The sequence below is a fragment of the Zea mays genome, chromosome 5, assembly GCF_902167145.1.
Source record: "Zea mays cultivar B73 chromosome 5, Zm-B73-REFERENCE-NAM-5.0, whole genome shotgun sequence".
Taxonomy (NCBI): Eukaryota; Viridiplantae; Streptophyta; class Magnoliopsida; order Poales; family Poaceae; genus Zea; species Zea mays.
Window position 1 is genome coordinate 122,020,622 of NC_050100.1, and position 144,179 is coordinate 122,164,800.

General features: G+C 47.2%; 2 protein-coding genes and 1 pseudogene across 9 annotated transcripts; 1 reads left to right on the forward strand and 2 right to left on the reverse strand.

Annotated features, from left to right (window-relative positions):
• Nucleotides 1-28,892: 28,892 nt before the first annotated feature.
• LOC100383953 (uncharacterized) lies at nt 28,893-81,252 on the reverse strand. 8 transcript variants are annotated; one of them, XM_008645904.3, is made up of 14 exons: nt 80,902-81,252; nt 75,591-75,672; nt 75,372-75,475; nt 75,087-75,213; nt 74,898-74,992; nt 74,352-74,475; nt 49,145-49,225; nt 48,365-48,463; nt 30,613-30,783; nt 30,418-30,505; nt 30,253-30,323; nt 30,100-30,168; nt 29,705-29,833; nt 28,893-29,530 (listed from the first exon to the last, which is right to left on the reverse strand). In XM_008645904.3, exons 1-14 carry the CDS (start codon nt 80,940-80,942, stop codon nt 29,303-29,305), a joined length of 1,509 nt encoding a protein of 502 aa, XP_008644126.1. In that variant the 5' UTR covers nt 80,943-81,252; the 3' UTR covers nt 28,893-29,302. The 8 variants fall into 8 exon arrangements, with proteins under 8 accessions (XP_008644126.1, XP_020393052.1, XP_020393051.1 ...); XM_020537463.2 differs by having other exon boundaries at nt 30,613-30,798; XM_020537462.2 differs by having other exon boundaries at nt 30,100-30,174; nt 30,613-30,798.
• Nucleotides 76,359-79,973, forward strand: LOC109939943 (uncharacterized). The gene is made up of 3 exons (XM_020538451.2): nt 76,359-78,950; nt 79,040-79,158; nt 79,254-79,973. Exons 1-3 carry the CDS (start codon nt 77,075-77,077, stop codon nt 79,740-79,742), a joined length of 2,484 nt encoding a protein of 827 aa, XP_020394040.1. The 5' UTR covers nt 76,359-77,074; the 3' UTR covers nt 79,743-79,973.
• A 33,903-nt stretch (nt 81,253-115,155) lies between the features above and the next one.
• On the reverse strand, nt 115,156-119,204 carry LOC103628413 (autophagy-related protein 18a-like; annotated as a pseudogene).
• Nucleotides 119,205-144,179: the final 24,975 nt, after the last annotated feature.

The following is a 144,179-nucleotide window of genomic DNA, read 5'->3' on the forward strand; positions in this document are numbered from 1 at the left end:
CACCAGACCGGGACATTGAATTCGCCATCGAGTTGCAACCGGGAACGACACCTATTTCCAAGAGGCCTTACCAAATGCCACCCGCTGGGTTGGCCGAATTGAAAAAGCAATTGCATGAGTTGTTGGACAAGGGATTTATTCACCCAAGTACTTCGCCTTGGGGATGTCCAGCCTTGTTTGTGAGAAGAAGGATGAAAGCTTGAGGCTGTGTATAGACTACCGCCCTCTTAATGCGGTGACTATCAAGAACAAGTATCCTTTGCCTCGTATTGATGTTCTTTTCGATCAGTTGGTCGGAGCCGAAGTGTTTTCCAAGATAGATCTTCGCTCCGGCTATCATCAGATCAAGATACGGGCAAGTGATATTCCAAAGACGGCTTTCTCAACCAGATATGGGCTATATGAATTCTTGGTGATGTCTTTCGGGCTGACGAATGCACCAGCATATTTTATGTATTTGATGAATTCTGTTTTCATGCCTGAATTGGACAAATTTGTAGTGGTTTTCATCGATGATATCTTGGTGTACTCAAAGAACGAAGAAGAGCATGTCGGGCATTTGCATGTAGTGCTTCAACGTCTGCGAGAGCACCACCTTTATGCCAAGTTGTCAAAATGTAATTTTTTTTAAAGAAGATCAAATTCTTGGGTCACACTATTTCTCAGGCAGGCATATCTGTTGATCCTGATAAAGTGCAAGAGGTGATGAACTGGAAGCCACCCACGATTGTCCGTCAGATTCGGAGTTTTCTGGGATTAGCTGGTTATTACCGAAGATTCATTCCGGATTTCTCTCGAATTGCGAAGCCCATAACTGAGCTGTTGAAGAAAGAAGCCAAGTTTGTTTGGGGTCAGAAGCGCAAAGATGCCTTCCATGCTTTGAGGCAACATCTGACCACAGCACCAGTGTTAGCGCAACCTGACAGCAGCAAGCCATTTGATGTGTACTGTGATGCCTCTGGCACTGGACTAGGTTGTGTCTTGATGCAAGACAACCGAGTCATTGCTTATGCATCAAGAGCACTCAGGCCTCACGAGCAGAATTATCCTACTCATGACCTGGAGCTAGCAGCGGTGGTTCATGCATTAAAAATGTGGAGGCACTATTTGATGGGAACCCACTACAACATCTTCACTGATCATAAGAGCCTTAAGTATATCTTTACTCAGGCTGATCTCAACATGAGGCAGAGAAGATGGCTAGAGCTGATCAAGGATTATGACCTGGAGGTACATTATCACCCAGGAAAGGCCAATGTGGTAGCAGATGCCTTGAGTCAGAAGTTGCAGTGCAATTGTGTTCTGATGGATTCTCGTATTGACACCTTGTGTGATGAGTTGTGCAAAATGAAGATTGAAGTAATTCCTTCTGGTGCTTTGTCTCACATTTCTGTTGAGCCAGCTTTGCAAGACCAGATCATCATGGCCCAGCTTAGTGACAAGGGAGTGCAGATTATCAAGGAGAATCTCCATCAGAAGACTGAGAAGTATAAATGTTTCCGCCAAGATGGAAAGGGTGTATTATGGTTTGAAAGCAGATTGGTGGTTCCTAAAAATGAGGATCTCAAGAAGAGAATCTTGGATGAGGCCCATCTCTCCAAATTCTCCATGCATCCAGGGAGCACCAAAATGTACCACGATCTGAAGCCCTTGTATTGGTGGACCAGAATGAAGAGGGAGATAGCCCGATATATATCAGAATGTGACACCTGTCAGAGGATAAAGGCAAGCCACTTGAAATCAGCTGGAGCCTTGCAGCCCCTGTCCATACCTTCATGGAAATGGGATGATATCAGCATGGATTTCATAGTGGGTCTGCCCAACACCTCTCGTCATCATGATTCGATTTGCGTTATTGTGGACCGACTGACGAAAGTGGCACATTTTCTCCCTGTGCACACCACTGATAAGGCTCAAAAGTATGCAGAGTTGTACATTGACCGGATCGTGTGTTTGCACGGATTGCCTAGGACCATTGTTTCTGACCGAGGAGCCCCGTTTGTTGCCAGATTTTGGGAACAACTGCAAGAGTCTTTGGGAACCAAGCTAATCAGAAGTTCGGCTTACCACCCATAAACTGATGGTCAGACTGAGAGGGTAAATCAAATTCTTGAAGATATGCTGAGAGCTTGTGCAATCGATTGTGGCAAGAACTAGGATAAGAACCTCTCCTTGGCAGAGTTTGCTTATACCAACAATTATCAATCCAGCCTAAAGATGGCACCCTTCGAAGCTCTCTATGGGAGAAGATGCAGAACACCACTCAATTGGTCTCAGCCTGGAGAAAGAGAAGTTTTCGGACCTGACTTAGTGACTGAAGCCAAAAGGAAGGTCAAACTAATCAGGAAGAATCTAGAAGCTGCTCAGGCCAGGCAAAAGAGTTACCATGATAAGAGAAGGAAACCTCTCCAGTTCGAGGTGGGAGATTTCGTTTATCTCAAAGTATCACCCACCAAGGGAGTGCAGAGGTTTGGGATCAAAGGAAAGTTAGCCCCTCGCTACATTGGACCTTATGGGATCATAGAAGCATGTGGACCCATGGCATACAAGTTGAAGTTACCTCCAAAGATGCCTGCCATCCACAGTGTGTTCCATGTATCTCAACTGAAGAAGTGTGTTCGATTGCCGACTGAGATCATAGCAGAACCAGAATTGGAGATAGAACCAGATCTATCATACCAAGAGTACCCTTCCAAGGTTCTGGATTGCAAACAAAGATCAACTCAGGCAAAATTGATCAAGATGTATAAGATCCAATGGAGTAATCACTCAGAGGAAGAGGCTACCTGGGAGACTGAAGAATTTCTGCGTTCCAACTTTCCTGATTATTTGCCTAAGGAAATTGGTACGTATTCATGTCCAGCCCCTCCTCCTTCCCTTCGAATCTAAATTTCAGTAAAATAATATTGAATTGAAAAGAATAAGTTATAAAACCAAAATTCTAAAGGACTTCTTTCTAAAGTTACAAAAAGAATGACATTCGAAGAGCAGTTTGCCTTAATAAAGAAAGCATCCACTTCAAGTAAGTCTCACCCTTCGCTTCACCCAGGTAGGACTCCGACCCGAATCTCGGGACGAGATTCCTTTAAGGGGGGAAGGCTGTGACACCCCAGTGTCACCTAGGGTTTCTTCCTTAAGCTAACCCTAACCTATTATCACATGTAAACCTATTGAAGGAATGAACATCAAAAATTAAGAACAAAGAATTATAATGAGTCTCCTCAAATTCTCCTTAATTTTGTCATGAACCCTAAGAAGGAAGACTCTCAAACCCTAATAAATCCTAAGTGAACAAATTAAGCATAAAGGGTAATTGGGAGAAATCATGGGGGGAAAATACAAATTTTAGTAAAGACCGAATTACAAAGTTTTAGCTCACCAAATAACTAACAAATCAGAGTAAGAAAGTTTGGCCATTTGGTTTTTCCAAAATCCCCAAATCAGCCCTTGAACCATGGTCCCATGGGGAAATTCTGAATTCTGAATTCTGAATTTCAGACCCCTTTCCAAAGATCAATTGCGTTCTCTGTTTTTCGAAACTCAAAACTAGGAAGTCCAAATATCAAAGTTGTGCCAAATTTCCTTGAACACACTCTGGAAAATTTTGAACTCAAACCAACTTCATTTGACACGGTTTTGGCGCAGCTTGACCTCGGGACCAGGCATTCTGACACTGGCACCTTGGTGATGCTACAACTCCCTGTCCCTAGCCTAAAACCGCGCGACGTCCATACACAAAAGACAAAGCAATGTGAGGTGAACAAATCCTTCACAGCGATCTTGCCCAAATTCGCAAAGATTTGCGCCCAATCGGCGTTAGAACTTGGGAAGAGACAACGGTTCCACGTGTTCGACCGTGGCTGACACCCCTGGTTCACGCCCGTTCGCGCACCCGCGCTCCCCAGCGCACGCCCGCGTGCGCTCGCCGGTCCACGACCGCCTGTGCACCGCGTCGTGCCTATAAAGCAGCCCCGAGCCTCGGCCATCCCTCCTCGCGCGCTCACAAGTCTTGTCGAAGCCAGAGATCACCGGAATTTGCCCCGAGCACGCCGTGCCACCGTCCGCCAAGCTTTCCGAGCCTCAGCTACCGTGGCCAGCTCCCTCCAGTCGCTTCCAAGCCGCGCCAACCCCTCGGTTAGCTTCGCCATTAGCCCGTGAAGCTTTCCAAGTCCTCGGACCCAGCAGAACTTCACCGGAAGCCCGGGATCGCCCTCGCCGGACTTCGGTCGTCCGCCACCGCGCGTGGACCGAGCTCTCTGGTAAGCCATTTTCAAATTCCTTGCACCCACGTCATCCCTAGCACCCAGTGAAGCTCTCTGACCTGTTCAATTGACCTATTGCGTCATTAGTAGGCCGGATTCCTCGTCACCGACGAGCATCTCCGCTTGCGCACGTGGACTCGACTCCGACCATCCCCGACGGCGACCCGCACATCGCCGTGATCCCCAAGACCTCCCCTACGTCCTCTACCACCTCATCGGAGCAACCTCGCCGCCGGTAAGCCCCTCCGCCCTTTTCTCCGCCGCGGGTACTGTTTAATAGGGGACAGGACCGCGGGTTCGATTTCTAGAAACTCTAGGGGGTTTTCTGCAGAGCCGTAGACTCAAATGAATAGTACCCCGAGGACCTATCTGTAATTCTTTTAAGAACTTTCGCCAGGGACCCCAGCGCAAAACTTCTTTTCTTTAAATCATTTCAAATTAATCTTTATTTATTCGACATAAGACTTAGGAAATTCATAACTTGAGAAATACTTAACCAAAATTTGTTAAACCAATTTTGCTGGATCCTAAATATTATGGACTATTAATTAAAAATACTGAACTCCATGATTTGTGTTCTAATTTTTAGAGTTCGGAGTTAAATACAGAAACTGACCAAACCCTATTTAATTAAAGAAAATTGTTATACTTTTGTGTTAGGCTTAAGAAAATTTGTAGATGTTCAAACCTCAATTAAACACTGTTTAAAAATAGTGGGAACCCCAGTATTGAAAATTTAAGTAGAGATATCTATTAAAAACCATTTTTGCCCAAAACTTAGGAAAATTAGAAGGGCATTAAAAGATAATGAACAGTAAGTGTAATTATTTTTCCTAGCCTACTTAAGTAACAGAGAACCTAGGAAAAATAAAAAGACCACTAGTCCAGAACATAATTAAAGTGAAATATTTTATTTAGCATTATTCCAACTAGAAAACAATTATTGGAGTTATAAAACCAGACCCAAAATTGTTAATAAAAATCCAGTGGACTTGTAACCACTAGAACCCCACTACAAAAATGATAACCACCCCAGCCCATCATTTTAAGTAGGGTAAATAAATAGAACATGATAATGAGTCATATTTCAAATAAATCATGAGTAACCCAAAATAATGCAATTTTGGGCAAACAAAATTTTGCTAGATCAATAATGAGATAGGCCACTAGAGAAAAATGCAAATCCATTTAAAAGATGTAGAATGATAAGTATTGCCAACACTTCATGAAAAAGGCCATTTAATCCAAATAATTCCTACCACCTTTCCCTCAAGCAAAAAAGATGCCAAACTTCAGAATGATTGCTCTTGCACAAAATAGAAGCTAGGAAAAATCAGAAATTTGTTGTTTGATATTTTTCAAATATAGTGGTAGTAGAAAGCACCCCTTTGGCTAGAAACTTTGGAAGATCATAATAAAATAACTGTTAAGTATTAATGGCTAGAAATTTGTGCAAAGTCATGTTATAACATCTAGATGTCAGCAAAAATATGTCTTAAGGAATAACCTTCTGTTAAATGGTAGTTGTAGTTCAAACCACCCCTTCTGCCCTAATATTTAATAATTTTATCCAGAAAGAACTACTTACTTTTTAAACACCAAATTTTGAGACAGAGGATTATACACCAGTACAAAGCTATTGTAATGTTTCCAGAATTTTTGGAAATTTATTGATATAACTTGTAGTTCAAACCTATCTTAAAAGCATAAAGGAAATAAGAGGAGGAAAGGAAAATAATAAACCTCGCTCCAATAAGTTCAACTAGAAATCCTATTAAATTCTCACTAAGGCTTCAAAAAGGATTCAGTGGAACACCGAGATAGACTTACCACTTCATTTAACTAAGTGTGATCTAAACTACTAAATATACCACAAGAATCTTTAGTAGCAAGAGTAAACTCTATCTAGTTTAAGTGGATCGTTCACCCTCAAGTCTAATTACTAAATCACTTATCATATCATGCATATATCTTACTCGTTGCATTCATTAGACTGCAATCTAGCTGACGGAGAGTACGTGCTCATCCCCGAGCAAGGAACTATCCAAGAGGAGGAACAGGAGCCAGCTCCTGAGACTGCCACTGAGGATCTCCCCGCAGCCCCAGCTTTTGAAGTTAAGCCCCGGTTTTATGCATAACCGTATTATTATATGCTACTTTACTACACTTAATGCTTGTAGGATTGTACTGTGCACTTAAGTGTAGGAGTTGGTTGAAACTGTAGTTGCATGAACTTAGGATTCCTTTTTGAGATGGATACTAGTATGCTAGGTCGAGTAGCTGCTTTGCTAATCAGGATCTCGGTAGAAGTCGAGTGATTTTTCCAGCACTCGTGCGAGGTCAGGAATTGATTGTATTCATCTTGATAACGGGATCTATAATGTTCTATGGACTTGGATCTAGGGAGGATGCCTTGTTCATGAGACGGGAAAAAGAATTAAGGATTAATGTGTGGATACCTGAGTCAAGCGTTGGAACGTACTAAGCTAGTACCTGAGTGAAGCCGGGCGCGGACTTTATCCCTCACTCGTCCTGAGACTGGTTCTCCCATGCTAGCTATGGTGGGTACAAGTGCGGTCACTGCACGGCGGCAGCCGGGGTCAGTGGAGCATTGTATGCCAAGGCGGTGAGCCCTGGCCGCGAACGAGAAATCGATGGGGGCGGTTGACATGTGTGGGGTCGGTGTACCCTGACATGTCGTGTGTTTAGGTTTACCTTGCAAGAATAAAAACTCGATTCGAATCGTCTGCTTCTCGCAGCTTATGAGACTGCTTGACCCCTAGTACTACATTGAGTAAGAAGTGAAATGAGGTTACTTGAGACAAGTTGTTGATTGAACTAAATGCTTGTTACCATGTATGCTTAGAAAGAGCAAACTTAGCTAAGATAATGATACTAGAATTTGACAAGCTAAGAATTGAATTTAGAAACAGCTAGTGCTTTTGGCAAACCAAACCCCTCAACCAAACAGCTGCATGGTCTAGAGGTAGAGGAGTAGTTTCCTCACACCGGGTAAGTCTAGCTGAGTATTAGTATACTCAGCCTTGCTTGTGGCATAATTTTGCAGGTACGTTGCAGGATATGGTTGATGGTGTGACTTGGCCTACCACCCTGCCACCGGGTTGGACGGTCGAGTGGGATACTGCTCCAGCAAGAGAGGAGCAAGAGGAGTAGTGGGCTAGGCCTTGCCCATTTCCTTGCTATCGACGGCATCGATTATCCGCTGCATTTTAATTTGAGAACTTTATTCGCTACATGCAAAACTCTGATCTATGTAATAATTCAGTACTTAATTTGAGGTTTCCTATTTTATTGTGTTTCTATTGTGACTCACCTTCGTGTGGGTTTGTGGTATTTGATCCTGGTTAAGTGGCTTTATCAGACTAGATCTGAGGGACTGACGGATTATTCCGATTTAAGTGTGTTACGGCCCTTGAGGCGTGACTTAGGCACTTAAGCTAGAATAATTCGGGCGGTTCTTCCACAACCCTGCCCTTCATAGGACCTCCCTCGCCGCCGGTAAGCCGCGCCGCCCTGTTTACTTCCGCGGGTACTGTTTAAAAGGGGGGAGGGACCTCGGGGAGGAAGAAAAGAAGTCAGGGGGTTTTTGAATGGTCAGAGACTCAGGTGAATAGTGGCGTAGGGGCATAAGTTAAAGAACTAGTTTAGGAGAAGTCTAGGGTAATCGGTGTAAACTTGTTTTTTCATAAAACCTTTTAAACCTTATTCATTTAAATGTAAACAGAGCTTATAAAACTCATAACTTCAGTTTTGTTCAACCAAATTGAGTTAAACCAATTTTGCTAGGTTTTGAATAATGTGAACTGCTTAGGAAAAATATAAAACCCCCTAAGTATTGCAAAATATTTTAAAGTTTTGATTTAAATAGTAAACTGGCCAAAAGCTAAATAAAAGAGGGAAAAATAGCTACATTGTTAGACTAGGGTTAAGAAAAATCAGAGAGGTACTAAACCACTACCTAGCATGTTTAAAAATAATAAACCCCTCAGTACACCAAATTAAGGAAGGGTTTACCATTTAAACTCATTTTAGCCCAAGGTTAAAGAAAATAGATAAGGTAGTTTAAAATAAGAAACAGGGGGCAACCACATTTTTTCTAGCTCACTTATTTAGTATAGTTCACTGGAAAATTTTGTTAGACCCTTGGTTAGTATAAAAGAAATGAGATACCTTTTTATTCATGAAAACAATGAAAACTTAGAAAAAACTTAGAAAAATAATCCTGAGGGGAAACCACCCCAAACCTTGGGATAACTCATAATATATTATTATGAATCTAGGAAAAATGTAAGATTTGTTGTTTGACATTTTTCAAATAGCAAGTTGGTTATAAGTTCCTTTTTGGCATTAAACTTTAGAAAAATTCAACTAAATATCCAGTAGGCCTTTTTCTGTGATCTTTAACACAAAGACCTATTATTCCCTAGGAATCTTGGCAAAAATAAATGTTGACCCAGAAACCTCATAGAGATTACAGCTATAGTGTAAAGTGCCCTTTTACCCTTACTTTTATTAATTTTTCACAAGTAGTATCTGAACTAATTTCAACCTCAAATTTTTAGAATGACCCATAGAGGTAAATGTTTACCCACTGTAATTTTTATAACATTTTTGGAAAATGTTAACTGACCATGATAGTTCAAAAATGCTTAATAAGAAGCACAATAGAAAGAAAAATGGAAATTTTGGGAGAAATATATAATGTACAACCAAAACCTTCCAAGGATCTCATGAACCATAAGAATATAATTAAAGAGTGTAAGTTCTTTCAAAATCCCAAAGGTGAAGGTATAAAACCCTTAAGTATACCCAAAGGAAACCCTAGAGTCCCTAAACTTAGTACTATTTTATTGTGCATAGCCTTTACAAATTACCATGTCATTAATATGCATATATCTTATTTGTTGCATTCGATAGACTGTAATCTCGCTGATGGGGAGTACATCCTCGTTCCGGAGCAAGGAGTTGCTCAGGAGGTAGCCCAGGAGCCAGCACCAGAGCCTGTCATCGAGGATCTGCCTGCCCCAGCTTTGGAAGGTAAGCCCCGGTTTTATGCATAACCCATTCTATATGCTATTTTACTGCACTTAATGTTTGTAGGCTTGTACTGTGCACTTAAGTGTAGGAGTTGACTGAAACCTTAGTTGCATGAACTCAGGATTTTCCCTTGTGATGGATACTAGTATGCTAGGTCGAGTAGCTGCTTTGCTAATTAGGGATCTCGGTAGAAGTCGAGTGATTTTTCTAGCGCTCGCGCGAGGTCAGGAATTGGTTGTATCCATTTTTATATCAGAATGATGATGGTCTGTGGACACGGATCCATGGGGATGCGTTGTTTATGAGACAAAAATTGGAATAAGGATTAACGTGCGGATACCTGTGTCAAGCGTTTGAACGTACTAAGAACATGTTGAGAAATATGGTAAATCGGTAAGCCTAGTACCTGAGTGAACCTGCCCGCAGACTTTACCACTCACGCGACCTGAGACGTGGTCTCCCATTCCGGTTATGGTGGGTACAAGTGCGGTCACTGCACGACGGCAGTCGGGGTTAGTGAGGCATTGTACGCCACGGCGGTGAGCCCTGATCTGTTGATGGGGAATCGATGGGGACGATTGATGTGTGTGGGTACGGGGTGCCTCGCCACGTCATGTGTTTAGATTTACCTTGCAAGGTTAAAAACTCGATTCGAATCGTCTGCTTCTCGCAGCTAATGAGACTGCTTGATCCATTGTACTGCATTGAGTAAGAAGTGGAAATGAGTTGGTTGGCAAAAGATGTTGACTGCTAAATGTTTGATACCATGTATGATTAGATAGGTACACATTTAGTCTTAAGAGAGTCACACTAAAACTTGAAAAGCTAAAACTTGATTTTAGACTCAGCTAGTGCTTTTGGCAAACCAAACCCCCTCAGCCAAACAGTTACATGTCTAGAGGTAGAGGAGTAGACTCCTCACACCGTGTAAGTCTAGCTGAGTATTAGTATACTCAGCCTTGCTTGTGGCATAATTTTACAGGTTCTCTGGAGGACATGGTTGCTGTAGTGACTTGGACGTCCATCTTGCCACCGGGTTGGACAGTCGAGTGGGACCCTACCTGTGACACCCCAGGTGTCAGTTTCGTGTTATGTCGGGAGATTTATCCCAATCTCAGATGCTAAGTGAAAATTTCTATTTCTCGCTCACGTATGTCTCTAATTATCCAGATTATTCATTCAAATTTCGCCGAATTCGGAATTATTCAATCTCATAGAAGGCCAATTTTTGGAGCCTGCTAAAACTTTTATCCTCGGCACGAATGCAATCTCGATATTCAATCTCGATTTATAAATCTCGTCTAAAGCTCATATTAATCAAACGCTCGACAGTTGCTGGTCGCGCTGTGTCCGAATCCAATTTCTCGATGTTCGATCGATGTCCAACTATTTTAATCCGAGTCCATACTCACAAACGAAATAATCAATATGTCGTCCTCTGATCAAATCTTACTCGACTCAGCTTAGCATCTCTGTATCCAATCCGATTTCAAAATCAACATCGGCAACGATTTTTAAATATCACGATTCGCTTTCTTCGACTAAAAATCCAAAGTCAATCAAATCTCAGGACGATTTATTTTCCAATCACACGTAGGGAATTAATTTCCGAGCGAAATCAAATCAGACTCTCGGCCGAATTAATTGCTCAATCGTCTGTTCACCGAAATCTATTTCGCTCTGTTCTGTGTACAGATAAATTCCGCGGAAACATTTTATTCCGGAAAATGTTTAGCGCAACCCGATAACGTGTTTGGGCCATCCCAACCCAGCCCATTTGGCCCATTTGAAACCCTAACCCTAGCACATGCCTATAAATAGGAGCTCTCTCCCCTTTGCACTTGGCAATTTTTCACCTACCCCCCTAGCCGCCACTTCTTTTTGCCTCTCTTTTCTTCCTCACGGTGGCAGCTGGGAGCTCAGCTTCTCTCCCATGGCGCAGCAGCAAGACCAGCTGCCATGGCACCCTGAAAAATCTCGCAGCCGAGCTCCTCTTCCGGTCGCCGCTCCTCCCTGCGAGCTCCCTGTTCCTGTCTTCCTCACGGCTGCGCGCAGGAGTTTCCTCCCAGCCATGGCCGCCAGCCCCCGGCGAGCTCGGGTTCTTCTCCCTGGCCGCCCTGCTCCCTGTCCACGGCGCCCAGGAATTCCAGCAGCAGCAGGGAGTCGTGCTCCCCTCCATGGCGAGCAGCAAGCCGGCGCCCTCTCCATTTTTCCCCTGCTCCATGGCGCCCCCTGCTCCTCCCTCGGCGCGCTGAAGCTTCCCCCATGGCAGCGAGCTTGCAGTTGCCGATGGCCAGCGCCCTGCACAATGTCCGATCCCCTCTCCTTCCCAAACAGCGGGCGACGTTCATCTCCCTGCTCCCAGATGGGCTCGCCCCTTGTACCTTGAGCAGCAAGAAGCAGCGCCCCTATCTTCTTTTCCCCGCAGCCCCACCAAATCGACGCGCTGTAGGTGCTCGACAAAATGCGCAGCTCCATTTCTCCATGGCCGCGAGCTTTTCCTTGCTGCGACGGCCTCCCAAGGATAGCGCGTAGCAGCCTCCCCGTGGCCATGGTCTGCAACAAGAAGTCGCGCGCTACATGTTCGATGTTTTGCGCAGCAGCTCCGACGTCTCCGCGCGGCTCACTGCTTTGTGCTGCGCAGCGAACAGCACGCCGAGATGCCCGCCGGGTATTTGCTGTTTTGTGCAGCCCCATCCGCGACGTCGTAAGTCCTCGGTGAGATTCCTCGCTGCCCTTGCTGCTGTCATTTTTTTTGTGCGCGGTAAAACTGTTGAACCACTGAGTGATGTTAATCGCAGCTAGACGTTGCCGCGGAGCCGCGCGCGGTGCTTGTTTCGGTGAAGCCCCTAAACCGTGGACGCATGTGCAACCCGAATCCGAGTTTGACAGGTTGATAGATTTATGATTTACTATTGATGTGTTTCGATTGATGGCATGCATACAAATATGGTGTATATTGATGTTGAATATGTGTGGCTGCGATAGTTATTTTGTACGTCATAGGAATTGGTCGCAGATGTATTAATTGATTGTTAAAATGCTTCGTCGTAAAATATATTGTGTTCGCGCGGCAAATTTAAATAAAGCCGAAAGCATGCTCGGTGACTTCCGTAGTCGGCTAATGAGTTAGTCTGAGATAATTATATTTTATGTATTCATCGTTGGTGTAGGTTAGAGTAGATTGAAAATATAAGTTATGCGACATGTTATTGTTGAAGATGAGATGTGCAAATAATCAGTTTGGTGGTTCACTCGTCTAGTCAATAGTTGTTATAAATATTTGCGCTAAAAATTGGTCATAAGAGTGCAGTGGGCATGTGGTGTTGGATTAGATGTGGGTATAAAATGTTTGGATTATATGCCGTGGCAAGGTCGCTTTCACGTTTTGGTAAACACGTGTGTCGTGCTTGTTTTATGTGATGAGTAAGTTTGGAAATATATGTGATGTGAGGATTGAATTAGTACACGTACGTGTGTGTGTGCCGTGGTGTATTATAGTAGTGGTGGCGTGAGATATTTATTTGAGGTGCGCGGGTATATCCCGTAAGATGGTTATACTCGCGGCCAGGAAAGAGGTATGTATTGTGTAACACGACGCTTAGGTCGCCATTATATAATCGTGTGAAGGATGCTCGTGATGGTTGTGTGATTAAGGAGTGATGTAGTGGCAAGCGAGAAGTAAGTTTAATTTTTCAAACGATTAGTGGATAGTATCTATCGGTGTTGTCATGATTTTTGTTGTATGGCAATGTGATGCTTCGCTTTGTCAATCATCACATTCCATGCCCCTTTGGATAAATAAATGTCTTGTTGATCGGTTAGAGGTGTAATATGAGCGTTATCGCAGCCCAATAATTATTGGAGGTGAGTAGCGTTCATAAGTCGGTCCTTGTTAAAATTGAAGAACAACCCGCTAAGATATGCACATCAGTGCTTTAGGACCTTCATTAGCAAATGTAAGTCTTATGAAGTTTTATTCCATGTGTTAATGCCTCTATGTTAGACCCCATAAAATATGGTGTTTTAAGTGACTTGTGTGTTGTCTAGTTTAAGTTGAGAAAGGGTTAAGAAACATTAAGTAACCTGCTCCCACCCATGTTTTGAGTTGCGATGTCTAAAATGGTTCGCTAAGTCTTCTACTGTGATTATCCAGCTCATGTTAAATAGGAGTCGATTTCGTTAAGTGTTCGTTATATATGTGTTGTCTCGGATTACGATAATAATAGTCAAGCCGACGTGTATGTCGTATGGCGGGCTATGTCATTCCTTTGGTTAATCAACTTGCTAGATGACTTTAGTTAAGCTTGTAGTCACGGTAAATTGCTTGTTGTATTCTAAATGCGTATGGTTAGGGTCGCGGATGAAAAGTATTAGTGCTCATGTGATGTCTAAATTAAAACGCAAATGGTTGGGTGCTTATCGGGGAGAATGTGTCGTTGATTGGTTGTAGTAGTTTTAGTGCACTAAATGACTTGAATAAAATTTGCAAGTTGACTTGTTGGTCCTCATTTGATTGTTTTAACTCTAACAAATGGTAAAGTGTTAGAATAATTCAAATCTCTAGATCATGGCAATTCTTGAATTATATAGAAACGGAAATTCATTGATTGCTGTTTTGGACTGCACGCATTGTTTTTGTTGTACTGTTTGTTTGATAAACCAAATCATGTTTTCTGTAGAAAAGTCATATAGAAGAGTTGTAGATAACATTATTATCTTGCTTGTACTAAAATTTGATAGGCTTAAGTCTGATCGTTTAGGAGTTATGATTTTTACAAATTCAGTAACTGAATATGTCCAAATTCTGTACAGATTTCAGAAACTGCATTGTTTGCCTAATGTAATGTTAGAATCAGTCCTTGTCGATTATAAGAAAGTTGTACATGCTTTTCTTATCTTGTTTGTGTTAAAATTTCATAACTAAAGGCCTGACAGTTTAAGAGTTATGAAATTTACAAACTGATTGCTGTGTTCTGTCCTCTGTCACAACAGATTTCGAAAACTGTAATGTTTGATTTGATTAAAACTAGAATCACTTCTTGGTGATTATAAAAGTTATGTAGGGCGTTTTCTAAGCTTTCCAAAAAGTCTTGGATCACTATTTTTGGTGATCTGAAGATTAAGTTATGGATGTTTAAACTCTGAAGACTGAATCTGTCCAATTCTGGACAGCAAAGCCTTCTAGTGTATTTTATCCTTAGTTAAATATTGAATCACCTTAAGATGTTTATAAATGATATGTAGACAATGTTATTACCTTTCCAGAAAGTCTAGGATCACCTTGTTTGGATGCCTGAATCTTCAGTTGTGAATTTTTGAAGTTGCAAGTCAGAATCTGTCCAAATCTGGACAGTGCTGCTGTAATTGCACTTTTTGACCTTGCTAACAGCTGAATCCTGTGGAGGTAAAAATACCAAAGTTGTAGTTCACTTTTTAATCTTTCCAGAAAGTCTTAGTTGGCTATTTTTGGATTAATATTTGAAAAGTTATGATTAAAACTAGCCACTGCTGTATTGCTGTCCAAAAATTCTGCTAGTGCGCTTTTGATTGTTTAGTTCACCCTTCTCGCTAAAAATGTTTGGTTGCTCTTAAGTAATGTAGACTTGCCATGGTTAAGCTAGAGATAACATATGTGCCATGTTTTTATATGTTTCTTTCTCTAGTTAATTATGATGTATTATTGTGTTGCGTAAGTATCTAAAATGTCGTCGTCTTTTTAATGGTGTTAAGGATGAATGTCGATAACGTACGACTAGCTAGCGCGTACGTATAGTCGTTGCAGTGTTTTACTAATTAATGCTTAGTTCGCTATCATGTACTTGCAGTATCTTGTGATATTTTTCATTATATTCATACATATGCATCTTGCATCTCATTTAGGACCGAGAGACGATCATGCAAGTGATGTGGTGCCACCCACAAGGTGCAGTTGGTGGACGACCTGAAGAGTGATGGACTTAACCAGTGGATGCTCGCCAAGCGAGTACCTCCCCCAGCAAACACTATCTAAGTGTCAAATTAAAGGCAAGCCCGGTTTATGCATAACCTGTTATTTATGCTATTTTACTGCACTTATTGATTGTAGGATTGAATGTGCACTTAAGTGTAGGAGTTGTTTGAAACCCTAGTTGCATGATCTCAGGAATCCTGTTGAGATGAATACTAGTATGCTAGGTCGAGTAGCTGCTTTATTAAGTAGGATCTCGGTAGAAGACGAGTGATTTTTCTAGCACTCGCGCGAGGTCAGGACATTGATTGTACCCACTTTCATATCGTACTGATGTTGGGTTGTGGGCAACAATCCATGGGGATTGGTTGTTCACGGGATAAAAATTTGAATAAGGATTAAGGTGTGGTACCGTGAGTCAAGCGTTTGAACGTACTAAACATATGCCGAGAAATATGGTAAATCGGTAAGCCTAGTACCTGATTGAACCTGGCAGCAGATTGCCCTCCTCACGCGACCTGAGACGTGGTCTCCCATTCCGGTTATGGTGGGTACAAGTGCGGTCACTGCACGACGGCAGTCGGGGTCAGTGAGGCATTGTACACCAAGGCGGTGAGCCCCTCTCTGCTGACGGGGAATCGATGGGGACGGTTGATGTGTGTGGGGACGGAGTGCCCCTACATGTCGTGTGTTTAGGTTTACCTTGCAAGGTTTAAAAACTCGATTCGAATCGTCTGCTTCTCGCAGCTAATGAGACTGCTTGATCCATGCTGCTACATTGAGTAATAAGTGGAAATGAGTTGACTGGCAAAAAGGTTGATTGCTTAAAATGTTTGATATCATGTATGAGTAGCTAGGTACTCATCTAGTTTAAAAAGGATCATACTAAAACTTGAAAAGCTAAAACTTGATTGTAGACTCAGCTAGTGCTTTTGGCAAACCAAACCCCTCAGCCAAACAGCTGCATGTCTAGAGGTAGAGGAGTAGACTCCTCACACCGGGTAAGTCTAGCTGAGTATTAGTATACTCAGCCTTGCTTGTGGCACAATTTTTGCAGGTACTCCTTAGGATGATTTGTTGCTGGTGTGACTTGGCCTTCATCCCTGCCACCGGGATAGACGGTCGAGTGGGTTACTGCTTCCGCAGGAGAGGACCAGGAGGAGTAGCGTGGCCAGGCTTCGCCATGTTACTCGGTTTTCTCCGTTAGTTATTTCCGCTGCAATAAATTTATGTTTATCATTTTTGAAACTCCGATAATGTAATCACTAATGATACTTATTAAATTGTGGTATTATGTTTTATTGTATTTCTCTGTGCCTCACCTTCGAGTGAGCTAGTGGTATTCGATCCTGGATAAGTGGCTTTATCGGACTAGATCCGAGGGACTGACGGGTTATTCCTGTTTAAGTGTGTTGCTGCCCTTAAGGGTGCGACTTGGGCACTTAAGCTGGAATGATTCGGGCGGTTCCGCCACACTACCTCGGCAGAGGAGGAGCATGAGGAGTGATGGGACAAGCCTCCCCATCCCTCCATTTATATATCGTTAGTTATATTCCGCTACATCCTGAACAATGATCACTTCTTTTGACAAACTCCGATGATGTTGTAATAAATTAAGTACTCCTTAATGTATGGTTTTATGCTTTATTGTATTTGCTCTGTGCCTCACCTTCGAGTGAGTACATGGTACTTGATCCTGTTAGTGGCCTCGTCGGACTAGATCCGAGGGACTGACATTTTATTCCTATTTAAGTGTGGTCTAGCCTTTAAGGTGGGACTTAGGCACTTAAGTTGGAATAATTCGGGCGGTTCCGCCACAGCTGGTATCGGAGCTTGTACCACCACAGAGGAATCAATAAACCGTAATTACCATCCTTTCGAAAAGTAAAACTTGTTAGAAACCCATGTTGGCTAGATCGGTAAGGCGATAGGGATGGACATAGAGCCCTACAGGCTACTATAAGGGAGGGGGATTTCCCTATTCCCTATAGGTTGATGTGAGGTTGTTTAGGACGAGGATGCATGCATCATTTATTTAAACTACTTGGTAATTGGTCAAGAACTTTAAATGCTATGAGGCACGATAATGAAAGATTAAGTACACTCTGTGACCTTATCGTAACCTTCGAAAGGCCAAGCATCGATCCCCTTTTATTTTTTTATAATTCTTTTTCTTTTTCGCTTACGCTTACCCTTACACAGATGACTTCTCACGAATCCTCGGAAGGAGGGAACGCACATTCACACACGGACGGACTTGCACGAGAGGGTTTTCCCCGCATCTTGTGGGAGGTACTGCAGGGAGCCGGTTATACAACGCCTCTCCAGTACGCAGTGCAGCTGTTCGAGGAGCACCGGGTACCCCGCTGTAGGGTGAGGATGACCTTGGAGCCTCATCCCTTACAGCCAGGCTGGCATTCGTTGGACTTTGAGTCTTTCGGATAACGGACTGAGGACACTATCGAGGCCATTGCTCTCCACGGGCTGACGACCTTTTGTGGCTTTCACCCCTTGGAGCTGTCCACTCATCCCATTGGTTTGTTCCCCGCTGAAAAGGAGGACGACCCAATGTGGAAGGATCGAGTGGAGCATGCCAAGGATGTGTGGGCTCTCTACCCAGGGCAGACTGCTTACCTGATGATGTGATGCATGAATACCCTGTACCGCCTGCAAGCGGTGCGAGGAGAGGCAATGTCTTAGCTAATGGGCTTGTTGGAGGCTACCAAGATCACCCTGGATAACAAGGAGGAACTTGTGGTAGACCTATCCACTGAGATGGTGGAAAAGGACGTCCAGGTGGAGCAGATGGCCACCCAGATCCAAGAACTTGAGGAGCTAGTAGGAGATAGGGAGAACACTATTGAGGTTCTCAAGGATCAGCTCATAAACACTCAGTAGCAACTTGAGGAAGCTAACCAGCACTTGGATATGCACCATCAGGAGATTCAGGACATGGAGGCCGACGAGGATGTTGACATCGAGGGAGGAGTGGAGCTAGAGCCTGCATCCAGCCTGAACACTGCTGGCTCAGGGAGACCCCCTTCCCCCGAGTCAAGCGTTGCCTCATTTGCTCATTAGGTTATAGGGATAAGGTTAGAAGTGTGTAGCGGTAGAACTCCTCGAAGCTAGCTTAGATTTTGCACCCTTGGGGTACTAGGCTAGACAGAGTTGAGTCTTTTGGTCACTGATGTAATCGTAACAAACTCTTTTGGAGTTATGGATGGTGGATGATGTCAACTTTAACTTATGAAGAAAGTTTTATGCCATGTGGTATCTTTTATGAAATATGCAAGGAAATGTTGGCTTTTTGCAAACTTTGCCCTTTCGAATCTTTTACCACGTATGAACCCTGACATCAGAAGTATGATATTAAGAGCATCCTAAATTTTCAGATGGCAGGAAGGGCGCGCCGTGGACAGAATGAGCGCATTCCTCCACCACCGCCACCGCCTCCTACCATGCAAGAACTGATGGCTCAGCAGAATGAGATTCTACGACAGTTGGCTCAGCATCAGCTGCCACCTCAGCACTATGGTGGTGGTGATCACCATCAGCGTCCCCCAGCAGCGGCCACTTATCAAGAGATCCTCAGCACTCAGTCGCCATTGTTCACTCGGGCAGAGGATCCCCTCGATGCTGATGTTTGGCTTAGGGTAGTGGAATCCAAATTCCCACTGCTTAATGGGGTTTGTTCAGATGTGGCTAAGGTCCGGTTCGCCACCCAGCAGCTTCGCGGACCCGCGCGGACTTGGTGGGATCACTTTCTCGCTATGCGGCCAATTGATCACGTGGTGGAATGGGGGAATTTAAGGCAGCGTTCTGGGGACATCACATACCAGTAGGCATCATGGACCACAAGATAAATGAGTTTCTGGCACTCACTCAGGGGAGTCGTACAGTGTTGCAGTACGCCCAGGCCTTCAATGACCTATGTCAGTACGCAGGCTATCATGCTGACACCGATGAGAAGAAGAGGGACAGATTCAGGAGGGGTCTCAGTACTAAGCTCTGCGACCGTCTCAATGCAGTCAGGGCCAACAGTTATAATGAGTTAGTCAACCTGGCCATTTCTCAGGAAGATTGCATCACAGCTCGCCAGGCAGAGAAGAAGAGGAAGACCCCTATGGCAGGATCTTCAGCTCAGCCTCAGCACTTTAGGATTGTATCTGACACTCAGAACAGGGGACCTCAGCAGCAACCAGGACGTTGGGTGATCCGGCCACAACAACAGCAGCAGCAGGCACCCAACCGCTCTCAGTCCCCAGTTCAGAGGAACAATCAGCCACAACAGCGGTACCGTCAGGCCAATGACAACAGATGTTTCACTTGTGGTAACACTGGACACTTTGCAAAGAATTTCCCCAGGAACCAACAGAGGCAGGGACAGAATTCCAATCAGAACCAAGGCAAGAAGCAGAAGGTGCAAGTGAGACAAGGTAGGCTTCCACCATGGCTGATATTCCAGAGGGAGCACCCGTCATGACTGGTATCTTTTCCGTTTTGAATTATCCTGCAATCATTCTTTTTGATTCTGGTGCATCACACAGTTTTATCAGTGCAAAATTTAGTGCCAAATGCCAGTTACCTTTCCATCACACCAATGGGGGTATTACAATTTCAACACCCGGAGGCAGGGTTGCCACCTATCAAATCAACATGCATGTGGCTATAAAGTTTGGTAGTCTAATAATTAAAACCACCCTCCTCATCTTGGGATTGGATAGTGTGGATATCATTTTAGGAACTGACTGGTTATCAAGGCATCAGGCAGTAATTGATATCGCAGCAAGGGCCATTGAGATACATTCACCTACTTGTGGTGAAAGTACGTTGTACTTGCCTAACCAGGGTTGTACCCGTTCCTATGCCTTCGCTATGATAGAGTCACCTGTTGAGAGAATCCCAGTGGTACGTGAATACCCCGAAGTTTTCCCAGATGAATTGCCGGGGATGCCACTCGACAGAGACATAGAGTTTGTAATTGAGTTGCAACCCGGAACTGCACCTATATCCAAGAGACCCTATAGGATGCCTCTAGCAGAATTGGCAGAATTGAAAAAGCAGTTACGAGAATTGTTGGACAAGGGATTCATTCGCCCAAGTACTTCACCATGGGGATGTCCAGCCTTGTTTGTGAAGAAGAAAGATGAGAGTCTGAGGTTGTGTGTGGACTACCGCCCTCTCAATGCGGTAACAATCAAAAATAAGTATTAATATTAAGTTTTCTTAGGCTACTTTAATATCATGCAAGGACAGTGGAACACCATTTTCCATTTTTACATCCATATATTATTTATAAACCATTTAAAAATACATAAGGTGTATTAAACAAGTTAAATCACTAACTTAGTTATACATTGACCATAAATCATGAAATTTTGACCACTCCCTAAGAATCACACAGAGGCTCTACGGTAACAATTTCAATCCATTTGGGGCAATAGAGATACAGATCCAAAAATAACAACTAAAACAATCATCTTTTTCCTATTTAACATGTTTTAATTAACACACCAAGAAAACAGTGAACAACATATAAGTTTTATATTTTTCCTTGATGGAGTATGACAACATCTAACTAACAAAACAGGTTTCATCATTTTTGGATTTTTATAATTAAAACTATGGAGAGATACAAGGTCATTTATTTTCCAAACCAGTTTTAAATACGAATTTCTATAGAAAACCTTTTCCACTAAAACATGCCAATATATAGATCTAATAGGCAGAGAAGTTAATAAGGAAGACAACAAAATAGGTTTCGTGATTTTTGGAGCTCTGAAACTCAAGATATGAATTTTATAAAACATCCCACAAATCTGCATCTTGACTGTTTTACCTTGGCCCTGGGCCCACACGTCATCCAGAGAGGGGGCTTCTTCCTTACGAGAGGACAATGGAATGGACAGGCCGACTGCTTGGACTTGGGGAGAAAAAGGCTCACACCCATGGAGGGGCTGAGGTGCGCCTGCTGGAGCTAGATGGCCGGCGCAGGGGACATGGAGGAGCCGTCCATGGAGAAGAGAGCCCGGTGGCCTAGGCTAGGGGAGCTGCGGGAGGTACGCTGGCTCACAGCCATGGGAGAAGAGCTCCCTGCGCTCTGCTGCGGGGGAGCAAAGAAGGGCATTAGGGAGGCTGAAGAGGAGCTTGGTGGATTTAAAAGGGCACCATCGTGGCTGCTACTGGCTAAGAGGCGCAGCGTCGACCATTGGTGCAGTGCTGCGGCGCCTGCCGGTTGGTCACGGCCACTAGCCAAGCTCCCACGCTGTTGGTCGCTCAACATGACAGAGCTGATTTCCTGAGGGATTGGGCGGCCGTTTTTGTCTTTTCTGTTTGGATTCGGACCTTGATCGCTGTATGAAATATGTTCATTGATCTATATTCTACAAATTTGGTACAAAACTTGAGGTGATTCGGGCAATGGTTAGAGAGTTATAGACCCACGAAAATTGGTTTGTCAGTGGCTCAGAAATCAGTGGAAACTTGTGAAAACTGAGTGTCAAAGCATGTCAAACGGAATCGGATGAATGTCATCTTTTAATATGTTGTGCCTCTATTAGTTATTAACAACTTTTATATTTGGGAAAACTTGGGTTGTTCAACAAAAATTTGGGAACGCGAGTTGTCGACCCGAACGACACTGATTTCAGACTTAGAAGAATTCGAATCCTGAAATCAGATTTTTATTCTGTCTTGATGGCACTGTTTGGGATTCTTAGAGATTGAATCAAGGCTTGGTTTAAATATAAATTTTTTTTTATAACACAAGTTCTACAATTTTTATTAAACGTCAAACCTCATATCTTGAACATAAATTAAAGTTTACCTTGGTCAAGGTAGCATTATTATAAGGCTTCAAATTATATTTTAAGGCAATTGGGGTATTTTCTCGATATTTCCTTGGCATTTTCTCTACATGAAACCTTAATAACTTTTGTTGTAGAGTTCATATAGAGTGTTTTGGGAAAGTTGGCATGACTTGGTTGAATTTATAAATTTTCTTTTACTTAATCGAGCAGTCTCAGACAAGCGTAGGATTTATAACTTCACACGAATATTTGGTTCAAACTTTAAGATATCTTTAGAATACACTTGATAGATAGAGATGAATGATGACATAAAGATAACAAGCTGATTTACATAAAAATTAATTAGAGATTGACACAAGAAGATTCTGCGGGAGAATGTGGACTCGGATTAAGTATTTAGACGTAGACCGACTATCGAGAAAGCGGATTCGGACACCGATTGGATAACATAACAACTATCAAGAGTTCGAATAAATGAGCTTTAGACGAGATTTATAAATCGAGATTGATTACCGAATTTGCATTCGCTCCGAGAAATAAAAGTTTTAACAGGCTCCAAATTTGGTTGTTCTTGAGATCGAATAATTCCAAATTTGGTGAAACATTCATGAGTAACTTGATAAATGGAGATAGATGCGATCGAGAAATAGAAATCTTCACTGAGCATTCGAGATTAGGATAAATTTCCCGACATAACGCGAAATAGACACCTGGGGTGTCACAGCCACGGAGGACTGTCTGGTCTGGAGCACCGGACTGTCCGGTGGCACACCAGACTGTTTGGTGCACCTAGGAACTGTAGCCCAACGGCTAGTTCCAGGTGGCACTATGGAGAAAAGTCCACTGGACTATCCGGTGTGAAAAGCCTGCGCGCCAATGGTCACCTGCGGTGTCAGATCCAACAGCTAGGCGCACCAAACAGGGGCACCGAACAGTCTGGTGCAGTCCGGTGTGCTGCAGGGAGCAGCAGCTTTTCTCCAACGGCTAGTTTTGTGTTGGGGCTATAAACATACCCCTGACTAGCCATTTCAATGTGTGGGAGCCCAAGCAACATACCAAGGCATAGCATAGACATTTCCAAGTGCTCATACACTCAAGTGCTTAATAGAATCACTCGGTGATTAGCGTAGGTGCTTTGCGAAGTGCTTAGGTTAGTTAGACCGCATTAGCGCTTGCTCTAGGTGAATCCTAGTTAGTTGAGTGAGTTTAGAAAAACCATACAACCCCTTGGCTCTTGCGCGAACCGTTGTAATTGTACCGGGTGGGGCGAGACTCTTGCGAGACCGTGACAACAGTGTTTGTGTCACGGCCGCCACCGTGTACCGGAGGGAATGAGGCCCGCGGCGTTTTCGGCCGAAAGCTCGATAGTGGAGACGGCGGGGAGCGTGCGAGAGGAGCCGGAAGTGGAGCACCACTTGTGCGTGGAGAAGGCTCGTGGCTCTCTACGGAGTTACTCGACCGTGGTGCTTGGCCCTCTCGTGAGCTTCCCTTTCCATAGGGACACCAACGAGGATTAGTCGGGACCTTGCGTGGTTCCGAATACCTCAATAAAAATACCGACGTCATCCACGAGAGTTTGCATCTCTACCTTGCTCTTTAGATTCCGCATTTATATTAAGCATTTAAGTTTCAATGTTGTCTTTATACTTATATTGTTTAGGATTGGAACTTAGACATCATAGTAAATATAGCAACACTTAGACAAAACCTAGTTTGCACATTCTTTTACCCTTTTCGAGGGGTCCCTGTTGCAGTAGTTTTTAGCTTCGGCTACTCCTGCACACTTCTCGACACCTTCAGCTCCGTGCTAGCTAGGGGTACTTCATCCTGAATTGGAATTTCAATTACTCCCTCCTCTTCGACTTTTTCTGTTCCTATATTAAAAGTTCAAAATAAAATAAACATCTTAATAAAAACTAAGCCAGTCAGAGTAAAAATCAAGGTATGTTACCTTCAAAATAACTGAAGAGTCATCCTTCAGATACAAAGCCTTCGTCTCATCCGACACGGTGGTCGGGAGTGCAGGTATTACTGCCACCCTTTCAATATAGTATGATTTCAGTCGATTTGCCAGAATCTTCACTCTTTTCTGCTTTGGAGCACATGAAGGAGATTTTAGAGCACTTTTCCTCTTTTAACCCTTCCCTCGGACAGGGAAACAATAGTCAGGATAGATAAAACCAATAATATCAAACACCATGTTTAACCTTCTCTTTCCTCAGGCGCCAAATGTGGTATTCATTGCTTCGTCTTCAGCTTTGGTATAAGCTCCCAACATTTCATCACAAGTTGGTTGAATAGCTTCAATCCATTCGTCATCAGGTTCACCAAATTGATTTCTCTATCAATATATATATTTCAGATATACCAAACCACCTTCTCTGACAATCTAGCTTGACCTGTCCTCAATCTCCTTCGGCATTTCCCATTCATTGACAAGGGGCCAAACTTTGAAAGCTATATGATACTGGCCTAAATATTTGGTGCAAATGTAATTTCACACAGCATTAAATGTTACTAAGTATGTTGGGCCTCTTCTGTCTTCACAATAGCGAGATCGGATAGGCCACTGAATTATACTCTTAATGTCCTCCCTCTTGTCCAAGTCATCCACGAGCTAGGCCATTTCTATCGAAAAGTTGGAACAGGATACCTGGCATCTGGCCAGTATACGAAGTTGTAGCAACCGAATTTATTATGATATTGCTCTTTTCTGGTAGATTTTGTTTCATAAAACACCTCGTGGATGTTGTAGAAATAGTCAGTATTTGGCTCCAAACCCTGACTCCTTACTGCCCAGATAAAAATCCCAACCTTAATCAGAGCTTCGGGAGTAAGCTGATGAAGGTATATTTTGAACCTTTTTAGAACCTCGACCAACATTTTGTGAAGAGGAAAGCGCAGCCCAGCCTTCAAAAAGCTTCGGTGAGCAACCACTTCAGCTTTTTCAGGAAGATGAACAGTGCTCTCCCCACTAGGCCTCACTATGGAAACATCGTGAAAATATTTACCTTTCATAGCATCAATATGTCCTCTCTTCATAGCTAATTTCCCAAAGTTAACATGATTTGGTTTCTAGGGTCACTCTTCGGCATCATAAGCCTCTCTCGAAATCAAAATCCTTGTTATCCTCGGAATCGTCCCATAGTCCGACCAATATGTCGTTAGTACTCTTTGTAGTGTTACTGTTCTCCATGGCCTCGTGAAACCCGGCAAGCGCAAGCTCCTCACTCTTGCTCCCCTCGGCCATCTTAGCCAAAACTAAAAACAACTGAAGCTAAAACAAGTGTAACTCTGAGTGACAACCTTTGGCTCAAAGCAACAAAATAGCAGAATGGCACGATAAATACTTATAGTGGTCATTCTATTTATACGCAAAGTCCAGAGTCAGGGATGAGTAAAAAAGACGAGAGAGGAAAATAAAAAAAAACTACCACTGCAGAGTGGCTCGCATTTTAGAAATTTTGCTGTGTAGCGATGGGAAGGTGTTTTTTGGACCTTCAGCACAAGGCATCCGTTCATTTCCTAATCTGAGTTTGTTGCAAGAAAACGAACTAATACTGTGAGGGGCTACTGTTGAGGGCCTTTGTCCTTCGAAGGTCCTAAAAACACACAGTTAACCACTATTTCCTGATACATCTCTAAGTGTTGAAGGTGCTTCGACAATAGCCACCTTCAGAACAAATCAAGAAAAAGATGAAGGCATTAGCTTCGTCATAAAAATACGGGAAGACAAAGATAGAAGTCAAACGAGGTTGGAAGAAGGTGTTTACAAGATTCTGATGACAAGATGATAGAGATAGAAGACAATAATACATTTGTGTCATTTGTAAACCATATGTACAAGCTTTGTGGACATACTTGTAATTTCATATGAAGTTGTATCTCTCCCCTATAAATAGAGGAACAGTGTCATGCATAAATTTACATTTTTTAGAGGAGAGAATACTCCCAGTTGTTCAGCTTCCCAAGTTACCTTCGAGCTCTCATTCGTGTAAAGCCGAAGGTATGCTTGTAATTGTTTATCACATTACCATGAATGAAATTTGAGATGAATATGCAGATAAGTTAGAGGACTTGTTCCTTATTATTTGCACTTTCTATTCTTGTTAGAGATATGAGAATTCTTTATTTGTCACCTTCTTCTTTAATATGACCTTCAGAAAGAGGTTAAATGAAGGAAGAAGCGAACAACATGCTAATTTATGTTGTCTTGTTTTTGACATCCCAAAGGATTCAAAAGCAATAGCGCAACACCAGGTTAAATCGAGGTAGATGGGTTGGTAAAGACTAGGTATTGCTAAATAGGTAATCCCATCAAAATTATGCATATCACAAGAGTAAACTTTATCATGGTGTGATTGGGATCAAATAGAATATGCAGGGGGAGAACTCCACTTGCCTTCTTCACAAGAGTAAACTTAATTATCATGGTGTGATTGGGATCAAATAGAATATGCAGGGGGAGAACTCCACTTGCCTTCTTCACAAAAAGTCATGAGGTTCTCCTTCGAACTGATCCTGATTTTCTAACACAAAAGTGTCTTCTAATAGAAGGCATACAAAATAAAGAAAACATACACCATTCAAGAAAACATACACCATCAATTAAACAAAAGAAGGTATAAATAATTATCTCAAAATATCTTAAATTTTGGTTATAAAGAAACTGCTGAAAAACCCATCATAAAAGGTTTAGCATAATTTTAGGAAACTAGCAAAATAGAAACCAATTTATTTGGATCTAAAATGGTCAAGTTATGAAGAAAACATTATTGCAGGGACCTTTTGTAATAGAAAAATAAGTTACAAGGCTACTATGAAAAGTTCAGAGGCTTGTAGTCTTTAACACAAAAACTGAGGGGCTAGGGTGCTAAAATAGCAGGGTGGATAGCGGGTTCTATTCTTCAAGAGCGCAGGGGCTAAACCATAAGATTTAGGACCTAACTGAAATGATCTTTGAACTATGGAGATCGTCCAGTGAATAAACACTAACTCAGGGGGTTATTGACAAAACCGACGATGCGGCTCGGGCAAAGGGGTATCGGCCATCGATGGCTGTCCGATCAAGATCCGAGCGCTACGACTAAAACGGGCGAGCCGACTTGGCTGAACTAATATCGATCGCTCGATCTGGATCTAGTGAACCAGATCGCATGGCTCGCATGCGCGCGCAGCTCCGCAGTCAGCGTGCTGGGGCGAAGGGGTGCGGCGGAGGGAGGCATGGCGTGCGGCGGTGCACGACCGACACATCACCGAAGTTGGCCAGAATGGCGCTCTTGGGGCTAAACATGCTGGGTAAACGGTTCGAGAGGTAGCTGGGGTAATGGCGAACACAGTGGGGCCTCACCGAGGGGGTCAAGGTATTGAAGGCGACGAGAGGTGGCGGCGCAACAGACTCTGGCGAGGTCAGGGCACCATGACTGGGCTTGCCAGAGGACCGAGAGAGCTCGGGGAAACAACAGCGAGCTCCGGTGATCACGACAACGGCTTCAACGTGGACGGAGGGGCACTGAGTGTCCTTGGCCACAGGCGACGACAGTGCGACGGCGATGGTGAGCGCAGGCATTGAGATGCGAGGCACAGAAGGGGGTGCTGGTATGTGGAATCGATGGCAGGGGCTCGGATGGTACTTATACGGCTACTTTGGGAACCTCAAATCCCCTTCGTGATTGAGGTGGAAATAAACTAATTTACTCTCTAATTCCCTTCAATTTCGAAGAGGATTTGAGTTTCCAAACTAGCTCATAGAGGTGAAGTTGGGGTGAATCGGGCTCCAAATCGGCAGGAATCAGAGGGGGGATCGAGCTCCGCCGGTTTTCATAAACGACAAGCAGAAAGGAAAAGAAATGCGCGCCAACGGAAAGGTGAGATCGAACGAGATTGTGGGGAAAGGGGGTCTCAGCATGCTCCACTTCTGGCAAGGAACCAAACGAGGGTGGCTCGACGTGGGCGGCACGGCACGGACGCGAGGAAGAAGGAAAGGGGGCTGATGCGTGAACCCAACTGTCCAAGAGATAGGAAGGGGGGAAGGGGCGCGCGCGGGCCGACTATGCCGAAAGGGAGCGTGGGAAGGGGGGAGAGAAGGAAATCCTTTTTCTTTTTCTCTAAATTTTCAAATACTTTTTTTCTAAATTCCAAATACATGGAGATATGAATCCACATTTAAATCTTTTCCTTGTTCACGTGCTTGTAAGGGATTAGTTTACAGAAATGTGTCATAATTTCTCAAGCCGAACATCCAATAAACTACCCGATCAGGACGTTGTGGTTGCAGTGTTTCACCTCGTGGAATTTTGACCAATGCAAGAACGGCTGGGTTACTAGTTTGTCACTAACGGCTGGTTAGAGAGTCAATTAAAATAAAATAGTTTTATTCTAGTTTTTGAGAATAGTCATTATATTCTCCGTTTGGCAAGTCACTTTATTTTTTGTGTGGTTAAAGAGTAGAGTAGAGCCACTCCGTTCTTTGTTTGGTTGAAAATTCATGAGTGTAGAGGGGAGAAGAACGCTCGCGTGTGAAAAAGCGCTCGCATGAGATCAAAAAAGTAGAATAGAGCTGCTCCATTCTTCTCACTCCTCAACCAAACACACCCTAAGGGCTTGTTCGGTTATTTTCAATCCATATGGATTGGAGGGGATTGATACGGATTGGAGGGGATTTTGACTTATTAGGGATTGAAACTCCCTCAATCCCCCTTAATCCGTATGGATTGGGGTAGAACCGAACATGGCCTAAGCGTGTCCAACAAATCCTCTAGACAGCACGGAATAAAAGCCTTCCATATAATTGCGAACAATGGCGATTGAAGATGAAAACAACAAACCCATTGTACCATTCCATTTCATCACCATGCCGTTGTTGCGTTGCAGCGCCGCAAACTACAGGATGCAAGAGAAAGAAATTACATTCAACAACGAACCAGAGATGGCACTTACACTTGTTTCAGGCAATTACAGGAGATGATACAAGGCCCACAGGATGCAAGAGGGGAAAGGAAATTGCATGCGACAACGAGCCAGAGATGGCAATTACACTTGTTTCAGGCAATTACAAGAGATGATACAAGTGCTTTCTCAGCTTTCGAACATCCTGGCATGCTACAATGCGGTCATGTAGCATATATTCACCTAGGGTATATAGGTTACAACGTGGCAATGAGTAGGTCAGAATAAGGGAGAATCTATGGTGGACAATCAGTGGTTCAGTAGAGTTGTCAGAGCTATGAAGTTGTAATGGTTCCAGACGATCTATTCCTCTTGTGCTGCGGAGATTGCCCTAGGCACATCTTCAAACGCGAAGATAGGCTGTCCCCCATCTCCACCTTTTCGCGCTTAATCTTCTTCCATAGGGCTTGAATCTTCTTCTGCTTAGCTTTCTCAATCGGTTTCCTCTGGCTTTGCCTCTGGTTTTGTCTTACAGGCGTAGCCAAAGCCTTGACTGTCAAATTCTATGATGCACGAACCAATAACCAGATCAGACAATCTTTTTTCATTGATGATATCGAAGTGGTAAATATCACATGTTAGAAAGAAGCCAACTAGTAACAACAATAGCTTTGATTAAGGTATTCGTATCAGACACTGGATAACTAAATTGTCAAGCAATTGAAGCAATGTGTCACCTGCTTATCATTATTATCGCCTGAGAATGATTCATCACTGGCTGCTCCTAAAGATGAACATCTGCCCCAACTTTCTCTGTTAGAGCTTGTGAATGAAAATGACTCCTCATTGCGCCTACTTCTTTTATCCTATAAGGAAGGAATGCTTCTGATCAGACAATTTGCAAGCAAGAAGTATATGAGCATCAGTTCTCAAGACTTCTAATGTGTTTCTTAGGACCCTAACTGATGGGGCATCTCTGTATCACACATATTGCAATAAACAATTTAACACAATGGACAATCCAGTGGAAGCAAGAGAATGCATCGCATGGGTAAAATTGCTAGACTTGACTAAAAATATACAGGGTCCAAATTCTGTGTAAACTTACTTGAAGTTATAAAGTGAACTTTACCTGCAATCGTGATCCAACACTATCACTATCAATCTCTGGCAGGCTGTGGTTTTCATCTAAAAGAAAGTCCTGCAGCTAATGGAATGCAGATAAGGAAACGAGCAAGGAAAAAAGTCTTCACATCAGACACAGACAAAATATCAAGAAACTTACCAAGTGATTCTCATTCTTAATGGACAGTTGGTTCATGCTATCAGACAACAATTCAATTACAGATGTGCCATCTGAAATAAAAAAAGGTAAAAAAGAATCAGTATAAAACCAATTGTTATAACATTACAATTTACAAGAAAGTAGCTCAGGGAGCTGAGACCTCACCATGTGGGATGTTAGGTGCATCGGTTGATGAACTGCAACCTGCAGTGTTTGCTGGCCGTAGACCATTGATGATTTCAAAGAAGAAATTCTGCAAGAATTAGGAGGGAAAACAAAGGTGGTTCCTTAGAAGACAAACCATATAAGATACGTTTCTGATTCAAATGGAGTTTTGCAACAGGTATTCCGTTAATTTACCTCATTGGTTATGTTACCAACTTTAAATGCTCCCATATGAAGCTTTGATCGTGCTGCAGGCAGCAGAGGAGGATGCAAAGATTTGTAGAAGAATATAGAAACTGAATCATAATATGATTGAGGTCTTGGAGAATTATGATCACCATCAAATTTAATTATATTTTTATCCCCCTGCACACAAACAGGCTATGAGGCAATAATTAAGAAAATGGCTAGCAAGATATGCAGCAGAAATAATCGACTACCAATCTCCATGTTATTTGTTAAAGGAAAAAGTCCAAATTACTCCCCTCACCTATGGACAATATTCACATAACCCCCTAAAGTATTTTTTAGTTTATTTTACCCCGACACTCTTTTGAGTTGGTTTAATTTACCCATTAAATTTTTTGTCTTATTATTTCTTTATGTACAAACCAAGTTTTTAGTTCAAATTTTGTTGGTTATTAGATAATAGCATAATTTAGCCTAGAAAAAATATATTATATTTTTTATAATTATTTTGATAGATTAAGGATTAGATAAGATAATAACTTTAATGGTACAAAACTAAATATAAAATAATGATAAAAATTATTAACATATTTTTCTAGAATAAGTTATGATGTCCTTAATCACCCAAAAAAATATAAACTTTAAATTCAACTTGTATATGGAAAAACAAAAAAGACAAATCTTATTATGGGACATTTGGCTTCTTCGTTTCTATATGTACAAATTGAATTTCAAGTTCATAATTTCTAAGGTCATTGAGAACGTCATAAATTATGTTAGAAAAATATGGTAAATTTTTTCATCATTAATTTGTATTTAGTTTTGTACCATTAAAATTATTATATTATCTAATCTCTAACCTATCAAAATAATTATAAAAAAATCATAATATATTTTTCTAGGGTAATATATGTTATTAGCTACTAACCAACAAATTTTGAATCGAAAATCAGAAGAAATGAAAAGAACAAATTTTTTTAAAGGGTAAATTGAACGAGAGTGTCGGGGTAAAATGAACTAAAAATACTTTAGGAGGTTATGTGAACATTGTTCATAGGTGAGGGGAGTAATTTAGATTTTGTTTCCTTTGTTAAATATGATCTAGCATCATAACCATTTTCTTTGCCTTCCATATAGATAGACCCTCTAGTATTAATCATATTACGGTGGCTTGGGAATCCAACAAGGAAACTGTACATAAAAAACTTTTGATTGGAGTTGCAGCATTGTTTTGGTACATTTGGCTCTGCCGCAATGACGTCGTTTTTAATCATAAACCAATAGCGTCAATTATTCAGGTTATTTTCAGAGGAACCATTGGCTCCGATTTTGGAGACTACTGCAGAAGGAAGAATCACACCAAGAATTTCTCAATATCTGTCAATCCTTGGAGGTGGTGGCCATAGAGATCTTCATTGGCCATGGATGACGATCCAATGCTAGAATTGTGGTTGCTTAATTTTTTATGGTTCTAAACAGATATTTTTTATCTTCTCATAGTCATGGAATCGTAACTTTTAGTTGTAAGGTTGTATGCATGAAAGTGCAAAAAGCTGGAATTTGTTTTCCATTATCAAAAAAAAATATATATGTGGTACGGCCGGTACTGCGTAGGTTGTACTGGTGGGAAACTGGAGGGCGGGGCGTGGTGGCTCGTCGCCTGGAAGATGGTCCAGGCGCCGTGGCTGCCCGAGAGGAGAGGCTGGTAGGTGAACAAGGGGCAGGGAGCAATAATATCTTTATTACTTCTTGCCTATCTGGCAGATTACAAAAGTCCTACTTATATAGGCCTATAGCCAACTGAAATCTCCTAACAAATAGGCTGATCTAAACAGCTTGAACCAACTGAAATCTCCTAACAAATAGGCTGATCTAAACAGCTTGAATCTCTATCTTAACAAACTCCCCTATAGCAGACTTATCCCTTCAGGCGGCCTAGGACTCGCCATCCTTATCCCTTCTCTTGTATGTATGCCCGACCATAACATCTCTCCCCGCCTTCAAGAACAGTTCGTCCTCGAGCTGATGATCTAGGTACTGGTCCTTGAACTTCTGCAGTGGTTCCCATGTAGCCTGCTCGGTAGTCATGCCTCCCCACTGGACGAGAACATGCCAAATGCCTCGCCGAAGACTGGCCTGTAGGACCTTGTCTGGTACTGGCAATAAGCGACCCTGTGCTGTTGGGGGCAATTGTGGAATCTCTGTTGGTGGAGTGCCGTGAAATGCCTTTAAGAGTCCCACATGAAAAACATCATGTAAACGAGCGCCGGCTGGGAGCTGAAGTCTGTAGTGTAAGTAGAGGGACTCTAACTCTCATCAGAGGATGACACTATGAGTTGGGGCAATTTTCTGTTTATTTCTTCAGACACTACACAATGCCATACCCATCTAAGGGTTGGAGACCCATATTTATAGCCCTAGAGGCTGCACTACCACACCTTCTCACACACACTACACAACAGGATTGTCCTCTAAATGCTAAAGAGACTACAGAGGACAGTCAAAAGCGACTGTTGTCCTCTAGATGCTAAAGCGACTATAGAGGACAGTCAAAAAGCGACTGCTGTCCTCTAGATGCTCTAGATGCTAAAGGACTACAGAGGACAGTCAAAAGCAGGCTGTCCTCTAGATGCTCAAGACTCAAGACTTATTCCATCATTCTCCCCCTAAGTCTTGGGCGTCGTCTTGTGAGAAAGTTGGGTCATCCCGGACCTGGAGCAAAGCTCAACAAACTTGATCTTCCCAAGGGGCTTGGTGAGCAGGTCTGCAAGCTGATCCTTGGTGTTGATGTAGCGCGCCTTGATGCTCCCTTCTGCCAAGCAGTCTCGGATGAAGTGGTATCTCAGCCGGATGTGCTTGCTCCGTTCATGAAACACGGGGTTCTTGGCCAATGCCAGAGCGGACTGGCTGTCCACCCTGAGTTCCACCGCTCCAGTGTCTCTCCCGAGGAGATCACCGAGCAGTCGAGCCAGCCAGAGCGCCTGAGTCAAAGCAGTGGACGCCGCTATGTACTCGGCCTCGCAGCTGGACATGGCCACCACCTGCTGCTTGACCGACTGCCAGCTAATGAGGCACTTGCCGAGGAAGAAGAGGATCCCGCTTGTGCTCTTGCTAGTGTCGATGTCGCCGGTGTGGTCGCTGTCGCTGTACCCGACAAGGTGTGCCTCCCCAGGGCACCTCGAGTAGTAGAGACCGTGGTCGAGAGTCCACGCAACATAGCGGATGATCCTCTTCACAGCCTGCTCATGCTCCGTCGTCGGTCGCTGCAAGAACCGACTAACGTAGCCGACGGAGTATGCCAAGTCAGGCCGTGTGTGGACGAGGTAGCGAAGGCTCCCCCACAAGACGGCGGTACTGAGTAGCATCCACCTCCTCCGTCGTGCTATCGCGACTCAGCTTCAGCCTCTCCTCCATCGGAGTGAGAGCTGGGTTGCAGTCGGTGAGCCCAGCCAGCTCAACAATGCGCCAAGCATAGGCGGTCTGGCGAAGTGTGATCCCGGAGTCTCCCTGGTGCACCTCAATCCCCAGGTAGAAGGAGAGATGTCCCAGGTCACTCATTTGGAAGGTGGCCTTCATCTCTTCCTTGAACGCTGCCACCTCTACATCCTTGGCGCCGGTGATCACCAAGTCGTCAACGTAGACACCCACCAGCAGGGCATTTTCTCCATTGCCCCGCCGATAGATGGCCGCCTCGTGCGGGCTTGGCATGAAGCCCATCCTCTTGAGCGTGGAATCCAGCTTGGCATTCCACGCCCTTGGTGCCTGTCGCAAGCCGTAGAGAGCCTTGCGCAGGCGCAACACCTTGCCCTCCTTGCCAGGGATCGCAAAACCTGCCGGCTGGTGTACATAGACCTCCTCTTTTAAGTCGCCGTTAAGAAACGCCGACTTGACATCCATGTGATGAACATGCCAGCCCTTCAGGGCTGCCAGCGCGAGGAGTCGCACGGATTCCATCCGTGCTACAGGGGCGAAGCATCGTCGAAGTCGATCCCCTCCTGCTGCAAGAAACCGCGTGCCACCAAGCGAGCCTTATGCTTGACGATGGCACCGGCTTCATCCCTCTTCAGTTTGAACACCCACTTAAGGGTGATCGCGCGATGACCATGAGGGAGATCAGCGAGCTCCCAAGTGCGGTTCGTCTCAACCGCGTCCATCTCCGACTGCATCGCGGCACGCCAAGCCGCATGTTTCTCGGCCTCCGCGAAAGACCGAGGCTCACCATCGTCGCATGCAAGATGCAACTCTCCTGCCAGAATGCGAGACGCAGGGCCCGGCACCGACGGGGCGATGAGAAGGCCCTCCACCCTTCGATACCGCAACGGCTCGCCGTCGTAGCACGCGTCGACGCGCTCCTCGTCGCGGGACAGAGGGGTCACGAGCTCCACTGGGTCGTGCTCGACACGAGCTAGTGTCGAAGAGGACGTTCCCGGAGAGGGTACCGTCGGTGCTGGAGTGCGTGGTGGCGAAGAGCTCGCTGTAGCCGGAGTCGTGGCTGGAGTGCGTGGTGGTGAAGAGCTCGTTGTAGCAGGAGCTGGAGAGTTTGGCGCTGGAGTCGGTGGAGACTTGGGGGCTGGGGTAGACCTGCTCGGAGAAGAGTTGCCTACTCCCCCAGCTCCCTCAAAGTGGACGTACTCGATGGTGAAGTCGTACGTCGGAGTCGTGCCGTCGTCCACCGCCTTGTCCCACGCCCATCCTCGCCCTTCATCGAACACTACGTCGCGCGCCGTGCGCACACGCTGTGTTCTTGGGTCAAGGATGCGGTAGGCCTTCGAGCCCTCCGCGTAGCCAATGAACACCCCCGGGGTGCTCCTATCGTCGAGCTTGCTGATGTGGCCAAGCTCCTTGGTGAATGCGAGGCAGCCAAACACCCGTAGGTGAGAGACCGCCGGCTTGCGCCCATGCCAAGCCTCGTACGGTGTCATCCTGTTGAGAGCCTTGGTGGGCGAGCGGTTGAGGATGTAAACCGCTGTCACCACCGCCTCTCCCCAGAAGACAGCTGGCAGTCCTCTCTGCTTGAGGAGAGCCCGAGCCATCCCCGCAACCGTCTGGTTGCGCCGCTCGACGACGCCGTTCTGCTGCGGGTTGTACGGCGTGGAGTAGTGGCGCTGAACGCCCTCATCCGCGCAGTACGACGCGAACTCAGCCGCCGTGAATTCGCCGCCGTTGTCGGTGCGCAGCACGCGCAGCTTGCGGCCGCACTCCGCCTCCGCAGCGACCTGCACACGTCAGATGGCGTTCGCAGCCTCTCCCTTGCAGCCAAGGATCATCACCCACATGTAGCGGGAGAGATCGTCGACGAGCAGCAAGAAGTAGCGTCATCCTCCTGGTGTGGCTGGTGTCACTGGGCCACACAAGTCCCCATGCACGAGCTCGAGCCTCTCCTTGGCTCGGAAGCTCGACTGCTGGGGAAAGGGGAGCCGTCTCTGCTTTGTCAACACGCAGACATCGCAGAATTGCTCCACATGGTCAAGGCACGGCAGACCTCGTACCATCTCCTTGGCACTAAGCCGCTTCAGGGCCTCGAAGTTAAGGTGCCCGAAGCGCTCGTGCCACTGTCATGCCCCGTCGTCTCGACGAGCAGCAAGGCAGCAAGGTTGTGCCACCTTCACATTGAGGATGTAAAGCCGATTTGCACTCCTGCGTACCTTGGCAAGAAGGCGACGAGAGGGATCCCAGATCCTCATGACTCCGTGCTCAACCTCCACGCGCGAACCGTTCTCATCCAGCTGTCCCAAGCTGATGATAGAGTTCCTCAACGCGGGGATGTAGTAGACTCCGGTGAGCAGCTTGTGCTCACCAGACGCGGCGGTGAAGACGACTGAGCCGGCGCCCTTGATCTCTACGCCGGAGGCGTCCCCAAACTTGACGGAGCCTCGGACGCTAGAGTCAAGCTCGGTGAAGAACTCCCGTCGGCCGGTCATGTGATGAGTGGCGCCGGTGTCGAGGCACCATCCTTCGATCATGTCCTTGTTGGAGACGTCGCCGAGGAAAGCGCGTGCTTTCGACTCATCAAGGTGGAGGAGTGCCGCTGCGGCCGGTGCCGCTGGAGATGGCTCGATGCCTGCATGTGCCAGGAGCAGGGCCTCCTCCTCCGCCTCCGCCTGTGCGACGTTGGCCTGACCACGTCGTGGCTGCCGACAGTCCCTGGCCCAGTGGCCAAGCTTGCCGCAGTTGTGACAGCCGTCGTCTCGTGCTGGCTTCTTGTTGCCGACGGCGCCGCCTTGGGCACCTCCACGGGCACCACCCTCAGCATGTCCTCGTGCCCCGGCCTGGGCGCCTCCACGCGCCTTGCGCGGCTTGCCGCGTTTGTGGCCTCGTGTCGAGGAGGACTTCCCCTTCTTCTTGTCACCCTGGCAGGCCTCCCACTGCTCCCGAGTGAGATGTAGCTTCCCGCCAATAGTGATAGGCCCAGAGAGAGCCTATGGTTCGTCGCCGTCGACCACCTTGAGGCGACCAATCGCCTCTTCGATCGTCATCGTGGAGAGGTCTAGCAGAGACTCAATCGAGCGAGTAATCTGCCCGTACTTCTCGGGGATGCAACGGAAGAGCTTCTCAACAGCTCTCTCCTCATCGTAGGTGTCGTCGCCGAACTGCACCATCTTCTGCAACAGAGTATTGAGGCGGAGAGCAAAGTCATCAACATCCTCACCTGGCTTGAAGGCCAGGTTCCCCACTCCTTGCGAAGTGCCTGCAGTGTGGTCTTGCGGGCACGATCACTGCCGATGCGGGTCACAGCGATGGCGTCCCAGGCCTCCTTGGCAGTCCGCTTCTGGGAAAGCGAAAACTGCATCTCGGGCGGGACTGCAGCAATGAGGGCATCCAGCGCCCGCCGATCCTCGTGGTAGTCGACGTCGTCGTACCGAACTGCTTCCCACATGTGGCGAACCTGGAGCCGTACCCTCATCACCGCGGCCCACTCGACGTAGTTGGTCTTGGTGAGGGTAGGCCACCCACCGCCGGGACCGATGTCCCTGACAATGGCCTGGGCCATGCGGCGACCATGGTACCGATCCGGGGAGGGAGAATCGCGCCGCCTGTAGAGGCCGCGATCTCCGTCGACTCGGTCGCCGCCGCCGGGAGCACCGCCGGCGCGTCTACGCCCGTCTGGGCTGCCGCCGCGTGCGCCCCCGCCAGGAGCGCCGTCAGCGCGTCGGCGCCTATCCGGGCTGCCGCCACGCGCGCCCCCATGGGGATGCGTGGCTGCCCACTGTGCCGCCTTCTCTCGCGCTGCTTCCCTCGTCAGCCTGAGCTCTTCGTCGGTGTTGTCGTCGACAGAAGCAGAGCTGCCAGCTCTACTGCCACGCAGAACCTCGAGCTCTGTTGCCGCCGCACGTGCAGCATCCGCCGCCTCCGCTGCTTCTACTTCCGCTCTCGCCGCTGCCAGTTCCGCCGCCGCCAACCGTGCTGCCCTCGCCGCTGTCGCTGCAGCCGCTGCTGCTGCTCGCTCGCATTCTTGTGCCGCGGCGACCTCGGCCTCCTGTTGGCGCCGCGCACTCGAAGTGGCCGAGCGTAGGGACATGGTGGGCTTGTGAGGGGTCGCTGCGTGTGGAAGAGGCTGTCTCAGACGAAAGGCTGCTCGTCTGAGCAGGGGAGGAAGGAACAGTTGGAGCTCTTGCTGCCGACTGAGTGTGGGGAGAGGCGCGAGAAGGAGATGAGCACGAGATGTTTAGGTTGCAGGATAGTTTGGCTCTGATACCAATTGTAAGTAGAGGGACTCTAACTCTCATCAAGAGGATGACACTATGAGTTGGGGCAATTTTTCTGTTTATTTCCTCAAACACTACACAATGCCATACCCTTAGAGGGGTTGGGGACACATATTTATAGCCCTAGGGGCTGCACTACCACACCTTCTCACACACACTACACAACAGGATTGTCCTCTAGATGCTAAAGAGACTACAGAGGACAGTCAAAAGCGACTGTTGTCCTCTAGATGCTAAAGCGACTACAGAGGACAGTCAAAAAGTGACTGTTGTCCTCTAGATGCTCTAGATGCTAAAGGACTACAGAGGACAGTCAAAAGCAGGCTGTCCTCTAGATGCTCAAGACTCAAGACTTATTCCATCACTTGCTCCATTCATGGAACACGGGGTTCTTGGCCAATGCCAGAGCGGACTGGCTGTCCACCCTGAGTTCCACCGCTCCAGTGTCTCTCCCGAGGAGATCACCGAGCAGTCGAGCCAGCCAGAGCGCCTGAGTCGAAGCAGTGGACGCCGCTATGTACTCGGCTTCGCAGCTGGACATGGCCACCACATGTTGCTTGACCGACTGCCAGCTAATGAGGCACTTGCCGAGAAAGAAGAGGATCCCGCTTGTGCTCTTGCTAGTGTCGATGTCGCCGGCGTGGTCGCTGTCGCTGTACCCGACAAGGTGTGCCTCCTCAGGGCACCTCGGGTAGTAGAGACCGTGGTCGAGAGTCCCCGCAACATAGCGGATGATCCTCTTCACAGCCTGCTCATGCTCTGTCGTCGGTCGCTGCAAGAACCGACTAACGTAGCCGACGGAGTATGCCAAGTCAGGCCGTGTGTGGACGAGGTAGCGAAGGCTCCCCACAAGACGCCGGTACTGAGTAGCATCCACCTCCTCCGTCGTGCTGTCGCGACTCAGCTTCAGCCTCTCCTCCATCGGAGTGAGAGCTGGGTTGCAGTCGGTGAGCCCAGCCAGCTCAACAATGCGCTTGGCATAGGCGGTCTGGCGAAGTGTGATCCCGGAGTCTCCCTGGTGCACCTCAATCCCCAGGTAGAAGGAGAGATGCCCCAGGTCACTCATTTGGAAGGTGGCCTTCATCTCTTCCTTGAACGCTGCCACCTTTGCATCCTTGGCGCCGGTGATCACCAAGTCGTCGACGTAGACACCCACCAGCAAGGCATTTTCTCCATTGCCCCGCCGATAGATGGCCGCCTCGTGCGGGCTTGGCATGAAGCCCATCCTCTTGAGCGTGGAATCCAGCTTGGCATTCCACGCCCTTGGTGCCTGTCGCAAGCCGTAGAGGGCCTTGCGCAGGCGCAACACCTTGCCTTCCTTGCCAGGTATCGCAAAACCTGGCGGCTGGTGTACGTAGACCTCCTCCTTTAAGTCGCCGTTAAGAAACGCCGACTTGACATCCATGTGATGAACATGCCAGCCCTCCAGGGCTGCCAGCGCGAGGAGTCGCACGGATTCCATCCGTGCTACAGGGGCGAAGGCATCGTCGAAGTCGATCCCCTCCTGCTGCAAGAAACCGCGTGCCACCAAGCGAGCCTTATGCTTGACGATGGCGTCGGCTTCATCCCTCTTCAGTTTGAACACCCACTTAAGGGTGATCGCGCGATGACCATGAGGGAGATCAGCGAGCTCCCAAGTGCGGTTCGTCTCAACCGCGTCCATCTCCGACTGCATCGCGGCACGCCAAGCCGCATGTTTCTCGGCCTCCGCGAAAGACCGAGGCTCACCATCGTCGCATGCAAGATGCAACTCTCCTGCCAGAATGCGAGACGCAGGGCCCGGCACCGACGGGTCGAGGAGAAGGCCCTCCACCCTTCGATACCGCAACGGCTCGCCGTCGTAGCACGCGTCGACGTGCTCCTCGTCGCGGGACAGAGGGGTCACGAGCTCCACTGGGTCGTGCTCGACACGAGCTAGTGTCGAAGAGGACGTTCCCGGAGAGGGTACCGTCGGTGCTGGAGTACGTGGTGGCGAAGAGCTCGCTGTAGCCGGAGTCGTGGCTGGACTGCGTGGTGGTGAAGAGCTCGTTGTAGCAGGAGCTGAAGAGTTTGGCGCTGGAGTCGGTGGAGACTTGGGGGCTGGGGTAGACCTGCTCGGAGAAGAGTTGCCTACTCCCCCAGCTCCCTCAAAGTGGACGTACTCGATGGTGAAGTCGTACGTCGGAGTCGTGCCGTCGTCCACCGCCTTGTCCCACGCCCATCCTCGCCCTTCGTCGAACACTACGTCGCGCGCCGTGCACACACGCTGTGTTCTTGGGTCAAGGATGCGGTAGGCCTTCGAGCCCTCCGCGTAGCCAATGAACACCCCCGGGGTGCTCCTATCGTCGAGCTTGCTGATGTGGCCAAGCTCCTTGGTGAACGCGAGGCAGCCGAAGACCCGTAGGTGAGAGACCGCCGGCTTGCGCCCATGCCAAGCCTCGTACGGTGTCATCCCGTTGAGAGCCTTGGTGGGCGAGCGGTTGAGGATGTAAACCGCTGTCACCACCGCCTCTCCCCAGAAGACAGCTGGCATTCCTCTCTGCTTGAGGAGAGCCCGAGCCATCCCCACAACCGTCTGGTTGCGCCGCTCGACGACGTCGTTCTGCTGCAGGCTGTACGGCGCGTAGTGGCGCTGAACGCCCTCATCCGCGCAGTACGACGCGAACTCAGCCGCCGTGAATTCGCCGCCGTTGTCGGTGCGCAGCACGCGCAGCTTGCGGCCGCACTCCGCCTCCGCAGCGACCTGCACACGCCTGATGGCGTTCGCAGCCTCTCCCTTGCTGCTAAGGATCATCACCCACATGTAGCGGGAGAGATCGTCGACGAGCAGCAAGAAGTAGCGTCATCCTCCTGGTGTGGCTGGTGTCACCAGGCCACACAAGTCCCCATGCACGAGCTCGAGCCTCTCCTTGGCTCGGAAGCTCGACTGCTGGGAAAGGGGAGCCGTCTCTGCTTTGTCAACACGCAGACATCGCAGAATTGCTCCACATGGTCAAGGCACGACAGGCCTCGTACCATCTCCTTGGCGCTGAGCCGCTTCAGGGCTTCGAAGTTAAGGTGCCCGAAGCGCTCGTGCCACTGCCATGCCCCGTCGTCTCGACGAGCAGCAAGGCAACAAGGTTGTGCCACCTTCACATTGAGGATGTAAAGCCGATTTGCACTCCTGCGTACCTTGGCAAGAAGGCGACGAGAGGGATCCCAGATCCTCATGACTCCGTGCTCGACCTCCACGCGCGAACCGTTCTCATCCAGCTGTCCCAAGCTGATAATAGAGTTTCTCAACGCGGGGATGTAGTAGACTCCGGTGAGCAGCCTGTGCTCACCAGACGTGGCGGTGAAGACGACTGAGCCGGCGCCCTTGATCTCTACACCGGAGGCGTCCCCAAACTTGACGGAGCCTCGGACGCTAGAGTCAAGCTCGGTGAAGAACTCCCGTCGGCCGGTCATGTGATGAGTGGCGCCGGTGTCGAGGCACCATCCTTCGATCATGTCCTTGTTGGAGCCGTCGCCGAGGAAAGCGCGTGCTTTCGACTCATCAAGGTGGAGGAGTGCCGCTGCGGCCGGTGCCGCTGGAGATGGCTCGATGCTTGCATGTGCCAGGAGCAGGGCCTCCTCCTCCGCCTCCGCCTCCGCCTGTGCGACGTTGGCCTGGCCACGTCGTGGCTGCCGACAATCCCTGGCCCAGTGGCCAAGCTTGCCGCAGTTGTGGCAGCCGTCGTCTCGTGCCGGCTTCTTGTTGCCGACGGCGCCGCCTTGGGCACCTCCACGTGTACCACCCTCAGCATGTCCTCGCGCCCCGGCCTGGGCGCCTCCACGCGCCTTGCGCGGCTTGCCGCGTTTGCGGCCTCGTGTCGAGGAGGACTCCCCCTTCTTCTTGTCACCCTGGCAGGCCTTCCACTGCTCCCGAGTGAGATGTAGCTTCCCGCCGATAGTGATAGGCCCAGAGAGAGCCTGTGGTTCGTCGCCGTCGACCACCTTGAGGCGACCAATCGCCTCTTCGATCGTCATCGTGGAGAGGTCTAGCAGAGACTCGATCGAGCGAGCAATCTGCCTGTACTTCTCGGGGATGCAACGGAAGAGCTTCTCAATAGCTCTCTCCTCATCGTAGGTGTCGTCGCCGAACTGCACCATCTTCTGCAACAGAGTGTTGAGGCGGAGAGCAAAGTCATCAACATCCTCACCTGGCTTGAAGGTTAGGTTCTCCCACTCCTTGCGAAGTGCCTGCAGTGTGGTCTTGCGGGCACGATCGCTGCCGATGCGGGTCGCAGCGATGGCGTCCCAGGCCTCCTTGGCAGTCCGCTTCTGGGAAAGCGAAAACTGCATCTCGGGCGGGACTGCAGCAATGAGGGCATCCAGCGCCCGCCGATCCTCGTGGTAGTCGACGTCGTCGTAACGAACTGCTTCCCACATGTGGCAAACCTGGAGCCGTACCCTCATCACCGCGGCCCACTCGACGTAGTTGGTCTTGGTAAGGGTAGGCCACCCACCGCCGGGACCGATGTCTCTGACAATGGCCTGGACCATGCGGCGACCATGGTACCGATCCGGGGAGGGAGAACCGCGCCGCCTGTAGAGGCCGCGATCTCCGTCGACTCGGTCGCCGCCGCCGGGAGCACCGCCGGCGCGTCTACACCCGTCTGGGCTGCCGTCGCGTGCGCCCCCGCATGGAGCGTCGTCGGCGCGTCGGCGCCTATCCGGGCTGCCGCCACGCGCGCCCCCATGGGGATGCGCGGCTGTCCACTGTGCCGCCTGCTCTCGCGCTGCTTCCCTCGCCAGCCTGAGCTCTTCGTCGGTGTTGTCGTCGACAGAAGCAGAGCTGCCAGCTCTACTGCCACGCAGAACCTCGAGCTCTGTTGCCGCCGCACGTGCAGCATCCGTCGCCTCCGCTGCTTCTACTTCCGCTCTCGCCGCTGCCAGTTCCGCCGCCGCCAACCGTGCTGCCCTCGCCGCTGTCGCTGCAGCCGCTGCTCGCTCGCGTTCTTGTGTCGCGGCGACCTCGGCCTCCTGCTGGCGCCGCGCACTCGAAGTGGCCGGGCGTAGGGACATGGTGGGCTAGTGAGGGGATGCTGCGTGTGGAAGAGGCTGTCTCAGACGAAAGGCTGCTCGTCTGAGCAGGAGAGGAAGGAACAGTTGGAGCTCTTGCTGCCGACTGAGTGTGGGGAGAGACGCGGGAAGGAGATGAGCAAGAGATGTTTAGGTTGCAGGATAGTTTGGCTCTGATACCAATTGTAAGTAGAGGGACTCTAACTCTCATCAGAGGATGACACTATGAGTTGGGGCAATTTTCTGTTTATTTCTTCAGACACTACACAATGCCATACCCATCTAAGGGTTCGAGACCCATATTTATAGCCCTAGAGGCTGCACTACCACACCTTCTCACACACACTACACAACAGGATTGTCCTCTAGATGCTAAAGACTTATTCCATCATGTAGGCTACTAACCCGACTCGTTCCAAAACTTGGAAAGGACCTGCATACTTTGGTGCCAGCTTGTTGTGTGCTTTGTCAACCAGGGAGCGCATTGGCCTATGTAGGAGTCGAAGCCAGACCCAGTCTCCTACCTCAAAAGTCACTTCCCGGTGATGGTTGTCATACCAACGCTTGGCATGCTCTTGTGCTTGAAGAAGGCGGTCCCGCACCTCTGCCAGGAAATTGTCTCGGTCTTGTAGCAGGTCTTCCACGGTTTGGGATTGCGCCGTGCCCTGTTGGTATGGTACCAGTGCCGGAGGCTCACGTCCGTATACCAATTTGAATGGTGTAGTCTGCAGCGCTGAGTGGAAGGATGTATTATAGCAATATTCCGCCCATGGAAGCCAGTCCAGACAGGAACGAGGTCGATCTCCTGTGATGCATCGCAAGTACATAGCAATTGTGCGATTGACGACTTCCGATTGACCATCTGTTTGGGGGTGGCACGCAGTGCTTAACCGGAGTTTGCTGCCAGTCAGCTTGAATAAGTCCTTCCATAGATGGCTAGTGAAGACTGGGTCCCGATCACTCACAATAGATGAGGGAATGCCATGAAGACGAACAATTTCCGCAAAGAAGATCCTGGCAACAGAAGCTGCGGTGTAGGGGTGACTGAGTGCAATGAAATGGGCGTATTTGGAGAATCGATCCACTACTGTCAGGATCACAGATTTTCCATGAACTCGTGGCAATCCTTCAACAAAGTCCATTGAGATATCTGCCCACACCTGTGAGGGAATGTCCAATGGCTGTAAGAGGCCTGCTGGGTGCAGATGCTCTGTTTTGTTGCGTTGACATGTTGTACAAGACTTAACAAACTCTCGAACTCGAGCTTTGTCCCGTGGGATATAGAAATCAGCCCTTAGTCTGGTAAGTGTTTTCTGAATCCCTTCATGGCCTGCATTATGGACTGTTTGCAGCAGTGCCGTCTAACAATCTGATGATGTTGGCACGTAAATGCGTCGGCCATGGAGAATGAGACCGTCCTGCACACGCCATGGAGGAGATAATGTCCCCTCTCGAATCTGGGTGCACATGGTCTGGCAGTCTGGGTCCCTAGCAGTGTCCCTTCGGAGGTCATCATAGAGGGTAAAAGTTGGCCCCGATAGAGTTGCAGAGAAAAGGGTGTCCGCATTGCGACGGGAGAGTGCATCTGCTACTGTGTTGAGGCGACCTGGCTGGTACTAGACAGAGAAATCAAACCCAAGGATTTTACTAATCCACTGGTGCTGCGGGATTGTGGAGAGTCGCTTGTCGAGGAGGAACTTGAGACTATAGTGGTCTGTCCGTATGATGAAGCGGCGTCCCCACAAATATGGCCGCCAGTGTCGTACTGCTTGTACGAGACCAATAAGCTCTCTTTCATATGCTGCTAATTTGTGGTGTCTTGCTGCAAAAGGACGACTGAAAAATGCAATGGCTCATGTTCCTTGATGAAGGACTGCCCCAAAGCCTGTGCCGGATGCATCACAATCAACCATGAAGTCTTTGGTGAATGATGGTAGCTGGAGTACAGGTGCTTTCTGTTAATGCTGTTTTGAGGGCTGCAAAGGCGGACTCGGCTGTTTCAGTCCATTTGAAGCCTTCTTTGCGCAAAAGCTGTGTAAGGGGTGCTGCTATGACTCCGAAGTTATGTATAAATTTCCTGTAGTACCCTGCGAGACCCAGAAATCCACGCAACCCTCGAACGGAGAGTGGCTGCGGCCAGGTAATGATTGCTTCTACCTTATCTGGATCCATGGCCACTCCTTGTGCTGATATTACATGTCCCAAATATGCAATGGAGCTAGCCCCAAATATGCATTTGGATCGTTTGACAAATAGGCTATTGCTCCGGAGGGTGACCAAGACTGCTGCAACATGGCGTAAATGCTCGGTCCAAGTAGTACTAAAAATCAGTATATCATCAAAAAATACGAGCACAAACCGCCGCAGGAATGGCCCTAGGACTTCATTCATCAAGCTTTGAAATGTTGAGGGAGCATTGGACAGTCCAAATGGCATAACCAGAAATTCGAAGTGACCATGATGAGTACGAAAAGTTGTTTTCTCCACATCCTCGGGATGTACCCGTACTTGATGATACCCCGAGCGGAGGTCCAATTTGGTGAAGTAGTGTGCCCCATGGAGTTCATCTAAGAGTTCATCAACCACGAGTATTGGGTATTTATCTTTTATTGTGCAGTCATTCAAAGCTCTATAATCTATACAAAAGCGCCAAGAATTGTCTGCTTTTTTTACCAAAAGGACAGGAGCAGAAAATGCTGATGTGCTGGGTCGAATAATCCCTTGTGTGAGCATAGTTGTGCACTGTCGTTCCAATTCATCTTTCTGCAGTTGTGGATACTTGTACGGTCTAACAGCCACTGACTGTGTCCCTGTTTTTAGGTGAATCCTGTGATCACAGTGGCGGGCTGGGGGAAATCCTTGTGGTTCTTGAAACACTGATTCAAATGACTGCAATAGTTGCTCCATCATCTGAGGGTCTGCCATATGTAGTGAACGAGTGGCTGGTTCATGGATGTCATTGCGTGGTGACCCAAGTCCCTTCCAAAAGACCCGCCGACCCCCACGCCAGAATGCCATACAGAGGTCGTCAAAGTCCCATAAGATTGGACCCAGCGTACGGAGGAAATTAACCCCTGGAATGACATCGAAACTGTCCAATGGAATGGCGTAGCAGGGTATTGCGAAATGCTCGTGGCCGATGACGACTGGAATGCCCTCTGTGAATCCCTTGCAGGCCACTCTTTCGCCATTAGCGACTGTCACCTGACGGCCTGGGCCTGGTCCCATGGTGATGTCCAGTCGCTTCAATGAGGCTAGGTCGAGGAAATTGTGTGTGGAGCCTGAATCTAGCAATGTTGTCAGGTGATGGCCATGTATAGAGAGCACAATCTGCATTGTCTTCTGTCCAGGTTCCCATAAAAGCATGGAGTGAGAGCACAGGCTCTATTGGTGCTGGGTCTTCTTCTTCGGACGGCATGTCCTCATCATAATCCAAGACCTCCAGATAGAAGAGACGCTGACAACGATGCCCCGGACATATTGCTCATCACAATTGTAACAGAGGCCTTGCTTGCGTCGCTCGGCCATTTCCGTGGGTGTCAGGCGTTTGAATCTTTGTGTCGACTGCTGGGGGGTTTTGAGCTGGTTAACTGCTCTGAAACTGATGTTCCCGTAGCTGCAGGGTGAGGTGTGGACCGTGGCTGCCTCTGTCCTGCTGGCATGTGACCCCATGGCAAGCTCTGTGATCAGCGCTCGTATGCCCGTGCTGTTGCGAGTGCCGTATTGAGATCTGGCGGATTGAGCAGCTCCACATCGATGTGAATCAGGTCAGGGAGTCCCGCAGTAAACAGCTGCACCTGCTGTTCTGGTGCTAAGGGAGCCACATGGCAGAGCAGCGCCATGAAGCGATCTTGGTAGTCTTCCACCGTCGTCCGAAAAGATAGCCGGGCCAACTCGCCGAGGGCATTCTGTCGGAGGGGAGGACCAAACCGCTGGTGGCACAGATTCTTGAAACGTGGCCAGGACAGGGAAGGCTCCTCGCGTTCCAACAGATGGTACCATTGTTGTGTTGCGCCCGTCAGGTGGTAGGAGGCTAACCAGACCTTATCTTCTTCAACAGTGCGCTGACCGCGAAAGTATTGTTCGCATCGATTGAGCCATCCGAGCGGATCCTCTTTGCCGTCGAAGAGGGACAGTTCCAGATTGTGGAATCTTGGAATATGGGGCGGCGGCGGCGCATGGTAGTCGATCGTGGAAGTGCGAGGGGGTGTGGAGAAGGTGGGCAGCGGTGAAGGTGATGGCGGAAAGTTGATCTGGTGGATGGGGACGGAGGATGTGGCCGGGGTTGCAAGGGCGGTGGTTGGCGGCGAGGTGGTTCTTGGCGGGATGCCGCCGAATCCTGGCATCCCGTACGGAAAACCTGGAGGGTTGGGAACCGACGGCGTTGAAGATGAGGCCCCTTCCATTGCAGCCATCCGAGCTGTTAGGGATGACATCTGTTGCACCATCTGACGATGGAAATCCATCATCATCCGCTTCAAATCCGCCATCTCGCTGGTCTGGACAGCCGCCGGTGGAAGATCTCCGGCTTCAGTGTCCCCGACGGTGGCTGCTGGTGACACTTCTGAGCCCGACAGCTCCGATACCAGGTTGGTACGGCCGGTACTGCGCAGGTTGTACTGGTGGGAAACTGGAGGGCGGGGCGTGGTGGCTCGTCGCCTGGAAGATGGTCCAGGTGCCGTGGCTGCCCGAGAGGAGAGGCTGGTAGGTGAACAAGGGGCAGGGAGCAATAATATCTTTATTACTTCTTGCCTATCTGGCAGATTACAAAAGTCCTACTTATATAGGCCTATAGCCAACTGAAATCTCCTAACAAATAGGCTGATCTAAACAGCTTGAACCAACTGAAATCTCCTAACAAATAGGCTGATCTAAACAGCTTGAATCTCTATCTTAACAAACTCCCCTATAGCAAACTTATCCCTTCAGGCGGCCTAGAACTCACCATCCTTATCCCTTCTCTTGTATGTCTGCCCGACCATAACAATATGCTAGTTAACTTTTATGAAGAGGGCTGAATAAACATTTACCCCATATGCCTGGTGAATACGATCACAATGGTGAGGCTGAATAAACATATCATTCAGACCATGTCCAAATAGTACAGGGATAAACATCTTGGGAGCCAACTGCTTATGAACAAGAGAACAGTTAGGTTGACTTGAAGTATAAGCAAGTTCTTTCAAAGTTACAGTAGTTACAACATACAGAGATCTCACAATGAATGACTCAGACTAATTAAGGACCAGAGAGGTGTAAAATTGTCAATCCTGGCAATAACCAGATGGTCAGTTGGTTACTATTGACAACCTAGAAAAGAGAAACTCCCAAACTAAACAGTCTTTGGGTTAAAAGAAAAAGAACAGATAATGCAAAACCTCAACTCTAAAATTGCTCAGAGCTATTTAAGGAGATTTTCAATAAATGCATGCCAAATACAGACATGGAAATAAACAAGGTTTTCCAGAATTTTGGTGGAAATTCTACAATTAGAAAACATCCAACATGGAGAATGCAAATCTACAATCTGAAGTGAATCTGACTGCATAAAAGATATACAGAAGGAATTTATGATGACACTACCATATTAAAAGCAATTAAACAAATAGCTTACTGTTATCATTTATCAGTACTATTATATTCAATTTTACAGCAGCATGACATGGATAATACAATGCAAAATATAAACATGACTTGTACAAGCAAAAGACAGTTTTGCGACCATCATGAGTTCAATTCTTCTTTGTTTTGTATTAAGGTTCCAAGGTGTCAAATTATGTTATGGAAAGATAATGTCTTAGGAAGTATACCCTTAAAACATTTAGATCCATTATGTCAAACTTAGCTCTTTTCTGAATGATTCGCCGCATGTACTGTACAGCCATCTTAACCTGAAAGGACAGAATTCAGAACAACCCAATAAAACTTTACAATTACAGCAATGGTCTCGAGGATTTCATAGACTCTTGTGCTAGCAAGGATGTAAGATGAGTAAAATACATTACCGGTCCTTAAATTTTTAGCGTTGTATCATCCGGGTCCCTAAACTTGTAAAATTTGTATCATCCAGGTCTCTAAACTTTCAATCTGCACATTGCAGTGCTTATACTTGTATGGTTGTGTCATCTGGGTCTCTAATAGGGTGTTTGGTTGGAGGAATAAACTAGTCTATCATCTCCTCACTCCTCACTTTTTTGTTTGGTTTCTGGAATAGAATGAGTTGATCTATCAGCACCTCATTCCTCATAGGTAGTTAGTTAGTACTAACATGAGGATTGGGGTCATCCAACCAAATTTGAGGAATTGACTCATGATGCACCATCTCATCTTGGATGGAGTGAATCATCAAACCAAACACCCCCTAAATTTGTTTTTGGTGTCATTAAAGGTCCAAACTATTTAGGCCTATTGTTAGACTCATGTTTAGGGATAGACTAGGATCCTCTTGTATTTACCTGATCACCCCTTTGTAATGGACTTGGCCCCACCTAACTGCTCTATATTATATACACCCAACCCCGCGTTAGGGTTTCAAATATTCCAATATGATATCGAGCTAGCTTTCTCTTCCCTCCCATCCCATCCGTCGGTCCTCCCTTGACAGCCGCCGCCGACACCTCCCTTGGCAGCTCACCCAAGTCCTTCATCGCGAACTTCTACTGGAGAGAGGAGATGATGCGCCGCAAGATGTCAGGGGAGGAGGCCGTGAGGACGATGTCATCAACGTAGAGGAGGTATATCCAGGCCACGACGGAAGACGAACAAGGAGGTGTCCGCCTTAGCCTCGACAAAGCCCTGTGAAAGCAAGATGGTGGTGAAGCGACTGTACCAAGCTCAGGGAGCATGCTTGAGGCCATAGAGGGACCGATTGAGCTTGTAAACCATGTTCAGGTGAGCCGGATCCACAAAGCCCACTAGTTGAGAGCAGTACACCGTCTCTGTCAGGAAGCCATGGAGGAAGGCACACCGTCTCTGTCAGGAAGCCATGGAGGAAGGCATTCTTGGCATCGAGCTGATGCATTGTCCAGGTCCGTGAGAGAGCCAAAGTCAGAACAGTCTGGATGGTGCCAAGCTTCGTCACGGGGTTGAAGGTCTCGTCATAGTCCATCCCAGGACGCTGGGTGAAGCCCCGCAGGATCCAGCGAGCCTTGTACCGATCTAGAGAGTCATCCGCCTTCAACTTGTGCTTGAAGACCCATTTTCCAGTGACCATATTGGCGTTAGAGGGGCATGGCACCAGGTCCCAAGTATGGTTCGCCTGCAGGGCCTCATACTCCTCCATGGCAATGCCGCCAGTTGGGATCGGCGAGCGCACCACGGACACACGAGTACACGACGGCTAGGGGGAGAGCGCCGAAGAGGACACCAAGAGGACGCTCCACCTCAGCTCCAGCTGGGTCTCCTGCCTCCCCCGCCCCCTCTCCTATGCCCTCGTGGGTCCCTTGGGGTGGCGAGTGGGACACGCAGCCCCTTACTGGGTCCTTCAGCACGATGACTCTTGCTCCGCCCACCTTGATCTCGTACTGGGTGGGTGGCTCCGATACCATATTGGAACAAATCCTAACCCTAACCAGGGTTGGGTGGTGTATTTATAATAGAGTTGTTGGGCCTAAGCCCATTACACAAGACCCCATTACAACACAAACACAGTTACTATAACAATGTTGTTATTGATACCCCTATCAAATCTTTACATCTTAATAATATCCTTCATGTTCCTCAAGCCCAAAAGAATTTGGTATTTGTTCATCATTTTTTCTGATAATAGTGCCTCACTTGAGTATTTTCCTGATCGCTTTTAATTTAAGGATCTAGTCACAAGGAAGGTACTACTTCGAGGTAGATGTGAAGATGGCTCTATCCTTTGTCTATGTCTAGTCAGTGGCGAGGAGCTCTTGGCACTGTCAAGATGTCCCCATATTGATGGCATAGCCATCTCGATCATTCAATCTTTCAGATTATTTAAAAGATAGCTAGCTAGAATAAAATCTCTTGTTCTAGTGCATCAGATTTAGATAAGTCAATTCGTGATGCATGCTAACAGGCCAAAAGTCGTCAGCTTCCCTACCCTGTGTCAACTAGTGTTTCTTCAAAACCTCTAGAGCTCATGGTTTCTGATGTCCAGGGTCCATCACCAGAATCTTTTGGTCGACAAAAATACTATGTCGTTTCATTGATGACTATAGTAAATTTACTTGATCTACTGTTATGGCATGGTTGGGTGTCTAGGGCTGGTAGTGTAAGTAGAGGGACTCTAACTCTCATCAAGAGGATGACACTATGAGTTGGGGCAATTTTCTGTTTATTTTCTCAAACACTACACAATGTCATACCCTTAGAGGGGTTGGGGACACATATTTATAGCCCTAGGGGCTGCACTACCACACCTTCTCACACACACTACACAACAGGATTGTCCTCTAGATGCTAAAGAGACTACAGAGGACAGTCAAAAGCGACTGTTGTCCTCTAGATGCTAAAGCGACTACAGAGGACAGTCAAAAAGCGACTGCTGTCCTCTAGATGCTAAAGAGACTACAGAGGACAGTCAAGCTGTCCTCTAGATGCTAAAGGACTACAGAGGACAGTCAAAAGCAGGCTGTCCTCTAGATGCTCAAGACTCAAGACTTATTCCATCATTCTCCCCCTAAGTCTTGGGCGTCGTCTTGTGAGAAAGTTGGGTCATCCCGGACCTGGAGCAAAGCTCAACAAACTTGATCTTCCCAAGGGGCTTGGTGAGCAGGTCTGCAAGCTGATCCTTGGTGTTGATGTAGCGCGCCTTGATGCTCCCTTCTGCCAAGCAGTCTCGGATGAAGTGGTATCTCAGACGGATGTGCTTGCTCCGTTCATGAAACACGGGGTTCTTGGCCAATGCCAGAGCGGACTGGTTGTCCACCCTGAGTTCCACCGCTCCAGTGTCTCTCCCGAGGAGATCACCGAGCAGTCGAGCCGGCCAGAGCGCCTGAGTCGAAGCAGTGGACGTCGCTATGTACTCGGCCTCGCAGCTGGACATGGCCACCACCTGCTGCTTGACCGACTGCCAGCTAATGAGGCACTTGCCGAGGAAGAAGAGGATCTCGCTTGTGCTCTTGCTAGTGTCGATGTCGCCGGCGTGGTCGCTGTCGCTGTACCCGACAAGGTGTGCCTCCCAGGGCACCTCGGGTAGTAGAGACCGTGGTCGAGAGTCCCCGCAACATAGCGGATGATCCTCTTCACAGCCTGCTCACTCTGTCGTCGGTCGCTGCAAGAACCGACTAACGTAGCCGACGGAGTATGCCAAGTCAGGCCGTGTGTGGACGAGGTAGCGAAGGCTCCCCACAAGACGTCGGTACTGAGTAGCATCCACCTCCTCCGTCGTGCTATCGCGACTCAGCTTCAGCCTCTCCTCCATCGGAGTGAGAGCTGGGTTGCAGTCGGTGAGCCCAGCCAGCTCAACAATGCGCCTAGCATAGGCGGTCTGGCGAAGTGTGATCCCGGAGTCTCCCTGGTGCACCTCAATCCCCAGGTAGGAGAGATGCCCCAGGTCACTCATTTGGAAGGTGGCCTTCATCTCTTCCTTGAACGCTGCCACCTCTACATCCTTGGCGCCGGTGATCACCAAGTCGTCGACGTAGACACCCACCAGCAGGGCATTTTCTCCATTGCCCCGCCGATAGATGGCCGCCTCGTGCGGGCTTGGCATGAAGTCCATCCTCTTGAGCGTGGAATCCAGCTTGGCATTCCACGCCCTTGGTGCCTGTCGCAAGCCGTAGAGAGCCTTGCGCAGGCGCAACACCTTGCCCTCCTTGCCAGGGATCGCAAAACCTGGCGGCTGGTGTACATAGACCTCCTCCTTTAAGTCGCTGTTAAGAAACGCCGACTTGACATCCATGTGATGAACATGCTAGCCCTTCAGGGCTGCCAGCGCGAGGAGGAGTCGCACGGATTCCATCCGTGCTACATGGGCGAAGGCATCGTCGAAGTCGATCCCCTCCTGCTGCAAGAAACCACGTGCCACCAAGCGAGCCTTATGCTTGACGATGGCGCCGGCTTCATCCCTCTTCAGTTTGAACACCCACTTAAGGGTGATCGCGCGATGACCATGAGGGAGATCAGCGAGCTTCCAAGTGCGGTTCGTCTCAACCGCGTCCATCTCCGACTGCATCGCGGCACGCCAAGCCGCATGTTTCTCGGCCTCCGCGAAAGACCGAGGCTCACCATCGTCGCATGCAAGATGCAACTCTCCTGCCAGAATGCGAGACGCAGGGCCCGGCACCGACGGGTCGATGAGAAGGCCCTCCACCCTTCGATACCGCAACGGCTCGCCGTCGTAGCACGCGTCGACGCGCTCCTCGTCGCGGGACAGAGGGGTCACGAGCTCCACTGGGTCGTGCTCGACACGAGCTGGTGTCGGAGAGGACGTTCCCGGAGAGGGTACCGTCGGTGCTGGAGTGCGTGGTGGCGAAGAGCTCGCTGTAGCCGGAGTCGTGGCTGGAGTGCGTGGTGGTGAAGAGCTCGTTGTAGCAGGAGCTGGAGAGTTTGGCGCTGGAGTCGGTGGAGACTTGGGGGCTGGGGTAGACCTGCTCGGAGAAGAGTTGCCTACTCCCCCAGCTCCCTCAAAGTGGACGTACTCGATGGTGAAGTCGTACGTCGGAGTCGTGCCGTCGTCCACCGCCTTGTCCCACGCCCATCCTCGCCCTTCATCGAACACTACGTCGCGCGCCGTGCGCACACGCTGTGTTCTTGGGTCAAGGATGCGGTAGGCCTTCGAGCCCTCCGCGTAGCCAATTAACACCCCCGGGGTGCTCCTATCGTCGAGCTTGCTGATGTGGCCAAGCTCCTTGGTGAATGCGAGGCAGCCGAAGACCCGTAGGTGAGAGACCGCCGGCTTGCGCCCATGCCAAGCCTCGTATGGTGTCATCTCGTTGAGAGCCTTGGTGGGCGAGCGGTTGAGGATGTAAACCGCTGTCACCACCGCCTCTCCCCAGAAGACAGCTGGCATTCCTCTCTGCTTGAGGAGAGCCTGAGCCATCCCCACAACCGTCTGGTTGCGCCGCTCGACGACGCCATTCTGCTGCGGGCTGTATGACGCGGAGTAGTGGCGCTGAACGCCCTCATCCGCGCAGTACGACGCGAACTCAGCCGCCGTGAATTCGCCGCCGTTGTCGGTGCGCAGCACGCGCAGCTTGCGGCCGCACTCCGCCTCCGCAGCGACCTGCACACGCCTGATGACGTTCGCAGCCTCTCCCTTGCTGCCAAGGATCATCACCCACATGTAGCGGGAGAGATCGTCGACGAGCAGCAAGAAGTAGTGTCGTCCTCCTGGTGTGGCTGGTGTCACCGGGCCACACAAGTCCCCATGCACGAGCTCGAGCCTCTCCTTGGCTCGGAAGCTCGACTGCTGGGGAAAGGGAGCCGTCTCTGCTTTGTCAACACGCAGACATCGCAGAATTTCTCCACATGGTCAAGGCACGACAGGCCTCGTACCATCTCCTTGGCACTGAGCCGCTTCAGGGCCTCGAAGTTAAGGTGCCCGAAGCGCTCGTGCCACTGCCATGCCCCGTCGTCTCGACGAGCAGCAAGGCAGCAAGGTTGTGCCACCTTCACATTGAGGATGTAAAGCCGATTTGCACTCCTGCGTACCTTGGCAAGAAGGCGACGAGAGGGATCCCAGATCCTCATGACTCTGTGCTCAACCTGTAAGTAGAGGGACTCTAACTCTCATCAGAGGATGACACTATGAGTTGGGGCAATTTTCTGTTTATTTCTTCAAATACTACACAATGCCATACCCGTCTAAGGGTCGGGATACATATTTATAGCCCAAGGGGCTGCAGCATATGCTTCCTAGAGTTGCGAATATGCTGTCCTACAAACTGCACTAACCACTAGGTGCTGTTGTACTCTAGTCAAAACGAAAAACTGCAGCAAGTTGCTGTCCTCCAAAAGCTGAAACTGAAAAAGGAGATGCCTGCAGGCTGTCCTCGCAGTCAAAAGACTGCTGCTGTGCTGCCTGCCGCAGTCCTTGCTGTCTGCCAAAGGAGATGCCTGCAGGCTGTCCTCGCAGTCAAAAGACTGCTGCTGTGCTGCCTACCGCAGTCCTTGCTGTCTGCCGCAGTCCTTGCAGTCAAAAACTGTTGTGTTGTTGCTGTCCTGCAGCAGAGATGCTGTGCGGACTGCGGACTGTCCTCCACACATGACTTATTCCATCATTCTCCCCCTAAGTCTTGTGTGTCGCCTTGTGAGAAAGTTGAGCCATTCCGGACCTGGAGCAAAGCTCAACAAACTTAATCTTCCCAAGGGGCTTGGTGAGCAGGTCTGCAAGCTGATCCTTGGTGTTGATGTAGCGCGCCTTGATGCTCCCTTCTGCCAAGCAGTCTCGGATGAAGTGGTATCTCAGCCGGATGTGCTTGCTCCGTTCATGGAACACGGGGTTCTTGGCCAATGCCAGAGCAGACTGGCTGTCCACCCTGAGTTCCACCGCTCCAGTGTCTCTCCCTAGGAGATCACCGAGCAGTCGAGCCAGCCAGAGCGCCTGAGTCGAAGCAGTGGACGCCGCTATGTACTCGGCCTCGCAGCTGGACATGGCCACCACCTGCTGCTTGACCGACTGCCAGCTAATGAGGCACTTGCCGAGGAAGAAGAGGATCCCGCTTGTGCTCTTGCTAGTGTCGATGTCGCCGGCGTGGTCGCTGTCGCTGTACCCGACAAGGTGTGCCTCCCCAGGGCACCTCGGGTAGTAGAGACCGTGGTCGAGAGTCCCCGCAACATAGCGGATGATCCTCTTCACAGCCTGCTCATGCTCCGTCGTCGGTCGCTGCAAGAACCGATTAACGTAGCCGACGGAGTATGCCAAGTCAGGTCGTGTGTGGACGAGGTAGCGAAGGCTCCCCACAAGACGCCGGTACTGAGTAGCATCCACCTCCTCCGTCGTGCTGTCGCGACTCAGCTTCAGCCTCTCCTCCATCGGAGTGAGAGCTGGGTTGCAGTCGGTGAGCCCAGCCAGCTTAACAATGCGCCTGGCATAGGCGGTCTGGCGAAGTGTGATCCCAGAGTCTCCCTGGTGCACCTCAATCCCCAGGTAGAAAGAGAGATGCCCCAGGTCACTCATTTGGAAGGTGGCCTTCATCTCTTCCTTGAACGCTGCCACCTCTGCATCCTTGGCGCCAGTGATCACCAAGTCGTCGACGTAGACACCCACCAGCAGGGCATTATCTCCATTGCCCCGCCGATAGATGGCCGCCTCGTGCGGGCTTGGCATGAAGCCCATCCTCTTGAGCGTGGAATCCAGCTTGGCATTCCACGCCCTTGGTGCCTGTCGCAAGCCGTAGAGAGCCTTGCGCAGGCGCAACACCTTGCCCTCCTTGCCAGGGATCGCAAAACCTGGCGGCTGGTGTACATAGACCTCCTCCTTTAAGTCGCCGTTAAGAAACGCCGACTTGACATCCATGTGATGAACATGCCAGCCCTCCAAGGCTGCCAGCGCAAGGAGGAGTCGCACGGATTCCATCCGTGCTACAGGGGCGAAGGCATCGTCGAAGTCGATCCCCTCCTGCTGTAAGAAACCGCGTGCCACCAAGCGAGCCTTATGCTTGACGATGGCGCCGGCTTCATCCCTCTTCAGTTTGAACACCCACTTAAGGGTGATCGCGCGATGACCATGAGGGAGATCAGCGAGCTCCCAAGTGCGGTTCGTCTCAACCGCGTCCATCTCCGACTGCATCGCGGCACGCCAAGCCACATGTTGCTCGGCCTCCGCGAAAGACCGAGGCTCACCATCGTCGCATGCAAGATGCAACTCTCCTGCCAGAATGCGAGATGCAGGGCCTGGCACCGACGGGTCGATGAGAAGGCCCTCCACCCTTCGATACCGCAACGGCTCGCCGTCGTAGCACGCGTCGACGCGCTCCTCGTCGCGGGACAGAGGGGTCACGAGCTCCACTGGGTCGTGCTCGACACGAGCTGGTGTCGGAGAGGACGTTCCCGGAGAGGGTACCGTCGGTGCTGGAGTACGTGGTGGCGAAGAGCTCGCTGTAGCCGGAGTCGTGGCTGGAGTGCGTGGTGGTGAAGAGCTCGTTGTAGCAGGAGTTGGAGAGTGTGACGCTGGAGTCGGTGGAGACTTGGGGGCTGGGGTAGACCTGCTCGGAGAAGAGTTGCCTACTCCCCCAGCTCCCTCAAAGTGGACGTACTCGATGGTGAAGTCGTACGTCGGAGTCGTGCCGTCGTCCACCGCCTTGTCCCACGCCCATCCTCGCCCTTCGTCGAACACTACGTCGCGCGCCGTGCGCACACGCTGTGTTCTTGGGTCAAGGATGCGGTAGGCCTTCGAGCCCTCCGCGTAGCCAATGAACACCCCCGGGGTGCTCCTATCGTCGAGCTTGCTGATGTGGCCAAGCTCCTTGGTGAACGCGAGGCAGCCAAAGACCCGTAGGTGAGAGACCGCCGGCTTGCGCCCATGCCAAGCCTCGTACGGTGTCATCCCGTTGAGAGCCTTGGTGGGCGAGCGGTTGAGGATGTAAACCGCTGTCACCACCGCCTCTCCCCGGAAGACAGCTGGCATTCCTCTCTGCTTGAGGAGAGCCCGAGCCATCCCCACAACCGTCTGGTTGCGCCGCTCGACGACGCCGTTCTGCTGCGGGCTGTACGGCGCGGAGTAATGACGCTGAACGCCCTCATCCGCGCAGTACGATGCGAACTCAGCCGCCGTGAATTCGCCGTCGTTGTCGGTGCGCAGCACGCGCAGCTTGCGGCCGCACTCCGCATCCGCAGCGACCTGCACACGCCTGATGGCGTTCGCAGCCTCTCCCTTGCTGCCAAGGATCATCACCCACATGTAGCGGGAGAGATCGTCGACGAGCAGCAAGAAGTAGCGTCGTCCTCCTGGTGTGGCTGGTGTCACCGGGCCACACAAGTCCCCATGCACGAGCTCGAGCCTCTCCTTGGCTCGGAAGCTCGACTGCTGGGGAAAGGGGAGTCGTCTCTGCTTTGTCAACACGCAGACATCGCAGAATTGCTCCACATGGTCAAGGCACAGCAGGCCTCGTACCATCTCCTTGGCGCTGAGCCGCTTCAGGGCTTCGAAGTTAAGGTGCCCGAAGCGCTCGTGCCACTGCCATGCCCCGTCGTCTCGACGAGCAGCAAGGCAGCAAGGTTGTGCCACCTTCACATTGAGGATGTAAAGCCGATTTGCACTCCTGCGTACCTTGGCAAGAAGGCGACGAGAGGGATCCCAGATCCTCATGACTCCGTGCTCGACCTCCACGCGCGAACCGTTCTCATCCAGCTGTCCCAAGCTGATGATAGAGTTCCTCAACGCGAGGATGTAGTAGACTCCGGTGAGCAGCCTGTGCTCACCAGACGCGGCGGTGAAGACGACTGAGCCGGCGCCCTTGATCTCTACGCCGGAGGCGTCCCCAAACTTGACGGAGCCTCGAACGCTAGAGTCAAGCTCGGTGAAGAACTCCCGTCGGCCGGTCATGTGATGAGTGGCGCCGGTGTCGAGGCACCATCCTTCGATCATGTCCTTGTTGGAGCCGTCGCCGAGAAAAGCGCGTGCTTTCGACTCATCAAGGTGGAGGAGTGCCGCTGCGGCCGGTGCCGCTGGAGATGGCTCGATGCGTGCATGTGCCAGGAGCAGAGCCTCCTCCTCCGCCTCCGCCTGTGCGACGTTGGCCTGGCCACGTCGTGGCTGCCGACAATCCCTGGCCCAGTGGCCAAGCTTGCCGCAGTTGTGGCAGCCGTCGTCTCGTGCCGGCTTCTTGTTGCCGACGGCGCCGCCTTGGGCACCTCCACGTGCACCACCCTCAGCATGCCCTCGCGCCCCGGCCTGGGCGCCTCCACGCGCCTTGCGCGGCTTGCCGCGTTTGCGGCCTCGTGTCGAGGAGGACTCCCCCTGCTTCTTGTCACCCTGGCGGGCCTCCCACTGCTCCCGAGTGAGATGTAGCTTCCCGCCGATAGTGATAGGCCCAGAGAGAGCCTGTGGTTCGTCGCCGTCGACCACCTTGAGGCGACCAATCGCCTCTTCGATCGTCATCGTGGAGAGGTCTAGCAGAGACTCGATCGAGCGAGCAATCTGCCTGTACTTCTCGGGGATGCAACGGAAGAGCTTCTCAACAGCTCTCTCCTCATCGTAGGTGTCGTCGCCGAACTGCACCATCTTCTGCAACAGAGTGTTGAGGCGGAGAGCAAAGTCATCAACATCCTCACCTGGCTTGAAGGCCAGGTTCTCCCACTCCTTGCGAAGTGCCTGCAGTGTGGTCTTGCGGGCACGATCGCTGCCGATGCGGGTCGCAGCGATGGCGTCCCAGGCCTCCTTGGCAGTCCGCTTCTGGGAAAGCGAAAACTGCATCTCGGGCGGGACTGCAGCAATGAGGGCATCCAGCGCCCGCCGATACTCGTGGTAGTCGACGTCGTCGTAACGAACTGCTTCCCACATGTGGCGAACCTGGAGCCGTACCCTCATCACCGCGGCCCACTCGACGTAGTTGGTCTTGGTGAGGGTAGGCCACCCACCGCCGGGACCGATGTCCCTGACAATGGCTTGGGCCATGCGACGACCATGGTACCGATCCGGGGAGGGAGAACCGCGCCGCCTGTAGAGGCCGCGATCTCCGTCGACTCGGTCGCCGCCGCCGGGAGCACCACCGGCGCGTCTACGCCCGTCTGGGCTGCCGCCGCGTGCGCCCCCGCCTGGAGCGCCGTCAGCGTGTCGGCGCCTATCCGGGCTGCCGCCACGCGCGCCCCCATGGGGATGCGCGGCTGCCCACTGTGCCGCCTGCTCTCGCGCTGCTTCCCTCGCAAGTCTGAGCTCGTCGTCGGTGTTGTCGTCGACAGAAGCAGAGCTGCCAGCTCTACTGCCGCGCAGAACCTCGAGCTCTGTTGCCGCCGCACGTGCAGCATCCGCCGCCTCCGCTGCTTCTACTTCCGCTCTCGCCGCTGCCAGTTCCGCCGCCGCCAACCGTGCTGCCCTCGCCGCTGTCGCTGCAGCCGCTGCTGCTGCTCGCTCGCGTTCTTGTGCCGCGGCGACCTCGGCCTCCTGCTGGCGCCGCGCACTCGAAGTGGCCGAGCGTAGGGACATGGTGGGCTAGTGAGGGGTCGCTGCGTGTGGAAGAGGCTGTCTCAGACGAAAGGCTGCTCGTCTGAGCAGGGGAGGAAGGAACAGTTGGAGCTCTTGCTACCGACTGAGTGTGGGGAGAGGCACGGGAAGGAGATGAGCACGAGATGTTTAGGCTGCAGGATAGTTTGGCCTCTGATACCAATTGTAAGTAGAGGGACTCTAACTCTCATCAGAGGATGACACTATGAGTTGGGGCAATTTTCTGTTTATTTCTTCAAATACTACACAATGCCATACCCGTCTAAGGGTCGGGATACATATTTATAGCCCAAGGGGCTGCAGCATATGCTTCCTAGAGTTGCGAATATGCTGTCCTACAAACTGCACTAACCACTAGGTGCTGTTGTACTCTAGTCAAAAGGAAAAACTGCAGCAAGCTGCTGTCCTCCAAAAGCTGAAACTGAAAAAGGAGATGCCTGCAGGCTGTCCTCGCAGTCAAAAGACTGCTGCTGTGCTGCCTGCCGCAGTCCTTGCTGTCTGCCAAAGGAGATGCCTGCAGGCTGTCCTCGCAGTCAAAAGACTGCTGTTGTGCTGCCTGCCGCAGTCCTTGCTGTCTGCCGCAGTCCTTGCAGTCAAAAACTGCTGTGTTGCTGCTGTCCTGCAGCAGAGATGTTGTGCGGACTGCGGACTGTCCTCCACACATGACTTATTCCATCACAACCTCCACGCGCGAACCGTTCTCATCCAGCTGTCCCAAGCTGATGATAGAGTTCCTCAACGCGGGGATGTAGTAGACTCCGGTGAGCAGCCTGTGCTCACCAGACGCGGCGGTGAAGACGACTGAGCCGGCGCCCTTGATCTCTACGCCGGAGGCGTCCCCAAACTTGACGGAGCCTCGGACGCTAGAGTCAAGCTCGGTGAAGAACTCCCGTCGGCCGGTCATGTGATGAGTGGCGCCGGTGTCGAGGCACCATCCTTCGATCATGTCCTTGTTGGAGCCGTCGCCGAGGAAAGCGCGTGCTTTCGACTCATCGAGGTGGAGGAGTGCCGCTGCGGCCGGTGCTGCTGGAGATGGCTCGATGCTTGCATGTGCCAGGAGCAGGGCCTCCTCCTCCGCCTCCGCCTGTGCGACGTTGGCCTGACCACGTCGTGGCTGCCGACAGTCCCTGGCCAAGTGGCCAAGCTTGCCGCAGTTGTGACAGCCGTCGTCTCGTGCCGGCTTCTTGTTGCCGACGGCGCCGCCTTGGGCACCTCCACGTGCACCACCCTCAGCATGTCCTCGCGCCCCGGCCTGGGCGCCTCCACGCGCCTTGCGCTGCTTGCCGCGTTTGCGGCCTCGTGTCGAGGAGGACTCCCCCTTCTTCTTGTCACCCTGGCAGGCCTCCCACTGCTCCCGAGTGAGATGTAGCTTCCCGCCGATAGTGATAGGCCCAGAGGGAGCCTGTGGTTCGTCGCCGTCGACCACCTTGAGACGACCTATCGCCTCTTCGATCGTCATCGTGGAGAGGTCTAGCAGAGACTCGATCGAGCAAGCAATCTGCTTGTACTTCTCGGGGATGCAACGGAAGAGCTTCTCAACAGCTCTCTCCTCATCGTAGGTGTCGTCGCCGAACTGCACCATCTTCTGCAACAGAGTGTTGAGGCGGAGAGCAAAGTCATCAACATCCTCACCTGGCTTGAAGGCCAGGTTCTCCCACTCCTTGCGAAGTGTCTGCAGTGTGGTCTTGCGGGCACGGTCGCTGCCGATGCGGGTCGCAGCGATGGCGTCCCAGGCCTCCTTGGCAGTCCGCTTCTGGGAAAGCGAAAACTGCATCTCGGGCGGGACTGCAGCAATGAGGGCATCCAGCGCCCGCCGATCCTCGTGGTAGTCGACGTCGTCGTAACGAACTGCTTCCCACATGTGGCGAACCTGAAGTCGTACCCTCATCACCGCGGCCCACTCGACGTAGTTGGTCTTGGTGAGGGTAGGCCACCCACCGCCGGGACCGATGTCCCTGACAATGGCTTGGGCCATGCGGCGACCATGGTACCGATCCGGGGAGGGAGAACCGCGCCGCCTGTAGAGGCCGCGATCTCCGTCAACTCGGTCGCCGCCGCCGGGAGCACCGCCGGCGCGTCTACGCCCGTCTGGCTGCCGCCGCGTGCGCCCCCGCCTGGAGCGCCGTCAGCGTGTCGACGCCTATCCAGGCTGCCGCCACGCGCGCCCCCATGGGGATGCGCGGCTGCCCACTGTGCCGCCTGCTCTCGTGCTGCTTCCCTCGCCAGCCTGAGCTCTTCGTCGGTGTTGTCGTCGACAGAAGCAGAGCTGCCAGCTCTACTGCCGCGCAGAACCTCGAGCTCTGTTGCCGCCGCACGTGCAGCATCCGCCGCCTCCGCTGCTTCTACTTCCGCTCTCGCCGCTGCCAGTTCCGCCGCTGCCAACCGTGCTGCCCTCGCCGCTGTCGCTGCAGCCGCTGCTCGCTCGCGTTCTTGTGCCGCGGCGACCTCGGCCTCCTGCTGGCGCCGCGCACTCGAAGTGGCCGAGCGTAGGGACATGGTGGGATAGTGAGGGGTCGCTGCGTGTGGAAGAGGTTGTCTCAGACGAAAGGCTGCTCGTCTGAGTAGGGGAGGAAGGAACAGTTGGAGCTCTTGCTGCCGACTGAGTGTGGGGAGAGGCGCGGGAAGGAGATGAGCACGAGATGTTTAGGCTGCAGGATAGTTTGGCTCTGATACCAATTGTAAGTAGAGGGACTCTAACTCTCATCAAGAGGATGACACTATGAGTTGGGGCAATTTTCTGTTTATTTCCTCAAACACTACACAATGCCATACCCTTAGAGGGGTTGGAGACATATTTATAGCCCTAGGGGCTGCACTACCACACCTTCTCACACACACTACACAACAGGATTGTCCTCTAGATGCTAAAGAGACTACAGAGGACAGTCAAAAGCGACTATTGTCCTCTAGATGCTAAAGCGACTACAGAGGACAGTCAAAAAGCGACTGTTGTCCTCTAGATGCTAAAGAGACTACAGAGGACAGTCAAGCTGTCCTCTAGATGCTAAAGGACTACGGAGGACAGTCAAAAGCAGGCTGTCCTCTAGATGCTCAAGACTCAAGACTTATTCCATCAGGTAGCGATGGCGGCATGCCCAAGCTGCGCAGGGCGTAGCCGCTGGTAGAGGCGGGGCGAGGTTTTTCCCCTTAGCTCCCTATGTTGCTAGTAGAGAAGAGGAATAGGAGATAGATGAATTACTGCTTGATTCCGTTACTTCCGTTATTTCCGCAGCTTAGCTGGAGCACTACAGTACCTCACTTTTACCCGACCAGACATAGCCTATGATGTGCAACAGATTTGTCTTCACATGCATGATCCTCGCGAGCCTCACCTTGCTGCCTTGAAGCGCATTCTACGTTATGTTCGTGGCACTCTGCATTTGGGTCTTCATTTGCGCCCTTCTTCTCAGGCTGAGTTAATTGCATACTCTGATGCCGACTGGGCTGGATGTCCTGACACACGTCGATCCACTTCAGGCTTTGCAGTTTTTCTTGGTGATAACCTTATTTCTTGGTCCTCCAAACGACAGATGATTGTGTCCCGCTCCAGTGCTGAAGTCGAGTACCAGGCCGTCGCCAACACTGTTGCTGAATCCACCTTGGCTTCGTCAGCTTCTGGCCGAGCTTCGTCACCCGTTACGTCGTGCCACATTGGTCTATTGTGACAACATCAGTGCGGTCTACATGTCTTCAAACCCCGTCCAGCATCAGCGAACCAAGCACATTGAGATTGATTTGCACTTTGTTCGGGATCGGGTGGCTCTCGGTGATGTCCGCGTTCTCCATGTGCCTACTACCTCCCAGTATGCAGACATCTTCACCAAAGGGCTTCCCTCTACAGTCTTCACGGAGTTCAGATCTAGCCTGAACGTTTGTGGTACCGACGATCAGACTGCGGGGGCGTGTTAGCTGATATATCAGCCATGGGTTTCCTGCCATATAGGCGCAGGATCCCCTACCATACAGGTGTAGGCATACTTGCCTTACTAGCAATGCCGCATATAGGAAGATATAGATACAATCCTCCCATTTTGGGGGTAGAGATAGTTTTCTTCCATTCAAGGAGATCTCAGGGTATTGTTTCTATAAACCTGAGATCTCCTACCCCTCTGTCCCTCTATAAATATGTGCGCTTGTACTCCCTCTTCAATTATCAATATAGACAGCAACCATATTGCTATCAAACAGCACCGCAAGCATCAACAACCGAAGTTGTGTCTATCAATGCCACCCTCGAGTTCAGCAAGCTGAGGCTAAAACAAAAGCAGATCCAGCAGAGTACGCATCCTTAGAACCACACTCTTCAGAATCAGTAATTTCAGATCCGTCCTCAGCTCCTTCGGTGTCACTTCCTGCTGCACCACCTTGTTAACACTGGTGTACCACTCTCGCGATAGCGCTGATTTATTTCTCTCAATCGTATTATTACAGAGTTTGGGAAGGTTCAAAGGAAGCAGAGGAAGAACATGAGACGGGAGAGAAGGAAGACTTGGAGGACAAGGAAATAGTTGTTGATACATCCGTGCCGCAACCCTTCGGCAGACGCCCACAAATACCCCAGCTACACCCCTTGCAACATGTTGATCCAAGTTGGGCCGTATACGCGTGTATTCCACTTCCTGGGCCTGCTTGAGCGCCCGGGCTGGTCTTCGACTGCTCCTTCACCACCAATATCTCCTGATTCTCCCCAGCTGCTAACACACCTATCGAAGTCTTCAATGATCAGCGCCCAGACGCCCTTATACAATACTTCAGGATGGTACTACAACTCATGTCAGGTATGGCTGTTTTGCCTCCATAGGAGATCCTCAAAACTTAACTGAAGCTTTGAATAATACAAAGTGGGAGCTTGGCATGGATACTGAGTTTGAGGCATTGGTTAAGAATGATACTTGGCATCTAGTCCCGTCAGACAAAGTAAAGAATGTGATAGACTGCAGATGGGTATAGAAAATAAAAAAGAAAGGCAGATTGCACTCTAGACAGGTATAAAGCTAGGCTGATAGCCAGGGACTTAAACAATGTTATGTGATAGACTCAGTAGCGGACCCAGCTGCTATGCTTAGGGTGTGCCAGGAAAAATATCAAAAAAAGAAAAAAAATAGAGACCAACAAGACTCGAACCTTGACTGCCAAGTTCAAAAGATAGTACTTACACCGCTATGCTAACTAACCTTATATGATTTTAGGGTGTGTCGTGGCCCATATGGGCCACCCACTGGGTCCGCCCCTGGATAGACTATGAGGATATGTTTAGTCCTGTGGTCAAGACAACTACGATCAGAATCATTTTGTTTATTGTTGTTTCTCGGGGTTGGTTCTTACGGCAACTTGATGTTCAGAATGAGTTTTTGAATGGCATTCTTGAGGAGGATGTCTACATGAGACAGGGACCAGATTATAAAAGCAAGATTCATCCCCATCATGTTTGTAAATTGGACAAAGCTATATATGGCTTAAAAGAGGCACCAAAGCCTGCTATTCCTGGCTAAGTGAGAAGATGCTATTCCTGGGGTCTTAGGCATCAAAAGCAGACACCTCTGCCCTCTTATAGAAAAGGAGATATAGTTGTTTTCCTACTAGTGTATGTTGATGATATAATTGTAGCAAACTCATCACAAGATGTTGTGGATGCTATGCTTCGAGGCTTGAGAGCTGATTTTGCACTCAAAGACCTTGGTCCACTTCATTACTTTCTTGGTATAGAATCCAAAGGGTAAATAATAGTGTTCATCTCTCTCAACGCAACTATGCATCAGATCTTCTTACTAGGAATTCCAAATTGCAAGCCGGTTAGTCCATTATGTACTTCAGAAAAATTGGGAGTTAGCAAGGGTGGCCTGCTTGATCCTCACGATGCAACAAGGTACATAAGTGTGATATCCTGGCTCCAGGGGATAGTGATATCCTGGCCCAAGGTTTAATAGAATTAATAGAGTACTCATATCAACAAGGTACATCTTCTTTTTCGGAAGTCTATCTTGAAAGAACCTCTAAGTTAAGTGTGCTTGGCTTGGAGCAATTTGAGATGGGTGACCAATCGGGAAGTTTTCTCGGGTGTGCATGAGTGAGGACAAAGTGCGTACAAAAGACTCGTGTTGGTCTGTGGGGATAATATATGATCCTAGAGAGTTGCCAGGAGTAAGTATCGCCGGTCCAGGAGTAGACGGGGTGTTACAATAAGTATTGTTGGTGCTTTACAATACTTGACGTTAACTCATCTGGATCTAAGTTTTGGAATTAACAAAGTTTGTCAATTCTTACATGCACCAACTACTCAACATTGGACAGTAGTGAAGAGAAATTTAAGATATATCAAGTACTCATTGGGACATGGGATAAAATGAACAAAGTCTGCTTCCATGTTAGTTAGTGCTTTCACTGATGCAGACTGGACTAGTGATGCTGATGATAGGCACTCAACTGGAGGTTTCACAAATTTTCTTAGTGACAATTTGGTGTCTTGGTGTGCTAAGAAACAGCCAACAGTCTCCAGTTCGAGTACTGAGGCTGAGTATAACGCAATTGCTAATGCTATTCTTGAATTTTGATGTGGGTACAATCTTTGTTACAAAAATTGAGAATTTCTTGTCCCTCCGCAGCCAAAATTTAGTGTGGTAGTATTGGAGCTATGTATCTCATAGGAAATCCAGTGTTCCATAGCCGCATAAAACATGTTGAGATTGACTTTCATTTCATGGGAGAAAGAGTAGCAAGGAAATTACTAGAGGTAAGATTAATTTCTTTTTCGAAAACGCAGAACAATTGCGCCTCATTATATTAAGAAGATAGGAAAAAGGCTTGAGAAGCCCAAATACAAAGATCTCCTTACGGAGGCCAAAAACACAGAAAGCTGAAACAATCCATCAGACACACGCACAACCACTCAAAGGATGTTAGATCTAGGGAAGGAGGGCAACAAGGTAGGAAAGCCCTTTAGCCCGTGTCACTTCCCAAAACAATCTCTCCTCCCCTGCTAACCTAAGAGATAAGGCCAAACTTGGAGTCCATCCATCGAATACACATCTGTTTCGAAGCTTCCAAATTGTCCAGGCTCCCAAGGCAATTAAAGAGTTGAGGCCTTTTCCAGGTAAACCAGTCGTGACTCCTAAGATCTGCTCCCACCAGTTCATAAACGAAGGCACCCGGGCTGTGGAGCCAGGCTTTCCAAGCCAAAAGGTCTTAGAAGATGAAACCAAAACTCTCTTGTAAACACACAAGAGACAAGGAGATGGTCCAGGGTTTCTTCTTCCTGGTCACATAAGAGGCATCTTGTCGGGTGATCCATCCCTCTTAGCAAGTCGGTCCGCAGTCCAACATCTCTTGTGGGCAACCAGCCAAAGGAAGAAACGACACTTTTGGGGGGGCAAGTTTCCCACACCAAAGGATAATGGCCAAAAAAAAATGAAACTGCAAAGAAACCTTCATATGTTGTTTTGGTCGAGTGTTTGCCGTCTCTAGCTAAACTTTTTTTATCGAACGCGCAGGAGAACTGTGCATCTTTATATTAAAAAGGAAGGAGACATATCCAAAGGGTTTTACAAGGCAGAGATCCTACCAAAAGAACAAAAAGAAACCAAAATGCTTGCAAACAGGCTGGCTGGTAAACTGCAGAGCATGGTTTCAATAAAGCAAAGTGCATTTATTAAAGGGCGCTTCATTCAGGATAACTTCATGTTAGTCCAGCAAACAGCCAGGGTACTGCATCAACAAAAAAATCGGATCCTCCTAAAGCTTGATATTACCAAAGCTTTTGATTCGGTTTCTTGGCCTTTGATGCTAGAAGTTCTTCAGAAACTTGGGTTTGGACAGATTTGGAGAGATATTATCAGTGGTCTATTGGCAACTTCCTCCACACAGGTGCTGTTGAATGGAATCCCCGGGAAAATCATTCGTCTTAGAAGAGGGCTAAGGTAGGGCGATCCACTATCTCCCATGCTCTTTATCTTGGCTATGGATGTGCTTGGGAGTTTGGTTTCCAAAACTGAACAGGAAGGACTTCTCCAACCTTTATCCTCAAGAGCCTTACAACATAGAATATTTCTTTATGTGGATGACGTGGTTCTGTTTTTGCAACCAAAAGAAAGTGATATTCAGGTAGTGCTGAACATTCTGCACTTATTTGGGGACGCTTCTGGATTGAAAACGAACGTTCAGAAGAGCAGTGTTTATCCTATTCATTGTGGTGAAGATGAGATTGGGACGCTTAATTGAGGGGGGTTGTGCCCTGCACCAAGCGAGTTCAGAGTGTTGTGATTGAGGGTAGTGTTTGGTGCTTGGCTGGTGCATCAGCTCTGCAGGACCTCCTGCACCAGCTCCCTAGGGGACCCTAGCAGTTTGCCTGTTGGTGGTTGTTTTGGTCGGGTTGTTGCTTTGTGTGTGTGGCGCGTTGTGTTAATGTCATGGGGGGTCTCGGCCTAGGGGCCTTTGTATTAGGGGTTGACAAGTCTTGTCTCTCCTATGTTTTTTTTCTTCTTAATATAATGACACGCAACTCTCCTGCGTTTGTTCAGAAAAAATAGATTGCTATTTTTTCGAAAACACAAGAGAGTTGTGTATCATTATATTAAGAAGAAAAGGTGAGGCAAAAAGAAACCTCGTACAACTCCACACAAACCCACATGCACTAGGTTAGAGGAAGAAGGAAAAATTAACAACAAAAGACATTTAGACCCGTGACCATGGACACTCAAAATAAAGATTACCGACTGGATTACTGGAGCATAAGGATGCTAGATAAATCACTGGCTCCAGCCCTACACCAGAGATGAGACTCATCCTTGACCCAATTGATGACCATGCTGGAACTAGGCTGCACACCATTAAAAACACAGCGGTTGCGGTGATTCCAGATGGCCCAAGCACCAAGAATGATCAAAGAATTCAAGCTCTTGTGCAGCCCCTTGTTTGCTGGATCAGCAGGAGCTGCAGCAACTCCTTCCCACCAATCCTCAAAGGAAGAGCTCGCAAGGTTAGGAGCAAGGTGTTGCAACCCAACATATTTCATAATCTGAAACCAGACTTCCCGTGAAAAATCGCAGGAGACCAGCAAGTGGTTTAGCGTCTCTTCCTCTTGATCACATAGGGTACAAAATTGAGGGTGAGGCAGTCCTTTCTTTGCTAGGCGGTCTGCTGAGATTGCTATTGTTCAGGAACAGCTCCCTTGTGAAGTCTCCCCATTCCCTTGTCGCTAATTGGGTCTATCCCTTTCATTAAAAAAGTTAACTAGAAACCAAGTGCAGCCTATTACTGATAAAATCGCCGATCAGCTTCCAGGATGGAAGGCAGACCTGATGTCGAGGGCTAGGAGAAGAGTGCAAGTTCAGTATGTGTTGACAGGTCTGCTGATTTATCTTGCTATGGCTGTTGAGCTACCCCTTGGGCTTTAAAGGCCATTGACAAGATCAGGAAGGGATTCATTTGGAAGGGAAGAAAGGAAGTCAGAGGACACTGCCTAGTGGCTTGGGGAAGAGTTTGTAGACCTGTTGAACTCAAGGGTTTAGGCATTTTTAGCCTCAAGGAAATGGGTTGGGCCCTTCGCATGAGATGGTTGTGGCTAGCCAAAACGGATCCCGGGAAACCTTGGTCCTTCCTGCCCATTAAGCTTCCTGATAGGGTTAAGTGCTTCTTTTCTACAGCCTTGCTGACTGAGATTAGCAGCACCACTTCAACTCTATTCTGGCAGGATTGCTGGTTGCATGGAAAAAGAATCGAGGACCTTGCTCCTAGACTGCTTGCTGCTGTCCCTAAACGTACAGCTAGCAGCAGAACTGTACATGATGCCCTCATGAGTATGAGATGGATAGAAGATATCAAGGGCGCTGTAACAGTAGGTGTTTTGGCTGATTACCTCACTCTGTGGGATATTTTAAGTACTGTTGAGCTGCACCCTGAGCGGGAGGACAAACATATTTTCAGAATCGCTAATGATGGCAAATACTCAGCCAAAGCTGCTTATGAGAGCCTTTTCATTAGATCAATTCAGTTTGAACCTAGTGATAAGATCTGGAAATCGTGGGCCCCCCCGAAATGCAACTTCTTCCTTTGGCTTGCTGCCCTTCAGAGATGCTGGACAGCAGACCGGCTGCAAAAAAGAGGGCTTGAACATCCTGCAAGATGCCCACTTTGTGATCAAGATCCTGAATCAATTGACCACCTTCTGGTTGGCTGTGTTTTGGCAAGGGAATTTTGGTGCAGATTGCTGGGACAGGTCAATCTTCAAGGATTTGCTCCTCAGGGGAAGGGAAGGCCATGGAATGGTGGAGAAGGGTGAGCGAACAGGTGCAAGGCATGGCAGAAAAGGGACTCAATTCCTTAATAATCCTTGGTTTCTGGACCATCTGGAACCATAGGGACCGTTGCGTCTTCGACAAGATCACCCCAAGTGTAAATGTTGCCATTAGAAGGGCTGAGGAAGAGAGGGAGCTGTGGGAGATGGCAGGGGCCAAGAGCCTCTCTCTCCTAACAGGTCCAATTCCTGGGTTGTGAAGGGGTAGTTCTCTTGGTGTTGTAATGGACGTTTTTCTGTATTTTCGTTTTTGGCCACCGTAAGGTGGCTGTTTTTTCTTGATGATGTGCACCTCTCCTGCGCGTTTGAGAAAAAAACAACACAAAAAACAGAACAAGACTAAGGGTCTAGATGTCTAAGGACCCAACCACATTCAAAAACCTAGCGAGATCCAAGGATCCAAGGCCCTTAGCACCAGCCATAACTCAACAAACTGATTCATCAAGAAAGCTTCTCTGAATCTTCTCAGCGAAGGGGAATCCCCATCGAAGACCACCTTATTACGATAATAAAGCCAAATACACCACGCCCTAAGATGATGACACTGTTAAGCTCCTTTCTTGTGCTTTTGGGCACATGACACTCCACCTGTTTCCACCACTATGTGAAGGAAGGAGCATCAACAGCTGGTTGTAGAGGACAGAGCTCTTTTGCCCACCTTGGCAGCTACTTCTGGTGCAATGTCCCTGATTGCCGCCCCATGCATCCAATTGTCAGTCTAGAACAGGGTACTGACCCCATTCCCAATAATAGATATCACAGATTTTGCAAATAAGTCTTTGACCTGTTGCTGCACAAGAATGTTAAGACCCTGCCATGGTCTATTTGGGTCGGTTTTTTCTAGCCATAACCACTTTGCTTGCAGTGCCCAGCTCTTAAACTGCAGGTTAGGTATCCCAAGACCCCCGAGAGAGATAGGCTTTGTAACTGTTTCCCAAGAAACCAGACAACTGCCTCCATTAGCTTCCTTCCTTTCCAAATAAATCCCGTTCTAGTTTTATCAATTTCTTTTATCACCCACTTGGGGGTATTCATTGCAATGAGAAGGTAGATGGAGATTGCTGAAAGAACAAAACGCACAAGAGTTGTCCTACCAGCAAGGTTAAGGAGGTGTGCTTTCCAATTTGGAAGCCTCTCTGCAATCCTCTCTACCCAAAGCATAAAATCACATCTTCTTAGCTTTTTTATCTGAAATTGGAAGACCCAAATAAGTGCAGGGTAAAGAAGTTGAAGAACAGTTCAGAATGCTGCAGCCTTGCTGAATGGAAGAATCCTCACAACTTATAGGAATAGCACAACTTTTATGCATATTAACCATGAGACCAGAAGCTGCACCAAAACAATCTAATATGACCTTAACACAATACAGATCCTCTTCAACTGGCCTAACAAACAACACCACATCATCGGCATATAAGGAAAGCCTGTTTCTGATACCTACTTCACCTAAATCATGCAGAAGACCTCTGCTTTCAGACAGATTAAAAAGACTACTAAGGACGTCCATCGCCAAAACAAAAAGCATAAGTGAAAGAGGGTCTCCTTGACGAAGACCCCTCCTGTGCATGATGAAGTTTCCGGGGGAGCCATTCAACGGCACTTGAGTGGAAGAAGTTGCCAGAAGATTTGAAACCAAATTACGACATTTAACACCAAATCCAAGGTGAGATAAGACCTCAAGAATAAAAGCCCAAGAAACCGAATCAAAGGCTTTAGTGCTTGTTTGGTACAGCTCCGCTCCATGATTCTCTAGCTCCAAGGGTTGATTCTTCGATGGAGTGATTCCGAATGATTCTCTAGTAGAAGTGAATCTATCTCGCGAAAATTGTTTGGCAAATAGTGTGTGAAGTGATTCTTTAGGGGTTGGAGAGTAGGGAGCAGGTTTTTTGGCTCCCACTCTCTAGTACAAATGGAGACTAGATTCACTCCGCTCCCACCATGGAGCAGTTCACTTTTTTACCGTTTGGCTACGTGGGAGTGATTCTCGCGGGGAGTGGAGCTGTGGGAGCTCTGCCAAACGCACCCTTAGTAATATCCAATTTCAGTGAGAGCCTCTTCCTATGCAAAGACTTAATAGATTGCTGCACCAACATATAATTATCATGGATCGACCTCCCCCTCACAAACGCACTCTGATTAGCTGCAACCAAGCGATATAAATGGGGAGTCAGGCGATTTGCAAGGATCTTGGAGATTAACTTGGCAAAACTGTGGATGAGGCTAATTGGCATGTAATCAGCAGATGTCGAAGCATCCACCTTTTTAGGGATAAGAGTGAGATAAGCTGAATTCAAATGTCCCAACTGATGTGTGTTTCCATGATGAAGAGTAAATAAGGCATCCAACAGATCGTACTTAATAATATGCCAACAGGTCTTATAAAATCTACCTGTGAATCCATTAGGTCCAGGTGTTTTATCCGAAGGGAGGCTCAAAATAGTCTCTAACCTCTTTTTCAGTGAAAGGAAGATCCAGGGCAGATAAATCAAGGGCAGCCCTATGGCAGCATAACAGATTAAGAGTAAACTGCCTCTGGGGGTCAGAGCCCAACACATTAAGATACTAATTATGCAGCACCTCCTCCATTTGCTCCTGAGATGAGACCACCCTGTCGCCATCCAACAGACTATGGATATGATTCTTCTTATTACGGTAGCGGGACTGCGCATTACTTCAGGTTGTAGCACCACTTCTGATAGCAAATCCCATAGCTGCAAGCACTATGGCTCCAATGTCAGAGATCCATTTTATGTTGGTTAAAGCCTCTAGAGCAGATCTATTGTTTGTAATTCTTTTTAGTATAATTGCAAACAACCTAGGAGCCAGATCACTTACTCTCTGACCCAAGAGCCACTTGTTTGTCCAGAACAGAGTGCGGGCACCATTCCCCACTTCTGAAATCAGAACAGTGTCGAAGAAAGCCTTTGTCTTTCTTGGAATTTGGATAGGGAGGTTTGCCCAAGGACGTCCTGGATCATATTTATGCAACCAAAGCCATCTCATGCGAAGGGTCCAACACAACTCCTTTAAGCTAGAAATTCCAAGTCCTCCTAAATGTAGAGGCCAACACACCCTTCCCTGGGCTATCAAACAATGTCCACATTTGGCATCTTTGTGACCTCTCCATAGAAAGGGAGATTAATTTCTACTAGAGATCAAGTGTCAAATGGATTTGCAAAGCTTCTAACTATGAAGAAGCTAGAATCATTCAGAGACAATCTTAACTTGTATAAGTTATGATTGAGGCAGGGATGTTAGATGATAGAGATAATTATGTGCTCAGAATTGAGTTAAAGTTAGACTCGATAACTAGAATTGAGTCAGTTCCAGACTCTGTTGTAAATAGTAAGGAGTCCAACTGATCCTTAGAGATATAGTTTGGATCGGATGGGACTAGTTTAAACCTGTCCAGTCCATTCCCTTGCCGACTACTAGTCCGTAACAATGGCCGACTTCTAGTCTGTAACAATGGCTTTGTGCCCATATAAATATATGTAACGCGGCTGCTGCTAAGGCAGGTCGAACACATTGTCTGGTTGCTTTCTCATATTAAGACATAAGTTCCCATTTGTTGTGGCAATGCATCTTTTCACCATTCCCATAATATACATTTCAACACAAAAAGTAATGCATGCAGAAGATGTGCTGGTCATACCGTGAATTTAGGAACTCGAATTTTGTAAACGTCAACAAGTTCCATCATCAAGTCATACAGGTTAGTGAAGGCACTATCCAATATCATGCCACCAATAGAAGGGTCCTCTGCTCCATAGAGTAGGCTGTATTTACATTTGTATACAAAATATTGTAAAGAATTAAAGGGGACAGCCATCAAGTGGTGATGAGATATTTCAAGCTTGACCATGGTTTTTAAAGCGGTAAGGCGCTCCAAGGCGTTGGACCACCGCCTAGACGCCTAGGCGGCGCCTAGGCGACGCCTAGGCGAGGTAGGCGGGCAAGGCGCCTAGGCGTCAGACCACCGCCCGGACGCCTAGGCGTCGCCTAGGCGACGCCTTAAAAACAGTGAGCTTGACATAAACTTAAAAGATCAAAAACAATCTTAAGCATATCATTATCAACTGAAAAGTTCTATGGAAGAACTTGCAAACTGCTCCTTAAGATAATGAATCGCATGAAATGAAACAGAGAAATCTTGCACCAAATAAGAAGAGCACAAACTTTATCCAAAACTACCAATTACCATGTAACGGCACCCATTGATCGCCCCCAAAGGCCTATAGTGGAAACTTGTTTATTGTCCCGAAGACATGACACCGCACATTTGAGGTCTTCTTTCTAGAAGTAAATTGTTGGGAATTTCAGAAAGATGTGATCTCCGAAAATATGAATGTAGAATAAGCAAAGAACAACGTTGATACTGATTATATACCTCATGCCAACCCAAACTGACATAATCCCCGCCGGATAGACCTGACCCAGAAAAGTCAAGTGTGAAAACAGTGATATTTGAAGGAAGAAGTATAACAGCGGCTTCATTTGCATCTGCTCGGCATCCGCTGCATTGAGTCAAAGCAAAATCCTGTTTAATATTCCAAAACATACCAGTGATTGTTTGAGCTTCTGGATCATACAACCAAGTCTTAAAAAGTTGAGATAAAGAAGCACCCTATGAATCGTCAAACAAATGCAAACATGGAGCATAAAAGTTAAATACCTATTTCCATGGCAATAGACCACACATGGGAGGGCAGTATTCTCTGGGATAAAAGCAGGAACATAGTGGCTGCATTTTAAGATATAGCCTCTTGCATTTGTAAGCTGCCAAATGCAAGTTACAATAAGGTTATCAACAAAGATGTTCATAATTGCCATCAAATTTGCTATCAGCAAACAAAAGACAGAAGAAACCTCGATAAATGGTCTCCGTACTTGCCTCCAAGTCTAGTCGTTTGTATTTACGTCCAGCAAGGATAAACTCTTTCTCCCATAGATACTGATCTGGATTATATTCTGACCTGCAAATTAACACTGATTCAGTTCCAATACACCTAAATACATAGATGAATCCTTAACATGTATAACGAAATTCACTTTTTGTTAGCTCGGTAAATTTCATGATTTTTACTACAATGGGAAACCTGAATTTCATTACTTAAAGCAACGAAATTACTACCACAGCGAGTGTGGAAACCCCTAATCCTAACTCAGGGTTGGGTGTTGTATTAATAGACCAAGTTAGTTGGGCCTAGCCCATTACACAGGGGTACGATGGTAATTATAAGGAGCTAACCCCAAAACCCTAAACGGGTACTCTAACAGCGAGTTCAAAGTATCAATGTCACAGAGCCCACCCAACTAGCATTCATACTTCTCATCGCAGAGAGACCTGAGACCTGAACGTATGGAACCACCTCAAATCACCATCCCCCAAAACCAGAGTTAACTGCCTCTCCAACAGGTAAAAGCAGCAGAAATTTATCTACTTTATGCATGGCCCATGGACAAGATCATAACAAGCAGGCTGACAGCTACCGGAGTTGACCATTATATAAAAGGTACAAAAGATACCAATGAGTATGTAAAAGGTGCAAAGCCGTTGATCAGTTAACTTTATCATTCCATTAAATCATCTTTGCAACCAAACGTGGGGAACAAAGAAGCATTCCATATTCCAATTAATGCTCTTGAACAAAGCATCACTGTTTAAAAGGCGTCGCCTAGGCGTCGCCTAGGCGACGCCTAGGCGTCCAGGCGGCGAGTGGGAGCAAGGCGTCGGCGCCGCCCAGGTGAAAATGTGTATGGCGTCCGCCTTGGCGAGGTAGGCGTCCGCCTTGGCGTAGTAGGCGTCCGGGCGACGCCTTAGCCTCCCTGGGCGACGCCTTAGCAGCTAGGGTTTCTATACTGGGCCTCGCGATTTGGGCTTTCTGTGCGCGCGCGGCTCTCCCTGGCGCCGCAAATTTGGCTGCTCTTCCCTGCGCGCGGCTGACTCTTCCCTGCGCGCGCGCGGCAAACTCTTCCCTGCGCGCGGCAAACTCTTCTGCTCCCTCTCCCTGCGCGCGCTCTCTCTCGCGCGTTCTCTGCTCCGGTGCTCCCTACGCGCGGGCGCGGCTACTCCCTACGCGCGGGCGCTCGGCTGCTGCTCTCTCTGCTCTGGGCGCGGCTGCTGCTCTGCTCTAGGCGCGGCTGGCTGCTCTGCTCTCTGGGCGCGGCTGCTGCTCTGCTCTCTGGGCGCGGCTGCTCCTGCTGCTGCTCTGCTCTCTGGGCGCGCTGTTGCTGCTCTGTGCTCTGCGCTGCGCTGCTGCTGCTCATCCCCTGGTTTGCAGACCGTGCAGCGAGCCAGCGAATAGTTTGTGTCAAGACTCAAGTGTCAAGGCTCAAGACTGCAGCGAGTAGCGACCAGCGACAACCGACAACCTAATGTCTTCTCGAAATGAAGCTCCATCTTCTGTGGCTGGTGAGTACGACCCGAAGAGCGATCCTACCCGGAAGCCACGGAAGTCTACTGATCCAGGGTGGAAGTATGGATTTTGGCCGGATCTTCAAAATAAAGATAAGGTGGAATGCACCCTATGTGGTCAGGTTGTTAGTGGAGGAATAAAGAGGTTAAAGCAACATTTGGCAGGGGCATATGGAGATGCAAAGTTATGTCCCAAGGCTAGCAGTGCATTAAGGAAGGAGATGACAAGTTATTTGGAGGCAAACAAGAGAAAAAGACCAATGTTTCTAGATGAAGATGAAGAAGATGATGAAGTGGTGGAGGTGGCAGCAGCAGATGGGGCAAATGATACATCTGCTGTGGAGTCTCAAGCATCCAAGGTGCAGCCCAGTTCTGGTACAGCAGCCAAAAAAAGACAATCAACCTTGCAATTTAAGGCAAATAGTAAAGCACAGCCAAAGACAACCAAGTCCGTAGTTGAGATGTTGCGGAGAACACCAGAGGAGGTGGTGGATGAGAGACTTTCAGGCTCTTATCAGCCCACAATCTTGGCTAGTGCAAAAAGCAAGGAGGACAAACACTATGTGGACATGCAGTGGGCTTTGTTCTTCTATGAGTGCGGTGTACCTTTCAATGCCGCGGCAGCTAGGCAATTTCAGATTGCAATTGAGGCCACAGCACAGTTTGGTTCAGGGTATAAGCCTCCAACACCGTACCAACTAGGCGAGCCATTGCTACAAGAGGCTGTGAAGTCAACAACTACAATGAGGGAGGAACATGAGCGTGCATGGAAACACTATGGTTGCACACTCATGTCTGATGGATGGTCTGATAGGAGGGGACGCCATCTCATTAACTTCTTAGTGAACAGCCCAGAGGGCACTTACTTTTTAGAGTCCGTTGATGCATCTAGTGAAGTACATGATGCATACATGCTTGCTGATTTGCTTGAGAAAAAAGTTGATGAGATTGGGAGAGACAAGGTTGTACAAGTTGTTACTGATAATGGTGCCAATTACAAAGCTGCAGGCAAGCTTCTAATGGATAGGATTCCTACATTATTTTGGAGTCCATGTGCTGCACATTGCTTGGACCTAATGTTGGAGGACATAGGAAACTTGAAGGAATTCAAGAAACCAATTGCACGTGCAAGGCGTGTGACAACTTTCATATACCGACATGGGAGAATTCTTGCTGCCATGAGAGAGAAAACTGGTGGGGCTGATCTTGTGAGGCCTGCCGCCACTCGTTTTGCTACTTCCTTTCTCACATTGAAGAGCTTGTACAAGCACAAGGATGCTTTGAAGGCTTTATTTGCAAGCACAGCTTGGACTGATAACAGGTTGTCAAAGACAAGTGCTGGATTGGATGTGTATAACATTGTCTTCTCCACACAGTTTTGGAATTCAGTAGAAGATTGCCTTAGAGCTTCAGGGCCACTACTTATTGTACTTAGGGTGGTAGATGGAGATGAGAGGCCAGCTATGCCAGAGGTCCAAGCATTGATGAAATGTGCAAAGGAAAAGATCAATCAAAGCTTTGCTGTCCAAAGCAAGAAGAATTTACTCAAGAAAATCATAACTATAATTGAACGGCGTTGGGAGAAACAGATGGATCACCCATTGTATGGGGCTGCAATGTATTTGAACCCAGGAAAGCTGCATCCTCTCATAAGAAATGATGATGATGCTACTGTTGGTCAGCTAAGAGGTTGCTTTCTTGATGTGCTTGCAAGAATGGTAGATGATGAGGAAACTAGAGACAAGATCAATTCTCAAGCAATGGATTACGAGTTTCTTAGAGGAGCAGCTTTTTCAAATAAGATGGCCAAAGATAACCTACAAACTATGACCCCACGTAAGTGTTTGTGGCTGACTGGCTGTTACTAGTTTACTACTTACTAGTTGTTGCTAGTAGCTTGCTAAAATGTTGTGATGTTATTGCAGTTGAGTGGTGGCGTTCGTATGGTGGTCGTGCTATTGAGTTACAGAGATTTGCTAGACGTTTGGTGAGTCTTTGTGCGTCTTCATCAGGTTGTGAACGCAATTGGAGTACCTTTGAATTTGTAAGTTATTATGTGTGCCTCCTCAAGTCCTCATCCACCTACTTGGCTACTTTTGTATTAAATGACCAAGTGTTTTCTCTTTTCTTATTTTGTAGATCCATACAAAGAAAAGAAACCGATTGTTGCATAAGAGGTTGAATTCTATTGTCTTCATTTCCTACAACAGAAAGATGAAAGCTAGGTTCCAAAAACTACGCCAGAAGAAGGGGAAAAACTTTGATCCATTGGTTCATGAGGACTTCAACTGGGACAATGAGTGGGCTGATTCTTTGCATGTAGTCCCTGAAGGTGGGCGTGGGTGTGAGTGTGACCTTACATGGGACCTTGTGGATAATGCCATTGGAGCATCGCAAGCACTTCGGGGCCGAAACTTACCAAGAAGGGCCCATAATGTGTATTCAAGAAGAAATTCTGTTGCTGCACAAAACATGTCAGAGGCTGAAGAGGAAGATGAAGATGAAGATGAAGATGTTCCACATGACGATGCAGAAATCACAGATTGTGAAGATGAATCTAATGGTGGCAATGATGGTGAAGAAGGGGAGGCACCCAATATCCCAGGAGAGTTTGATGATGATTTTTGAGCGACGGGAGACAGGGAGAGTAGCTATTGCTAGATTGCATTAGCAATTTAGCATATTTGCTGCATTACTAACTGCAGCTAGTTACTATTAATTATGCCATTACAAACTATCTATGTGGCTATTTCAGATTTGGACATTTGGTATTGTGTTGTTTTAAATTTTGTGACTTGTTGTTGTTCCTTTAGAAACTACTTTGTGGCTATTTCATATCCATTATTATGCTATTGTGAATTTGTGATGATTTCTAGTTTATGAGCTGTAACAGCTGTTTGGTTGCTTGGTATTTTGTAACAGCTCACAGCTGTTTGTAACATCTACTAAGGCGTCGCCTAGGCGCCCGCCTAAGTCGCCTAGGCGGTCAGGCGGTGGCTGGGCGCCTAGTTCCGCCTAGCCGCCTTTTAAACCATGCAAAGCATACGTGTCCATCCTCAACAAAGCAACACTTTACGCTTTACAACTGTATTCCAAAAAGGCACATGAAGCATGAACATTGCAACCAAAACGAGAAGGTACAACATCAAGTGGTAGCAGGCTAGCTGCCAACAATTGTCACATGATCCCTCCTCCCGGTGAGGGTCTCAAATTGGTAATTCAAGCAGAAAGTGACACTAAAAAGACAGATCAAATTTATCCTTGATTTGCTATTTTAATAATGCTATGCATTTGCCAACACGAAAGTAATCCTTGACAGCTATGAGTGCCCACCTACCATATGCTTATAAAAGTTCTGGTACATGTTACATGACAAATTGGCAACTTCAATGAATATTGCAATTTTACCTAACCCTAGCTTTAATGGCTTTGCAATAACATAACCAAGAATTTATGTACCATCATGCAGACTATCTGAAACCAGTAACTAACGATCCTGAATCTCATCATGATCTCACCCTCAATTGGAAATTTCAAATTGTGCATTTCCAGGTACCGCTTCGTCCTAAATGTCCCCTGACAAGGGTAAATAAGCAACTAATACACCAGCATTTCTAGGTACCGCTTGCGGACATGCAGGTGCCGGATAACTACCGGCAGCATTGATCCCTCTCCTCTCATCCCCCAATTCAAAACAATACGGTTGGTCACATCCAATGCAGCATCGTAATTGATCACACGCGACAAATGCAACTATTTTCAGGATATCTGGCGGTACAGCGCGTACCGGGGCGGCCGGATGACGAAATTAACGAACTGCTCGATCATGGCGCCTCACGGCGGCGCACCGTGCTCCTACGCAGAGCGGCGGCGGGGCCTCTCAGCGCTCATGCACCACCCGGCTCCGTCGTCCTGTCAGAATTACGCCCCCCGCCTGTAAGGTCGAGCCCACCGAAACCGGACGAGTCCCCAGCGGAGGCGCCTCGGATCTGTGGGAGCCGCGCCTTCTGCCTCGCCGGATCCGGCTGCCCAAGGGGATCCGGGAGGGGAAGGCGGGGGGAAAGGAGCGAGAGGGAGGGGGGCGATGGATGTGGACGAGCGAACGAATGATTAGAACGTTAATGAAGCGGATGTAATCGAGGGGAATTTAAATTTTAAATTCTTTTTGTCGTGTTTAATTGGTCAGCCGTTTGCAGGTGTAGATAGGCGTCCAGCGTACTCCCTTCCTCGAGAAATAATGTAATGCTACTGCAGCATTATAATAATAATCTTAAGTCTAACCTATTATAATTACTAGTCGATTGTCCGTGCGTTGAAATAATATAATGCTACTGCAGCATTATAATAATAATCTTAAGTCTAACCTATTATAATTACTAGTCGATTGTCTGTGTTGCGACGGCTTACAATAATATTCACGAAACTATCCACCAAAAAGATATTAAGATTTTTTATTGATTGTCTCCGCTCTCTGTATAATATTTTTTGATTTGGGTAACTGATATTATTGTTTACTCTATGCAATATGTATTGATACAACACAGTCAATGAAGTGAGCGATTAGAAGAGAGTTCACAACGACTGACTGAACGAACATATATTATAAAATGATATAATTCTACCATACAGAGACCAAATAAGAGAAAGTTTATGAGCTCAAGTTTCTAAAATAAGTCACATGAAGTCAAACTGATAAAAAAGATAGATCAAAATATGTAGTAATTGCTAACGTCAGGCATCAATAAAAACTGGATGCGCTCCATATAATTATGCTACTTCGTAGCAATTACTAACGTTTAAAACCAACAAATAACCTTTCATTTTACTGTTAGTGTGACAAATCATTGTTGCTTCATCTAATTCAGCAACCTCAAACACCATGTGGTACATTGCGTCAACGTGGTTTCAGAAACGACCTAATGCTTGCAAGAGCCAAGAACGACGTGACGTGCTTGGCTGTAGCCTCGGCCCATAGTGCTGGCCCGGCCCGGCCCGACACGATTATTTTACAAAAAACGTATATACATATATACAATTTATATTGAATATTAAAAACATGTGAGCATGATGTTCTACTGGTTAGACAGCTTCATCCAGTATCTCCATCAGGGCATGGGTTCGAATCACACCTCCTGCATCGTTTTTACACTGATTTACTCAAATGAGCCGACGGACTAACAGACTGGTCTGGCACGGTCAGCAGGCCGGCATGACGTGTCTGGGCCATAGTTGTGGCCCGCGTGCGTCTGGCCCGTGCCGGACCGTCGTTTGGCTATCTATCCAAAATCAACATAAACACATAATCGGTTGAGTGGTTGTAATAGTAGGAATCTGTCACTTTCTAGATCGTGAGCCCTATGAACAATTTTATCTTCCTCCACACATAATCGTAATGATACTCAGATTCTCCACACAGCCAGATTTTCAGAAAAGCTGGTCAGAAAAAAGCTGAACCAAACAGGCCCTGTAGGCGTGCAACGGATTAATTTAAAATAGCTATGAGGGGTTCTTTATAAAAAGATAATGCGGGACGACCGTTGAAACTGTTGCTTTAAGTACAGTAAGTATAAAAAAATTAATATCTAGGATATCAAATAAATATTATTATATTAATTATAAAACATATTTTGTAATAAATTAATTTTGAATAGTAAATATGATTATTATTCACTATATAGTTAAGCACTGAATCCGTTTAACTAACATCATATATATATAGTATTTAGAGCTCTGAGCTCTGTATAACTATTGGAAGCTTCGACCACCAACCGATCAGGTGCGCAGACCGCACCGCACCAACCAGGTGTGCAGATCGCACCGTACACTTTTTGGCTCACTGTACCACCTGCTTACGTCAAATATTATTACGTGTTATGCTCATTTGTGCATCAGTTTATACACTTCTTACGTGTTATGCTCATTTGTGCATCAGTTTATACACTTCTGGTATGCGCATGTTTCGGGCATCCGGGCCCACACGAAGATTGTGTTCCTGCAATCTGGGCAGTCGTACTAGTCCCCACACAAAATATTGTTATTATGATGTCTTATGTTTCCGTTTACGAAACAGTAATCCACGTGTCGGTCCATGGGCCTTCGTGTAGATTTCGCCCAGCAGAGTACGTGTATCGGGCCCACGAATCCACCCACGAGCACGCAGTTATTCAGCTCACCTCATCCGTAACGCACGCGGCAGCCGAACCCTAGCATTATCGTCGTCTGCTGCTTCTTCTCCACCGCGGCGGCCGAACCCTAGAGATTCTACCCGACGTCGCCTTCAGCGTCTCCAACGCACAGATCGACCGTCGTCGCCTTCACCTTCTCCACCGCATAGACCGAGACGTCGTTGCCTTGTTCTTCTTCACCAGAGAGGGACCCGGAATCGCAGAGATCGAGCCGTCGCCCCCTTGTTCTTCTCCACCGCAGAGACCGAGTCGCATTTGATCCACCGCGGCGGCCGAACCCTAGAGATTCTACCCGCCGTCGCGAGCACCGTCTCCAACGCAGAGTCCGACCCGCCGTCAACTTCAGCGTCTCCTACGCATTGACCGAGCCGTTGTCGCCTTGGTCTTCTCCACTGCAGAGGGACCCGAAATCGGCCAGTCTTCATTCACCTCCACACACGAGTAAGTCCTCAACCGTCAACTCCTACATTTGCATATTTACACAAACTGTATCGTAAATCGGTGTCACCTTATTAGTAACTCAATTGTTTCATTTATCAAAAAACAAATCAGCATAAATTCATTGTTAAACGGATACACAAATTTATAATCTTCAATGTCTCACAAGTTTATGCACTAAACAACATCGTGTTATGCTGTTTTGTTGACAAAATTATGCTATATACGTCAACGTGTTATGCCATAAACATCTCGCCGCACATTCATTGTTAAGCAGGTAAGTCATTTAGGGCCAGTACGCATGAAATAGCCAACTTATACATTAATTGGCTGTTGCATATGAGCAGAATTTTTATTGCTCCACTACGTTTTATATGTATATGTGTTGTTTGATTTGGCAGGAACATCATACATGAAGAACGTAGACCGACCTCCGTCAAATCCAAAGCGAATTATAATTCAGTCTACTCAAGAGTGCTTTAGTGTCGACATACCCCGTGTTCCGGCGAAAACTGTCAGACACAAACCAATGCAGGCTGGTGACGAGGACGATGACTTTATGCCATTATCGAAGAAGCGTAACTTTGATGACAGTCCTCCAAAAGTATTGAAGAAGATAGTTACAAAGCGGAGGAAAGCAGTGGATCCCCCCCCCCGACAGGTTAGAATTGATGGTCAATGTCAATATATCATTTTCTGCGTGAAATTATGTTGTATTGAGATTTGATTTAAACATTGAGTTGCGATTATGCAGATGTAAATGTTTACGTTATTCATTGTATACATTATTTCAGCAGAGGCTTAATGTGAGATGCAATCCCCAAGATGTTATAGTAAGCATTCAGATTTTAAATGACTGACAGCGTCAAGATATTGCACGGAGGGGGTTCTCCAATATACTTGATATGAGAGTTGACGCGCTTGGCAGTAGATATCATTTAGCTTGGCTGATGGAAAAGCTTGACCATAATGATATGACAATTCAAGCCGGTCTAGGGAAGGAGCTCAAAATTACAAAGGAGACAGTGCACCTTATTTTGGGGTTACCAAATGCTGGTGGAGGAAAGGCATTAGGCATTGATGAAGCTGTTGCTGCAAACAATTTAAGGGCTGAACTTGGTTTATCCAAAGAAGAATTTGGTGTTGCAGCTCTTCAAGATCATTTGAGGAAAGGGTTTTACGATGATCTAAGCATCAGATCCTTCTTCCTGATACTGTTCAATCGGTTGTTGTTCCCTACTGCAAGCTAGGGAATAACTAACCATGAGGTTCTTTTAACTGAGGAAATGGATCGTTTCCACGAGATGGACCGGTGCGAGCTAATATTCAATGATTTATGCCAAGCTGCCAAGAAGTGGCATACTAGGAGCGTTACAAATGTCTCTACAACCATTTACGGATGTTCCATCGTCATTCTTGTAAGCATATCACTTTTTTTGTCTGTTTTATGTAGCCAGATTTTTGTATGCAAAATTCATCTACATTTAGATTATGCTTTATTATGTCTCACAACGATTCATGTTATGTTTTTGTAGCTGTATTATCTGGATCATCTTCATGACTCAGCTGCACCTCAGAATAAACGTGGAACACCACGCATCAAATATTTTGATAGGAATATTATTCAAGCATTGACAAGAGCTGGCAAGGGCAAGATACGCCAAGGACAAGAACCATTTGGACATTGTTCGGTATTTTTTCGCGTCTATTATATTTTATATCAATATAATTTGCTTTACATATGATACATGGATAGAAGCAGTGTCATTTATATTTACAAATGAAACTCCATTTTATATGTGTGTATAAGTTTGTACTCCATCTTTCACGCCTTTTTTAGTTCCGAAGCAGCATAGAGACCTGCTACACAGCTATACCACCTATTGAAACACAATTTAAGGCAAGATTCTATTTATATATTTTTTGTCTTAAAATTTCAACATAATATTCAGTTATACGTTGTATATTTACTTAATAATATTCATTTTACAACAGCATAAGAATAGGACAAACACTTTTGATGTACCGCGTCCTGACCCATCTGGACAGCACACCATTCACATCGAACTCCCGCCCATTAGGGATTTGATATCAACCAAGCTGAATCAGCTTCCATCCCGCCACTGCCTGAGATTCATAGAGAAGTTGTCGCATTATGATACGGAGGTTGACAAGGCTTGTTCAGTTATTAAACAGACTCTTCAGCAGATTGTTGAGAAACAATACAATCTATCTGATGTTTTTGGCGAGTTAATTGATGAGGTCCTCCGTGTTGAGTCGGGGGACAATGAAGATGGTTATGTGTAGAAAACAACTAAAAAATCAGATGATATTTGTAAGGAAAATGGACCCCGGGCCATTTGGCTAATTGAGTTTTGGTGTTTGATGATCAACACAATCCGTGAACTAATAAGTTTTCTAGTGTTTGTGTTTGTAGTTCACAGGATGCAAGATTAACTTGGACTAAGGAATTAAGGAAAGCAACACCTCAAAAGAAGACATTAAAAAGATCCAAGAAAAGTCCAAGTGTGCTGCCTGCGGACTGTCTGTGCGTGGAGCACCGGACTGTCCAGTGGCACACCGGAATGTCCGGTGCCCACACGCCGGACTATCCGGTGCACCAGGGAACCGCAGCCCAACGGCTAGTTCCAGGTGGCACCCAGAGAGAAGACCATCGGACTATCCGGTGTGGAAAGCCTGCGGCGCCAATGGTCACCTGCTCTGACAGGGCAACGACTAGGCACACCGGACATGCTACATTGCGCTGTCCGGTGCACCACCGGACTGTCTGGTGTGCCGCAGAGAAGCAGCAGCTTTTCTCCAACGGCTATATTTGTGTTGGGGGATATAAATACACCCCAACCGACCATTTCCAAGTGTGGGAGCCCAAGAGACATACCAAGGCATATAGTAGACATTCCCAAGTGCTCTTACACCCAAGTGCTTAATAGAATCACTCGGTGATTAGCGTAGGTGCTTTGCGAAGGGCTTAGGTTAGTTAGACCGCTTTAGCGATTGCTCTAGGTGAACCCTAGATTGTTGAGTGAGTTTAGGTAAACCTCACAACCCCTCGGCTCTTGTGTGAGTCGTTGTAATTGTACCGAGTGGGGCAAGAGTCTTGCGAGACCGTGACAACCACGTTGTGTCACGGCCGCCACCGTGTACCAGAGGGAACGAGGCCCGCGGCGTTTCGACCGGAAGCTCGATAGTGGAGACGGTGGGGAGCGTCCGAGAGGAGCCAGAAGCGGAGCACCACTTGCGCGTGGAGAAGGCCCGCGACTCTCTACGGAGTTACTCGACCGAGGTGCTTGGCCCTCGCGTGGGTTTCCCTTTGCGTAGGGGCACCAACGAGGATTAGTCGGGACCTTGCGCGGTTCGAGATACCTCGGTAAAAATACCGGCGTCATCCACGAGAGTTTGCTTCTCTACTTTGCTCTTTAAGTTTCCGCATTTTTATTAAGCATTTAAGTTTCAATCTTGTAGTCATACTTATTTAGTGTAGATTGAAACTTAGCCACTGCGGTAGAGATAGCAACACTTAGACAAAACCTAGTTTGCACATTCTAGTTTGACTATTTGCATAGGTTTTGCTCTAGGGATTTAATTGTGGCCTAGCTAAGTAAAAGTTTTAGAAGTCCTAATTCACTCCCCTCTTAGGCGTCACACGTTTCCTACAAGTGGTATCGGAGCCTGGTTTGGCTCATATTGAAACGTTTTAGCTTCACCGCTAAAAGAGTCGACGCTTTTTAGAGGAAGGGGTGGATACCCATAGGCCACCACACTTCGACGGCACTAACTTCCCATATTATAGTTCTAGAGGCTATTGATCTAGGTGTTTGGAGAGTCACTCGTGACGAGATGAAACCCCCCAAGAATCCCGAGAAACCCACCACGAGTGAGGAAAAAGAAATTCATTTAAATGCTAGAGCCAAAAATTGCTTGTATGAATCTCTTAGCATGGATATTTTTAATCAAGTATTTACCTTGAAAACTGCTAATGAGATTTGGCTAAAATTGCATGAGCTCCATGATGGCACATCAAATGTCCGTGAGCAAAAACATTGCCTAGTCTTAAATGAGTATAATTCTTTTGCTATGAAAGATGATGAGCTTGTTAGAGACATGTATTCTTGTTTGAATCTAATTATCAATGAGCTCAACTCTATTGGCATTAATAAGCTAGGTGATGCGGACATTGTGAGGAAGATTATCTCCCTGCTACCACAACGAAGATATGGGAGCATCATCACCATCCTTCACAACATGGAGGACTTGAGTAACATGACCCCGACCATTGTGATTGGGAAAATCGCAGCTTTTGAGATGTCGCAAAAAATGTGTCGGGGAGAGGAGCCAACTTCATCAAGGCCATATGCTTTTGCATGTGATGAAAGGAAGGGCAAAAAGAAGGCTCCCACTCCAAGTTCCTCAAGTGAAGAAGAGGAAGAAGAAGAAAGTGACGATGATGAAGATAATCAACCATGCACATCATCCTCCAAGGACAAAGAAACAATCCGACGCGTCAGAAAGGTAATGGGGATGATCCGCAAGATTAATCTAATGGGTGTGCCCCTGCAGGTCGAAGATCTTCTCTTTAACATTGACAGGAAAAAGCAAAGAAAGAGAGGGTGCTTCGCGTGCGGGGAGAAGGGCCACTTCAAAGACAACTGTCCAACTATGGTTGAACCCAAAAAGGGGAGGAGCAAAGGCAAGGCGCTAACAAGTGTTAGAACTTGGGATGGTTCTTTAAGTGAGGATGAACCTCCAAGGACGCGCAGCCACCGGTCCTTATCACGCTTATCATGGTCATCACACAAATGCCTTATGGCAAGAGGTAAAATGAGCATTCCATCCTCTAGTGATGATAGTAGTAGTGATGATGATGGTGAGGGAAAGCCCTCCGTAGATGAATTTGCGGAAGCCGTTAAATTTTTCTAGGATGTTTGCACTAAGCAAAAAAGCTCAACTTAAAACTTTGAAAATTAAGTTGATTAGCTCCCAAAATGATTATAAAGGATTGCTAGAAAAATTTGAAACTTTTGCAAACCTAAATTGTGAGATGTCAACTAAAATTGAGCAATTAGAGTCTAGTGCTTCATCCACTGCTACTGATGATGGCCTTATTAAAAAGAATGAAAAACTTAAGGCTAAGTTAGCTAGCTCCCAAGAAGCTATTGAAAATTTGCTAGAGAAAATGGAAATTCTTAGCATACACAATAATGAGCTAACTACTAAGCTAGAAAACATCGGTAGCACCCCAGCAGCATCTTTAGTGGAAATAACTAAAATTATTAAAAAAGATGCTTCTACTTCTTGCCTTGATTTAATTGATGATTCTAACCCCTGCAACCAAGTTCTTGTTGAGAATATTGTTGTAGAAACATGTTCGGATGAGGTTGCAAAGGAAAATGAACAATTAAGGCAAGAAGTGGCTCGCCTTGGCAAGGCTTTGTATGACAAGAAAGGCAAAGCCAAACAAATCCGACCTCCACAGGATAACACCACTGCGGGAGTGAACAAGCCTATGGAGGGAGAAACTGTGATTTATAGGCTATGCCACATGGAAGGCCATAATTCTTTCCAATGCAAGGCGATGACCGGGGATAAACAAAGGCAAAAGCTCAAGCAAAAGCCATCAAGCAAAATCTCCAACACCTACATCAAAAAGGTGGACAAAAAGGCTGCTACACCATATTTGATCAAGAAGAAAAAGAATGGAAAGGTGATAGCAATCAAGGCCAACAAGTAAGGCAACAAAGGAAAGGGGGGCAAACGCATATGGGTGCCAAAGGAAATAATTTCAACCATGAAAAGCACCAAGAAGGTTTGGATCCTGAAAGGAAAGTGAGTGGACCGAAGGTCAGCGGGAAATTTGGAGACTTGGCAAAATTGGGATGTATATCATGGGATACATCATATTGGATCAAGTTTATTGCCAAGTGAGTTAGTGTAAATTTTGGACCCAAATTTCCCACCCATGACTAAGGTAACTAGATTTATTGTATTTCTTATTTTTAGATATAAGTATCTATCTTTTATGTATCTAGTTTTACCTTTCATGCCTAGTATTACATTTTGTTCTTACTTTAGCTTAAATGCATGCATACTAGGAAAATCACATGGTAGGTCTGCTTGTTTTAAATTCATACACTTAAGCAAGCCTACTTGATTTTAAATGTTCATTTGAGCACGACACATAGCTCCTTTATCACCCCATAATAAATGATGCATCAATTGATAATGTTAATATTACAAGTGGTAAAACACTCACATCCTACAATGTGTATCGTTTAATTTATATGTGCCAAAGTTCGAATTATAGATAATTCGCCCCTCTTGATATCAAATCAAAGTGCATGTCTCCTACAAGTATTCAAAACTTGTATGCACAACTTTAGGGGGAGGTTACTCTATAATCTAAGACTTTGAGACTAACATCTTTTCAAGTCTATTTTTTGTGATAGTCTCATTGTAAGGAAAATGAGGTCCCCGGAGAATGACAACAAACTTCCACTGCAAAATCCCCAAGAACTCTCATGTCTCACAAGCACGCCGTTGAATTTCAATCGGTATCTTTGAGACTACATTTAGTAATCATTTACATGTCTTCTCCAGTATTTGATCAGACTATATTTCATATCGTATACTTCCATGTTGCTAAAAATGCATAAGTGGTTAATTCATATTTTGTTACCTATGCATAAGGGAAGTTAGTCTTTTCAAATCATGTTTTGCACCTCTAATTTTCACATGCTTTTTCCTAAGTAGAAGATCTCTATCGGGGGGAGTTTTTCTTCATCTCTAAAGGGGGAGAAAATTCTTTCTAAAGGAGAACACTCATTTAGGGGGAGTAATCATCTGAGGGCATTTTTTTACTTCCTACATGCTTTCAATGTCTTCCTTTTCGGTGGTTGATGCCAAAGGGGGAGAAGTTTAGGGACCAAAGCAATGAAAACTATATCAAACACCAAACACCACCAATTTAAAATTTTAAAATCTACAAATGGTTTTTAAGTGGTTTTGGTTATTTGGTCCAAAAATAGGAAGTAAGTGAATTATGGAGTTAGGGGGAGGCTTAAGTCCATAATATCACATTGTAGGGACAAACATGCATCCTAGCAAGTAGATTCCATATTGCCATTCAAATAATTGTATTATTTGCTTGCTTTGGTTGTGTTGTCATCAATCACCAAAAAGGGGGAGATTGTAAGGGAAATGGACCCCAGGCCATTTGGCTAATTGAGTTTTGGTGTTTGATGATCAACACAATCCTTGAACTAATAAGTTTTCTAGTGTTTGTGTTTGTAGTTCACAGGATGCAAGATTAACTTGGACTAAGGAATTGAGGAAAGCAACACCTCAAAAGAAGACATTAAAAAGATCCAAGAAAAGTCCAAGTGTGCTGCCTGCGGACTGTCTGTGTGTGGAGCACCAGATTGTCCGCTGGCACACCGGACTATCCACTGCCCACACGCCGGACTGTCCGGTGCACTAGGGAACCGCAGCCCAACGGCTAGTTCCAGGTGGCACCCGGAGAGAAGACTACCGGACTGTCAGGTGAGAGGACCGGACTGTCCGGTGTGGAAAGCCTGCGGCGCCAACGGTCACCTGCTCTGACAGGGCAACAACTAGGCGCACCGGACAGGCTAGAATGCGCTGTCCGGTGCACCACCGGACTGTCCGATCCACCGCAGAGAAGCAACAGCTTTTCTCCAACGACTATATTTGTGTTGGGGGCTATAAATACACCCCCAACAGGCTATTTCCAAGTGCGGGAGCCCAAGAGAAATACCAAGGCATATAGTAGACATTCCCAAGTGCTCTTACACCCAAGTGCTTAATAGAATCACTCGGTGATTAGCATAGGTGCTTTGCGAAGTGCTTAGGTTAGTTAGACCCCTTTAGCGCTTGCTCTAGGTGAACCCTAGATTGTTGAGTGAGTTTAGATAAACCTCACAACCCCTCGGCTCTTGCGTGAGTCGTTGTAATTGTACCGAGTGGGGCGAGAGTCTTGCGCGACCGTGACAACCGCATTGTGTCACGGCCGCCACCGTGTACCGGAGGGAATGAGGCCCGTGGCGTTTCGGCCGGAAGCTCGATAGTGGAGACGGCGGGGAGCGTCCGAGAGGAGCCAGAAGCGGAGCACCACTTGCGCGTGGAGAAGGCCCACGGCTCTCTACGGAGTTACTCGACCGAGGTGCTTGGCCCTCGCGTGGGCTTCCCTTTGCGTAGGGGCACCAACGAGGATTAGTCGGGACCTTGCGCGGTTCCAGATACCTTGGTAAAAATACCGGCGTCATCCACGAGAGTTTGCTTCTCTAATTTGCTCTTTAAGTTTCCGCATTTATATTAAGCATTTAAGTTTCAATCTTGTAGTCATACTTATTTAGTGTAGATTGAAACTTAGCCACTGCGGTAGAGATAGCAACACTTAGACAAAACCTAGTTTGCACATTCTAGTTTGACTATTTTCATAGGTTTTGCTCTAGGGATTTAATTGTGGCCTAGCTAAGTAAAAGTTTTAGAAGTCCTAATTCACCCCCTCTTAGGCGTCACCTGTTTCCTACAATATTCTTCCCCAGTAGGTAGGTTAGTCAGTTTTATGGTCTTTACGTCAATCTAAAAAAGTTATACAAACATTTTTCGATATTGTTATGATGCCATGATTTAAAATGATGTTTTTTGCTTAAATGATACGTAAAGAAGGATGTACGAGTCCGGCCACACAAATTGTACCAGATATGTCTACTCCAGCATCCCAGCATGAGACGCAGTTGACAGACACACAGGTACATGAATTACTGTTAAGGCAACAGCATATTCGTGTACTATTAGAAAGTTGCCCCGATGAAGCTGACATTGATCCACTGGTTCATACAAATATAACGAAACAGACCAAAACACCTACAACCCCAGTGGTAATGTTTTTTTGTATTACTTGTATTTTCAATGAAGGTTTGTATTCATCGTTTTCTTTAAATAGCATATAACCTGTTGGGGACTTGTTCTCAAATGCTAAGAGTTAAGAACAAGGCAACATAAAAAGTGTTAAGTGTTAAAGTCCTTCGTCCTTTGAAGCATTATGTCCCCTCGGGAAATAATGAGTTTCGGACGAAGGTCATAAGAGACATACCTTCGTAAACATAACAAGTAATGACGAAGGATTCATATAAAGCATGAAATATAATATAAGCATCATCATAGAATCATTTCTATTTTATTAACATGGAAAAATAGAAATGATTTCAAATTACAAATGTACCTTCGGTCCTGAGAGAAGGTAAAAAGTACAAGCGTGACGCAAAAGCAAATGCCAAGTCAGCGTGAACAGTACGGGGATACTGTTCACCTATTTATAGACACGGGACACAACCCTTACAAAATTACATTTATGCCCTTTACATCTGACAATAACTCTATAGTAATCCATCGAGGTCCGAATAGCCTTTTCATCTTTAAGTCGGTTTCCTTTCCTGCCACCATGCCGAAGCTTTTCTGCTCACAGCTTCGGTGCTGTATCAACCTTCGTATGCTTTGAGCTTCTCCCTCTGTGATACCGATTCGAGTCCGAAGATACCTGTTTGCACATTATACTCCAGAAACACTATTAAATCATGTTTTTGAGGACCTTCGGACGCCGAAGGTCCCCAACATAACCATTACATTTTTTCAGGGTAAACATGGTGACGTTGGCAAGAACATGCCGACAACACAAACGTCACTCCTCAAGCAACACCACATACAGAATCTTGCTCGCCGATATTTGATGCGACGCCGCAAATAAAGGTATGAGTACACCACCTTGTTGTTTTTCTATATAATTATTAGTAGTTTACTAAACATCTAATCCATTTATACCATAATTGTTAGTCTCTCGGCGTCCACCAGGCGGCACAAACAGATCTCCTCGATAGTGGTCCATGCTTTGATCAGACTCCATCTGAACTTGTCAGCTCAGTAATTTTCATTTTCATTATAGTTGCCAAAACTGTTCACATATTAATATATATATTTTCATATATCTTTTTTAGGTTTCTGTTGAAACAGATCCAGCTACAAACACTCCTCAGGTTGACCAGGTTTCACTTGATTCGGAGATGCAAACTGTGTTAGCTCTACGCGAATACTTGTGTGGTACGCAATTTGACACCAGCAGGTATGAAGTACAGGCAAAATCAAAATCTGTTTATATGCTGGTAGTTGCACGCGACCTTACTAATTGTTATCAAAATTTCCACAGGACCATAATAGATTATGGTGAATATTGTTCGACATGTTCTGATATATATGAATGTTTCGCCGATGGGAAGTGTCTCGACAATGTGTTCATGCAGTGCTTCATCCAATGTGTTGATGATGATGCCAAAAATCAGCAACCTTCCATGAGTTCGAACAGATTAATTCTTGATGTTAATGTTGGGGTAAATTATCGTAACATACCTACACCATATTCATATACACAATGGTATCCCAAGTATACTGACTCCATTCATATTGTTTGTTGCAGTCACTACTCAACTTTGAGGAACAGGAACGACACAGCCGAAACCCACAACCTTTTGATGAATCTGTACTGCACACACTTCTAGACAATACATTGCCCGAGACAGACGAATTGGATAAATGCAAAGCGATAACAATCATATTTCATTTTACAAACATAATTTATTTTAAATGGTACATATCACATCATTATGCTTAACCATTTACACCGTTCATCTTTATGCTTTTTTTACACGGTCAGATCATGATTCCCATGGTAAGCAGGGGGCACTGGACATTGTATGTTGTCAATACAGTCAAGAAGTGCATTCACATTTTAGATTCCAATCCCTATGGGGCAACACTTGGTGGTACTACTTGGAAGGATTATCATTTTGCCCAATTGGACTTAGATGGTAGAAAGTTACCATGGGCTAAGGTTATTATGAGTAGATTAAACAAAGCCCTACAACATGTACGGCCCAGGACATGCTTTCCCAAATTTGGCAACTTTGCAATTGACTTGTCCCCAAATTGTCCTACCATGGCAGCAGGATCCAATGATTGTGGGTTTTATGTTATGGGATACATTCTCTTTTATGACTGCGTCGAAGGATCTCTGCGGTCAGACATAGAAGCAGTACGTACAAATTTATCAGTTAATTTTATAGTTGGCCCAAAGCAACATATGATACACATGTATATCTAAAACAATTTTATTGTCTTGCAGGGCAACACTAGTGAGATACGGTCTCTTGCGCTGCATTACATCACATTCCATCGCAAGAACAAAGCATTATCGCTGCTTGAAGACATCCAAAGATTCAAGGTCTAATGGATCTAGTCTAGTTTAGATATGTAATATATTGTGTATACAATGGTTCCATAAACTTCAGCTGAGTCATGTGTGTATACTATGGGCAAAGATGGTAGACGTTTCTTATGTTATGTCAATGACAACTTGGGGATCAGTGATGTCTAAACTGGAATATTGTACCCTATGTGTTTGATCTTCATGTGTGTTTCATGCACTTGATTCTGCCAATTTCCTATACAATTTTATGTTGTCAACTGTTGGGGGCTTGTCCTTAAATGCTATGAATTAAGAACAAGGCAACACAGAAATTGTTAAACGTTAAAGTCCCTTCATCCTTCGAAGCATTATTTCCCTTGGGATATAATGACTTTTGGACGAAGGTTATGAAGGACATACCTTCGTAAGTACAACAAACAATGAAGAAAGATTCATATAAGGTATGGGAAATAACATAAACATTTGAATATTAATATTACCTCATTTCTATCTTATCTTTATTGAAAATAGAAATGATAACAAATTACAAATGTACCTTCGGCTTGAAAGAAGGCAAAAGTACAAGCGTGATGCACAAGCAAATGCCAAGTCAGCGTGAACAGTATGGGAGTACTGTTCATCTATTTATAGGCACGGGACGCAGCCCATGTAAAATTACACCCATGCCCTTTACATTTGCTAATAACTCTATAGTAATCCATCGGGGTCTAAATAGCCCTTTCCCCTTTAAGTTGGTTTCCTTTTCTGTTATCACGCCGAAGCTCCTCTGCGCATAGCTTCCGCTCTGCGCCATCCTTCGTATTCTTTGTGCTTCTTCATATTGTGGTTATAATCTAAGCCCGAAGGTACCTGTTCATGCATCATACTCCAGAAATATTATTAAATCATGTTTTTGAGGACCTTCGGAAGCCGAAGGCCCCCAACAGTAGCCCCTCGCAATATTAATTTGTTAGAATGATAAATTTAGATTGCAATATCGACAAAGGCTTTAAGCCGAAGGTCCGAAAAACCACCTTCCCTTTGCTAGAATAGCAACAGACAATGACAAGCGGGGCCCTCCCACTTGCAACGCACTAGGCGTATAAATAAGAGCACACCGCGAGCGCATTTGACACGCTTTCTTGCCATCTGCTCTTGTTTTCCCAATTTTTAGCTCTTGCATACCAACGCTTGCCTGGCTTTTTAGATTTTTTAGCTTCAGACTTAAGAGCACATTTTCAACATTCCCGAAGATGACTCAAGATAAAAAAGTTGTTGCCGAAACAAAGCTGAGCCTTTCTGAGGAGAAGAATCTTGGGTTTCTTGAATCGATAGCAAAGACGAATACAGAGAAGATTACTAGGGAGATTTTAGAAGGCTTATCTGAAGATACTGGTGAAAGTGACAGTTATGATATGGAAAGTGGAGGTGAAGACTCCGAAGATCGACCGTGGCGACCAAGTCACACAGTCTTCGGAAAATCAACTATTAAGCAGAGTCACCTTGACAATATGAGGGGGAGATATTTTCGAGATATGTCTACTGTGAGGGCAGATGACGGAGAGAGGATTGTGCCTACTCTCGAAGAGAATGAAGTCGTGATCTTCCGAAGCTTTTTCAAAGCTGGGCTTCGGTTCCCCTTAAGCAAATTTGTGGTTGAGGTTTTAAAGATCTATCAGGTCTACCTTCATCAAATTACTCCCGAAGCAATCATAAGAATGGGAACCTTCGTCTGGGCCATGAGGAGCCAAGGCTTGGAGCCAAATGCAAAAAGTTTCTGCAGTATGCACGAACTGTTATATGATACGAAACCCTGGGGCAAAGAGCAATATCATAACAATTTTGGTTGTTATAGCTTCGTTGCCCGCTCTAGGTCAAGCTCCCCAGTGCTGACTTTTCGGAAGAGATGGCCTGGAGACTGGATGAAAGAATGGTTCTATGTGAATAATGATTTAAAAGCATGAGAAGACATTAAAGAGATAATCATGCGCCCTATCTGGCAGCGCTTCGGCCTTCGGAAACCGAAGGTAGAGATTGATGAGGCCGCCGAAGGATGCCAAAGAGCTTTCAGCACAGTTTGTTCTTTTATCGGGACGAGAGATCTAGTCCAGGAACATATAGCTTTTAGAGTATGGCCACTTGTGGAAAAGTGGGAAATGCCGAAGGAGACTGTTACTAAGACTGGCGAAGGAGAGCTAGTTCGATTAAAGTACACATTCAGATATGAAGGTAAGTTTGTTGAGCCGGATGATGATTGGTTAAAATGTATCGAAGCTACAAGTGACGAATTGCTTGGGTCGTACTCCAGAGCAGAAGACAACGCATTATCTACGACCTTCGGGAATCGAAAAAAAGAAGAGACTAAACAGAGTTTTTGATGCTATAGGATTTGTGTACCCTGACTACCGGTACCCACTACGGGGTCAGAAAAGGAAAGGTGCGGCTCTTGTGAAAGATGTTGCTTTGGCTGCCTCTAGTGAGCCCACGCCGAAGAGGAAGAAAGTGAAGGTCCTCACTCACCGACCACACTACATTGAAACGGCCACAGTGCCTGATTTTGGCGGTGAGACCTCTTCGGTTAACGAAGCCAAAGAAACTGCGCTTACGCAGAAGACTGAAGAGCCGGCTGCAACGCCGAAGGCACCATTGGCCAAATTGGGTGAGCCAAAGGTCGAGAGAACAAAGATATCAGAAGTTACAAGTCCTTCAGCAGAGGTGACAGTGCCGAAGGCACAAAAAGATCTTACAGTTACCCCTAAAAGGAAAAGGATGGTCCACGTACTAGATGTACTGGAAGAAATAAAGACTTCAAGCTCTACTCCAGGGAAAACAACCGAAGCTTCAAAAACGCAAATTGAGACAACAGCCTCTGAAGCCGAAGCTACACAGCGCCAGGCTGAGACCGAAGCTGGGCCTTTAGAGCCCGCCAAGGAGAAATCCTTGGGAACCAGAGAAAAGGAAACAGAAGCGGCAGAGCAAATTTTTGCTGAAAAAACTGCCACTGCCACCCCCGAAGCATTTGCCGAAGCTCTCAATTATATTTTATGACATGCTTCGGGGAAAAAGTTGACTGAAAAAGAAAAGCGAGAAGCTCAGTTCTATGCCCAAAAATTGAAATATCCGAAGGGGGCATTGATTTTCAACGGCAGCAGAGAAGAAGACTTCTTGTATTGTCTCCAGACAGCAAGGAGATTTCTATCTGCCGGGAGATGAGCAAAAGCTTCGGATTCCCGACACTAGAGGACGGGTTCTCGGTGCTATCAAAAGATGAATTAGCTGACAGCTTAGCATACAATAGCTTAAAGGTGAGAAAATGAATTTTACTAAAAAGATTTTTTTCCATTTGCTTATACTTAATACCGTATTCCTTTTTCAGGGCCTTATTCTTAGCAACGCCCTCAGGGCACAAAAAAGCGCTGAAGACGAGGGATGTACCATGGCTTTAAACAACCTTCGTTCTGAAGTAATCGAACTAAGGAATGAAGGTCTTGAGAAAGATAAAATATTAAACTCATTGCTAAATAAAATAAAAGAAGACGAAGCTACTTCCAAAGCCCAGGCTGAAGCCCAAAAGTGCGAAATTAAAGATCTTCAGAAACAGCTGGCTGAAGCGAAGTTAAAGTGTGCAATTGCTGAAGCTGACCGAGATGCCAGTAAGTATTGGAAAAATTATTGGGAGAAGACAGTTGTAGAACTTCGGTCTTCAAAAGAGAAATGTTACGAGAAATCCATAGAGTGTGTGCAAAAAATAAAATCTAGCTTCACCAGCGTCGACGCATACTCCAGCGAGGACAACTTCGTAAGAGGCGATCCCGAGGGCCCAATCGAATGGATCAGCAGCGAAGTCGATGCCTTCGAGGAAATTTTGAATGGCCGTGGAGACGTCTGCGCCTTTTCTGGTGCAAGAGGAGTCGCATCCATTTTGGAGAAAGCAGGATGTGAACATGTGAAGATTTTGGTTCAAGCCGAAGCTGCTTTCTCTATTGACGACACGAAGGATCCCTCGGCCGAAGCAAACTTAGTTGGCGGAAAATTCTTTACTGACGTTTGGGAAAATGGCAGCCGAGGGATGGCCCATGAGATAATAAAAAAGAGCGAAAAAGATACTCACGATACGAGAGAAGCAGCGAAGGCGGCTGAGAAAGCTGCGGAACTCGAGAAACGGATAGGTATTGCCTGATTGTTTTTAACTTTATGTTTTATTTTTGTGACTTCGAACTTATCTATGTTTTGTATCGCAGCTGAACTATCTCCTCCCCCGGTGCCCTTCGAGTCATTGGCCGACCCCGAAGCAAAAAAGGAAGATAAAATTACTAAGATGGCCGAAGCTATTATGGACGAAGCTGTGAATCAACTATTAAACGAAGCCGCGGAAGCAGTTTTAAAAGAAGAATAGCTGTTGTTATAAGAACATTCGGAATATTGATGTAATATTTGTTGAACAAAGTGTGTAATATTTTATACTTTTGAATGTAATATATAAGCTGTTTGTAATTCAGTTCTTTACGATGCATGAAACGTTACGTACATACCGTTTTTGAGCCTTCGGCGAAAAAACACCTTCCCTTCTTTTCATGCTTCGTGAAGAATATCCATATTCCGTGAAAATATTATGCTTCGTAAGCAATAGATCTCCTTTGGTCTTAAAGTTGATAAAGTTGTACTTCTTCAAAACTTATTTTGTGCCCTGGCACAACTTCTTCGAAATAATTTCCGAAGATCAACATTGTATCCCCTTCTTGTGCCATTAATGCAATATGATGTATGATGTCATGTTATGCGAATGATGTAATGATGTTATGGTATGCGAATGATGTTTGTGCCGAAGATACACACATTCCCACAGTAGAACACACAATCTCTTTGTCGTTTATTTTTCGGCTTCACCGCTTATTTTTCGGTGTATCAGCGCTGACTTTTCGCTGTAAGCCTCCCTTAGGAGCTTCTTCGCCTTTTACTTCGGCGGTATTCGCATTGACTTTTCGCGCTTCGCCTTATACTTCGGCGGAATCAGCGTTTATTTTTCGTTGTAAGCTCTGTATTCCCTTTAGAACGACTTTTGAGCAGAAAACTTACGTTGCGCTCCCTTAGAACGACTTTTTGTTGCTTGGACAAAACTTACACTGCGTTCCTTAGAACGACTTTTTGTTGCTTCAGCAAAACTTGTAATAAAATTGTGAACTCCGCGTTCTCTTGAGAACAAATTTCGTGTTTTACTGACTTTTGGAACTTCGTGAGTCTGTGAAGAAGGTATATTATATCATGACAATGTCAAAGCTATTACAAGAAATTGAAAACCACAAAAGAACTAGGCTTTCAATGATTGTTTTTTATTGAAAAGGAAAGTGATGGGGAATGTAAAAACTGTTTCAGGGGTAGGATATGTCTTAGCAGATGTGCTTCGATTCTGGCACAGTATTGTTGACTGTGCGAGCTTCGGAGTGCTCCCTGAAGTCTCGCTGCTGGTGAGTGTGCTGGCTCCCTTCTGGCTGCTGGCCTTGGGGATATGTGGGTTGCATTGGGGTGGAGGTGGAGGCTGTTGCCAAGATGCCTGAGGTTGGCTTGCCGAAGCAACAGAAACTGCAGGATGGTTACCCACGTACTCTGGTACGTACGGTGAATGATACGAAGCAGTATGCATGACTTGCTTCAGCTGGTTCTGTTGGGCTGTAGCTTCTGCTATCTCCTTCTGTTTCTGGATGGTGACATGGTACATCCTTGTAGTATGGCCCTTGTCCTCACCGCAGAATAGGCAATAAATTTTTCTGGGCTGATCCCCAAACCTTCCACCGAAGCCCCCTGGCGCCTCTGTCCTTGGAGCTGGAGGCCGAGGATAGCTTTGTTGCTGCCCCGAAGCCTGGGAGGAATTTTGTGGCCTCTGCTGCTGACCTCCTCTATCGTCATTCTGAGTAGAGTGGATTGATCTGACGTGCCTTGGGTGAATCCTGCCTCCGAAGCCCCTGGTCATCTCGGAGAATCTGTAAGCTTCCTCCCTTCTTTGACGAAAGTCATTATCAGCGTGGATGTATTCATCCATCTTCTGAAGCAATTTTTCCAAGGTTTGAGGGGGTTTCCTGGCAAAGTATTGGGCCGAGGGTCCTGGCCGAAGCCCCTTGATCATGGCCTCAATGACAATTTCATTGGGTACTGTTGGCGCTTGTGCCCTTAGACGCAAGAACCTTCAGACATACGCCTGAAGATATTCCTCTTGATCCTGCGTGCACTGGAACAAAGCTTGAGCAGTAACCGGCTTCGTCTGAAACCCTTGGAAACTGGTGATCAGCATGTCCTTCAGCTTCTTCCATGATGTGATTGTTCCTGACCGAAGAGAGGAGTACCAGGTTTGTGCAACATTCTTGACTGCCATGACAAAAGATTTCGCCATGACTGCAGTATTGCCTCCATATGAAGATATAGTAGCTTCGTAGCTCATCAGAAATTGCTTCGGATCTGAGTGCCCGTCGTACATGGGAAGCTGAGGTGGTTTGTAAGATGGAGGCCATGGTGTAGCCTGTAGTTCTGTTGACAGAGGAGAATCATCATCAAAAGCAAAGTTTCCGTGATGGGAATCATCATACCATCCATCATCATCAAACAATCCTTCTTGATGAAGCTCCCTGTGCTGGGGCCTTCGTTCTTTCTTATCTTAAGCAAGATGGCGTACTTCTTCAGTGGCTTCGTCAATCTGCCTTTGCAGATCGGCTAGCCTAGCCATTTTTTCCTTCTTCTTTTGCACTTGTTGATGAAGCATCTCCATATTCCTGATCTCTTGGTCCAACTCATCCTCCTGTGGCGTTGGACTGGTGGCCTTCCTCTTCTGGCTCCGGGCCTCTCGAAGAGAAAGGGTCTCCTGGTTCGGATCCAGTGGCTGCAGAGCGGCAGCCCCTGTCGCCGAAGCTTTCTTCGGTGGCATGACGAAGGTCAATGCTTTCCGAAGGTGGTCGATAAGAGTTCACCGGAGGTGGGCGCCAATGTTGGGGGCTTGTCCTTAAATGCTGTGAACTGAGAAGAACAAGGCAACACAGAAATTGTTAAACGTTAAAGTCCCTTCGTCCTTCGAAGCATTATTTCCCTTGGGATATAATGACTTTCGGACGAAGGTTATGAAGGACATACCTTCGTAAGTACAACAAACAATGAAGAAAGATTCATATAAGGTATGGGAAATAACATAAACATTTGAATATTAATATTACCTCATTTCTATCTTATCTTTATTGAAAAATATAAATGATAACAAATTACAAATGTATCTTCGGCTAAGAAGGCAAAAGTACAAGCGTGATGCACAAGCAAATGCCAAGTCAGCGTGAATAGTATGGGAGTACTGTTCATCTATTTATAGGCACGGGACGCAACCCATGTAAAATTACACCCATGCCCTTTACATTTGCTAATAACTCTATAGTAATCCATCGGGGTCTAAATAGCCCTTTCCCCTTTAAGTTGGTTTCCTTTTCTGTTATCACGCCGAAGCTCCTCTGCGCATAGCTTCCGCTCTGCGCCATCCTTCGTATTCTTTGTGCTTCTTCATATTGTGGTTATAATCTAAGCCCGAAGGTACCTGTTCATGCATCATACTCCAGAAATATTGTTAAATCATGTTTTTGAGGACCTTCGGAAGCCGAAGGCCCCCAACATCAACAACATCGTGTTATGCTTGTTTTGTCTCAAGTTTATGATATAATTATCACCGTTCTATGCTGGAAACATCTCTTTGTACAGTTATAAGCTTCACAATCTGACCAATTTATGCAATAAACAACCCCGTGTTATGCATATTTGCACATACATTTATGCTACATACGACAACGTTCTATGATTTATAAGCTTCACAATCTGAACAGTTTATGGCCAATGTTATGCATATTCGAATATAAATTTATGCTACATACGACAACGTCCTATGCTATAAAAAAACTCGTTGTACATTCATAAATCTACATAACTATTAAATGCTTATGATAACTTTCACATACGTTTATGACAGTATGTAAACATATTTATGACGCTGTCTATGCATTGACAATTTAACATACGAATCACATTTACATCCAGAATATAATTTTCTCATAAATCTTATGGTATTCTACTCTCTACCAGATGAATCATCATCTCCGACATACACCGTTCGTTTTTTCGACGTTGATGTCTCATTCCACCGTGGTGCTGCACCTATGCTTTTGTTCCTTGAACCAGGAGGCCATCCTCGCTTACGTCCAGATAGGTTAGCCAATCGAACCCTATTACCCTCCACAGTTAAACACGTACGACTGTTGTGACCATCAGCTATGCCACATTTCTGGCACTTCCTGCTCATCTTCTTAGCTCCTTTCGCACCCAATTTAAGAACTTGTTGCTCACTACTTTTGATCGTTTTTCCCTTAGGCTTGGCCTTATATGGTCTTGCTAAGTTTACACCTTCCATATGAAACTCCAGTTTCTACAAATCAAAGATATTAAGTCAGTTTTCATATTCACATATTCATCATATACTATAGCAATGTTATTACCTTTCTAGCTTCCACATCCGTAGCACTACTATCAACCAGACGTATATCAGTGTTATGTTCCAATGTTAATATTGTCATATTACATTGATCATCGTTAGCATTGCATTCATTTGTATTAGACCCCATTACAATTTCCTGTGAAATAACGCAAACTCCAGTGAAGACACAAATGTTATAGAGCAGCATAAATAATACATTATAATTTTTTTTGCATACCTCGTTCCCATCATCTAATTTGCGTAAATTATCTATAACTAAGTCTTCTGTTTCATACACTTCGACCTATATCATTTAAATTACATACATGGATCATTATCGACATGTAATAATGGTGTATTCATAATAACACGATGTGCATACCTGGATGTCATCTCCAGCACTTGTGCCACAACTCTCACCAGTACCTATATCAGGCTCCACACGCATCAATAACCCTAATAATTCGTCCATCATCTCTAGGGCTTTATCATTCCCAGCTTTAGATAGAATCGCATGGTGTACTACTTTCATTGCTTTTTTAAGCAACATCTTCTGTCTATATGATCTAGTTTCTCCATCTTTTACTTTCAAATTCCTATCGTCTCTTGAAAAAGCCACATCTTGTCGCACGGAGTATGTGTATCATTGCAAAATATACTCACTCGGGATCCTTTCAATTTGTAGATGCATGCAAGCGCGTACAAGATGAACACAAAATAGGCCTATAATTGATTAACCATACATTATGTCATATATTACTCGCAAACAGTGCTATATTCGTAATAATTAATCATTTCATATAGAAATATTCGTTTAGTATAACACACATGTATGCTCCCAATGCTTGCACTCACATGAATACTTTCCGGCATCCACATCAGCCCTTATTTTGAATTGGTGTTGTCCCCAAACAATTTTATTTGATCTTGTAGTATGTTTCATCACCCAATCATTTACATCACCCTCTGTATCACGGTCTATTCGGTATGCAGTTGCATATTTTACGGTCTCCTGGAACCTTGTCATTACAGCTCTAGTGCATGCCCTTGCAACTCTTATTTCAAACATATACAATGTAATTGTATCCTTTTGACCCTGCAAATTACACAATACAGTATTAATACTGTTTTGTTTTTAATAGCATAAAACATATGTTTTTCATTTTTTCACTTACCATGCATCCTAGTGCCTCTTTGGCCTCTTTCATCTTCCTACTATGCAGGAGCTTCATCATTTGCTTTGCAAATTGATGAAGCGGTGTGTTTGCATCCACGTGGGCACTCTTCACCAGCTTGTTCATGCTCTCGCTTCATTGTGTAGAGACCATAAGACCACAATAGTCTCCTTTGAAAAATGCAGGTACCCAATCTTTACGTATTTCATACAATCTAACAAGGGTGTTGTTCTCGTGTAGTTAGAAATCATTTAGCATCATTTGCCAGACAACCTCGAACTCCATTTCATTCAATGGATGATGTATTATAGATTGGAACTTTGTTTTGAAATCCATTTCCTCAAATCTTGCATACAATTCATTCAAGTGGGGCATATACCTATTTTGCACATGCCACAAACACAATCGATGTATTGTGTTTGGGAATACTCTGCCTAGTGCGATTGGCATAGCAGGGTCTTGATCTGAAATAGATAAATTTACATAACATTAGGCAAGTCAATATGATATCATATATGACGTGTCTAATAAATACGAGCCATTTATTACAACATACCTGTCAACATCACTCGTGGTCCGTCACATCCCATGCATGTTTTGAGCGTATTGAACACCCACTCGAATGTATCAACTGTCTCGTCTCCTAGTAAAGCAAACCCAAATATAGTGCATTGTAGGTGGTGGTTCGAGCCAACAAACATGCCTAATGGCTTATCATACATATTAGTCTTATGTGTAGTATCAAAGGTAACTGCATCACCAAAATCAATGTACTCGGCTTGCTGGCTAGCATGGGACCAAAATATGCTTAAAATCTTCCCTTCTTTGTCCAGTTGAAAGTCAGAAAATTTTTTTGGATTATCTTTCTTGCATAATGAAAAAAAGATAATAGCTTCGACACATCATTTGCATTTCTTTCCCTTTGCCATGCTTTCTTCCTGTCAAAAAATGTAATTATTAAGCACTACATATTTTTAACACATTTCGATTGTTTCAGTAATATATAATACCATTATTGTCAATGCATAATACACTTATAGGTTACTCATGCCCTGCACGGTTATTGGAACGTTTTCTGGACCACCATGCATTTCTGAAACAAAATCCATAATGCAATGTTGTGGAATCCTGCTTTCTTGCATCGCACTAAGGAACTCCATATAATCACGATCATGAGTTTTGTTGCATTGCAATTGCCCTTTTTCTGTATCTTTCTTCTAGAATTCATGATTATGCTCATAGTTTACCAGATCAATTCGGACGGAAATAACATTCTCTTTAGCATCATCGTAGATTTTTTTAAGTTTCATCCCAGCCTTGTACCGTGTTCGTTTTGAACATGTGTTACGTATCCTTGGATTTCCAGCTACCCTTTCAACATTCTTTCCTTCCATTGAACAATTCAACCATTTACAATTCTTCCGCTCCCTATATTTCTTCAACGGAAATCCAGCCTCGTATGCATATTGACTATAAAAATTATACGCCTCGTCCACGTTACTAAATGTCATACCGACTTTAGGTATCAATCTTATATCAATATTGTTCGGTTGTGCACAGAAATTTAACATTTATGATTTAATATCGACTAAATCTAACGTAATATAGGTACAGAATTACAAAAAGTAGGTACAAAACTAATAGTATCATAATTGAGAGAACTTACATGACTTTGAAGAATATGAGGTGTGTCCTGTTCATGCGCCCCAATATGTCTCATGGGGATGTGCTTATCTGCTCCTACCACGTCTGCCGATTTTGTGTTCTCATCAATATGTCCAGGTGCCCTCAATGCCACGGGGGGGGGGGGGGGGGGGGGGGGGAGTAACAGACACACCTTCTGTGTAATCGGTGATCGCAGACACTACAGGATGCATGTCCATTGAAGTAGATGTACCTGTTGACCTATGCACAGACGCTACAGATTGCATGTCATCGCCAGCACCGGTGCTAGACATTCCCTCGCCGTTAATCACCGCCCGGTGCTGTCCCTTCCGCCGCCGTTAATCGCCGCCAATAACACAGATACGAACATGGATCTACTACAGCTGTAAATTAAAATTGATTTCCTTCTACTAATGCTCCTCAAACCGTATCTGTCCCTTTATTTTCACGATTGTGCAGCACGTCTTTCCTTATCTCAAACCGGTCAAGTTTTATATATTGCATGGTTTATGCTATCATGTTACACATCTTTATGCAGTCCTAAATGGTGTGCACATGGTAATATTCGTTCCCCGTGATTCGTGATACAAAAGATTCCTTCTATGCATGATTTATGCATATTACTCCATATATTTATGCGTTCGTATATTGCCTGACGCGTTTCATCCGGGATTCGTGGCTATCATCTGCATGGCTGACGCAAGCACGCATACACTGGCCCGACCGCGTCCTGGCTGGCGTCCTGGCTGGGGCTTCCCCCACTAATGGAAGCCCAAGGCTTCCATTACCTCTTCCCTATATATATAGTTTATATATTAAGAGCCATGGGCTTCCAATAATAGATGAAGCCCAGGCCAGTCAATATGCACTTTTGGTTGAACCAGACCTGGCCAGCATATACACAGTCACGGTCGACGTTAACCTCTGTCTCCATTAGCGTCACACGTCTCCCCCGTTTCCCAGTTTCCAAAACCGTCTTCGCGCAATCAACAGAGATAAACCCGCGCGAGTCCATACGGGTTTCTAGTTTCTGTATCCGCTGAACAGGAAGGAAACCCCTTAATATCCCTGCGGCCGAGGCAACTTGCCAAGCGACTTCTGTCGCTTCAATCCATCTCCGCTCCTTCAATCTGCGAACTTTGGAGCCCCGATTGAAGAGCCATTTCTTTCCCGTGAAGTTCCAGGTAATCGCTCCAACTTGAAATACATCGAGGTTTCCGTCGATCTTTGGGGTATTTTTGTCGATTTGAAGACGGTTTGATTGTTTCCCTTAGTTATTAGTTGTGTGTGATTTGAATCCGTTTCTACATTTCTCCAATCGGATGCTTTATCTTACAAAAAAAACCTCTCATTGCATATCTCTTTGGTTCTGGAGCCCCGATTGAAGAGCTCTGCAGTTCTTTTAGATCCGCTGTATCGCTCGGCCTTCAAAGACTTCGGCAACGTCGCCGATTCTGGTATTTCTTCCTGAGTTTGTAGAGATTATTTTTACATACCATTAGTAATATATATATATATATATATATATATATATATGCATATTGGTACTGATATATATGCACATCGACAATGCTGTTTATGCACATTGGTACAACTATATATGAACATCAGTCATGATAGTTATGCACAATTGACATTAGTTTACACACCCGTTGTATTATATATAAATGCACACAGGTACTATTATATATGCAATAGTTATTTAAATATTCATGTTTGAATATCATCAAATTGTGTATATTAATATGAACTAGTTATTTAAATATGTTATATAGTTAGTTGATGCAAAATAGGTATTTTTTTATCATGCACCAGTTACAATTATATGAAATAGTCAATTAATATTTATGCTTGTATATAACCATGGTTCATTAATATTATGGCATATAAATGAAAAAGGTAGTTTAAGATACGTAACTCCATTTCATATTATTTAGTATGCATTGTAGATAGTTATATATAATATTTGATTTTTTTGGCATATATTTATGCATAAATCATTTTACTTAAATACAATAATTTTTTTCAACAGTTATATTGCTTGCTGAACCATGAGGTCCGTTGATCGTCCACCATCTAATGCAAAAAGATTAACGATTGAGTCAAGTCAGGAGGTGTTTTCTGTTGACATTTCAAGACGAACACGATCTAGCAGCTCAGCCCAACATGCTGATAATCCCCATAACCAGCAGCAGATTGATTCTCAGCCAGCACCAGTTACTCGTGTCCGTAGAAAGGCACTAGCTTGTCGGGTAAAAAAAAATCCTCCTACAGCTCCATCCGCATTGTCTGACGATGATTTTATGGATGCTCCAACATTGAAGCGCAATTTCAGATCAGCTGCACCCTCCACTTCAGAAAATAACCGTTCAAAGAAGATAAAAGTCCCTTCCCCACAAGTCCCGATTGTGTCAAGTAGATCAAAGTCTGATATTGATGTCAAGTCAAAGATCATTATGAAAACAAGCTCACCCAAACAGAGGACACCCAGAAAATCCCAGATACTATGTATATATTTATGTTTGTTTATGTGTTAATGCACAATCAATGTTGTATTACCCCAATGTTACATTTTATATATTATTATTTTGGTATGCTTTTTATTTTGTTAGTGTTTTAGACTATAGTTATTTACAACCATCTAATAAATATCATATATATATATTATCCTTAGTTATAACAATATATATACACTGTGTATTAATACATATTCATTTATTCCTGCAGAAATTGAATATCCGTTGCATCCTGTATGATGTCATTGTGTCAACTTGGATAATGAGCGATCGACAGCGTGATGCTGTTTCTAGGTTGGGATTTCAAAGTATATTTGATTTGCGTACCGATGCGTTAGAGAGCAGGTCTCTCATAAGGTGGTTGATGGATAAGCTGGATCTAGACGACATGATAATACGCCCAGGAGCTGGTAAAGAACTCAAGATCACAAAAGAGACGGTTCGTCTTATATTGGGATTGCCAAGTGCTGGAGGTGGTAGGGAGTTCACTGATTGGTATGGTGAAATTGACGCTGCTTCAAAATTGAGACGAAATCTCAACATTTGTAAAGAAGAGTTTGATGTTGTTAAGCTACATGACAAGCTAGTTATTGGGAATGATGATGAGTTATCCATCAGATATTTTTTCTGATTTTATTCAATCGACTTCTATTCCCATCTGCTTCATGGGGTATTACGAACAACGAGGTCCTAATGACATCAAACATGGACCGGATGGCTGAGATTGATTGGTGTCAACTAGTGTATACTGATTTGTGTGATGCTGCCAGTCGTTGGCACAAGAGGAACAGAACAAACATTACTGCAACAGTATATGGATGTTCACACATTGTTCCTGTAAGTAACTCTCTGTTTACCAAGTATATATATGCTATCCAAATATTTGTTTTGTACTTACATACATAATTATTTATAACATTCATACTAAATATCCATGATTGTTTTTCTATTTGGTTCAGATATATTATCTTGACCACTTACACCACCCTGCATCACTTGAGAACAAGTATGGTACTCCCCGCATCAAGTATTTTGACAACGAGACAATAAGAGATTTGGCTAGGGGTGACAGACGTGGCCTCCGCCAAACTGGGGAACCATTTGGTCATGCAGAGGTTAGCCATAAACATATTTTTTTCCTATTCATGCAGATGGTAAAATTCCAATACATGCTAACAGTTATAACTTGAATTTAAACAGTTTCGTAGCCGCACAGAGACATGTTATGTCATTGCACCAGAACGACCGGTTTCTAAAGTATTCAACATATATGTGCCACGCATAAAGCATTTGATTGACAACAAGCTAAAATGTCTGCCCTCCCAGCATCGCCCCATGTTCGAATCAATGTTTGATGCACATGACAAGGAGGTGGATAAGTAATGTTCTTCTCTTCAGCAGAGCCATCAGATGCTTGTTTCTAAGCAGATTGAACTATCTGAGACATTTGGCGAAATGATCGACAAAGTTCTAAGGGCTGCCACGCAGCGTGATACTCAGCAAGAAGGTATTAATAGTTATGTTTATTTTTTAAAACATTATTCAGCTCACGGATAATTCAAACTAAAGTTGTATTTAGGTATACGATTTTAAGTACATTATTTTATGCAACATATTATATATTACTTATGCACTCATTTGCATTACTATATCACCAATACCTTTCATTTGATTTTAGATGCACCCTCTCATTTTGTTTTACGCACCATGATATTATGTGGATGTAGTTTGTTCTAATATGTATGTATAACCATTATTTTATTACTCTACATTTCTATTTCTGGTTCATATCAGGATCAACTAATTTATCATTTTATTGTCCAAATGTAGATAACCCACCCACTACCTCATCGCCCCCGACAAATGACCATGTATCCACTCCTCCCGTTCGAACCCCTGATCATCAACATCACGATCAGCCAACCCATGTTCCTACTGATGATAATAAAGTATCGAAACAAGTAAGTTTTTCATACAAACTTTAATTATGAAGCATATATAAAATATAGCATACAAGTTCACATGTACACCAACTTCATATGTTTCCAATACAGGTATTCAGTGGAAACGTTTGTAAAAAAGATTCGGTCATGGATGTCCCAATATTTGACAAAACCCCAAAATTAAATGTTTGTTTTACTTTATTCCCAATTATTATACTTTTAATTACAATATGTGATAGTAACCCTAATATATCTGAATGTTTTTATTTATTTTTTCACAAGGCTCCCATAACCGATAAGCGTGCTGTCTCAGAAGTGACACCTTATTCTTCATCATATTATGTGAATATTAGTCATAACCTATGTTTGATTGTGTATATTTTTATACTTTTATTGTGTTTCAGGAAGGACAAAATCATGTTCTACAGGATCCTCCCACATATGGTGCACCAAAGTTTGACAGAACCCCCCTGACAGAAGTTAGTCATGTCGTGTCATGTTATTATATTTCTTATATATGTACAGTACAATACATAATCATTTATGTCATTGATTACTAACAAATATATATATATATATATATATATATATATATATATATATATATATATATATATATATATATATTAGACAACTCCTGAACTGGTTGCAAGGAATATTTCCACTAAATCTGCAGTTGTTGAACCTCCCCATGTATCACGTGAAGAATGTGCTCGCCAATTATTTAAGTTCATTTGTCCAGGACAACTAGACCCGAGCATATATGCATTCATTATTCTACCTTCAATTAAGTATCATTGGTTATTTGAATTTCAAGTTGCAATTTTTTTTCCAGATCTATCATTGATTTTGGAGGATATGGTGGTTCTGTCTTGGATATTGTCCAATCTTTTGGCCCTAATAAATGCCTTGAGAACTTTTTCATGCAGGGATTCATTGACTGTATTCGTGATGATGATATATTATACAATCCAGATACCATAAGCAACACACTCATACTAAATGTCAATGTTGGGGTAATTTTTTTGTATTTTACTCTTCAAATATTTATCATGTTTCAATTCTTAGTGTATAAATATATAATACTAATCAATATATTTTTTGTGCAGACTGTTTTGAATATCGAGGAGCTTGAACAACACAGTACAAATCCGCAGCCCTTCTCAACATCAGTTCTTAAAGATTTAATAGTACCGATCCTTCCTCCAGATGAAGTTCTAAACCAAATTAAACTGGTGAGCCCCAATCAGTATTATTTGTAAGAATATTTTAATGTTCATTTGGTTATAAGTTATATTTTACTATATATTTATTTTTCCATAGCCATATTATTGTTAATTCATAACCTTATACATATATGTTAACATATCATGGTTCCTATGCTACGCCGTAGTCACTGGACCCTTTATGCAATCAACTTCCAGCTTCGTCGAATAGACATTTTAGATTCAAATCCTTATGGGCCATCGCTTGATGGCACTTCCTAGAAACAAATCCACAATGATCAATTGTTGATAAATGGAATGAAAATACCTTGGTCCAGATTAATAATGAGAAGACTTAGCATTGCGTTACATGAAGCTCAACCAGATTCTAGTTTACCAAAGTTTGGCAACTACAAGATTGGGCTTCTTCCCAACTGTCCAACCATGTTACCAGACTCCAATGATTGTGGTTTTTTTGTCGCTAACTTCTTCCGATGCTATGACTTTGATGATGACGACATCTCAGAATTTGTTGTACCGGTACGTTACTAAATTACTTTTTGTTAATGCATAAATTACTTTTTAATACATCTTCTTATCATTAATTCAACTATTATGACTATTACAGGATGAACCATTGGACCAACGTGCGTTTGTTCTGCATTACCTGACCTTTCATCGCAACAACAGGGTTTACCCCATCCCTGCAGAACTGCTGCCTTTCAAGTATGTTCCAAGGAAACGACGTTGTTTAAAAGCCAAGACTTAGATATCATAGCTGAACAAGATTCCGTATGGGATCCCCAAACTGTTTATGTTACTTCCTAAGGCACTTATGGCAAGTGTTGCACATTTGTATGCTACTTCCCATGGCACTTATGTTTACTGTGGCCAGTGTTTATGCTACTTCATATCAGTCTTATATCAAGTGTGTAAAACCAAAGTGGTACCTAAATGTTTAGTTATGTTAATGTTGCTGAGTGTCTATGCCATTCATGTCCAGATTGTCAGATTGTTAATCGTTCCAGACCAATTGTTGGCATATATCTAGTATCATATTTTCCACAATGTTCAAGTTTTATGCAACATATTATAGTTTCATATATTATATACATTTATGTTCATTTTTCCTACTTCCCATGGTACTTATGTTTACTGTGGCCAGTGTTTATGCTACTACATATCAGTCTTATATCAAGTGTGTAAAGCCGAAGTGGTACATGAATGTTTAGTTATGTTAACGGTGCTGAGTGTATATGCCATTCATGTCCAGATTGTCAGATTGTTAATCGTTCCAGACCAATTGTTGACATATATCTAGTTTCATATTTTTCGTAATGTTCAAGTTTTATGCAACATATTATAGTTTTATATCAAAGCATTATATAACCCATTAATGCAAAATATTTATTACCTCAAACAAACAGAGGTCATTGTGCTATTACAAATTTTTAATACATCAACCTCTCTATTTTCACACATCTAATTCTTCACCCAAACCCATATGTTCAGTCGTTGATTCATTGTCTACTTCTTCATCAATACGATGTTTTTTAGCAGTCGAGGTTTCATTCCATTGTGGAGCAGTTGTTTTAGTATTGAGTCTTGATCCGGCCGGTCGTCCTCTCTTTCGATTAGCCAGTCTTGCTAGTCTTGCCCTATTCTCTTCCACAGACAGACACGTCCTGCTGTCATGTCCATCTGCAATTCCACACAATTGGCATCTCCTATTCTTCTTTTTTTCTCCTTTGGCACCTAGTTTCATAATCCTTTCTTCCGTATTTTTTTATTGTCCGTCCTTTTGGTCTTGCACGATCCGGCATACTTAGATTTATAACATCCACATTAAAATTCAACCTTTGTATAATACAAATTCGATATTAATTAGTATACACATATAAATAAAAAGTATATATGTACCACTCAGAAAAATCAGTTATCAATGCTAACATTCTTAGCTTCTGAGGATGCACCCATCTGTTCCATTTGGTCGTGTGATACGTGTAACAGAGAACTTGTATCACACACCACATGTTGTATTTTCATGTTGTCCACCTATATAGCATAACCCAAATAAATCATCATTTCAATGTAGCATAAACATATATTGCATTATATACAAATGAACACCAAATTTTGAATATTTACCTGGTTACCAGCCGTTATTAATTTTAACGCGGGTCCACATCCAATCATAATGTTATGATCATCCTACATAATAAAATATTTTTTAGTACATTGATTTCATATATTCATTACATACACAACTTCATGCAAGATTATATATTTATCTTTTACATACTATTTTGTGGCATGTACTTGAATTGTCATCTTCATCCATTCCCTCCCCAGCCTTATTATTATTTATTTCTCCTTCCTGTTACAAAAAGATATATGACCATACATACTCATATGTTCCAAATAGTTTAACATTAAAAAAATTGAATTTTATTACCTGGTTTTCCTCATCATCACTAACATCACATGACTCATTACATCCAATGTCTGGCTCCAATCGGCATAGAACACCATCAAGCTCATCCAACACATCCATTGTCTTGTCGTACCCTGCTTTTGACATACACGCCTGGCGAACAACTTTCATTGTTTTCGTTAGCAACATTTTCTGTCTGTATGATTTAGTAACTCTATCCTTTCCCCTGAAGCTCTTATCAATTCTTTCGAACGATACATCTTGTCTTGATGAGACAGTGTACCTTTGCAATATATACTTTGAAGGTATCTTTTCAACTTGTAGATGCATGAAGGCTCTTAAAAGATGAACACATAATAGACCTGAAATCATGAAGACCAATCATTATATTATTAATAATATATATTATTTTGTATAACAATAAACAAATCTAATATGCACTTTTATTCGTATAATCAAGACAAGATGTTCAAACCTGTATGTTCCCACTGTTTGCACTCGTATGTATACTCTCCAGCTTCTATGTCTGCTGTTATCTTGAATTGATGTTGTCCCCACACAATTTTATTAGATCTTTTTGTATGTTGTACGATCCAATCTTTATCACAACCGTCTGTGTCCTTTAATATTTTGTATGCAGTGGCGTATTTCATTGATTCCTCAAATCTATTCATAACAGCTCTGGTGTATGCCCTAGAGACTCTCACTTCGAATCTATACAACGTATCGGTTGTCCTTGGTCCCTATAAGACGTTAACATCATAATTAAATAACGTATTTACATAAACATGTATGCCATTGATTATTGATAACAAACACGATATACCTTGCTCATCAATGCCTCCTTTGATTCTTTCATTTTCCTGCTATGCAACATTTTCATCATTTGTTTAGCAAACTCATGCAGAGGGGTGTTCGCATCTACATGTGATTTCTTCACTAATTTGTTCATGCTCTCACTGCGTTGTGTAGACACCATTACCCCACAAAAGTCATTTTTTAAAAATGCCGGTATCCATTCTTTCCTTATTTCATATAATTTGCGTAGAGTCATATCTTCATGCATATCGTATTCTTCTAGCATCATTTCCTAGGCACATTCAAACTCACGAGGAGTTAAAGGATGATGTATAATAGATTGGATTTTTTTTTAAAATCCTTATCAGCAAACCTTGCATATAATTCATTTAAGAATGGCATAAATCGGTTCTGAACATTCCATAAACACAATCTATGAATTGTTTTTGGAAATACAATTCTCAGAGCAATTGACATTGCAGGATCTTGATCTGCAATTGCTCACAAACCATTATTTGACTATCACAATAAATTATTTGATGTGTTAGCATAACAAATTCACATACCACATACCTGTTAGCATAACTCTCGGTACCTCGCATCCCATACATGTTTTGAATGAATTGAAAGCTCATTCAAAAGTCTGAACTGTTTCATCTCCCAACAACACAAATCCAAACACTGTACACTGCAGATGGATGTTAGCTCCAATAAACATGCCCAGTGGTTTATCATATATATTGGTCTTGTGTGTTGTATCAAAGGTCACAGCATCACCATAATCTGCATATTCCCCCTGCATACTTGCGTGTGACCAAAAAATACTCACTATTTTCCCATCTTTGTCTAGCTGAAAATCACAAAAAATTGTGGATTCTGTTTCTTGCATTCCGTAAAGAAAGACAGAAGTTTGGCTACATCATTTGCGCAGTTTTCTCGTCTCATTGCTGCCCTCTTACAATTGTTGTACAAAAAATGAACATGCAAACATTTACTATAGTAATATCTATGGCACTCAATATATACATAGTCAACACAAAAGATTCCTTACATGTTTTTCAGATCTTGAGCAGTTACCGGTACGTTCTCTGGCCCATCATGCATGTCTAATATAAAATCAACTATGCAATGCTGGGGCACCCGGCTATCATGCATTGCATCAACAAAATTTATGAACTCAGCATCCCGACTTTTGTTGCAACGTAGATGTTGTTTCTCTGCTTCGTCAGTTATGAACTCATGGTTATGCTCCAAATTCACCAGTTCAATCTTTGCAGCTACCACATTTTTTTGATCATCATATTTTTTTTTAATTTGATTCCAGCCTTACATTGCGTACGACCAGAATTCCTATTCCTCATCCTAGGTGTATCATTTGGTTTTGGTGCACTTTTACCTTCACGTGAACAATTTATCCACTTACTGAATATATTCTCCATGTATTTCTTCAATGGAAATCCAACTTCATATGCATACCTTTTATAAAATTTATATGCATCATCAATATCCTTGAAAGTCATCCCTACTGTTGGCACTATATTCAGATCAATGTTTTTTTGCTGCAATTCATTGACAATGTTGTTTGTACCACAGATTATGATCATAACAATCTAATCAATCAAGAATCAAAAACAACAATTGGACTTACATGTGAATGCAATATTTGAGGCGTATCCATCTCTCTAGAGCTAATATTAGACATCGGAGGTCGAATCCGTTGTTCTCCTTCCTCCCCTATGCTTATCTCGTCGATTACAGGCCCCAGTAGAGCAGGAGGTGGTGTAACCATTAAGTTACCATCAACTACTCCCTCAGTGTCTGGACCAAGACGAACGCCATCTCCTACCATCGCCGGCGATTGTCCAGAACCGGCCATCTCCACCGCCAACTAGTTCTGTAGTCTGGGGTATTTTTTTCGAATGAAAGGAAATCACGGATGCTATACTTAACAAGTAACCGCATCCACGTTTCCAGGGTATTTCCATAATTTCTGAAACCGTACCGATATTGTAGCAATGTACATGTAATACAAATATCCCTAACAAACTACTTACGCACAATGACTCAATGTTTTACACCAAACAGTATACACTATATATGCAACATTTATAGCGTATCTGTTTTGTGCCATATCTTTCAACATCTTATTCAATATTATCTTTAACTGCCACCATTATACCCCATGCAAGATCCATAAATTCCGCGCCCACGTTTCAGAGTAAGCACATTTGCATGTGGAATCTAATCCCTATAATTCCGCCCACTACCATATGTTTACCGCCTTGCCATTAACCAACCGCGTCACGGAGCCGTCGGTCTTGCATGCTCTCTGTCTCGTCTCCATCATACCCATGCGCCGTCGATTCAGCGGACGAGACCCTGTTACCGACCCAGGCTCTCTTTAATATTCGAAGCCCAGGGCTCCCGTTATACCTGCCCTATATATATATATATTACTCTATTAATAACCTAATATGAACATGATTTCACCCTCCTTACTGACATTGTAGGCCCGACCACCTGCCCCGAGTAAGCTTCTGCACCCAGCATATGACCCTTCCCCGCACAGCTACCGCGCAAAAAATATTGCAGAGCAAGAACTCGAACCCACACCCTCCTGATTTAGATATTTGGGGTTAACCATTAGACCACATGTATCTTAGTGTTTAAAAATAAATAATAACTTTATTTGGTTTTATAATATATAAAAATCGTAGCAAAGCATGGACAACTGGCTAGTATAACTCATAATTGCATACTAGGTGTGTGCCCGTGCGTTGCAACGGGAGTACACTGTGATGAGCATCGACACATATATGATCGGATCTTATATTTCCTTGGGGGTATGGAGAAAGTGTGCTCGGAAGCCAAACATGCGAGCTGGCAGTCTGGCATGATACAATCCTTAATTCCTTATCAAAACAAAATAGTAAGACATTTGATTGCGTCATACTCGACAAAATCAGTTTTTATTAGTTGCAACGTCACCCAACAGAACGTACATGTATACAATATAGCTACGAGCGCGTGAAAGAAAGCATACTTCATGCAGGAGATTGCCTTCAGATGCATTATAGATTCTAACAAGAGTCCCCTTGGTGGTAGCAGTTGCAATGAGCCTCCCATCCTGCGACAACACAAAGCACGCGATGCGGGAAGTGTGTGCATTGATAAACTTGGTCTTCCTTGCCTTATAGTGTTCCACCCTAACCTGCCCCTTCTAGGCACCAGGGCAAACAAGCACAATGGACCCGAGCTGCTGTGACACGGCGTAGAGGCCCTTGGGGTTGCTCAAAGTGTCGATCTGGTGCAACAGCTTTAAGGTCCGCGAAGTTGTAGACGAAGATTTTGTTCTCGAGCACCACGATGATGCGCTCGCGCCGGAGATGAACGCCCCGGACAGGGGAGCGGAAGGAGAGCTCCCCGATGCAGCGGCTCTGGTGACCGTCCTAGATCATGACCTTGTTGGGAGGGTAATGGGGGTTATCTCCGCCGCCGACGAGTGCGAGTATGTTGCAGCGGAACAGCATCTCGACGACGTCGATACCCCCTCCCCCGCCGCCGACGCCGACTCCGCCCTCGACGGCGAGGTCCTGGCGGAAGATCTCTCGGAAGGGGTCACAGTTGTAGATGTGGAAGCCCGAATTGGTGCCCGCTGTGAAGAAGCCGTAGTCCTGGTTGAAGGAGATGTGGAGGATGTCCTTGGCCGCGGGGGCGAGGGTGGGGGCGGGGACGGGTGTGGGCGCGGAGGAGGGCGTCGACCAGACGGACGACGAGTCATCGCTCTCGCTCTCCTCGCCGCCGGAGGGGGTGGGGTCGATCGAGGTTGTGAGGGGCATCGGCGCCGTCTCCGGGACTGGCTCTGGCACCTCTTCCTCCTGCTGCTGCTGTAGCAGCAGCGACGGCGGGTTGCCGGAGACGAGGTTAGGGTTTGGTGGGGTCGGCGTGGAGGCGGGCGTTGCCATGGGAAGGGCCAAGGTGCAGAACGGGTTGCGCGAGTGACCGTGTCACGCGGCTGCTGGGGGTTAGCGGTAGGGACCAAGGGTGGGGTAGGCGTAGCGGGGGAGGCAACTACCTTTCGTGCCGTACGAGTTGCCGTCACACATATATTTACGTTGTACGCACCGCGTTCTGAATTCTGATAACAGTTGGGATTTTGCGGAGGTAGCAGTTGGTCGGGGCAGGGGCACGCGCGGATGGTGTGCGGAGGTTTCGTGATGCTGGTTGATGTCGAATTTCGCGGAGAGGGAGAGTGAAGTGGGGGAGGCGGGGGCAGTCTACACTAATGCCTTAATAGTTATTAGAGATTTTAGAGGAACGCAATATGATCCTGCAAAATTGCCTCATATAACTAACATAATTATGAGTTATATGTTAATTAAAGTGATTACATCCAACGAGATTCTTGGTTTTGTGGGTTCTGGTTGTAGATTTATAGGTACTATGCAAACGTAGCCTCATTGGTTTTATGTTTTATAGTTGCAGCAAGGACGAAGCTAAGTCTGTCATTGATGTCAGCCGACACAAATGACTTTTCACAGAAATCTTTGATATACAATGTCTATTTGTAGAACTGACATCAGTGTCTAGTGGAAATGACACCAGTCAACTGGCTCGCTGTAAATTTATAGGATCTCTCTCCTTCTAGTTGTAATTTATAAGATAACTAGGTGAACGCTGGTACGTTACTATAGAGTGAACATGTTATAATAAGATACATTGAAATTCACAGAATAAGATAAGCATCGAATTAGCTTGACCAATACCAGTTTGAGCATCCCATAAAATAAGACAAGCATCATCGCTCACACTACAAAATTCATGTGCGCTTCATTCCCCAAACAAAAAACAATATAGGGTATGTTTTCTAAATAAAACTGAAAATAAGGCATGTATCAACATATACTTTCATAGAGAAGACCATCGATCCTAATTTAATTGATGATAACGTCATTAAACAAATAGTGTGTTTTAACAACGAACATCTAAAACTTGGAGTATATATCTACTTGTGTATCCATTATTTTGCGGACCTCTAGAAAAACAGAGAACACTATTTACGTGGAAGGGCGGAACTAAACATCTTCAACTGTGTTGTCACATCCATGAAGTAAACCTCTAGGATCAACTGCACGACTCTCCTTTTCATCTACAGTTTTGGCAGACAACTTGCTGCCAGATGCTTCAGGATAAGACGAGGAATCCACAAGGACAGATATATGGTCTTGGATGCTCCACAAGACAACAGATTTGTCCTTTCCTATTTAAGGTTTGTATTTAAACAAAACATAAACTATTATTTATCAAAAGCACAATAATCAATAACTTCTAAAAAAGTACAATTCTTCTATTTGAACTGGAAAACAAAATTTTATAGCCCCAAAAGTTCAAATAAATCATCTTATGTTTAAACTAAATTTTATATACCTAAAACCTTTATATGGAAACTAAAAAAGATAGCATCCAATTTCAGATAACGGCGTGAGGCCGCTCGCTCCCTCTCCCGCGTGGACGCTTGTAACCCCCTACTGCAAGCGCACCCGACCTGGGCGCGGGACGAACACGAAGGCCGCGGGATTTCCACCTCTCTCACGCCCATCTCCGGCCACCTCACTTCCCCCCTTCGCGCTCGGCCTCGCGTCGACCCATCTGGGCTGGGGCACGCGACGACATTCACTCGTCGGCTTAGGGACCCCCCGGTCTCGGAACGCCGACAGTTGGCGCGCCAGGTAGGGGCCTGCTGCGTGTTGACGAACAACTTCTCGTCAAGCTCCAGATGGGCAGTCTCCAGCAACCTCTCCAACCCGGGACGGTGCTCCATTTCGGGAGTCTTGAGTTCATGTCCCTCGACGGCAGCTATGACATGATACTCCTTCCACCGCCGGGCGACAGCGACAATGGCGGCCGACAGCCCGCCCGCCGGCGGCAGAATCGACGACGTCTTCCCCGCGTGGTGGAAGAACAACATTCGAGCTCACCCCGTCCTCTCCCCCGCCAACGGAGGAGGAGGCGGGGCAACCAAGGCCAAGCGGGAGGCAGCGCCTCGTCGACTGTCGAGCGAGTCGACAGCCCCGGTGCCCCAACAGGGGGCGCGTCGGGCATCGACCTCGCGTTTGAGATGAAGACGAGCACCGTCTCCCTGCGACACGCCTACTCCGAGCAAACGGACGACGCCGGCACGCTCGCGAAAGGCTTGCAGGACGTCACCCTCGTACCTGAGACGACGGCGCAGTCAGTCCCCGACGTGACTTCATCACCGCCCGTCGACCAAGAGGTACCGACCGATTCCCATCTCACGTCATTCAGATTCAGCCTCGACCCGCCTAGCGGCTTCGCTTTGGCGGGCGCTCTCGTAGAGGCGAGCCCAAACCCTCTGGGGTTTCGTATGTGGTCACCTTGGGACCGGCTGACGGACGTCTCGACCTACGGGCCCTCTGGGTCCGAGGAAGACGACGAGCCCAGCTTCTGCTGGGATTTCTCTGGACTTGGCAACCCTAGTGCCATGTGGGACTTCATGACCGCATGCGACTACTGCCTTTCCGACTGTTCCGACGGTAGCCGAAGCCTCGGCGACGAGGGCTGCAGCCCAAGCCGCGAATGTTTCCACGTCGATCTAGGGGGTCCCTCCGAAGGCAACCATCTCGGCATGCCGGAGGACGGTGATCTCCCTAGGCCGGTGCCTTGCGTTGACATCCCACGGGAGCTAGCTGTGGTCCCCATTCAGGCGGGGGGCCATGACCCACAGCTCGAGCAAATCCGCGGGGTGCAGGCCAGGCTCGACGAGGGAGCAGGAGCGCTTGAGCCGATCCGCCGGGACGTCGGGCAGGCATGGGCGGGCCAACCTCCGGCCGGAGAAATACGTCATCTACCCCAGGGCTTCCAGCACCGCATCGCCGACGACGTCAGGGTCAGGCCGCCACCCGCATCTAGTGGGGTCGGCCAGAACCTGGCTGCAGCAGCAATGCTCCTCCGCGCGATGCCGGAGCCATCAACCACCGAGGGGCGGCGAATCCAGGGAGAGCTCAAGAATCTCCTGGAAGGCGCCGCGGTTCGACGGGCCGAGAGCTCCGCCTCCCGAAGGCAGGGGTACCCCTCGAAACCTCATGCCGTGACTTCCCGATTCATGCGGGAAGCCTCGGTCTACACCGGGCGCACGCGCAACACAGCGCCTGCGGCCCCGGGTCGTCTCGGCAACGAGCACCATCACCGCGACCATCGGGCCCACCTCGACGAGAGGGTGCACCGAGGCTACCACCCCAGGCGTGGGGGACGCTACGACAGCGGGGAGGATCGGAGTCCCTCGCCCGAACCACCCGGTCCGCAGGCCTTCAGCCGGGCCATACGACGGGCGCCGTTCCCGACCCGGTTCCGACCCTCGACTACTATCACAAAGTACTCGGGGGAGACGAGACCAGAACTGTGGCTCGCGGACTATCGTCTGGCCTGCCAACTGGGTGGAACGGACGATGACAACCTCATCATCCGCAACCTCCCCCTGTTCCTCTCCGACACCGCTCGCGCCTGGTTAGAGCACCTGCCTCCGGGGCAGATCTCCAACTGGGATGACCTAGTCCAAGCTTTCGCTAGCAATTTCCAGGGCACGTACGTGCGCCCCGGGAATTCCTGGGACCTCCGAAGCTGCCGACAGCAGCCGGGAGAGTCTCTCCGGGACTACATCCGGCGATTCTCGAAGCAGCGCACCGAGCTGCCCAACATCACCGACTCGGATGTCATCGGCATGTTCCTCGCTGGCACCACCTGCCGCGACCTGGTGAGTAAGCTGGGTCGCAAGACCCCCACCAGGGCGAGCGAGCTGATGGACATCGCCACCAAGTTCGCCTCCGGCCAGGAGGCGGTCGAGGCTATCTTCCGAAAGGACAAGCAGCCCTAGGGCCGCCCATCGGAAGATTCCCCCGAGGCGTCAACTCAGCGCGGCGCCAAGAAGAAGGGCAAGAAGAAGTCGCAAGCGAAACGCGACGCCGCCGACGCGGACCTTGTCGCCGCCGCCGAGTACAAGAACCCTCGGAAACCCCCCGGACGTGCCAACCTCTTCGACAAGATGCTCAAGGAGCCGTGCCCCTATCACCAGGGGCCCGTCAAGCACACCCTTGAGGAGTGCGTCATGCTTCGGCGCCACTTCCACAGGGTCGGGCCACCCGCGGAGGGTGGCAGGGCCCGCGACGACAACAAGAAGGAAGATCCCCAGGCAGGAGAGTTCCCCGAGGTCCACGACTGCTTTATGATCTACGGTGGGCAAGCGGCAAACGCCTCGGCTCGGCACCGCAAGCAAGAGCGCCGGGAGGTCTGTTCGGTGAAGGTGGCGGCGCCAGTCTACCTAGACTGGTCCGACAAGCCCATCACCTTCGACCAAGCCGACCACCCTGACCATGTGCCGAGCCTAGGGAAATACCCGCTCGTCGTCGACCCCATCATCGGCGACGTCAGGCTCACCAAGGTCCTCATGGACGGAGGCAGCAGCGTCAACATCATCTACGCCGAGACCCTCGGGCTCCTGCGTGTCGATCTGTCCTCGGTCCGGGCAGGCGCTGCGCCTTTCCATGGGATCATCCCCGGGAAGCGCGTCCAGCCCCTCGGACGACTCGACCTTCCCGTCTGCTTCGGAACACCCTCCAACTTCCGAAGGGAGACCCTGACGTTCGAGGTGGTCGGGTTCCGAGGAACCTACCACGCGGTACTGGGGAGGCCATGCTACGCGTAGTTCATGGACGTCCCCAACTACACCTACCTGAAGCTCAAGATGTCGGGCCCCAACGGGGTCATCACCGTCGGCCCCACGTACAAACACGCGTTCGAATGCGACGTGGAGTGCGTGGAGTACGCCGAGACCCTCGCCGAGTCCGAGGCCCTCATCGCCGACCTGGAGAGCCTCTCTAAGGAGGTGCCAGACGTGAAGCGTCATGCCGGCAACTTTGAGCCAGCGGAGACGGTTAAGGCCGTCCCCCTCGACCCCAGCAGCGACGCCTCCAAGCAGATCCGGATCGGCTCCGAGCTCGATCCCAAATAGGAAGCAGTGCTCGTCGACTTTCTCCGCGCAAACGCCGACGTCTTCGTGTGGAGTCCCTCGGACATGCCCGGCATACCGAGGGATGTCGCCGAGCACTCGCTGGACATCCGAGCCGGAGCCCGACCCGTCAAGCAGCCTCTGCGACGATTCGACAAGGAGAAGCGCAGAGCCATAGGCGAGGAGATCCACAAGCTAATGGAGGCAGGGTTCATCAAAGAGGTATTCCATCCCGAATGGCTTGTCAACCCTGTGCTTGTGAGAAAGAAATGGGGGAAATGGCGGATGTGTGTAGACTACACTGGTCTGAACAAAGCATGTCCGAAGGTTCCCTACCCTCTGCCTCGCATTGATCAAATCGTGGATTCCACTGCTGGGTGCGAAACCCTGTCTTTCCTCGATGCCTACTCAGGGTATCACCAAATTAGGATGAAAGAGTCCGACCAGCTCGCGACTTCTTTCATCACACCCTTCGGCATGTACTGCTATGTCACCATGCCGTTCGGCTTGAGGAATGCGGGCGCGACGTACCAGCGGTGCATGAACCATGTGTTCGGCGAACACATTGGCCGCACGGTCGAGGCTTACGTCGATGACATCGTAGTCAAGACGAGGAAAGCCTCCGACCTCCTTTCCGACCTTGAAGTGACATTCCGATGTCTCAAGGCGAAAGGCGTCAAGCTCAATCCCGAAAAGTGTGTCTTCGGGGTGCCCCGAGGCATGCTCTTGGGGTTCATCGTCTCCGAGCGGGGCATCGAAGCCAACCCGGAGAAGATCGCAGCCATCACCAGCATGGGGCCCATCAAGGACTTGAAAGGCGTACAGAGGGTCATGGGATGTCTCGCGGCTCTGAGCCGCTTCATCTCACGCCTCGGCGAAAGAGGTCTACCTCTGTACCGCCTCTTAAGGAAGGCCGAGTGCTTCACTTGGACCTCTGAGGCCGAGGAAGCCCTCGGGAACATGAAGACGCTCCTCACGAAGGCGCCTATCTTGGTGCCCCCAGCTGCCGGAGAAGCCCTCTTGGTCTACGTCGCCGCAACCACTCAGGTGGTTAGCGCCGCGATTGTGGTCGAGAGGCAAGAAGAGGGGCATGCATTGCCCGTTCAGAGGCCAGTCTACTTCGTCAGCGAGGTACTGTCCGAAACCAAGTGTAACACCCTAAATCCATCAATTAAGGTAACCTAGATTATATTATTAATTTCTCGAAGAAATAAAAATATTTATTTTTACAAATAATGAAATGGTGATATAAATAAATCGATCAATCTCTTAGAATATAAAATTTTGCAAAGTGTTTGATGCATTCATGCCGAAGCATAGATTTCGTTTGAATTGATTTTCAAATCATATTCTTAGATTTAATTGTGTGAGAAAGATCTCGTTTAATAAAATAATAATGAGTTGCTGAAAATTTTTCGACTATGCATTTTAATAAGTTATTAACTTTTGTTTGAAATTATTTGCAAGAATCTCATTTTAGAACCTGATCTCTTTTTTTTTGTAAAGTCCACTTCATCTAATTATTGGAATTGTCCTAAAATAGTTTGAATATTTTCAAAATATATATTTTATTTATATATATTATATTTGGTTTTATTATAAATTTTTGAAATATATACATTTAATATATATTCTTTTATTTAAAAAAAGAAAAGAAATTTGAAATTAAAAATAATATTTTTTTTGAAAACCTAACTACTCTGTACGCTCAGCCGCTTGGCCATTCCAGCCCAATGCCCGACGCCCAGCCTTCTCATTTTTTTCTTGTTTGTGCCATTGACCGATGGGCCCCACTCAACGTTTCTTCCTTGTGGCTCCTTCTCCTGTTGACTCTACGAACGGAAGCGCAGCCGCCGCCGCTCCATGTCCAGCCGCACGCCACGCTCAGCACCAGGGCTCTCCACGGCCACTCATGGAAGGCTCGAACCGACCCTTCCTCTCCCCCACTGTGGTACTGCGACGACAGTTTCTTCCATTCCCTAACTCTGTCCGTTTCAGCTCCCACCATTAACGACGTCGGCAGTTTCTATTCCACACCATCAATGGCGTCCGTCCCTCTCCCCATCGACGTCTTCTCCCCTCCCTCTCCTGTGGCTATATAAGCCGATGCTGGCCACACTCCCCACCCTGTCCCAGCTACTCGTCTCACCTCCACCGCCACACTCCTCTGCGCAGTGCTTGATTTGGTCTTCTCGGAGTTCTCCACTGCCAGCTGCTCCCATGTCATCGTAGCCAAGTCCCTTTCACCGGCCATGAACTTGCTGGCACAGCCTCGCCCTGCTTACTGCTCACCGCGGACGTCGTCAGTCCCTGATCATCGGAGTGTGTCGTTTGTCGACGCCGCGCTCATGCTCATGTGCTGCGCCGTCAAAGTTTGTCGGTCCTCGACACCACCGTTCTTCTTCCCAGCGTCACCTTGGTGCTGTCGACCCGTTCCTCACTGGCTGAAGCTGCTACTCGCACCTTGCTGCGTACGTCGTCGTCGTCGCGAGGAGATCTGCCCCTGCACCTAGCTCGCCCTGTTCTGGGTTCGCCGCAGTGTCTCTAATTCGTCGGTTTTGCTCTTTGCTGCACGTGCTACTCATCGGAGACTCCTCGCCATGAGGCCCTGTTGTTCGTGAATTTCCCTTACCGAAGCATTATTCGTGAAGCCATGCCGTCGTCGCCGTTTGTCACCTCTGCGCCGCGTAAGCTGTTGCCCGCCATTGCTGCGTACCTCTGCTTGCCACCGTGCTGCGCAGTACCTCGCCGAAACTCCTGCTGCATGCGTCGAGAAGTCAGCCACCTGGTTTGTTGTCGCTTGACACTGTTGTAACTACTCGCCCGACGTCATCGCCATTCATCGTTCAACGGATTTCATCACCGCGCAACGACCACACCCTTCCTGCTGCTGTTCGCTGCGACTTGACCACCTCATCGACTTCCGTGTTGGTGCCCTCCTTATTGCCGCTATAAATCCATCCCCGTCGCCGAACCAAGGTAGAAAAGATGAACATTTTACCAGCTACCCTCTTCATATGTATGTTTAATTGCGTGTAGACACATACGATAGGTTCCATATTTTAAATACGTATTTAAAACCCAAATAAAATAAATATTGATTTGTTAGCTTCATAAATTTGTGATACACATTTAAAATTAGTGTTTGCAACATTTTACATGTTTCGTTAATATTTGAATTATGATTGTTATATTTTTCAAACAAGAAATAATAAGAATTATAGCTTTATGTTTTCAACCAAAAATAAGAGATAATTATTTATAATGACATTTGTATAAAATATATAAATTTACCAGCTACCCCTTCTAGTCTACCTTTAATTATGTTTTAGTCATTGTTACAGTTTTTGTTAATAACATGTATATTTGGAACCTAAATAGAAATAGTGTCGTTAGTTTCACGATTGTATGATAAGCATTTTTAGTAGGTGTTTCCAACTGTTCATAATTTAAATATGATTTGTGACCGTTATAATTAATTTATGCATAGTTTTCTAATTATGAAATTAAAAAGAATTGTAGATCATATTTTCTAATCAATCGTACTAAATAAACAACTATATAATTACTTTTTTTTTTATGATTTAGATTTATATTCAAGTATTAAATACGTATATGCCAAATTGAGGTTTCCAATAATATTAATATAGCTTAATGCACCCACATAACTAAAATGATAGAATTGGTGTTCATGTCTTTAAAACCTATCTGGTGCAATGTAGTTTTCTCAACAAATATAGATTTAGTGTTTTCCTAATAGAATGATAATCATTTATTATCCCTTCACATAAAACTCATTTAGTCTCATATTTAAGTATCCATAATTATATGCTTTATAATAGTAATATGTCATATAACTTTTCTAATAATGATATAATGGCTTAATTAAGTGCTCACACCGTCATAACTAAAAAAATAATTTATACATAATTTCCTTTCTAATGAATTAGATCATTTGTTCCTACAATAGAATTAAAGATAATTAATAGATTAATTATCCTTTATTATAATTTATTAATCAAACATATAGTCAATTTGTTCTTAACTAGATTTATGGCATGATTAATGATTTCATAGAATTTAGTCCACACTATATACGAACCACTTAGTTTTTCCTAAAGGAATAAAATAAAGTAATAAGAGTTTAATTTATTTTATAACTTAAAATGTTACTTTATATATATTGACTTCGAATATAATAATATAGGCTATGTGTTTTTAAATAAAAATAAAATATAATTGTTGTTCATTGTCTTTTACATAAAAGTTTATTAAAGCATATATCATAACTTTCCATAAATAGGTATTTAATAATAATGATCTTTTCACATAAAACCTATTTAGACTTATATCTTAATTTGTCTTAAGGGAAGGTTTAACAATGAATTATAATACGTTCCATAATGTTTCTAAGATTAATAACATGTTTCGTAGCCCATTAACCTTAGATATAACTTATATCTTTTCTAAAAAGGTTAAAAAGGTTTAATATCGTTATAACATGTTTTATCTTATAAATCCTTTATCTTAGACGTATCACGCATGACGTTTTATAAAAGATTAAAATTGATGAACCCAATATTTGTATATTTTAATTAAGATATTTTTTAAGCTCATGTCTTGTTTTATAAAGTATAGATCACACATTTTTAAAAGAATACCCTCTTATTATAACCATGACTTGCGACGTATTTGAAAAGCGAACGCTCTTTTCGTTAGGCTTTCTTTTAGCTTTACGTATGGTGAATGTTGTATGTTATTGAGTGGTGTTTGTTTCTTCTTGTTTATTTGTGTGATATTCAGTGGTTGATCTAGTAGTTTGAATCAAGATCTATTCCTATCCGTGGAAGAACCTCAAGTTTTCAATAAGCAAGGCAAGTGGACTTCTCCCTCTGCATACTCTGTTTGATCCCAAACAATACATTTAATAAAGTTTATTCTTTTGGATATATATGCATAATTTGACGGGTTACCTATTTAGATAACCTTTCCAACCTTATTCCTTGATCAAACCTGGGAATTATACTTTACCTTCGTAGCTATGCTATTGCTACAACTTTAACTTTATGCTGGTACTCCTACTGATGATATCAATGTTCCAAATGGTAAGTTTATACTATTGTTGTTAATCCGATGATTAAACAAGGTCATATTGTGATAATTGGAACATGGAGTGACCACCCGGGAAAATAGTGCAACCACGAGTGCTATCATGGCTCTGGCTTTGGTAATTAGCTTTATATGCTTAGTGCCTGGCAACCTTACCTGAAATATGGGCAAGAGGGGGAGCGGTAGGTGTTGGCAACCCACGTTAACATGGGGACGTATTCTTGTCTAAGGTACCTCACCCAGGGGGCCTCCACCATCGTCTTTAGAAACCTTAGCGGGTTGCTTCGTATTAAGTGTATTTTGTGAAAGCCTCATAGTGGATCCCTAGCCACTCACCTCGGAAGTGTTTACGGGTTTTGGCCGACCCAGGCTAGAGGGGATACACGGCTTGTGGGTAAAGTTGTACCACCTCTGCAGAGTGTAAAACTGATACATCAGCCGTGCTCACGGTTATGAGCAGCCTGGACTCCTCACATGATAATTGAACTTGAAGATGGAAATAAATCGAGATCCGATGATCTACCAATGGTTTGCTTAAGTGGTTTCACTTAAGTGTTTTTGATATACTCTTATACCTTTGTTTAATGGGAATACTTGGGATTCACACTTACTAGTAAGACAGGTGTTGTTAATAAAATGTTGACCAACTAAAATGCTTACTGCTCAACCTTAGCCTCACCTTGTTAAACTTGCATTAGTTTTTCCCCCACTTGCTGAGCCCCGACCATAAGTGAGCTCACCCTTGCTTAATTTTGATCAAAAGCTTGCAGATGAAGATATGATGCTAAACTCCATGGATGCTAGTCTAGTGATACCCTCGGTCATCTTCCTGTGGATGGATGTCCCTGTTTCGCTGTACTTTGGTGAATAAAGGTTAAGACATTATGTTTGTTCGAAGTGTAATATGTTAATATAATCGTTATTTACGCTTTTATACATTGTTCTTTTGATATATTACACTTGTGATGTCAACATATGTGTGGAAATAGATCCTGGCACACATATGCTATGCACCCGGCTCTGCCCTTAGAAACATGTGTGACACCAAGATCCGCTACCCACAAGTTCAGAAGCTACTGTCCGCGGTGATCCTAACGCGGCGGAAGCTGCGACACTACTTCGAGTCTCATCCGGTAACTGTGGTGTCATCCTTCCCCCTGGGGGAGATCATCCAGTGCCGGGAGGCCTCGGGGAGGATTGCAAAGTGGGCGGTGGAAATCATGGGCGAGACAATCTCGTTCGCCCCTCGGAAGGACATCAAGTCCCAGGTCTTGGCGGACTTCGTAGCTGAATGGGTTGACACCCAGCTCCCAACAGCTCCGATCCAGCCGGAGCTCTGGACCATGTTCTTCGACGGGTCGCTGATGAAGACAGGAGCCGGCGCAGGCCTACTCTTCATCTCGCCCCTCGGGAAGCACATACGTTATGTGCTACGCCTCCATTTCCCGGCATCCAACAATGTGGCCGAGTATGAGGCTCTGGTCAACGGGTTGCGGATCGCCGTCGAGCTAGGGGTCCGACGCCTCGACGCTCGCGGTGACTCGCAGCTCGTCATCGACCAAGTCATGAAGAACTCCCACTGCCGTGACCCGAAGATGGAGGCCTACTGCGATGAGGTTCAGCGCCTGGAAGACAAGTTCTACGGGCTCGAGCTCAACCACATCACCTGGCGCTACAACGAGACAGCGGACGAGCTGGCTAAAATAGCCTCGGGGCGGACAACGGTTCCCCCGGACATCTTCTCCCGAGACCTGCATCAACCCTCCGTCAAGATCGACGACACGCCCGAGCCCGAGGCACCCTCGGTCCAGCCCGAGGTACCCTCGGCTCAGTCCGAGGCACCCTCGGCTCGGCCCGGGGCGCCCTCGGTTCAGCCCGAGGCACCCTCGGCTCGGCCCGAGGCGCCCTCGGTTCAGCCCGAGGTACCCTCGGCCCCCGAAGGCAAGACGCTTCACGTTGAGGGGAAGCAAAGCGGGGTCGCGCCTGATCAAAACTGGCAGGCCCCGTACCTGCAATATCTCCACCGAGGAGAGCTACCCTCCAACCGATCCAAAGCTCGGCGGGTGGCGCGGCGCGCCAAGTCGTTCGTCTTGCTGGGAGATAAGAAGGAGCTCTACCACCGCAGCCCCTCAGGCATCCTCCAGCGATGCATCTCCATCACCGAAGGTCAGGAACTCCTTCGAGAGATACACTCGGGGGCTTGCGGCCATCACGCGGCGCCTCGAGCCCTTGTCGGGAATGCTTTCCGACAAGGCTTCTACTGGCCGACGGCGGTGGCCGACGCCACTAGAATTGTCCGCACCTGCGAAGGGTGTCAGTTCTACGCAAGGCAGACCCACCTGCCCGCTCAGGCTCTACAGACGATATCCATCACCTGGCCTTTTGCTGTGTGGGGTCTGGATCTCGTTGGTCCTTTGCAGAAGGCACCCGGGGGCTACACGCACCTATTGGTCGCCATCGACAAATTCTCCAAGTCGATCGAGGTCCGACCCCTAAACAGCATCAGGTCCGAGCAGGCGGTTGCGTTCTTCACCAACATCATCCATCGCTTCGGGGTCCCGAACTCCATCATCACCGACAACGGCACCCAGTTCACCGGCAGAAAGTTCCTGGACTTTTGCGAGGATCACCACATCCAGGTGGACTGGGCCGCCGTGGCTCACCCCATGTCAAATGGGCAAGTAGAGCGTGCCAACGGCATGATTCTACAAGGACTCAAGCCTCGGATCTACAACGACCTCAACAAGTTCGGCAAGCGATGGATAAAAGAACTCCCCTCGGTGGTCTGGAGCCTGAGGACAACACTGAGCCGAGCCACAGGCTTCACACCGTTCTTTCTAGTCTATGGGGCCGAGGCCATCTTGCCCACAGACTTAGAATACGGTTCCCCGAGGACAAGGGCCTATGCCGACCAAAGCAACCAAGCTAGTCGAGAAGACTCGCTGGACCAGCTGGAAGAGGCTCGGGACAGGGCCTTACTACACTCGGCGCGGTACCAGCAGTCCATGCGACGCTACCACGCCCGAGGGGTCCGGTCCCGAGACCTCCAGGTGGGCGACCTGGTGCTTCGGCTGCGACAAGACGCCCGAGGGCGGCACAAGCTCACGCCCCCTGGGAGGGGCCGTTCGTCATCGCCAAGGTTCTGAAGCCCGGAACGTACAAGCTGGCTAACAGTCAAGGCGAGGTCTACGGCAACGCTTGGAACATCCAACAGCTACGTCGCTTCTACCCTTAAGATGCTTTCAAGTTGTTCATATACCTCGCTCCTACGCAAAGTTTAGTCATCAAGGAAGGGTCAACCTTGCCTCGGCAAAGTCCGACCCTCCCTCGGGGGCTAAAAGGGGGGAACCCCCTCTGCGTCGAATTTTTTCCTCGAAAAAAGATCCTTTCTGCCAGGATGTCTTTCGTGCTTTTTGACTACTTCGAAAGTGGATCCTGAAAACGACGGAGTACACGTAAGCAGCCAAGGCTGACCGAGCCGAGGGACTCCTACGCCTCCGGGATACGGATACCTCACTCATCACCTTTTGCGATAAGTAACTCACGTTCGGATAAGTGATTCCGCGGACCGAACAAGTCTTCACGCTCGGAAGCTCTTCTGCCGGAGCGATTCTTCGAGCCTTCTCGACTGCGTCGGTGACAGAACCCCATGGACGGGTAAGAGTGCGCGTAAGCGGCAAGGCCGACCGAGCCGAGGGACTCCTACGCCTCCGGGATACGGATACCTCACTCGTCACCTTACGTGAGAAGCAACTCTCGCTCGCACAAACAATTCTGTTACTGACAAAAAAGTCCGGGTACTCGAAACAAGAGGAAAAGAGACGCAGCTTTACAACACGGCGAGGGTGTGTTTTGGCCTCGGCGGCCGCAGGAAACACACGCTACAAGACAACCCGATCCTGCAGGCTCGGACCTTGATGCTTGAAGGGAGCAGCAGCACCCTCGGCGTCGACAACACCTTCGGCGAGATCCGACCTAGCCTCGGACGGCGACGCGGTCCGAAGATCTCCACTCTGAAGGACGGCGTCATCACCAAGCCTGGGCCGTCGCCGCCAGGGTCTTCTCCGAGAATCCGGCTCGGGCAGGCGGCTCGGCTGGCCACCCCGAGGCCTCGACCAGCTGTCCCCCGAGGACATCAGCTCGACCCGAGGCCTCGGCAGGTCAATTCCCGCGTCGGTCCCGCTAACGGACGGCCCGGCCAGGCTCTGGCAGACCAGGTCTTCTTACCGAGCCAACTCTGCCTCTGTTCGCGCTGACACCGCTACCCCTAGCCTCGGCTCATCGAAGAGCGGCCAAGGGGTTCCTTTAACTGAGCAAGAGAAGCCTCGGGCAACAAGGCCGACCGAGCCGAGGGATTCCTACGCCTCCGGGATACGAATACCTCACTCGTCACCTTTACACGGGGCGACTCACGCTTGGTGAAGCGGTTCAGACAACTAACAAGCGAGTCTTAGCGCCTGAAAATGAGGAAAAACACGACTCCGTGCCAAAATTACATACATGTTCAGGCCTCGACAACCACAATGAACAAAAACACTGGCATTCGAAGTGCCATTACAGACGGAACTCTGGTTCCGTCCCCGCGGGTATGTACAACCTCCACACTGGGAAGCCCGCGGGGCGACAAGCACCGGGGGACCCACCAGCGACCTCTGCAGCAGCAGCCATGGTCCCAGGACGGACGCGGCCACCGGAGGTCTCTCGTTCGCGTTCCCGCTCAAGGGACGCGAACCAGCTATTAAAGCCAAAGAGCGGGCCGCTCCAAAGCGCGCCGGCAGGTCCTCGCTCCTGTCCTCGCCACGAAAGCGAGGAAGAGGGCGGAATGTTGCATCCTAGCTGGGCAGCAACAGTTCGCCTTCCCCAGCATGGCTGGAGGACGTCTCCTCCGTAGAGCTGGAGGATGGTTGCCACCACCAGAAGCTGGAAGAAGAGGTGGCCCGCCGGCCCGCGCGGGAGGTAGAGCCTCGGCTCGCCTCGCTCCCCGCCCCAGCGAGGATGACGAACATCCTCGAGGCTGAGGGCGGGACCAAGATCACAGCCCGGCTTGCCTCTCCCCATCCAGGGGCTGGAGGTCACCGTTTGGGGTGACCACCAGCGGAGGGGTGCAACCGGGCTGTATGATGAAAATCCTTGAAGCCGAACGATGGCCGAAAGGTACCAACTCCCGTGGAGTTGCGTTCCCCCGAACGATGGCCGAAGGGGAGGCGAGAAGACGGCAGGTATCCCCCATCCGGGGGCTTGGAAGGTGGAAAGGCACGATGCATAAGGGAGCGCGAAGACATGGTCGCCTTCCAAGGGGGTCACCCTCCTTTTAAAAGCGACTCTCCCTACTTGCGTCCCCAGCCGTCGCAGGCAGAGTCTTCTCCAACACGCTCCAAGGTCCTCCCCTGCGGCGCGGGGGCTGGGTCCCACACGTCATGCAAGCTGGCTCAGAGCAGAAGAAGCCAAACCGCCGTGCGCGGTGCGTACAACCGCCCAGCGGTTACAAGCGACTCTCCACTTTTGCCCAGACCAGCGGGCGAAAGGGGCGGGCAGCCATGCAGGCGGCATGCAACCGCGCCAAGTGGGCGCACTTCTCCGACTCCCAACATGCCCAGCATGGAGGCCCAGGCCCACACGTCATGCAACCGGCGCGCCGAATGCTTCGTGCATGCAACTGCACCGCCACTTGCGCCACTACCGCGCCTCCTCGACTGCGGAACCAATACCGCGACTCGAGGCGACCCAGCGCACGACCCAGCAGCGCCAGCTTGGCGCGACGGTCAATGCGGCCAAAAATGGGCCGGCAATAATGGTGGTGGCAGGCGGGCAGGAGCAGCGGCCACGTCGTCAGCCAAGCTCACGTCCCATCCGGGGGCAGCGAGAGAACCCTCTCTCACGGCGTGAAGACAACGCGCCCGTGTTTCGTTCCTCGAACGGCTCGCGCACGCGCAACGGCCGCCCCGCCAACCACTCGCCCCGTCGCATTAACTCCGCGGCGGGACATGCGGCGCCTCTGGCAGGAGAAGCGGGCGACGCTTCACGCTTCACCTTCGCCATAATGACCGCGTCAGAAAAGGTACGTCGCGTCGTTCGATTTCGTATCCTTTTCCTTTTTCCTCTTTCTCTCTCTTGCAACAGGGATCGGGAAAGGGGGATACCCCGAAAAGAATCCTTCCCCGTGAAGGAACCAGGCTCCGAGCCTCCCTACTGATCAGAGGTTCGAAGGCTGGCCCCTCGGAAGGGTTCAACAGCCGCCTCAGATCGCGTGGGCTCCACACCCACTACTGGTCAGAGGTTCGAAGGCCGGCCCCTCGGAAGGGTTCAGCGGCCGCCTCAGGCTACTCGGGCTCCGCGCCCACTACTGATCAGGGGTTCGAAGGCTGGCCCCCGAAGGGTTCACAGCCGCCTCAGACACAGAGCGAGGGATGACCATGGGTACGTTCGATACATAACCGAGGCTCGGGCTGCGCTCCTGAGGTACCCTAGGACATTTCCGAGACCAGTGGGAACGATCTTGTAACGGAATCCCATCGAAGGGAGGCATCGAGCCCTCGGACCCCGTCGCCAGGGGACCGGGTCCGGCAGATCACCCATAGGTACTTTTGGGCGCGCCTCTGGGCCCCTAGCCGACCCCTAACGAACGGGGCACGGACGTCCACTCAGATTACCCGCTTGCAGCTCACCGGAGACACCATGTTCGGCGCCCATCGAGGGCAACATGGCGCTTTCCCCCTCCTCCTTGCGGAAAGGCGACACAGGGGCGTATGTAAAAAAGTCGAGTCTGTCCCTGATCGACCTCTCGCCCTGTGCAGAGGCTCGGGGGCTGCTCTCGCAAACCCGGCTCCGGCCGAACCGTTGACAGCGTCAACATACCAGCCTGAGAACTTGGGACCCGACCGTACACCCGGGCTACGGCCAGCTCGCATGAGGGAACGACCAGACCAGCCGAAGCATTGCGTGAGGCATTAAGACCTCGGAGGAGTCAAACCACTCCTCCTAGGCCTCGGGGGCTACACCCGGCGGGTGCGCTCGCGCGCACCCACCGGAACAAAACGCAACCGAGAAAGGCTGGTCCCCTTGCAAAAAAGTGCGACGAAAGCCTCCAAGCGAGTGCTAACACTCGCTTCGAGGCTCGGGGGCTACTGTCGGGGACCATAATTAGGGGTACCCTCAAGGCTCCTAATTCTCAGCTGGTAACCCCCATCAGCATAAAGCTGCAAAGGCCTGATGGGTACGATTAAGTCAGGGATCAGTCCATTCGAGGGACTCGATCATGCCTCACCCGAGCCTAGCCTCGGACAAGGGCAGCCGACCCCGGAGGATCTCCGTCTCGCCCGAGGCCCCCCTCCAGTGGCGAACATATTTCCGGCTCGCCCGAGGCCCTGTCTTCGCCAAGAAGCAACCCTGACCAAATCGCCGCACCGACCGACCAAATCGCAGGAGCATTTAATGCAAAGGTGGCCTGACACCTTTATCCTGACGCGCGCCCCCAGCCGACAGAGCCGAAGTGACCGTCGTCACTTCGCCGCTCCACTGACCCGCCTGACAGAAAGACAGCGCCGCCTGCGCCGCTCCGACTGCGGTGCCACTTGACAGAGTCAGGCTGACAGGCAGTCAGGCCCGGCCGCAGGCACGATAGGAAGCTCCGCTTCGCCCGACCCAGGGATCGGACTCGGGCTAAGCCCCGGAAGACGGCGAACTCCGCTCCGCCCGACCCAGGGCTCAGACTCGGGCTAAGCCCCGGAAGACGGCGAACTCCGCTCCGCCCGACCCAGGGCTCGGACTCGGGCTAAGCCCCGGAAGACGGCGAACTCCGCTCCGCCCGACCTAGGGCTCGGACTCGGGCTAAGCCCCAGAAGACGACGAACTCCGCTCCGCCCGACCCAGGGCTCGGACTTGGGCTCAGCCCCAGAAGACGACGAACTCCGCTCCGCCTGACCCCAGGGCTCGGACTCCGCCCTGGCCTCAGCCGACGGTCTCCGCCTCGCCCGAACTAGGGGCTCGGACTCGACCTCGGCCACGGAAGACAGACTCGACCTCGGCTTCGGAGGAGCTTCCACATCGCCCAACCTAGGGCGCAGACCAGCCACGTCAACAGGAGGCACCATCATCACCCTACCCCGAGCTGGCTCGGGCCACGGGGAACAAGACCGGTGTCCCATCTGGCTCGCTCCGCCAGATAGGCAATGATGGCGCCCCGCATACTCTGTGACGACGGCGGCTCTCAGCCCCCTTACGGAAGCAAGAGGACGTCAGCAAGGACTCAACAGCTCTAACAGTTGTCCCTCCGCCAGGCTCCAGCACTCCTCCGAAGGCCACGACATCACACCAGCTGGGTGCCAAAATCTCTCCGGCTGCCACGACGGCATGTACTTAGGGCGCTAGCTCTCCTCCGCTAGACACGTAGCACTCTGCTATACCCCCCATTGTACACCTGGATCCTCTCCTTACGCCTATAAAAGGAAGGACCAGGGCCCTCTTAGAAAAGGTTGGCCGCGCGGGGACGAGGACGAGACAGGCGCTCGCGTGAGGCCGCTCGCTCCCTCTCCCGCGTGGACGCTTGTAACCCCCTACTGCAAGCGCACCCGACCTGGGCGCGGGATGAACACGAAGGCCGCGGGATTTCCACCTCTCTCACGCCCATCTCCGGCCACCTCACTTCCCCCCTTCGCGCTCGGCCTCGCGTCGACCCATCTGGGATAGGGCACGTGGCGACATTCACTCGTCGGCTTAGGGACCCCCCGGTCTCGAAACGCCGACAAAAGTAATACTTCTTTACACTATTATTTGAGCCCTGTGTGATGATGTCCAGTTATGTAATCGCTGTGTATGTGAATTTCTGATACTGGCACGTACATGGTTCGCATTCGATTTTCCTTCCAAAACCGGGTGTGACAAATAACAACATAAAAAACTTCAATTCTAAGAAAGCAGAAAGTGCAGTTTCAAATTAGGAAACTGATATAGAATCACAAATTATATCATCCTAGATTTTACATATCTTTATTTGAAGCTTAAAATGGTAAATGAGAGAATGGAAAAGGTAATTCTAATTCCTACTATGGTGTCATGCTGCTACGTAGCTTTAGATCACTTATCTTATACTTGAGTAAACTCCTACTCTGGTGCATGTTGCTATGTAGCTTCAGACTTTTGACTTAGTGGAAACATGAATCCTTCCATCATGAACACAAATTCCATGAATTTGGCAAAGTAGGCACAAACCATACATAGTCTTACAAACATGTCACTTTACATCCTTATCCTGTTTTCTTAGATTAATATGCAAAGTAAACAATGCAGGCGACACTAAAGAACTGTAGCAGAAACTTTTAATTCCATACAAAACCAACAGTCAATAATATCTATCCAAAGTAACCCTCGAACCCAACCATCGCAATAAACCAATGATTTGGTATCCCCATGATGTCTAAAACTATATTATATCTGAGCAAAAAAGACCGAAGAGACTACCTGAAGATGCGAATAAGTGGTCTAAATGTTCAGGTATAATATGTGAAATGTTGTATATTCATATCTATGTTCTCAAAAGAACATTAATTTTGACATACAAAGTTTAGTTTTTAGCAGATGACACATGGCAACATAATCAAGTAATCTGAAAGAGAATTACAAGCACTTGTAGGAAGACACTCAAACAAATCTAGTTTTGAAAGCAAGATTCTTGAAGATAACACAGAGAAGAGCATGCTGCTAGCTAAAGTTGAACATAATGAACAAACAATTAAAACAAGTGCGTACAGTTATGCACTCATAATGCCAATGAATTATAGAGGTAGAACAAACTTCAACGGCTATGCCATCATCCCACAGCAATCCAACCAAAAATGTTGGAGCCCAAATATAGATTAAACCACTAAGCCTAGATGTTGTGCGGAGAGTAAACTATGTCATATATGATTTTCTAAAATCATATCATATAAGAGAAAACATACCTCAAAAATCCATTGATGCCTGCATATAGAACATCAACTAAGGCATATTGGGGTGATGATTTGAAATTTCAATAGATAGAAATCCATGGAACCTATAAAAAATAGAAAAACATAAAGGAATCCAGTCATTTTGAAACCACTATGACCATCGACTTCCCAATAATGCTTAATCAATATGATCTACACAGGATGCGAGCACACAAATTACAAACATGTAAGAACATCTACAAACAGCTCTACAAAGACATATATCATTTCCATTAAGAACTCATGAAGTCACGAACTTAGCAAATTACCATTCATTAAAACTGAGGTAGTACAAAAGTTCATAATAAACATGGTTGGCAGCTGTATAGGCAACATCCTTCAAAAGCATTCCAGCAGTAACATCTGTTTCTTGTGGTGGAGAAACAGACATAGCCATGAAGAACCAAAACAATTGGAGCTAGAAGCTGAAGTGACACATGATAATGTGAGCATTAAAGCATTCAATAGACTCACAACCAGAATGAGAAGGGCTTCAACACATGGTCGTTTTTCTCGGTCCACTGAACCAAATTCTGCTCGTGGTGCACAGACTCAGGATTCTCTGACCACTCTTCCAAATCTTTTGATGTGTACATGAAGTATCTACAAAATAATTGCAGACTTCTAAGGTACTTGAAGGACATAAAAATCTTAAATAAAAAGATAAATAATATACGAATGAAAAAACATCATGTGTGTGGAACCGCATATGTAATATGAAAACCAGAAAAATTACAAAATATTCAATGTAGCTCGTTTAACTGGTAAGACACAGATGGATTTATTAAGCATGACATGGTTCATTGGACACCAAGATGAACACAAGAAAACATAGAAGGAACCTTTCAGCTTAGCCATGAAGATGACGAACAGGAACATAACCAAGATCAATCACAAATATGCTTAGGTCTTGTCTAGAACCTCGAGCTGGTAGGGGGGTATCCATCATCCGGTTCACTAGCTTCTCCCCCCGACCTTGGGTCCCCGCACCCGCCCCAGACGTAGAAGCCGGGGCCGAGGCCACCACTATCGCTGGAGGTGGGGTCGTGGTCTCGGCAAGTGCATGCTAGACGTCTCCCCCTACCTAGGACCTTAGATTGCCACTAGAGGGGGTCAGCGACGCCGATGATGTAATCGACCATGGAAGTCTGCCGATAATGGATCTAGAGGGGTCTTAATGAAGGATGGGCAGCAGAGTTTGGTGGAGGTGGCCGGCATTAGGGTGCGGATGGGCCCTTGAGTGGCACAACGACAGCGACGGATGCAAGGGTTGCTCGCGCGGACGGGAGAGCAGGGGGCGACGAGCATAGGGATGCACGCGGGCGTGGGTAGCATCCAACAGACGAACGAAACGGAGGCGTGGAGAGAACGAACGATTGAGATTGATGGACGACAACTACCCTTTACCCTTGTAACCTTAATAAGTAGTAGAGATAGAGATGTGCTATCCATGTTGAAGATTAGTTTATGTAAAACATTATTATTGTTTTTAAAAAATATACCATATTTGTACTCCTATATATACAACATCCTGAATATCTTATTCTACGTAATATATTTTAAATACTAAGATATCTTTACTCCAAAGAAAGTAAGGAGTAGATTTCCACCGTGGTACCCCTCGTTCTGCCTCCGGCACCTTCGACATATGGCCCCAATTGTCAGCCTCCCTCATGACAAACTGCTCCTTCTCCATAGTCCATGCAACTGCCATTCCTTCGTCTCGCCCGACGACCCGAGTCACCCACACCAGACTCGCCCTCCTCGCCCCGGGTAGAGATGGCAATGGGTACAAACCCGTTGGGTTTTCCATCCCAATCTCGTACCGATGAAAAATATATGTACCCTTTAAAAAAATCAGTACTGTAACACCCAAAATCTCATTTTGGTGATTTAAAGAATTCTCCAAAGGTTTTGAAGTAAAATGACTTATAATAATGATTTATTTCGTTGTAAGGTATATCTCTTTAAAGGGAATAATTAATAACAATAAGAGATTGGTATTCAAAACTGGGCCCGTTTGGCAAAGCTCCAGCTCCTTCTTCTTTAGCTCTAGATCCTGATCCTCGTGAGGAGCTGATCCTCCTGATTCTCCTAGAGAATCAGAATCATTTTTAAAACCGTTTGGCAAGTAAACTGATTCTTGTCTTCTAAAAGTTGGTGGTCTGTGGCGATTGTCTGTTTTACCCTTTACAGTTCAACTTTGTTACAAACCAATAAGTAGGATGCATATACGGAAAAAAATTATGAAACAATAACATATAAAGTATTCCCATCATAGTAGTGCATAAAATGGTCTCAAATGTTTAATTCATAAATTGGCTCGTTATGTTTTTGTCCAATGGCAATTGCGGGTAATTTCGATCAAACTTTAAGGGGAGGTCCATATTTGGTTGGTTGAGGAGCTGTTTTAAGGGAGGGTGGAGCAGGTTTTTTTAGATCCCACCTTTCTTCACAAAAAACAACTCCCGATCTTTCGGCTCCACACGAGAATCAGTTTTAAAAAATACCCGTTTGGCACGGCTCCTCCAGATCCTCACTTAGAATCAGGAGCTGGAGCTGTGCCAAACAGGATCCATGTCGGCGTTTCGAGACCGGGGGGGTCCCTGGGCCGACGAGTGAAATGTCGCTGCGTGCCCCAGCCCAGATGAGTCGGCGCGAGGCCGAGCGCGAAGGGGGGGAAAAAGGCGGCCGGAGACGGGCGTGAGAGTGGTGGAAATCTCGCGGCCTTCGTGTTCGTCCCGCGCCCAGGTCGGGTGCGCTTGCAGTAGGGGGTTACAAGCGTCCACGCAGGAGAGGGAGCGAGCGGCCTCACGCGAGCGCCTGTCTCGTCCTCGTCCCCGCGCGGCCAACCCTCTGTAAGAGGGCCCTGGTCCTTCCTTTTATAGGCGTAAGGAGAGGATCCAGGTGTACAATGGGGGGTGTAGCAGAGCGCTACGTGTCTAGCGGAGGAGAGCTAGCGCCCTAAGTACATGCCGTCGTGGCAGCCAGAGAGGTTTTGGCACCCGGTTCGTGTGGTGTCGTGGCCGTCGGAGGAGCGCTGGAGCCTGGTGGAAGGACAGCTGTCGGGGCTGTCGAGTCCTTGCTGACGTCCTCTTGCTTCCGTAAGGGGGCTGAGAGCCGCCGTCGTCACAGAGCGTGCGGGGCGCCATCATTGCCTATCTGGCGGAGCGAGCCAGATGGGACGCCGGTCTTGTTCCTCGTAGCCTGAGTCAGCTTGGGGTAGGGTAATGATGGCGCCTCCTGTCGACGTGGTCGGTCCGCGCCCTAGATTGGGTGATGTGGAGGCTCCTCCGAGGTCGGGGTCGAGTTTGTCTTCCATGGCCGTGGTCGAGTCCGAGCCCCTGGGTCGGGCGAGGTGGAGACCGTCGGCTGAGGCCAAAGCTGAGTCCGAGCCCTGGGTCGGGCGAAGCGGAGTTCGTCGTCTTCTGGGGCTGAGCCCAAGTCCGAGCCCTGGGTCGGGCGGAGCGGAGTTCGTCGTCTTCCGGGGCTGAGCCCAAGTCCGAGCCCTGGGTCGGGTAGAGCGGAGTTCGCCGTCTTCCGGGGCTGAGCCCAAGTTCGAGCCCTGGGTCGGGCGGAGCGGAGTTTGCCGTCTTCCGGGGCTGAGCCCAAGTCCGAGCCCTGGGTCGGGCGGAGCGGAGTTCGCCGTCTTCCGGGGCTGAGCCCGAGTCCGAGCCCTGGGTCGGGCGAAGCGGAGCTTCCTATGGTGCCTGAGGTCGGGCCTGACTGCCTGTCAGCCTCACTCTATCGAGCGGCACAGCAGTCAGAGCGGCGCAGGCGGCGCTGTCCTTCTGTCAGGCCGGTCAGTGGAGCGGCGAAGTGACTGTGGTGTCAGGATAAAGGTGTCAGGCCACCTTTGCATTAAATGCTCCTGCGATTTGGTCGGTTGGCGCGGCGATTTGGTCAGGGTTGCTTCTTGGCGAAGACAGGGCCTCGGGCGAGCCGGAAGTATGTTCGTTGCTGGAGGGGGGCCTCGGGCGAGACGGAGATCCTCTGGGGTCGGCTGCCCTTGCCCGAGGCTAGGCTCGGGAGAGGCGTGATCGAGTCCCTCGAATGGACCGATCCCTGACTTAATCGCACCCATCAGGCCTTTGTAGCTTTGTGCTGATGGGGGTTACCAGCTGAGAATTAGGAGTCTTGAGGGTACCCCTAATTATGGTCCCCGACAGTAGCCCCCGAGCCTCGAAGGGAGTGTTAACACTCGCTTGGAGGCTTTTGTCGCACTTTTTTGCAAGGGGACCAGCCTTTCTCGGTTGCGTTTTGTTCCGGTGGGTGCGCACGAGCGCACCCGCCGGGTGTAGCCCCCGAGGCCTCGGAGGAGTAGTTTGACTCCTCTGAGGTCTTTATGCCTCGCGCAATGCTTCGGCTGGCCTGGTTATTCCCTCATGCGAGCTGGCCGTAGCCCAGGTGCACGGTCGGGTTCCAAGTTCTCGGGCTGGTATGTTGACGCTGTCAACGGTTTGGCCGGAGCCGGGTTTGCGAGAGCAGCCCCCGAGCCTCTGCACAGGGTGAGAGGACGATCAGGGACAGACTCGACTTTTTTACATACGCCCCTGCGTCGCCTTTCCGCAAGGAGGAGGGGGAAAAGCGCCATGTTGCCCTCGGTGGGCGCCGAACATGGTGTCTCCGGTGAGCTGCTGGCGGGTAATCCGAGCGGACGTGCGTGCCCCATTTGTTAGGGGTCGGCTAGAGGCCCAGAGGCGCGCCCAAAAGTACCTGCGGGTGATCTGCCGGACCTGGTCCCCTGTCGACAGGGTCTGAGGGCTCGATGCCTCCCTCTGATGGGATTCCGTTACAAGATCGTTCCCACTGGTCTCGGAAATGTCCTAGGGTACCTCGGGAGC

Coding starts and splice junctions, on each gene's coding strand:
- LOC109939943 (XM_020538451.2), top strand. CDS start 77,075: ATGTCTTCTCGAAATGAAGCTCCATCTTCTGTGGCTGGTGAGTACGAC. Junction 78,951..79,039: donor CCTACAAACTATGACCCCAC/GTAAGTGTTTGT, acceptor ATGTTATTGCAG/TTGAGTGGTGGCGTTCGTAT. Junction 79,159..79,253: donor ATTGGAGTACCTTTGAATTT/GTAAGTTATTAT, acceptor CTTATTTTGTAG/ATCCATACAAAGAAAAGAAA.
- LOC100383953 (XM_020537462.2), bottom strand. CDS start 80,942: ATGATCGAGCAGTTCGTTAATTTCGTCATCCGGCCGCCCCG. Junction 74,993..75,086: donor TCAGTTTGGGTTGGCATGAG/GTATATAATCAG, acceptor ATTTACTTCTAG/AAAGAAGACCTCAAATGTGC. Junction 30,324..30,417: donor TGCACCTAACATCCCACATG/GTGAGGTCTCAG, acceptor TTTTTATTTCAG/ATGGCACATCTGTAATTGAA.